Raw genomic sequence first — 144,179 nt, 5'->3', positions numbered from 1 at the left:
TTAATCGAAATTATCGTTAGTCGAGTTAATTTTCCCCATAAGAAATAATGGAAATCAAATTAATCTGTTCGTGACACCCCAAAGTATTGAAAAAAAAATTTTTACCACATGAAATATTAATTTTAATACACACAAACTGAAGAAGACATGCACAGTTACATGACACTTACCTTTATTGAAGATCTGGTGATGATTGATGGGATGGGAGGAGGGGAGAGTGTTGATCTTCTTAGTGTTTAGAAGGGGAATCCCCTTCCATTAGGACTTGAGGGAGCAAGTCTTTTTCCAGGGTTACTTCCCTTGTTCTTTTAATGCCACTAGGACCAGCTTCAGAGTCACTGGACTTCTGTCGCACAACATATCTGTCCATAAGGGCCTGTACCCAGGGCCGGATTAAGAAGTCTCCGGGCCCTAGGCTATTCAGATTGGCAGGGCCCCTTTGAGTTACGGGTAAGCAAAGCAACCCCTTCCAGCTTGGGGGTGGGGGGAGGGTCAGTGTGAGCCTGTTTAAGGTCTAATTAAATACATTCTGGCTATTTAGATTAAATTTAATAGGGAAAATACATCAAGACAACCAAAACCATTTACCAACAGCCATTATAACTATCTTGTTAAATCATGCATTTTAAAGAGAATAAACTCAAGACAGCATAGTATTACTAGATTAGGCTATTAAAGTAGTGACATCATGTACCTATTATATTCAGCATAACCACTACAGCACTATTATTCCCTTTATAAATCACTGACCATTATTGTTATCATTGCATCATGCATAAGACTATCAATTCATATAAACTCAAGAAAGTAAAGAATTGTTCATATTCACAGGCACTTCTTAAATAAACTTTTTTCTGGATTTCATATTGGCAAAATTATCAATTATATTCTGAAAATCAATATTTCTTGTTAGATCAGACTCAATGGTCAACAAGGCTAGGTTACACAATTTGTCTTGGCTCATTGTTGAACGGAGCTGGTTTTTCACTTTTTTCAAAACAGAAAATGAACATTCTCCTTCACAGTTAGTAGCTGGAAGTGTTAGGTAAAGGCGATACACTATGTCAACATTAGGGAAGGTTTCTGAGATACCTGCATTTCTTAAATGTTTCACAGCAGCTGAGGGCGCACATTTTTCAGGTGGAGCTTTAATCTGATTCATATACCCAGAAAAATGAACTATTTCTTCAACAAATGTGTCCTGAACATCTGCTGAAAGGTGTTGCAACTTTAATGCAGCTTCTCTCAATTCTGCATCTGGCATAGTAGTAATTTTGAACAGAAATCCAAACTTGTCATTGAGATTCTGGTAGATTTCTTTTCTTTTCACCAATTCTGTAATCAGTGAATCCAGAATGACGAAGTATGTGGCTGTCTTACATTTCTGCCTTGGTAGCAACACAATTTCATTGTCTGGCTCTTCAAAATTGCGTTTCCTCTTCCTTGACCGCTGATGATCAGCCCGGTAACTGTAGTCTTTCACCAGCAGTTTAGCTTTCTCTTCAAACATTTCAAAAGCTTCATCATTGCGAAGTGAGCTTACAAATTCCACTAAGCCTGCATAGAGGTTAGCACAAGTAGCCATTTCAATTTCAATTTTCTGAAGTGTCTTGTTCGTGGCATTTAACCGTTCCAGTATACAGTCCCAAAGCACACAGAGTAAGGCCAAATCAAAATCTTCCAATTTTGATGCTAAGATGCCTGCTTCGCTTCTTGTAGTTGCTGTCTGGTCTTCATCCTCTGCTATTTGGATCAAAGCAGAACGTATTTCAGCAAAGCTGTCTTTCAAAGCATGTGTTGCATCATGCTGCACTGACCACCTTGTTGTTGATAATGATTTGATGACATCTCCATGAATGGTTGACTTGAGTATACTCCACCGATGCGTTGAAGCAGAGAAAAAATTAAAGAGTGCTTGTAAAAGTCCAAAAAATGAAACTGCAGCGACACAACACTCCGCAGCATATGACCCAACAAGATTAAGAGAATGTGCTGAGCAGGGCACATATTCAGCAAGTGGGTTGATTTGCCTGATACGGGCTTGCAATCCATTATATTTACCCGACATGTTACTTGCATTGATGTAGCTCTGACCACGGCAATCCATAATACAGAGATCATGTTCAAGCAGAGTATCCAGTACTACATTCATCATTGTTTCTCCATCATGGCCTGAAAGAGGAATGAATTTTATAAAGCGCACTACAGGCTTACCACTGGAGTCAACAAAGCGAACAATGAATGTCAATTGATCTGTATGTGAAATAAATGGTGTTGAATCTACACTTATTGCAAAGTATTTTGCAGTTTTCACAGCTGCTATGATGTTATTGAGGACCTTCTTAGTCATCAGTTCAATAAATTCATTGCATATAGTAGATGACATGTAAGATACAGTGCCTCTTCCTGCATTCCCAAGGCGTGACACATGATTTGCTAAGAATGGATCGAATTGTGCTAACAGTTCTATGATCCCTAGGAAATTGACATTGTTTTCCGAACCAAAAACCTCATTTTCTCCACGGAAAGCAAGTCCTCTTAGAGCTAAGAATTTTACAACAGCAACAACTCTTTCTTGAACTTTTCTCCAATAAGTGCGCTCTTTTTCAGTTTGATTTTCCAAATGAGAATCCAATAAGCCTTTTTTCTGTGCACGAAATACACTGGCTAAAATGCAGCTCCTGTGAGTGGTGCTGTTTTCATGTTCCTCGAAACGCTTGGAATTTTTCCAGTCATTGAACCCCTGTGTGAAGGTATTTTCTTTGGTAGAAAATAGCTTGCATGCTGAACAGTACACTTTTCCTGAGCTTTCAGAGTATACCATCCATGATCTTTTCACAGTTTCTGAATTTGCAAGCTTCCTATAAAACATAGATGACTTTAAACAACGACGACTTCCATCATCATAAATCCTTGCTGATTTCCTAAAGTCAATGTTCAGAGTTTGACTGAAGTTTTCTGCAATGAAAGCATTACGTAGAGAATCTGGGATTACATTTGGCCATGAGGCAGGATCTTTTAAGACAAATCCTGTGGATGAAATGTCCGTTGAGACATTGAGAGGAGACACAAAAGAAGTAGATGCTGGCTGAGAAATAATGGAGGGAGGGCTTCCTGTATGATCTGACGTATCTGCAGATTCAACTGGACTGGTAACATCAGAAACTGTTTTCGTGAGCATGTCTGTGATCTTTCTGCAGCTTCCAACATCTTTCTTTTTCTATTCTTCTTGAATTTTCTTTTCTTTTCTGTGACCCACTCGCATAAGAACGTCCAACATCACGTTCACGAGATGCCATAATGAGGATGTATCACTGTCTGTAATCATGCAAATACAAATTTTTCATTATCAATTATTATTATTTTTTTAATTATTATTAAATTTTTTTTTCTGTCAATTGGGGGGATATGGCCCTTGTAGCCCCCTTTCCTCTGGCTGCGCATCTAAAAATTCAAAACGTTACCAGAAAGAAGTCATATACCATAGATTAGGTTAGTGATTTGGGCTACGAATATTTTACTAATTCATCCTCCTTGATCTCCAATTAAACAGAAATCATACCGAGTCCAAGAACAATACACAATGGTATTTATATTTCCATTTTCATAACTAAACTAAGCATTATGTTTTGCATGATATATGGCCTACCACCATAGATAAGGACATGAGAATTAAAGAATGCGGGGACAATTTTCAGTTTCACCCAACCAACGATTTTCTGATGTGGCTTATGTGTTTCTGGGGAAATATGTAGTAAATTAATTGATGTTCTACATCACTTCCGTCGCAACTTGAAAACTAAGCATTTGCGACGGAAGTGATGTAGAACATCAATCAATTGAGATCTGTTATTGAAATGATAAAGACTTAAAGACAGGACAAAGTGCTTTTAAAACCTACAAACGGAAGTCAGTTTGCGTTTTTCGGTTTTTCTTTATAGTATTTTTACCAAAAATACGTCTTTACTGGTCAAGTAACCCTATCAGGTACCTCCCTTAACATTTAGAGGCGAAAACAAACATTTATCCATACACATCAATGTCTATCAACAACACTTCAGTTAATTTGTCACAGTACAAGTCTAGATAACGTGTAATTACTACAGAAAATTGGAGAGGAATCTCCCATACTCACCCATTAGCGAGAAAACACAGCTGTTCTGATGTAAACAAAGGCGTGTTGAGTGTTGCCATCTATGGTTAGGTTTATTTTTATTTTATTTTATTATTTATTTTTGTTTTGATTAATTTTTAAAAATCAATTTTACTCTCCAAACACTTGAACTTTTTAGGTAGGGACCCCTTTGCACTTGCACCATGTGTGCAGTCTTGGATGAGCCCCTGAACCCCTTTGACCGCGGGGCCTCCAAATGCGCGGGGCGCTAGGCAAATGCCTAGTTTGCCTATGCAGTAATCCGGTCCTGCCTGTACCTCCCGTTCCTTTATGACGTTTCTAAAGTGTTTCACAACATTGTCAGTGTACAGGTTGCCAACACGGCTTGCAGTATCTGTGTCAGGGTGATTTTCATCCATAATGGTTTGCACTTTAAGCCACATTGCACAGATTTCCTTAATCTTAGAAGTAGGCAACTTCTTCAATTTCTCTATCCCCTCCTCCGAAGCAGTTTCCTCAGGTGTGGCCTCATGCTGATGAAGATGATCTAGAAGCTCATCAGTGGTTAATTCTTCATTGTCCTCCTCCACCAACTCTTCCACATCCTCCCCACTAACCTCTAACCCCAAGGACTTCCCCAATGCCACAATGGATTCCTCAACTGGCATAGGATTCTCAGGGTTAGCCTCAAACCCTTCAAAATCCCTTTTGTCTACACATTCTGGCCACAGTTTTTTCCAAGCAGAGTTCAAGGTCCTCTTAGTCACTTCCTCCCAAGCCTTACCTATAATGTTTACACAATTGAGGATGGTAAAGTGATCTTTGCAAAACTCTTAGAGTCAGTTGAGTTTCTGAGGTCACTACAAAGCACCTTTCAAACATAGCTTTTGTGTACAGTTCTTTGAAGTTGGTCCATGGGCTGCAGGAGAGGAGTGGTATTAGGAGGCAAAAACTTCACCTTAATGAAGCTCATGTCCCTAGAAAGTCGCTCTGCCAAGTCTGAAGGATGACCAGGAGCATTGTCTAATACCAGGAGGCACTTAAGGTCTAATTTCTTTTCAGTTAGGTAATTTTTCCCAGTGGGGGCAAATGCATGGTGTAACCAGTCATATTATTATTATTATAATCAAGGGGAAGTAACCAGTCATAGAAAAAGCCCCTAGTGACCCATGCCTTACTGTTTGCCCTCCACAGCACACACAAATTAGCCTTGACGACATTGTTTTTCATGAACACTCTGGGAGTTTCAGAGTGATACACCAATAAATGCTTCACTTTGCAATCACCACTAGCATTGGCACACATCAACATAGTAAGCCTGTCTTTCATAGGCTTATGTCCTGGGAGTGCCTTTTCCTCTTGAGTAATGTAGGTCCTGCTTGGCATTTTCTTCCAAAACAGGCATGTTTCGTCAGTTAACCCTTTCAGGGTCCAAGGCCCAAATCTGGAGTCACGCACCAGTGTCCAAGAATTTTCAAAAAAAAAATTTGTTATTTTTTCTTATGAAATCGTAGAGAATCTTTTTGTGAAGGTAATAAAACAAAAAGTACGAAATTTGGTGGAAAATTGACGAAATTATGCTCTCGCGAATTTTGATGTGTCAGCGATATTTACGAATCGGCGATTTTGCCGACTTTGACTCCCATTTTAGGCCAATTACATTATTACAGTCAACCAAATTCTTAGCTATTTCACTAGTATAACTTCTATTCTATCGATTGAGCACAAGAAATCGCCAAGTCAACTGTTTCAACTACAAAATAAAGTGATCGGAAATTGTTAATTTGGCCAATTTAACACAAAGTTCAAAATATTCCAATTTCAAAACAGGGTCCAGAATGAACAATGTAGGCATTCCTGGCACTAAACTAACATTTCCTCTGTTCATTAGTTATGTTTTGAGGCTTTACAAATAAATTCCATTTTGATTTTTTATTCACATAATGAATTTTTATTCACACCAAAAAATAGAAGATTTACTGTTATGCAATACTGTAATAATTGTATAAATATCATCACCATATTTGTGAATGTATATTAGACCCACCAGCTGACGTGTATTAGACGTGTGAGGTCGTTTGTTTACTCTTGAATATCGGCAAAAATTTAACACTTCCGCTACTTTGAGCTCAGTTTCAAGCCATTTCCAATGCTAAAACCAATCAAAATCATCTCTATTTCTGTAATATGTCTTCCATTCTATCAAATGAGACCAAGAAATCGCAAATACAACTATAAAAAACATACGAAAAAACACTGCAAAGTTGCTGTTTTAATCGAAAAATCATGATTTCATTTTTTTTCTCTCATTATACACAGTGTGCTGCAGGATCTGTTTCATGTGGTGCACACATACCACATAGATGTATTCTCTCATATCTAGGCCCAAATGTACAACTCACAGTTTATCAGAGTGAGCTGAGCTCATGACGTAGATCTACGGTTTGGACCCTGAACGTAAAGCCATAGATCTACGGGACGGACCCTGAAAGGGTTAAACACTTGTTCAGGTTTCAGTCTTTCACTGTCTATGTACTCCTTGAATTCATGCACATATTTTTCAGCTGCTTTGTGGTCCGAACTGGCAGCCTCACCATGCCTTATCACACTATGAATGCCACTACGCTTCTTAAATCTCTCAAACCAACCTTTGCTGGCCTTAAATTCACTCACACCACTATTATTATTATTATTATAATCAAGGGGGTAGCGCTAAACCCGGAGGATTATACAGCGCCTGGGGGGGGATGTGGAAGGCATTCAGGCTTAATTCGGGGAACTGGAGCACAGATCCAATTCCCTAAATCAAGAGCCCCTCACCAACATCAAGGAACCTTCCTTGAGGGGCACATCACCACTAGTTGCTGGCATTTTTTTTAATTAAATCGTCATGCAACTTCCTAGCCTTTTCACATATGATCACTTGAGAGATGCTATCTCCTGCTATCTGTTTTTCGTTTATCCACACCAATAAGAGTCTCTCAACATCTTCTATCACTTGCGATCTCAGTTTCAAAAACATAGTTGCACCTTAACCCTTTGAGGGTCGACAGGCCCTCTCCGAAACTCGTTCTCAGGGTCGGCCAAATTTAAAAAAAAAAAAAAATTATTTTCTCTTATGAAAAGATAGAGAATCTTTTCCCGATCATAAAGACACCAAAAGTTTGAAATTTGATAGAAAACTTACGAAATTATGCTCTCGCAAAGTTAGCGGTCTCGGCGATGTTTACGCATCGGCGATTTTGCCCACTTTGAGCCCCATTTTCGGCCAATTTCGCTGTACTAGTCGACAAAAAACATGAATATTTCGCTAGAACTCCATTTTTTCTATCGAATGGGTGCAAGAAACCACCCATTTATGAAATTCAACTATCCAGTACAGTGGTCAGAATTTTGCAATTTTGCCAATTTCACACAAATTTCAAAAGATGCCAATTTCCGAATAGGGTCCAGAATAAACAAGAAAGACATTCCTGGCACTAAAATGACATTTCCTCTAGTCATTAGTCACGTCTCAAGGCCCCTCTTATATTCTTTTGCTTTCCATTTTGAATTTTTATTCTCACAAAAAATATAAGATTTACTGTTATGCAGACTACTGCATTAGTGTAAAAAATGGTATAAATATTATTGGTGCACTTGTGAAAGAATATTAGACTCACCAGTTGACGTGTATTGCACGCTTGGCACGATTTGTTTACTTTTGAAGTTTGGTAAAAATCGAACATTTCTGCTACTTTGAGCTCAATTTCAAGGCACCTTTCTTTGTAAAACCAGCCAAAATCATCTCAATTTCTGTAATATGTCTTCCATTCTATAAAATGAGACCAAGAAAACTAGAATACAACAATAAATACCATACGAAAATACACTGCAAAGTCGCTGATTTATTCCAAAAAAATGGTCAGTTTTTTTTTTCTCATTATGCACTGTATGCTGCAGGATTTTTTTTAGACTGTGCACACTGACCACATAGACCCATTCTTTCATATGAAGGCCTACCAGCTTTCTCCCACTAGATTTGAGGCCGCTAGAATTTATGCGTACTAGTACGTCAAAAACCCCTACACGTAAAACGTACTAGTACGACGAAAACCCTCAAAGGGTTAAGCAAGAACAGCTTCCTTGATTGCCGTTTTCTTGCCCACAATAGTAGCAATGGTTGATTGGGGTTTACTATACAACCTGACCAGCTCGGAGACATGCACTCCACTTTCATACTTAGCAATGATCTCTTTCTTCATCTCCATAGTAATTCTCACCCTTTTTGCTGTAGGGTTGGCACTAGAAGCTTTCTTGGGGCCCATGGTGACTTATTTTGACAGATGCAATCACTACAAAGGCTGTGATAATATGAAATGTTCCAATTGTATGTTTGGAAGCGACCGCGGTGGCTGGCTGGCTTGTAAACACTGGCACCCATGGGACAAGTGAGGCGCGCTCAGGCCAAAGTGGACGCATCTCGAACGGAACGAATAGCGTTGGTCGGGTTTTTTAGCGCTAGTCGAGGCAAAATTTTTGCGATAAAATGTATCGCTAGTCGGATTTATTGTTAATCGATGCCATCATTGGTCGAGGGTCCACTGTACCTCTAAATGAAATTGGTAGGTCATGTACTGCTGACCGTGCAGTAGTGTCTGCCTGTTCATTGCCCTGTACGTCAACATGACCAGGGACCCAACAAAAAACAACATGGAAACATAAACACATATGCAGTTTAATGTGATCCTTTATTGACAACATTTCGCCCAAAGTGGGCTTTTTCAAGTCACAAACAGATGAGATCTGTTTGTGACTTGAAAAAGCCCACTGTGTGGGCGAAACATTGTCAATAAAGGATCACATTAAACTGCATGTGTTTATGTTTCCATTGTGTCGGTATTTAATACCATTTATTTAAAAAAAAACAATATCTTTATGCTTGGTAGAGATACGGCAGAGCCAAAGTTGGATACGGAGAACTAGGGGGTGAGGTGTATCAAATTTCCATATAGTCTGTAGAGCACTAAGGGAGTCTGAGACAACCACAAATGATGACACAGGCATAGATATGATATGAATAAGTGCTGCAAGAATGGCATACAATTTAGCAGTAAAAATGCTAGCCGAAGATAGTAAATGCCCTCGCACGACGCTGTCCAGAAACAATGCTGCGAATCCGACGCCGTCAAAAGATTTAGAGCCATCCCATACCACGGGCGGGATTGAACCCGCGGTCAGAGAGTCTCAAAACTCCAGACCGTCGCGCTAGCCACTGGACCAGCTAGCCACAATAAGATTCGTCCAACTAGGTATATTTCTACACCATAGGAAGGTTAGCATAGGCACCACTGTGACCACAAATGCAAGTTTTTACAGACGAATCTCCAGCTAGCGTGGCCGTGACGAACTCTAGCTCAAGTCCCCTCAATGCCGTCAACATGACTCACGAAATCGTAATGACACGATTGCAAAGAAACCATACCACGGACGGGATTGAACCCGTGGTCAGAGTCTCAAAACTCCACACCGTCGCGTTAGCCACTGGACCAGCTAGCCACAATAAGATTCGTCCAACTAGGTATATTTCTACACCATATTGAGGGGACTTGAACTAGAGTTACCCATGAAAGATAAGCAAGGGTTTTAAGAATTTTCAGCCAGCTGTGACAAGTTGCCTTTAGAGACGTAATGTGGGATTTCCAAGATAACCTACGGTCAAAGAGAAGGCCTAGAAACCTGACTGTATCACGTTCAGGGATACGGGAGCCATAGAGGTACAAAGGATGATCGGAGATGACAGAGCATCTAGTGAAAGTAATTTGGTGAGTTTTGGTACTGGAAAATTTAAACCCATGCATGGTGGCTCAATTGGAAACACGGTCGACCGCATGCTGGAGAGAAACTGTAATGAGGTGACAGTCAGCGCCTGCACAAGCAATAGCGAAGTCATCTACATAGAGTGATGACCAAATATTGGATGGAAGAACAGAGGCCAAATCATTTATAGCAAGGAGAAAGTGTTGTGCTCAGAACACATCCCTGAGGGACACCTTCAGCTTGGACAAAGTCCGGGGAGAGCACATTATTGACTCGAACATGGAAATGTCTGTCAGTTAAAAAGTTCTTAAGGAAAGATGGTAGATTGCCTCGGAAGCCTAAGGAGTGGGCTTGGGCCAAAATATTATACCTCCAAGTTGTGTCATATGCCTTCTCAAGGTCAAAAAATATGGCAATAACTGAGTGGTTATTCGCAAAGGCATTACGAACATACATGTCCAAACGTAGTAAGGGGTCTATGGTAGAACGGCCCTTACGAAAGCCATATTGATGAGTGGAGAGATTGTTGTGTCTCTAAATACCACATTAAATGTCTATTTACCAGACGCTCCATCACTTTGCAAACTGCACTGGTAAGAGCGATGGGATGATAGTCGGAGGCTTCATGTCCCGTAGTACCCTGTTTGCGGAAAGGGAGAACAATGGCAGATTTCCACAGCTGTGGAAGAACTCCTTGTGACCAAATAAGATTGAAAAGGCATAAGAGGACTGCAAGGGCTGACTGATGTAAATGTTGTAACATACAAATATGAATGTTGTCAGGCCCAGCTGTCGATGATCGGCAAGCTGAGAGTGTTGCCTCCAGGCACATTATACTGTTCTTCTCTGAGAGAAGAAAAGTCCAAGGGTGCTAACTCTCTGCCAGACTTTGAGGAAAGAAACGAGGGGCAGAGATGGAGCCCCAGAGAAATACGGACCAGATGATTGCCAATTTCAATGGCAACATCTAGAGGGTTTGCTATATCAACACCAGCAACCTGCAGAACAGGAGCCGGGTCAGAATATTTACCACTCAAGTTTCCGTACTTTTTTCCAGACTGCACTCATAGAGGAAGCAGAGGTGATGGTGGAGACATAAGCTCGCCAGCAAGTGCGTTTAACGTCACGGATGACACGGTGAGCGATCGCACGCTTCTGCTTAAAATCAAGAAGTCTCTCAGTGGTTCTGTTATACCGGTACCTGCTCCACACAGCACTTTTCAAGCATATTGCACGAGCACAAGCAGGCGACCACCAAGGCACACATTTCTGAGAATGCCTGCCCGAGGTTTGGGGTATAGAATGAGAAGATGCGGTTAAAACTGAGGACGAGAAGAGGTGTAAAAGCTCATCAATGGAGGACGAAGAAGGAACCTCATTAAAACCAGTTAGCTGTGAGTAAAGGTCCCAATTTGCCTGATCAAACTGCCAGCGTGGGTTACAAAGAGGTGGTGAATATGAAGGGGAAGTAAGAATGATTGGAAAATGATCGCTGTCATGTAAATCCGGGAGAACAGACCAGGTGAAGTCTAGTGCAGCGGAGGAAGAGCAGACTGAGAGATCGATGCAAGAGAGAGTATGAGTATGAGGATCAAAATGGGTGTGAGTACCTGTATTTAAATCATGAAGGGGGTGGGAAGCAAGAAAAGCCTCTAGCTGAATGCCACGGGAATCACAGTGAGACCCCCCAGAGAAAATGATGGGCATTAAAATCGCCAAGTAACAGAAGTGGTGGCGTTAATGACGAAACAAGAAAGGCAATATCCGGAATAGATAATGCTCTAGAAGGAGAGGTGTACAAAGAACAGAGTGTATACCACCTATGCAGGTGGATACGGGCTGCTGTGTAATGCAGCGAAGTACGAACAAATAGCTGATGGTACGGAATATCAGTGCATAGAAGAAGGGCACTTTCGTTAAAGGTCCCATCATGAAAAGTATCCGAAGAATACAATAAATTATAGCCTGAGATGGGATAGATAACAGCAGAGTGTAATTTTGGTTCTTGTAAGCAAACACCAACAGGGGAAAATTGGGAGAGCAACGTCTGAAGCTCACCCAGATTACCCCTGAGGCCGTGTATATTCCACTGTAAATAGTCCATGATTGGCAAAGATAAAGATACTAGAAATCCACAGGGAAGGGTACTTACAGACTAGAGGGGTTAGAAAAGTCCACATGCAGTGGCAGCGGAAAATGTTAAAGCAGCGAAAGAACGGTGCGCTGTGAAGAAAGGAGTTACGCAGATGGAGAAGAGGAAAGAGAAGGAACAGAGGGTGGATCAGTGTCCATTGATGGTTTGGTCTCTGCAATATATTCAGAGAGTGCTTCAAGTGCTTCGGAGTTCAGAGACATCGTATTGGAGATGGAAGGATGAGGATTTTGAGTAAAGATCGGAACTGTAATGGACTGTATCAAGGTGAGGGGGGGGGGGCAAAAAGGTGGAGGGAACTGAAGAAGTGTGGGAGGGGACAGAAGAGGCAGAAACCTGGGAGGTGGCAGAAGAGAAGAAACTTGGGAGGGGACAGGGGAGGAAGGCACAGTATGAGGAGGAGGATGAACCTCCACACTTGTAACAGAGCCAGTGAAAGGGGAAGACCCAGGTACAGAGACCAGGAAGGTAAAGTGTGGAGGTGGATGAAGGGAAGGAGGGATTAAAGGAGATTTTTTGGACTTCTGAGAAGTAGAGGGATGACTGGGAGGAGGTGTCATACGAGGTTTTGTCGATACAGGGGTTTGTGAGGGAGAACACGAAGAAGTGAGAAAAGACTGAGGTGTTGAAGTAGGGACATCTGAGCCCAGGACAGCAAAAGAATTAGATATAGGAGTGACTATGGGACTGGTAACCGCAGAGGAGGCTGCAGAAGATGGGACCCCAGAAGTGGGAGGACATTTTGAAACACGAGAATAAGAAACACGAGGTAGTCTCCCTTGGAGGCGGAGATGAGAAACCGCCATAGCATAACGGAGACCTTCTGCCTCTTTGAGGCAACGAATTTCCCGCTCATTCAAGTAGACCTGGCAACGGCGAGAGTACAAAGGGTGAGCCTTATGACAATTAAGGCAAGAGGGAGGTTGACTGCAAGACCTATTAGAATGGTCATCGGCGCCACAGACTGGGCATTCAGCTATAGATCTGCAATATTTTGCTGGGTGGCCAAATCGCCAGCAATTTCTATACTGTTGCGGTGTAGGGATCACCTTTCAAACTTGTAACTGATGTCCTGCTACATAAACAGAGGATGGGAGTTCACGGCTGTCAAAAGTTAAACGAGCCACATTGCAAGGGTATCGTCTCCGCCCGCAGGCAGGAAGAACATAAGTGTCTACCTTGAGAATTGGGAGATCTTGGAGTTCCAGCTGTTCGAGAATGTCATTGCCACATATCTGGAAATTCTGTTGGACTATGGTATGGGGCAGAATGACAGTACCACTACAAGAATTGAGGGAATGATGTTTTTCAATAGTGACAGGAATAGTATCAATATGTGAAAGAAAAGAAAGATCATGAGCTTCGGTAGCATTCTGGACTGTGATGATACGCGTACCACTCTTAAGAGCATGGAAGGAAATATCTCTTCCAACATGGTGTAGGAGCACTTTGCCAATACTATGGTCAGAAAGATAGGCAGTAGAAGAAGTCGGTCTTAAAGTAAAGAATTTAGTCCATTGTGTGGTCCGAAACCGAGTGTGGAGAAGGAGTGCATGATGTGTCGGTCTTTTCCGAGTAGAACGGGAAGGTAACGAAGTAACGTCATCAGAAGATTGTTGTTGGCGTTTAGAAGTGGATCAGAGTTGGTCCGACATGGGATGGGCTGGCGATTCGAAAATTGCCGCACCGTAGAGGGAGAGGCCGGAAGCATAGTCAAAGGAGAGCAGAGGTCAGACAAATCAAAGGAGTCAGTCGAAACCCCAGCACCTGAAGCAGGCGATGAAACAGCACCAGCAAGAGGTACAGGGGTCTTAGAAGTGTCCGGAGAGTGGCCAAGAGACGAGGCGAGGTCAGAACGGGGTGTGGTAACAATAAGGGGCCCGGGGGTAGTGGAGCCATGGATTGGGGACTCCATGGTTAGGTTACTTGTTTCTTTTTGTTTTTAAGAAAAAAAAAAAAGAATAAAAAAAAAATAAAAAAAAAAGAATAAAAAAAAGGGGGGACCAGAGAGGGATAGTTCCCAGGAGGAATGAAAGGGTCAGAAATCTCCCTCCGCGCCCAAGAGGACCTCAGCACCGCAAGTAGCGCAGATGCAGCATGGAACCCGTGCCATACCCTACCCTTCATGCCAGTAAACCAGCAATCCAGGATAGCAACCTCACATCTGCTAAGCTACATCGGTGGACGAAAGAGAGGGTGACCGGATATCTGCCACAAAGCATACCTCCCTCGGCCACCACCCCCGGAATCTGATAGGTGGCTTCCAGAGATACACCCATCGCCCGAAAGACACCCAAAGCCACCCTCCGGGATACTGGAGGGGGATTGGGACATCCCAAGGCAATCCAGATTCCACGGCAAACTACGCCACCGCCAAGAACCTCAACGGAATGGGATGGACCCCGGTACCCTTTCCCCTACCTAGGAACTAGCGTGCTTGTGGGAAAAATCCCAAAGGCCAAAAAAGGAAGGGCAAAAGGGAGGGGTGGGGAGGAGGAGGAGGAAAGGAAAAAGGGGAGGATGTGATAGGGAAGGGGGGATTGGGGGGTAATTAGGTTCGGTCTGAGGAAGGAGACCAACAGGTCTAATTCCTCAGACCAAGAGCCTCTTCACCACGCCAAGGAGCCCCCCTTGAAGAGGGGGACTTTGCATTAAATTGGCCAAATTACCAATTTCCAATCACCTTATTTTGTAGTTGAAACAGTTGACTTGGTGAATTCTTGTGCTCAATCAATAGAATGGAAGTAATACTAGTGAAATAGCTAAAAATTTGGTTGACTGGAATAATGTAATTGGCCTAAAATGGGAGACAAAGTCGGCAAAATCGCCAATGCGTAAATATCGCTGACACATCAAAGTTTGCAAGAGCATAATTTCGTCGATTTTTAATCAAATTTCGTACTTTTTGTTTTATTACCTTCAGAAAAAGATTCTCTACCATTTCATAAGAAAAAAATAACAAAATTATTTTTTGAAAATTCTTGGACACTGGTGCACCTTTTGAAATTTGGCCTCTGGACCCTGAAAGGGTTAACCATACTCCTCTAAATAATTCTTAACACTGTAATATTTAACGAATATATTTTTTCTAAAGAAAAATTGCAAAGGTTAGTGGATGAGTTTGGGAATGTGTGTAAAGGTAGAAAGTTGAAAGTGAACATAGAAAAGAGTAAGGTGATGAGGGTGTCAAATGATTTAGATAAAGAAAAATTGGATATCAAATTGGGGAGGAGGAGTATGGAAGAAGTGAATGTTTTCAGATACTTGGGAGTTGACGTGTCGGCGGATGGATTTATGAAGGATGAGGTTAATCATAGAATTGATGAGGGAAAAAAGGTGAGTGGTGCATTGAGGTATACGTGGAGTCAAAAAACGTTATCTATGGAGGCAAAGAAGGGAATGTATGAAAGTATAGTAGTACCAACACTCTTATATGGGTGTGAAGCTTGGGTGGTAAATGCAGCAGCGAGGAGACGGTTGGAGGCAGTGGAGATGTCCTGTTTAAGGGCAATGTGTGGTGTAAATATTATGCAGAAAATTCGGAGTGTGGAAATTAGGAGAAGGTGTGGAGTTAATAAAAGTATTAGTCAGAGGGCAGAAGAGGGGTTGTTGAGGTGGTTTGGTCATTTAGAGAGAATGGATCAAAGTAGAATGACATGGAAAGCATATAAATCTATAGGGGAAGGAAGGCGGGGTAGGGGTCGTCCTCGAAAGGGTTGGAGAGAGGGGGTAAAGGAGGTTTTGTGGGCAAGGGGCTTGGACTTCCAGCAAGCGTGCGTGAGCGTGTTAGATAGGAGTGAATGGAGACGAATGGTACTTGGGACCTGACGATCTGTTGGAGTGTGAGCAGGGTAATATTTAGTGAAGGGATTCAGGGAAACCGGTTATTTTCATATAGTCGGACTTGAGTCCTGGAAATGGGAAGTACAATGCCTGCACTTTAAAGGAGGGGTTTGGGATATTGGCAGTTTGGAGGGATATGTTGTGTATCTTTATATGTGTATGCTTCTAGACTGTTGTATTCTGAGCACCTCTGCAAAAACAGTGATAATGTGCGAGTGTGGTGAAAGTGTTGAATGATGATGAAAGTATTTTCTTTTTGGGGATTTTCTTTCTTTTTTTTGGGTCACCCTGCCTCGGTGGGAGACGGCCGACTTGTTGAAAAAAAAAAAAAAAAAAAAAAAAAAATTTACTACTTTAGTTTTTTTTTTTTTTTTTTTGTTGCCCTTCTCTCAGAAATTCTCACTTTTAATGTGAGCTATGACTTCCAACTTTTACTCTTGTGCTGCCCATTAGCACCCATTTGAGAAGCACTGCTAAATGACCTACACAAATTGTGATGTCATATTACAGCTGTACTGTAATATGAATAAAAACTATTAAAAAAAAATTAAACCTATATAAGTCAGGCAATGCCATGCAACCATAATACTTGACCTAAACCTGGCAGTCATTGAAATTATCATTTAATACAAATACACAATAAACATGGCCAACAGTAGCACAGTATATTAATGTATAGTTGAAATTTACAGTGGTACCTCGGTATACGTCCTTAATCCGTTCCAGGACCTTGGACTTATACCAAACAGGATGTATACCAAACGAATTTTCCCATAAGACATATAAGGAAAACGATTAATCCGTTCCCATGAAAAAAATCCTATTGTTATTGGCATATTATACATTGATGGGGTTGTATAAAATAATTTAAACACTGCTTAATACTAAAATACATACATACATAAATGCAGAATTAGACGAAATAAATGCAAATTTAACCTCACTTTACTTTGCTGAAAAATCTAGTGGCTACTAGGATAGTGCTGAGAAGGGAGGAGTAGGAAATATTATTATTGGAAGGAGAGTCCCCTTTTCTTTTCTGTCTCTTTTTTCCTATTTGGACCTCGTTGAAGCTCACCAGGTTTGACTTTTACCAAAAATCTGTCCAAAGAATTTTGCTTCTGCCTTCTCCTCAGGATGTTATGGAAATGTAACATTGTCTGGTCATTCCAGACAATACTATTAAGGCTTGTTTGGGCTTTGTTGGGGTGGTATTTCTCTGCAGAGTTTTTGACGTCCATCCATTCGGCAAAGATTTCCTTGTTTGGTAATTGATTTCACCCCATTTGCAACATTAGCCAATTTAATAACACCTTTGGTTTTCACAGTCATAGATACTGATGTTCTTGGCATACAGTAAGCAGCAGCCAAGTCCTGGATATGCATGCCACCTTCATACTTTTCAACACTCTCTTGGGTAGCGCGTGGTGTCATAACTCATTTTGACCCGTACAAGTTCTAGCACGCGAGTTGTATTCCAAACAAAGGTCGTATACCAAGCAAAAGTTTTCACGTCCAAACACGATGTATACCAAGTTAGACTTATTCCAGAGCGGACATATACTGAGGTACCACTGTAATCTGAAAAGTGATATTTTTTTTTTAGCACAACGCGACTAGTCATGACAAGGATAAAACACAGAATGTATAAATAATAATAATCATCATCATCTGTAAATGTTTTACATGATGGTAGGATTGCTAGTGTCTTTTTTTTTTGTATCAAAAACATGCAAGATCTCAGGTACGTCTTGCTATCTCTACTTACTTAGGTCACATTACACATGCATGTACAAGCATATAAATACACATGCCCTGCTGGGTTTTTTTCTATTTTCTTACTAGTCCTTGTTCTTGTTTATTCCCTCTCATCTCCATGGGAAAGTGGAACAGAATTCTTCCTCTGTAAACTGTGCGTGTTGTAAGAGGCAACTAAAATGCTGGGAGAAAGGGGCTAGTAACCCCTTCTCCTGAATAATTTACTAATTTTAAAAAGAGAAACTTTCATTTTTCTTTTTAGGCCACCTTGCCTCGGTGGAATATGGCTGGTTTGTTAAAAAAAAAATATTAAAGTCCTGAACATACAACAATAGTATGTAAGTCGAAGGTATCTACATGCCAAATTTAAAGTTATTATTTTAAGCATTTGTGAGATGGCATACTATAAATAATGAGAATAGTGGCACAAATCTGAATTTTGTGATACTGGAGTTTTAACAGTTTTTAGCAGATCAGCTGATGCCCCTTTTAGACTGACAGATCCTTGTGTTGTCAAGAGAAATCATTTACAACAACAAAATAAACAGAGCCTTTTCTTACGTGGCTGCTAGATTGTTTAACCCCTTGACTGTCACAACCCCAAATCCTGAGGCGTCGCAAAATTACCAAAAAAATAAATGATTTTTTCTTATGAAATGATAGAGAATCTTTTCCCGATTGTAATGACACGAAAAGAATGAAATTTAATGGAAAACTGATGGAATTACGCTCTTGCGAATTTAGCGACCTCGGCGATATTTACGAATCAGCGATTTCCCCCACTTTCAGCCCTATTTTCGGCTAATTCCATTAATCCAGTCGACCAGACTCATAGCTATTTCTTTAGAACTCCATTTTTTTTATCGATTGAGTTCAAGAAACTGCCCATCTACTGATTTCAACTACCCAGTAATGTGGTCAGAAATTTGCAATTTGGCCAATTTCACGAAAATTAAAAAATATGACAGTTTCAAAATAGGGTCCAGAATGAACAATGCAGACATTCCTGGCTCTAAAATAACATTTTCTTTGTTCATCAGTCATGTCTCCAGGCCCCTCTGATATTATTCTTGCTTTTTATTTTGAATTTTTATTCAAACAATAAATAGAAGATTTACTGTTATGCAGACTACTGCAATATTGTAATAATTGTATAAATAATGTCAACCCATTCAGGACTGCATATTAGAATGGCTACTTGAACATTTATTGGACAATGACATCATTTGCTTACTTTTGAACATCGGCAAAAATCAAACATTTCCCCTACTTTGAGCTCCATTTCAAGGTTCTTTTCATAGTAAAACCTATCAAAATCACCTCTATTTCTATAATATGTTTTCCATTCTATCAATGAGACCAAGAAAACGAAAATACAACCACAAATACTATACAAAAAATAGACCACAAAGTCGGCATTTTAGTTAAAAAAAATGGTCGTAGTTTTTTTTTTGTGCACTGCGTGCTGCAGGATTTTTTTTTTATATGGTGCACACTAACCACACAGACCCATTCTCTCACATGTGGGCCTACCAGCTTTCTCTTGCTTGATTTGAAGCTGCTAGAATTTATGAGTATATATACGTCAAACACAGTGGCTCGTAAGACGTATATACGTCCGAAACAGTTAAAAGGTTGCCAGTATTGAAGTTAGAAATCAATTCATGCTTGTAATCTCAGATGAAAGAACATCTCTCCAGAGCTTATGATCCTCTTGATCATACTGTCACTCTTCAATACAAACTTTAGTATTTATTCATTGTTGTTGTTGTTGCATTTATAGCTTGGTATGCAAGTGGTTGTGAATTTGTTGAAAGAACAGACATTCAATGAAATCTCAAATTATTATTATTACTATTATAATTATTACTGTATTAAAGTAGGTATGCCACTTCTTGTCACAATATCAAGCACAACTGAATTATTATTATTATAATCAAGGGGGAAGCGCTAAACCCGGAGGATTATATAGCAAGCACAACTGAAGATCTATTCCCTCCCACTTACAAACAAAATAAATGACGATCACGTCACTTTAAATGCCCATATTTCATAAATTATTATTAGTATACATAAATTTTACTTCGTCATCTGTAACTGTTTTACATGATGACCTACACAAGTTGTGATGTCATATTACAGCTGTACTGTAATAATAATAAAAATTATAATAAAAAAAAAAATTAAACCTATACAGGTCAGGCAATGCCATGCAACCATAATACTGGACCTAGACCTGGCAATCATTGAAATTATCATTTAATACAAATACGTACAGTGGAACCTTGACTTACGAGTGTCCCAACGTACGAGTTTTTTTATATACAAGCTGTTGCTGGGTCAATTTTTTTGCTCTGAGTTACGAGCCAGCTCCCCCCCCCTTCTCCCTCAACCCAAAACCTGGACACCTTGCTTGTTTATCTGATTTCATGCTTTAGTTCCATGGAAATGATCCTCTTTTTCTTCTCAGCACTGTCCTTTACACTTACTTTCTTAGGACCCATGCTTAGATAAACGAAATTTGGCCAAATGATTGTCAAAAATGTAAGCATGAGAGAACTGCTCCCACAGCGAGGTAAACAGTGCATTGAGTTGGTGGCGTTCGTTGTTATTATTATAATAATAATAATATTATGATTATTATTATTATTAATTTAGGTAACTAGAGCACAGATTCAGTTCCCTAGATCAAGAGCCCCTCACCAGCATCAAGGTTCCTTGATGCTGGTGAGGGGCTTTTGATCTAGGGAATTGGATCTGTGCTCCAGTTCCCTAAATTAATAATAATAATACATAATACGTATGTAATAATAATACATAATACGTATGTAATAATAATACATAATACGTATGTAATAATAATTCAGAATGCTGCTGCTAGTTGGCAAAGCTGATGCCAAAACATACAGTAAACAGTACACATGTTTACATCGCTGTGGGAGCAGTTCTTTTGTGCTTGCATTTTTTTACAGTCATTTGGCCAAATTTCTTTTTTCTAACCATGGGTCCTAAGAATATAAGTGCAAAGGACAATGCTGAGAAGAAAAAGATGATGATTTCCACGGACTTAGCCAGGCAATACCAGCTTAGTACATCTACGATATGTAGATACTAAAGCTGTATCAGTTATGTTCAGTGATTAAACAAAACAAATTGTATCAGGTAAGTTCAGTGATTAAACAAAACAAATTGTATCAGTTAAGTTCAGTGATTAAACAAAACAAATTGTATCAGGTAAGTTCAGTGATTAAACAAAACAATGTTGTTGTTGGAGGCTTACAAGGCCACTGACATCATACGCCACACCCTCAACATCCCCCACCCTTAATCTCCCGCACCATCTCTGCTCCAAGTTCACATACACTTTATATAAACAGTTTAATATTTCTTTACATTCTGTAGTGCATTATAATTTATTATGTTTGTATAAACGATATTTCTTATTTATAAATACAGTGGACCCCCAACTTACGATGACCTCAACCTATGATACAACCAACCTACGATGCTTGTCAGTATAAAAATTCGACTCTGACCTACGTTGAAAAACTCAACTTACATCATTAGTCCCATATGCGTCTGGGTGGCCCGAGCGCGCCTCAGCTGGCCTGCCTTCAGTTAGTGTGCCAATGTTTACAAGCCAGTGTCGTCGCTCCCACGCATACATTCGGAACATTTTGTATTATTCTGACCTATGTTGAAAAACTCAACTTACATCATTAGTCCCATATGCGTCTGGCTGGCCCGAGCGCGCCTCAGCTGGCCTGCATACATTCGGAACATTTTGTATTATTCTGACCTATGTTGAAAAACTCAACTTACATCATTAGTCCCATATGCGTCTGGCTGGCCCGAGCGCGCCTCAGCTGGCCTGCCTTCATTTAGTGTGCCAATGTTTACAAGCCAGTGTGGTCGCTCCCACGCATACATTCGGAACATTTTGTATTATTCCAGTGTTGTTAGTGCTTGTAACTGCTAAATAAAACCATGGGCCCCAAGAAAGCTTCTAGTGCCAACCCTGTGGTAAAAAGGGTGAAAATTACTACTGAAATGAAGAAAGAGATAATTAATAAGTTAGAAAGTGGAGTGCATGCCTCTGAGCTGGCCAGGTTGTACAACAAACCCCAGTCAACCATTGCTACTATCCTGGCCAAGAAAAAGGCAATCAAGGAAGCTATTGTTGCGAAAGGTGCAAGTATCTTTACAAAACACAGATCGCAAGTACTCGAAGATGTTGAAAGACTTGTTATTGGTGTGGATAAACAAACAACAGATATCAGGAGATAGCATCTCTCAAGCGATCATATGTGAAAAGGCAAGGCAGTTGCATGATGATTTAATTAAAAAAATGCCTGCAACTAGTAGGGATGTGAGTGAATTTAAGGCCAGCAAAGGTTGGTTTGAGAGATTGAAGAATCGTAGAGGCATACATAGTGTACTAAGGCATGGCGAGGCTGCCAGTTAAGACCAAAAAGCGGCTGAAAAATATGTGCAGGAATTCAAGGGGTACATAGAGGCTGAAGGATTGAAACCCCAACAAGTGTTTAACTGTGACGAAACAGGCCTGTTTTGGAAGAAAATGCCAAACAGAACCTACATTACACAGGAGGAAAAAGCACTGCCAGGACACAAGCCTAGGAAAGACAGGCTAACCTTAATATTGTGAAGTAATGCTAGTGGTGATTGCAGAGTGAAGCCTCTACTCGTGTATCACTCTGAAACACCCAGAGTGTTCAGGGAAAACAATGTCATCAAGGTTAATTTGTGTGTGATGTGGAGGGCAAACAGTATGGCATGGGTCACTAGGGACTTTTTCTATGACTGGTTTTACCATGTGTTTGGCCTCACTGTGAAAAATTACCTCCTGGAATAACAAAAAAAAAGGCACAATACCGTGACTGGAACGATACACAAATAACCCGCACATAAAAGAGAGAAGCTTACGACGACGTTTCGGTCCGACTTGGACCATTGACCACTGACTTTGTCAATGGTCCAAGTCGGACCGAAACGTCGTCGTAAGCTTCTCTCTTTTATGTGCGGGTTATTTGTGTACCTCCTGGAAAATAAATTGGAGCTTAAGTGCCTCCTGGTATTAGACAATACTCCTGGTCATCCTTCAGACTTGGCAGAGGAAATTTCGGGGGACTTGAGTTTTATCAAAGTCAAGTTCTTGCCTCCTAATACCACTCCTCTCCTCCAGCCCATGGACCAGCAGGTCATTTCAAATTTAAAAAAACTGTACACCAAAGCAATGTTTCAAAAGTACTTTGAAGTGACCTCAGACACTTGATTGATCCTAAGAGAGTTCTGGAAAGATCACTTTAGTATCCTCAATTGTGTAAAACTAAGAGGACCTTGAACTCTCCTTGGAGGAAATTGTGGCCAGAATGTGTAGAAGAGAGGGATTTTGAAGGGTTTGGGACTAACCCTCAGGAGCCTATGCCAGTTGCGGAATCTATTGTGGCATTGGGGAAGTCCAAGGGGTTGAAGGTTAGTGGGGAGGATGTGGAAGAGTTGGTGGAGGACAACGATGAACTAACCACTGATGAGCTGCAAGAGCATCTGCAACAGCAAGAGGCCACAACTGAGGAAATTGCTTCAGAGGAGGGGAGAGAGAAATTGAGGAAGTTGCCTTCTTCAAAGTTTAAGGAAATGTGTGCAAAGTGGGTTGAACTGCAAATCTTTATGGAAGAAAATCACCCTGACACAGCTATTGCTCTCAGGACCGGATTAATATCTTAAGTCGGGGGTCCACTGTACATTGTTTCAGTGTTTTCCCTAGAAAACTAGTGATCTACTGCAGTTAGCCTCAAAAATACTCCATTTTCTCTTACAATAAGAGCATGGGAAGATATTTTATTTATTATTATCACACTGGCCGATTCCCACCAAGGCAGGGTGGCCCGAAAAAGAAAAACTTTCACCATCATTCACTCCATCACTGTCTTGCCAGAAGGGTGCTTTACACTACAGTTTTTAAACTGCAACATTAACACCCCTCCTTCAGAGTGCAGGCACTGTACTTCCCATCTCCAGGACTCAAGTCCGGCCTGCCGGTTTCCCTGAATCCCTTCATAAATGTTACTTTGCTCACACTCCAACAGCACGTCAAGTATTAAAAACCATTTGTCTCCATTCACTCCTATCAAACACGCTCACGCATGCCTGCTGGAAGTCCAAGCCCCTTGCACACAAAACCTCCTTTACCCCCTCCCTCCAACCCTTCCTAGGCTGACCCCTACCCCGCCTTCCTTCCACTACAGACTGATACACTCTTGAAGTCATTCTGTTTCGCTCCATTCTCTCTACATGTCCGAACCACCTCAACAACCCTTCCTCAGCCCTCTGGACAACAGTTTTGGTAATCCCGCACCTCCTCCTAACTTCCAAACTACGAATTCTCTGCATTATATTCACACCACACATTGCCCTCAGACATGACATCTCCACTGCCTCCAGCCTTCTCCTCACTGCAACATTCATCACCCACGCTTCACACCCATATAAGAGCGTTGGTAAAACTATACGGGAAGATACTATAGTCAAAGTGGGACAGGAAATGGCGGATGCTCCCGCCGCTGCCTCTGCCACCATATTATGGCCAATTTTATTCACTCTAGAGTATATATCATGTTTCTGTGTTATATTGTTTAATATGTGATATTAGATGAATTATGATAGATAAATAAGCCATACAGTTGATAATAGCGTGACTCACAAAATCATAATGACATGATTGCAAACAAATCGTACCACGGGCGGGGATAGAACCCGTGATCAAGTCTCAAAAACTCCAGACCGTCGCATTAGCCACTGGACCAGCTAGCCACAATAAGATTCGTCCAACTAGGTATATTTCTACACCATAGGAAGGTTAGCATAGGCACCACTGTGACCACAAATGCAAGTTTTTACAGATGAATTTCCAGCTAGCGTAGCCGTGACGAACTCTAGCTCAAGTCCCTTCAAAGCCGTTAACACGACTCACGAAATCGTAATGACACGATTGCAAACAACCCATACCAAGGGCAGGGATAGAACCCGCGATCAGAGTCTCAAAACTCCAGACCGTCGCGTTAGCCACTGGACAATCATGTCACATCCTCATTTTTCTGTCATAGGCAAAGTAAATCTATGCATCAAGAAGGTAAAAAATTGCTTTATAGCCTTTCATTGTAGCATTTAGTGATCTAGAATGATTGTTCTTTCTCAGGAAATTCAAGAATATAAGACTTGAATGTTTTATCCCTTTGCAATGTGTCCATGTTGCTTTTTGGTTCATTTATATATATTTTTTTTATACTTACAAAATGTTTGGAAACAAGCTCCATTTATGCTTTTGATATTGTCTATTTGTATAATAAATTAGAAAAATAGTTATTTGGTGTTTTATTAACAATTGCAACCTTGCAACATTCAAAACTATACTTACTTTATCAGGAAGGCCTTAGTATAGTCTCTCTTCGTATAATAGCAATTGCTCGAAAACTATCACAATTCCATTTATATGGGCTCATTTCCCTTACATTGAGATACTCTATCCACTCCTGGGAATTTATTTCAAAATTTGAATTTTTCCAATGAGTGTCCAATTAACCCTTTCAGGGTCAAGAGACCCTCTCCTAAACTTGTTCTCAGGGTCGAAAATTTTTCGGATTTTTTTTTTTTTTCTTATGAAATGATAGAGAATCTTTTCCCGATCATAATGACACCAAAAGTATGAAATTTGATGGAAAAGTTATGGAATTATGCCCTCACGAAATTAGCGGTCTCGAGGATGTTTACGCATCGGCAATTCTGCCCACTTTCAGCCCTATTTTTGGCCAATTCCTGTGTACTTATTGAAAGAATTAAAAGTAAGACGGAGAATAGGATAGCAGATGAACAAGGAGGCTTTAGGAAAGGTAGGGGGTGTGTGGACCAGGTGTTTACAGTGAAACATATAAGTGAACAGAATTTAGATAAGGCTAAAGAGGTTTTTGTGGCATTTATGGATTTGGAAAAGGCGTATGACAGGGTGGATAGGGGGGCAATGTGGCAGATGTATGGTATAGGAGGTAGGTTACTGAAAGCAGTGAAGAGTGTTTACGAGGATAGTGAGGCTCAAGTTAGAGTATGTAAGAAAGAAGGAGATTATTTCCCAGTAAAAGAAGGCCTAAGACAAGGATGTGTGATGTCACCGTGGTTGTTCAATATATTTATAGATGGGGTTGTAAGAGAAGTAAATGCGAGGGTCTTGGCAAGAGGTGTGGAGTTAAAAGATAAAGTATCACACATAAAGTGGGAGTTGTCACAGTTGCTCTTTGCTGATGACACTGTGCTCTTGGGTGATTCTGAAGAGAAGTTGCAGAGGTTGGTGGATGAATTTGGTAGGGTATGTAAAAGAAGAAAATTGAAAGTGAATACAGGAAAGAGTAAGGTTATGAGGATAACAAAAAGATTAGGTGATGAAAGATTGGATATCAGATTGGAGGGAGAGAGTATGGAGGAGGTGAATGTATTCAGATATTTGGGAGTGGACGTGTCAGCGGATGGGTCTATGAAAGATGAGGTGAATCATAGAATTGATGAGGAGGAAAAGGGTGAGCGGTGCACGTAGGAGTCTGTGGAGACAAAGAACTTTGTCCTTGGAAGCAAAGACGGGAATGTATGAGAGTATAGATTTACCAACGCTCCTGTATGGGTGAGAAGCATGGGTGATGAATGTTGCAGCGAGAAGAAGGCTGGAGGCAGTGGAGATGTCATGTCTGAGGGCAATGTGTGGTGTGAATATAATGCAGAGAATTCATAGTTTGGAAGTTAGGAGGAGGTGCGGGATTGCCAAAACTGTTGTCCAGAGGGCTGAGGAAGGGTTGTTGAGGTGGTTCGGACATGTAGAGAGAATGGAGCGAAACAGAATGACTTCAAGAGTGTATCAGTCTATAGTCAGTGGAAGGAAGGTGGGGTAGGGGTCAGCCTAGGAAAGGTAGGAGGGAGGGGGGTAAAGGAGGTTTTGTGTGCGAGGGGCTTGGACTTCCAGCGGGCATGCGTGAGCGTGTTTGATAGGAGTGAATGGAGACAAATGGTTTTTAATACTTGACGTGCTGTTGGAGTGTGAGCAAAGTAACATTTATGAAGGGATTCAGGGAAACTGGCATGCCGGACTTGAGTCCTGGAGATGGGAAGTACAGTGCCTGCACTCTGAAGGAGGGGTGTTAATGTTGCAGTTTATCCCTTTGACTGTCGAGGTCGTATATATAGGTCTTACGAGGTACCGTGTTTGACGTATATATACTCAAATTCTAGCGGCTTCAAATCAAGCAGGAGAAAGCTGGTAGGCCCACATGTGAGAGAATGGGTCTGTGTGATCAGTGTGCACCATATAAAAAATCCTGGAGCATGCAGTGCATAATGAGAAAAAAAAAACTCCGGCCGTTTTTTTTAATTAAAATGCCGACTTTGTGGTCTATTTTTGTATAGCGTTTATGGTTGTATTCTCGTTTTCTTGGTCTCATTTGATAGAATGGAAAACATATTATAGAAATAGAGGTGATTTTGATTGATTTTACTATAAAAAGAACCTGGAAATGGAACTCAAAGTAGGGGAAATGTTTGATTTTTGCCGATGTTCAAAAGTAAACAAATGATGTCATTGTCCAATAAATGTCCATCTAGCCATTCTAATATGCAGTCATGAATGGATTGATGTTACTTATACAATTATTACAGTATTGCAGTAGTCTGCATAACAGTAAATCTTCTATTTTTTGTTTGAATAAAAATTCAAAATAGAAAGCAAGAGTAATATCAGAGGGGCTTGGAGACGTGACTGATGAACAAAGAAAATGTTATTTTAGAGCCAGGAATGTTTGCATTGTTCATTCTAGACCTTATTTTGAAATTGTCATTTTTTAATTTTCGTGAAATTGGCCAAATGGCAAATTTCTGACCACATTATTGGGTAGTTGAAATCGGTAAATGGGCAGTTTCTTGTACTCAATCGACAGAAATAATGGAGTTCTAAAGAAAAAGCTATGAGTTTGGTCGACTAGAACAATGAAATTAGCCGAAAATAGGACTCAAAGTGGGCGAAATCGCCGATTTGTAAATATCGCAGAGATCGCTAACTTCACGAGAGAGTAATTCCGTCAGTTTTCCATCAAATTTCGTGTTTTTGGTGTCATTACAATCGGGAAAAGATTATCTATCATTTCATAAGAAAAAATAATTGTTTTTTGTTTTTGAAATTTTGCGACACCAGGAGACACTTCAGGATTGGGGGCTGCGACAGTCAAGGGGTTAAAAACTGTAGTGTAAAGCACCCTTCTGGCAAGACAGTGATGGAGTGAATGATGGTGAAAGTTTTTCTTTTTCGGGCCACCCTGCCTTGGTGGGAATCGGCCAGTGTGTTAATAAAAATAAAAATCCTGTGTACTAGTCGACAAAAATCATATTTATTTAGCTAGAACTCCATTTTTTTGTATCGAATGAGTACAAGAAACCACCCATTTACCAATTTCAACTATCCAATAAGGTGGTTAGAAATTGTCAATTTTGCCAATTTCGGAAGATGCCAATTTCCAAATAGGGTCCAGAATAAACAAGAAAGATATTCCTGGCACTAAAATAACAAGTTCTCTGTTCGTTAGTCACATCCCCAGGCCCCTCTTATATTTCTTTGACTTTCCACTTTGAATTTTTATTCTTGCAAAAAAATAGAAGATTTACTGTTATGCAGACTACTGCATTAGTGTAGAAATGTTATAAATAATATCAGCGCACTTGTGAAAGAATATCAGACTCACCATTTGATGTGTATTGGACGCTTGGCATGATTTGTTTACTTTTGAACTTTGGTAAAAATCGAACATTTCTGCTACTTTGACCTTAATTTCAAGGTACTTTTCATTGTAAAACCAGTCAAAATCATCTCAATTTCTGTAATATGTCTTCCATTCTATAAAATGAGACCAGGAAAACTAGGATACAACAATAAATACCATACGAAAATACAGTGCAAAGTCGCTGTTTTAATCCAAAAACACGGTCAATTTTTTTTCTCATTACTCACTGTGTGCTGCAGGATTTTTTTATACTGTGCACACTGACCACATAGACTCATTCTTTCATATGTAGGCCTACCAGCTTTCTCTTGCTAGATTTGAAGGTGCTAGAATTTAGGCATACTAGTACGTCAATAACCCTGGTGCATAAGCTGTACAAGTACGTCGAAAACCCTGAAAGGGTTAAAGGTTAATGTATAGCTCAAATTTACAATGGTACTTCAGTATACATCCTTAATCCATTCCAGGACCTTGGACTTACACCAAACAGGAAGTATACGTTTTCCTTATATTTCTTATGGGAAAATTCGTTTGGTATACTTCCTGTTTGGTACAAGTCCAAGGTCCTGGAATTTTGTTTTACATGATGGTAGGATTGCTGGTGTCTTTTTTTTGTCTCAAACATTCAAGATTTCAGGTATATCTTTGCTACTTCTACTTACAATTAGGTCACATTACACATGCATGTACATGTTTATGTATACACACTCACCTGAGTTTTCTTAGATTTTATCTTAATAGTTCTTATTCTTACTGCTTTTCCTTTCACATCCATGGGGAAGCGGAATAAGAATCTTTCCTCTGTAAGCCATGCGTGTTGTAAAAGTCAACTAAAATGCCGGAAACAATGAGCTAATAACCCTTTCCCGTAGAGCTTACTAAAAAGAAAAAGAAGAAAACTGTCAAAGTGGGATATTTGAATGTGCGTGGATGTTGTGTGAAGGATAAAAAAAGAGATGATTGTGGATGTTATGAATGAAAAGAAACTGGATGTCCTGGCTTTAAGTGAAACGAAGCTGAAGGGGACAGGAGAGTTTCAGTGGGGAGAAATGAATGAGATTAGGTCAGGGGATTTCAAACAGAATTAGAGCTAAAGAAGGAGTAGCAATAATGTTGAAGGATAAGTTATGGCAGGAAAAGAGGGAATATAAATGTATAAATTCAAGGATTATGTGGAGTAAAATAAGGGTTAGATGTGAAAAGTGGGTTACAGTAAGTGTTTATGTACCTGGAGGAGAAGTGTAGAGGAGAGAGAAAGATTTTGGGAAATGTTGAGCGAGTGCATGGTGAGTTTTCAACCAAGTGAGAGAGTACTTGTGGTTGGGGATCTCAATGCTAAAGCGGGTAAAAATGTTGTGGAGGGAGTAGTAGGTAAATTTGGGGTGCCAATGGTAAATGAAAATGGGGAGCCTTTAATTGAGCTATGTATAGAAAGAGGTTTGGTAGTAAGCAATACATATTTTATGAAAAAGAGGATAAGTATACAAGGTACGACATAGCATGTAATGAAAGTAGTTTGTTAGATTATGTATTGGTGGATAAAAGGCTGATGGGTAGGCTTCAGGATGTACATGTTTATAGACGGGCAACCGATATATTGGATGATTATTTAGTTGTAGCTACAGTTAGAGTAAGAGGCAGATGGAACAAAAGGAAAATGGCAACAGCAAGTAAGAGAGAGGTGAAAGTATATAAACTAAGGGAGAATGAAGATAGGGTGAGACATAAGCAACTATTGGCAGAAAAGTGGGCTAATAAGAACATAAGAACATAAGAATGTAGGAACACTGCAGAAGGCCTACTGGCCCATGTGAGGCAGGTCCTTATCAAAACGACCTCTACCTAAAGCTACCCAAGAAATAACTCCCGTACCCAATGACACCATTCAAACCCACCCCCTCCCACTCATATATTTGTCCAGTCTCTTCTCAAAGCTACCCAAGGTCCTAGCCTCTATCACCCCACTGGGAAGACTGTTCCACGCATCTACAACTCTGTTAGATAACCAGTACTTACCTATGTCCTTTCTGAAACTAAATTTATCCAGCTTAAATCCATTATTTCTGGTTCTTACCTGGTTCGACACCCTCAGTACTTTATTAATATCTCCCTTTATTAATATCTCCTAATGCAAGTATGAGTATCGGTGTGTGTGTGTGTGGGGGGGGGGGGAAGGGTTGGGATAGTTTTAAAAAAGCAGTATTAGACTGTGGGGCAGAAGGTCGTGGCTATAGGAGGGTGGGTGCAGAAGGAAAGAGGAGTGATTGGTGGAATGATGAAGTAAAGGGTGTGATAAAAGAGAAGTTAGCTTGTGAGAGGTTTTTACAAAACAGAAGTGTTATAAGAAGAGTAGAGTATATGGAGAGTAAAAGAAAGGTGAAGAAAGTGGTAAGAGAGTGCAGAAGGACAGTAGATGACAGTGTGGGAGAGGCACCGTCAAGAAATTTTGCAGAAAAAAAAAAACTGGAGTGAGATAAACAAGTTAAGAAAGCCTAGGGAACAAACGAATTTGTCAGTTAAAAACAGAGTAGGGGAGTTAGTAGATAGGGAGATGGAGGTTTTGGGTAGATGGTGAGAATATTTTGAGGAACTTTTAAATGTCGACGAAGAAAGGGAAGCGGTAATTTCATGCGCTTGTCAGGGAGGTATACCATCTTTTAGGAGTGAAGAAGAACAGAGTGTGAGTGTGGGGGAGGTGCGTGAGGCATTACGTAGAATGAAAGGGGTAAAGCAGCTGGAACTGACGGAATCACGACAAATGTTAAAAGCAGGGGTGGATATAGTGTTGGAGTGGTTGGTATTTTTGTTTAATAAATGTATGAATGAGGGGAAGGTACCTAGGGATTGGCAGAGAGCCTGTATAGTCCCTTTATACAAAGAGAAGGGGGACAAAAGAGACTATAAATTATAGAGGAATAAGTTTACTGAGTATACCAGGAAAAGTGTACGGTAGAGTTATAATTGAAAGAATTACAGTGGACCCTCGACCAACGATGGCACCGTCTAACATTAAATCCGACTAGCAATACATTTTAACGCAAAAATTTTGCCTCGACTAGCGCTAAAAAACTCAACCAACGTGATTCGTTCCGTTCAAGACACGTCCACTTGTGGCCAGTGTTCACAAGCCAGCCAGCCACCGTGGTCCCATCCAAACATACAATCGGAACATTTCATATTATCAAAGCATTTTTAGTGATTGCACCTGCATTCAGCAAAATGGGTGAGAATTACTATGGATATGAAGAAAGAGATCATTGCTAAGGGGTTGGAGGTTAGTGGGGAGGATGTGGAAGAGTTGGTGGAGGACGACAATGATGAACTAACCACAGATGAGCTGCAAGATCATCTTCAACAGCAAGAGGCCAGACCTGAGGAAACTGCTCAGGAGGAGGGGATAGAGAAATTGAGGAAGTTGCCTGGCTTAAAGTGCAAACCTTTTTTGATGAAAATCATCCTGACACAGCTACTGCAAGCCGTGTTGGCAACCTGTACACTGACAATGTTATGGCCCATTTTAGGAAAGTCTTAAAGGAACAGGAGGTACAGAGCTCTATAGACAGATATGTTGTGCGACAGAGGTCCAGTGACTCTCAAGCTGGTCCTAGTGGCATTAAAAGAAGGGAAGTAACCCCAGAAAAGGACTTGACACCTCAAGTCCTATTGGAAGGGGATTCCCCTTCTAAACACTAACACCATTAATAACAAAAAGGCACAATACCGTGACTGGAACGATACACAAATAACCCGCGGGTTATTTGTGTAACTAACACCATTCACACTCTCCCCTCCTCCCATCCCATCAATCATCACCAAATCTTCAATAAAGGTAAGTGTCATGCAATTGTAAGGTCTCCTTCAGTTTGTGTGTATTAAAATTAATATTTCATGTGGTAAAAAATTTTTTTTCCAATACTTTGGGGTGTCAGGAACGGATTAATTTGATTTCCATTATTTCTTATGGGGGAAAATTAACTCGACTAACGATAATTTCGACTAACGATGAGCTCTCACGAACGGATTAATATCGTTGGTCGAGGGTCCACTGTAGAGGTAAGACAGAATGTAGGGTTGTGGATGAGCAAGGAGGTCTCAGAGTGGGTAGGGGATGTGTAGATCAGGTGTTTACATTGAAGCATATATGTGAACAGTATTTAGATAAAGGTAGGGAAGTTTTTATTTCATTCATGGATTTAGAAAAGGCATATGATAGAGTGGATAGGGGAGCAATGTGGCAGATGTTGCAAGTACAGTGGACCCCGCATAACGATCACCTCCGAATGCGACCAATTATGTAAGTGTATTTATGTAAGTGCGTTTGTACGTGTATGTTTGGGGGTCTGAAATGGACTAATCTACTTCACAATATTCCTTATGGGAACAAATTCGGTCAGTACTGGCACCTGAACATACTTCTGGAGTGAAAAAATATCGTTAACCGGGGGTCCACTGTATATGGAATAGGTGGTAAGTTAATAAATGCTGTAAAAAGTTTTTATGAGGATAGTGAGTCTCAGGTTAGGGTGTGTAGAAGAGAGGGAGACTACTTCCCAGTAAAAGTAGGTCTTAGACAGGGATGTGTAATGTCACCAAGGTTGTTTAATATATTTATAGATGGGGATGTAAAAGAAGTAAATGCTAGGGTGTTCAGAAGAGGGGCGGGATTAAGTTATGGGGAATCAAATACAAAATGGGAAGTGACACACTTACTTTCTGCTGATTATACTGTGCTTATGGGTGATTCTAAAGAAAAATTGTAGAGGTTAGTGGACGAATTTGGGAGTGTGTGTAAAGGTAGAAAGTTGAAAGTGAACACAGAAAAGAGTAAGGTGATGAGGGTATCAAATGATTTAGATAAAGAAAAATTGGATATCAAATTGGGGAGGAGGAGTATGGAAGAAGTGAATGTTTTCAGATAATTGGGAGCTGACGTATCAGCGGATGGATTTATGAAGGATGAGGTTAATCATAGAATTGATGAGGGAAAAATGGTGTGTGGTGCGTTGAGGTATATGAGGAGAAAAAGAACGTTATCTATGGAAGCACAGAAGGGAATGTACGAAAGTATAGTGGTACCAACACTCTTATATGGGTGTGAAGCTTGGGTTGTAAATGCTGCAGTGAGGAGGCGGCTGGAGGCAGTGGAGATGTCCTGTCTAAGGGCAATGTGTGGTGTAAATATTATGCAGAAAATTCGGAGAGTTGAAATTAGGAGGTGTGGAGTTAATAAAAGTATTAGTCAGAGGGCCGAAGAGGGGTTGTTGAGGTACTTTGGTCATTTAGAGAGAATGGCTCAAAGTAAAATATCTTGTAGATCATATTAATCTGTAGGGAAAGGAAGGTGGGGTAGGGTTCGTCCTTGAAATGGTTGGAAAGAGGGGGTAAAGGAGGTTTTGTGGGCAAGAGGCTTGGACTTCCAGCAAGCTTGTGTCTGTGTGTCAGATAGAAGTGACCTAACGAGTTGTTGGAGTGTGAACAGGGTAATATTTAGTGAAGGGATTCAGGGAAACCGGTTATTTTCATATAGCTGGACTTGAGGCCTGGAAATGGGAAGTACAATGCCTGCACTTTAAAGGAGGGGTTTGGGATATTGGTAGACTGGAGGCATATGTTATATATCTTTATACAGTGGACCCCCGCATAACGATATTAATCCGTTCCTGAGAGCTCATTGTTATGCGAAATTATCGTTATGCGAATGAATTTTCCCCATAAGAAATAATGGAAATCAAATTAATCCGTGCAAGACACCCAAAAGTATGAAAAAAAAATTTTACCACATGAAATATACATTTTCCTACACACAAAGAGAAGGATACATGCACAATAGTAGAGTAGTACATGCACAATATATATTGTGCATGTACTACTCTACTAAATGAAGAATAAATGACGCTTACCTTTATTGAAGATACAGCAATGACTGATGAGACACTGTGTCCTGGGAGTGCCTTTTCCTCCTGAGTACTGTAGGTCCTGTTTGGCATTTTCTTCCAGAACAGGCCTTATCACACTGTGTATGCCACTACGATTCTTAAATCTCTCAAACCAACCTTTGCTGGGTTTAAAATTCACCAATATGAGCACTAGTTCCAGGCATTTTTCCATGTTCACCTGGGTGTTAGTCGACTGGTGTGGGTTGCATCCTGGGAGACAAGATTAAGGACCCCAATGAAAATAAGTTAGACAGTCTTCGATGACACTGACTTTTTTGGGTTATCCTGGGTGGCTAACCCTCTGGAGTTAATTGTTTCTTAGTATTCTCAATAAGCCACACCAACAACAGTGCTACAGCAGCAGCAGCAGCAGCAGCAGCAGCTGACAGTGCTACAGCAGCAGCTGACAGTGCTACAGCAGCAGCAGACGGTACTACAGCAGCAGCAGCAGCTGACGGTGGTACAGCAGCAGCAGCAGCTGACGGTGCTACAGCAGCAGCTGACAGTGCTACAGCAGCTGACAGTGCTACAGCAGCAGCAGCAGCAGCTGACAGTGCAGCAGCAGCAGCAGCTGACAGTGCTACAGCAGCAGCTGACAGTGCTACAGCAGCAGCAGACGGTACTACAGCAGCAGCAGCAGCTGACGGTGGTACAGCAGCAGCTGATGGTGCTACAGCAGCAGCAGACAGTGCTACAGCAGCAGCAGCTGACAGTGCAGCAGCAGAAGCAGCTGACAGTGCAGCAGCAGCAGCAGCTGACAGTGCTACAGCAGCAGCAGCAGCAGCTGACAGTGCTACAGCAGCAGCAGCAGCAGCTGACAGTGCTACAGCAGCAGCAGCAACTGACAGTGCTACAGCAGCAGCAGCAGCTGACAGTGCTACAGCAGCAGCAGCAGCTGACAGTGCTACAGCAGCAGCAGCAGCTGACAGTGCTACAGCAGCAGCAGCTGACAGTGCTACAGCAGCAGCAGACGGTGCTACAGCAGCAGCAGACGGTACTACAGCAGCAGCAGCAGCTGACAGTGCTGCAGCAGCAGCTGACAGTGCTACAGCAGCAGCAGCAGCTGACAGTGCTACAGCAGCAGCAGCTGACAGTGCTACAGCAGCAGCAGACGGTGCTACAGCAGCAGCAGACGGTACTACAGCAGCAGCAGCAGCTGACGGTGGTACAGCAGCAGCAGCAGCTGACGGTGCTACAGCAGCAGCAGCAGCTGACAGTGCTACAGCAGCAGCAGCATCAGCAGTTGACCATGGTACCACAGTATTTCGATAATATTTCTCACACTTTTTACCACAGGGTTGGCACTAGAGGCTTTCTTGGGGCCCATGGTCACTTATTTTGAGATAAAATCACCAAAAACGCTGTAATAATATGAAATGTTCCGATTGTATGCTTTGATGTTACCGCGGAGGCTGGCTTGTAAACAATGTCACCGGCGGAACATGTGAGGCTGGCTCAGGCCGCACATTAGACATGTCTCGGACGAATAGCGCTGAGCGGGTTTTTTAGCGGTATGCGAGGCAAAATCTTAGCGATAAAATGTATCGGTATGCGGATTTAACGTTATGTGATGCCAACGGTATGCGGGGGTCCACTGTATATGCTTCTAAACTGTTGTATCTGGGTGATTATGTATGAGTTAGGTGAAAGTGTTGAATGATGATGAAAATATTTTATTTTTGGGGATTTTCTTTCTTTTTAGATCACCCTGCCTCGGTGGGAGATGGCCGACTTGTTGAAAAAAAAAAAAAAATTTACTCCATGGGGAAGCGGAACAGAATTCTTCCTCTGTAAGCCATGCATGTCGTAAGAGGTGACTAACATGCAGGAGTAAGGGGCTACTAACCCCTTCTCCTGTATACATTATTAAATTTAAAAAGAGAAACTTTAGTTTTTCTTTTTAGGTCACCCTGCCTCAGTGGGATACGGCTGGGTTGTTGAAAAAAAAAAGGTACATACAGTAGTGCTCCACTTTACGGTATTTCGCCTTACAGCGGTTCGCTAATACGGGCATTTCAAATTACAGCCAAAATTCACTATATGGCTCCCCCACCTGACTTTCTAATACGGTCACTGTGCCTCACCGGGTTTGTTTACACTCTCCATGAGCAATGCATCTCTCCATTGTGTCCAGAAACTTTCCAAAATTTCAAATATTTTATTTCATGTTTTATATAAACTCTGATAATTATACTTATGTGTACCTGTACCTAAATAAACTTACACACTATGCTGGCATGCAGGTACACATTAAAATCACTAAGAGTGCCTTATTAGTCTTGAGGATGCCATATTAATAATGATAAATGGGAAGCCTTTAATTGAGCTATGTGTATAAAGAGATTTGGTAATAAGTAATACATATTTTATGAAAAAGAGGATAAATAAATATACAAGGTATGATGTAGCACGTAATGAAAGTAGTTTGTTAGATTATGTATTGGTGGATAAAAGGTTGATGGGTAGGCTCCAGGATGTACATGTTTATAGAGGGGCAACTGATATATCGGATCATTATTTAGTTGTAGCTACAGTTAGAGTAAGAGGTAGAAGGGAAAAGATGAAGGTGGCAACAACAAGTAAGAGGGAGGTGAAAGTGTATAAACTAACGGAGGAGGAAGTTCGGGGGAGATATAAGCGACTGTTGGCAGAAAGGTGGGCTAGTGCAAAGATGAGTAGTGGGGGGGTTGAAGAGGGTTGGAATAGTTTTAAAAATGCAGTATTAGAATGTGGGGCAGAAGTTTGTGGTTATAGGAGGGTGGGGGCAGGTGGCAAGAGGAGTGATTGGTGGAATGAAGTAAAGGGTGTGATAAAAGAGAAAAAGTTAGCTTATGAGAGGTTTTTACAAAGCAGAAGTGTTATAAGAAGAGCAGAGTATATGGAGAGTAAAAGAAAGGTGAAGAGAGTGGTGAGAGAGTGCAAAAGGAGAGCAGATGATAGAGTGGGAGAGGCACTGTCAAGAAATTTTAATGAAAATAAGAAAAAATTTTGGATTGAGTTAAACAAGTTAAGAAAGCCTAGGGAAAGTATGGATTTGTCAGTTAAAAACAGAGTAGGGGAGCTAGTAGATGGGGAGATGGAGGTATTAGGTAGATGGCGAGAATATTTTGAGGAACTTTTAAATGTTGAGGAAGAAAGTGAGGCAGTAAATTTCATGCACTGGTCAGGGAGGTATACCATCTTTAAGGAGTGAAGAAGAGCAGAATGTAAGTGTGGGGGAGGTACGTGAGGCATTACGTAGAATGAAAGGGGGTAAAGGATCTGGAAATGATGGGATCATGACAGAAATGTTAAAAGCAGGGGGGGATATAGTGTTGGAGTGGTTGGTACTTTTGTTTAATAAATGTATGAAAGAGGGGAAGGTACCTAGGGATTGGCAGAGAGCATGTATAGTCCCTTTATATAAAGGGAAAGGGGACAAAAGAGATTGTAAAAATTATAGAGGAATAAGTTTATTGAGTATACAAGGAAAAGTGTACGGTAGGGTTATAATTGACAGAATTAGAGGTAAGACAGAATGTAGGATTGCGGATGAGCAAGGAGGTTTCAGAGTGGGTAGGGGATGTGTAGATCAAGTGTTTACATTGAAGCATATATGTGAACAGTATTTAGATAAAGGTAGGGAAGTTTATATTGCCTTTATGGATTCAGAAAAGGCATATGATAGAGTGGATAGGGGAGCAATGTGGCAGATGTTGCAAGTATATGGAATAGGTGGTAAGTTACTAAATGCTGTAAAGAGTTTTTATGAGGATAGTGAGGCTCAGGTTAGGGTGTGTAGAAGAGAGGGAGACTACTTCCCAGTAAAAGTAGGTCTTAGACAGGGATGTGTAATGTCACCATGGTTGTTTAATATATTTATAGATGGGGTTGTAAAATTAGTAAATGCTAGGGTGTTCAGGAGAGGGGTGGGATTAAATTATGGGGAATCAAATTCAAAATGGGAATTAACACAGTTACTTTTTGCTGATGATACTGTGCTTATGGGAGATTCTAAAGAAAAATTGAAAAGGTTAGTGGATGAGTTTGGGAATGTGTGTAAAGGTAGAAAGTTGAAAGTGAACATAGAAAAGAGCAAGGTGATGAGGGTATCAAATGATTTAGATAAAGAAAAATTGGATATCAAATTGGGGAGGAGGAGTATGGAAGAAGTGAATGCTTTCAGATACTTGGGAGTTGACGTGTCGGCGGATGGATTTATGAAGGATGAGGTTAATCATAGAATTGATGAGGGAAAAAAGGTGAGTGGTGCATTGAGGTATATGTGGAGTCAAAAAACGTTATCTATGGAGACAAAGAACGGAATGTATGAAAGTATAGTTGTACCAACACTCTTATATGGGTGTGAAGCTTGGGTAGTAAATGCAGCAGCGAGGAGACGGTTGGAGGCAGTGGAGATGTCCTGTCTAAGGGCAATGTGTGGTGTAAATATTATGCAGAAAATTCGGAGTGTGGAAATTAGGAAAAGGTGTGGAGTTAATAAAAGTATTAGTCAGAGGGCAGAAGAGGGGTTGTTGAGGTGGTTTGGTCATTTAGAGAGAATGGATCAAAGTAGAATGACATGGAAAGCACATAAATCTATAGGGGAAGGAAGGCGAGGTAGGGGTCGTCCTCGAAAGGGTTGGAGAGAGGGGGTAAAGGAGGTTTTGTGGGCAAGGGGCTTGGACTTCCAGCAAGCGTGCGTGAGCGTGTTAGATAGGAGTGAATGGAGACGAATGGTACTTGGGACCTGACAATCTGTTGGAGTGTGAGCAGGGTAATATTTAGTGAAGGGATTCAGGGAAACCGGTTATTTTCATATAGTCGGACTTGAGTCCTGGAAATGGGAAGTACAATGCCTGCACTTTAAAGGAGGGGTTTGGGATATTGGCAGTTTGGAGGGATATGTTGTGTATCTTTATATGTATATGCTTCTAAACTGTTGTATCCTGAGCACCTCTGCAAAAACAGTGATTATGTGTGAGTGTGGTGAAAGTGTTGAATGATGATGAAAGCATTTTCTTTTTGGGGATTTTCTTTCTTTCTTGGGTCACCCTGCCTCGGTGGGAGACGGCCGACTTGTTGAAAAAAAAAAAAAAATAATAATAATACGCAATAACAATCACTGAGACACATTAAACGTCGTATATTACGTTAAACATTTTCATTAATCCATCTATGATATTGTTTTCAAAATTATATAATAAACATGCTACGTAACATATAAACACAATAAATACACCCCACAATAGAATAAATTATCATAAATATGAGATGTTACGTGTATGAACCAAAACCAGACACGTTCATTTGCTTGTTTACGTAACTCCATGTGTCTTTCCTCTCATTTACTCATTCTCTCTCTCATTTATTCATTTTACCTTGTTTACTCACCTCTTACCCTACATTAAGACTACAAATATTTTAAGTTAAGCAATGAGTGTACTGTATATGCATTTTATCACTTTGGAGCGCTTTAAATGTCGTAGCATAATACGTGTGAGTGGGGTGGCCTGGCCTGGCCAGTTACCATACCTCTCACACCTGATTTCCTACAAATACTATTCACCTCTTGCCCTACATTAAGACTACAAATATTTTATGGTAAGTAATGAATGTACTGTGTGTTTATTTTACTTTTTATTGTTTTTAATGCCTAGTTGCTAACTTAATATATGTTAGTGTAAACTTTTTATCTGGCATTTACATGCATTTATAAATGGAAAACAATGGCTTTCTGCTTTCCGGCAATGTCTGCTTTCTGGCGGTAGCCTGGAACCTAAACTGCTGTATAAGTGGGACCCTAATGTACATTAATAATAATAAATAGTGTAGTTTAGTTTCTTATAGCCTTTATTGTCTTTATAAAAATGAGATGAAAAAGTGTGACACTCTAAATAAAAAATTACAAAGAAATGCTGACAATGTGCAGTACATGTTTTAGTATGGCACAAATTTAAATAATGTAAAATAGGTTCATTTTAACTGTACTGACTTATGAGTGAACAATAAGGTTAAGAACAAAGTACCAAAAAAAAAAAAAAAAAAAAAAAAAAAAAAAAAAAAAAAAAAAAAAAAAAAAAAAAAAAAAAAAAAAAAAAAAAAAAAAAAAGTTTTCAGTCATGGAGTGTATGAATGGTGTTGAGACCACTTGTGTCATATGGCAGTGGTAAAAAAAACTTATTCATATAATCAAGGATTCTGACTAATATAAAAAGCTAGATTAAGCTGAAACATAAAGAGAGCTACTTGTGTACATGCTAAATAATTAAATAACTCACTCTGTCAATAAGGTGACAAATATTAAGACCTGCAAATTATGAGTCACTGATGTATTGTTTAGGCAAATTATTGAGAAAAACCCTACGAACAGATGGAATAAGATTACAAAAATTGTTGAACATGGACAAAGTAAAAAATAACATGAATACTCTTATACAAAACAGGGATAATAACAAGCTAAGTGTAATTTCAAGGAAATTAACATACAGAATATACCAGTAAATAGTAATAACACAACTGCAAACAAATCACAGAACAGGTGGGGTCTGAACCCTTGGCAAGTGAATCCTAACACTCACAGGCCAGTCAGTTGGCTGAGTGGTTAACACAGTTTTAGGATTCATTTGCCGTGGGTTCAGGTCCTACCCATTCCGTGATTTATACCAGGAAAGGTGAATTAAACTTATAACTGATGATACAGAACTAACACATTGCAAACTGAGGAGCAAGATATTACAAAAGTCTTGATAAAATATTGTTGGAAAGATACTAGTGATAAAATACATAGCAGAAAAAAAAGAGCAACATTTATGGATAAAAAATATCAGAGACTTGACTGGAATGCCTTTGGGGAAGCTTTAAAAGTTTTTTGTATATAAAAAAAAATTAGTTAACTGATATGTATGTAAGCATGAACCTGTATGTAAGCATGAACCTAAGTGAATGTAAGATCAAACAAATACTCTGAATATGAACAGAGCTAGTAGAGGTGTAGCAAATGTCAAGGTAGAGAAATGGTCAAGGTTTTGAAAAGTATGCTCCTTACTGACCCGCTTTTTTGCTACTGATTTAGCATTGACAATCGAAAACAAACAAAAACGAAGTTGCAAATGAGTACTAGTATGTAATATAATAAAGTCAGAGGTAAATGATGGGAGAATAGTGTAATGGTTTTCGAAATACAAACTTGTACACTGGTGGATTTTGCTCCACCTTGCAGAATGGAGTAAGATGAACACGAACTGAAACTCATGACTCACAGACTATAAGGCATACAGGTTATGATTTCACCTTGAACATAAAAAAGATGTTGAAACCAGGATAAGTTTCATCAATGACAAATTATTTTACTTACTATGCAAGCCAATTCTGGTAGCAAAGAACTGCATTATTGTCTTTGTTACTACATTCCTATAAAAATAAAATGAAATTTCACAACACCAAGAATCTGAAAAGGAAATAAAGAGAATTTGAGCCAATAGAGTAAGGCAAGACCGTTACCACTTCACTACCAACATTGAATAATAATATAATCAAATTAAGCACCGAACTTAATAGGGTCAATGGATAATGAAGGATTCAAGGAAACATTAATACTCATTCGTATTACTGTATTACATTTACGTCAGGTGTGTAATTTCTATTTGTGATAGTGTATTATGGAAACTGGTGGTGAAATATTGGAATATGTCAAGAAATTTAAATATTCGGAACCATGAACAAGAAGAAATACAGTAGCCAATGTGAGAGTTGTGTAATGGAGAAAGTAACTGATGAGGGCTGATTAACACAATAATGCTTCCCACAGTGAGCTATGAGTAAAATACAAATATTTTCTAAAACATTACTAAAAATAATCCTGCTTGTGATCTGAACTATTTTCAAAATACATGTGGTCTAAGGTGAGGAGTATTAATAAAAAATATACAGAATATGTGAAAAAGCTAGCAATGTTCAAGAGAAATACAATATGACTGATCAAATAAGTGAAGAGGATGACTAATGTACAGTATTTATAAGATAAGCAAGAATTTAAATAAAAGGGGTCAGTGATGGATGACAATGAATGTGGAGAATTTCATACAGGATAGGTGATCACAGGAACCATAACAGCATAAAAGATATAAAAAAAAAAGAAAAATATCTAAGTTTTTAAAATAGAGATTTGCCAAGTTCTGACATCAGAAACATGAATGAGAGTTATTTTTATAATGAAGTCATGATATAAATTTGCACTGAACAATAACAACAATGAGAAGAGTATCTTACAAAGTTTCCTTCAAGTGATTTTACATAATGGCATTATCTATATTGGATCCTAATGGGTGAAGGCTTTACAGAAGAACGAGGAGGAAGCTTTGGTGGACTAACTGAGTCTTCAGTTGGGACCAAATGTGAAACACCAAAAGTACTTTTTTTATGAACAGGAGACATAAGACTGTCTGGAGTTTTAAATCTCATATCCTCCTCCTTCCTTATTAGTGTCTTAGGGACCGTGGCTTCTCCTTTGTATGCCTTTGGAGTGTCACGAGAATGTTCTTGTTGAATATTGATCCGATTACTTTCCTTAAGTGGTGACACTATAGCAATTTTGGTTACACTGTGAGGTGCTCTATCAAACTGTAATGATTTCTGTCTAGCTTTCAGCAGTTCCCGTGGCGTCATAGTAGAACGGTGAGACATGCTTCTTGAGTAACTCAACCTAGTCACACGCTGATCAGAGGCAGATGAATGTTCAGGAGGCTGATTAGGAGTGCAGCGAAGTCTTGACTGTCGTCGCTGATAAGGACTAGGAGCATTTAAGTTGTTAAAGAGTTGTACATTGGCAGTTACTTTTTTCTGTTTTATTAGAGCTGCAAGTGATGGCCTTCCAATATTTCCTTCTCCTCTTAAGTTCTCGTGATCCTCTGCACAACTGATGAATTCAGTTGCAGGCATCCACTGCTCTTCTCCAGCCTCAGATTCAGCATACACAGCACACTGATTTTTTTTATTTACCAACTTGTCTTTCTGAGCTATCTGTTCATCAACCTCCATATTTATATCTGAGATATTATGCTGCAAATTTAATAAACAATTACTATAATCCCTTTGATAGCCTTCATTTATAGAGGTTTCTGTTGAGGAAAATTTTAACACTGGAACAGAAGAGACTAGTGATAAACGATGGGACCTCCTACGTGTCAAGGGCACAGAAAGGTGCTCAAGAAAACTGCCAGTTAAACTGTCATCAACACTCATACTAGACATATTCATATTTATTGAGAGTTGCTCCCCAGAACTCTCATTATTGTATATTTTACATATTGCTTTTCCTTCTTCATTACAAGTTGACCTAAGAGCACTGTCATCATTTCTCTTGTTTATAATCACCTTGCGGTTTATACCAGTTGTAGGGGTTTCTGCAAAACCTACTGGGGAATCAGAAATTCCCTTTGAAGTTGAACGCACTACAAACGGAAGTCCTGATTTTACAGAATTTGGTCTTCCCCGTTTTAAGGTAGTGTTTATTGGAGTTTGCATTAGAGTTCCTTTCATTTTTGGTGTTTGAACTGGCTTACTTTCAAGAGTATCATCCACATTAGTTTGACTTTTAGCAGCATTTTGTACTAAATCCCTTGAGCGACGTCTGATGGTGCCAATTTTTCGTTCACTTGGTGATCGTATCACTCTATGTTCTCCACTTCTTCGATTACGAATTTTAAGCTCCTTTCCCAATCTCTTTGATAAATTATCAGAGGGACTGATGCCAAGCTCTTTAGTCTCTACTTTCATGCGCTCATAAGCGCTCTGTATCATTTCAGAGTAACTCATGTTTTGTGCAGATATAGAAGAACTGTCTGGAAAAAATACTTCCTTCATTTGTTGAACATTACTCTTATCAAATTCCTCTTCCATGGTTTTTAAGACAGATTTTATATCATCATACTGCTGCTCGAGAGTATCTATGGAATTATTGAGCCTAGGACGAGGAACTAACTGGTCACGAAGTGTACATTCTGCTCCATCAGGTACCCCTCGTGACTCCAAGGTGGAAGAAACATCCGCACCATCTGGTTCATTAAAATTTATTCTCCATCCGCTGCTGCTCCTTCGTTTAACTCTAACAGGCTCTTCGGAACAGCTCATTCTCTTGACACTGCTCCTGAGTGGAATATCACAGCTTCTTCGTCTCACTACTGGCTTAGTGACTGGCGACATTATTGGAGCATCTCTGGAGAATATCTTCGAAAGTGGCTGCGATTCCATCCTGTGTTGAACTGTTTCAACTTTGAGAGATTCAACTCGACCTAAACTCTTCCTACCTACTCCAGGGTTGACTGTGTAAATGTTAGTACTTGGGGATTTGGAGAAAGCTCTGATTTTAGCAGAAGTGGACCTCTTAAGGCATGGAGTGGAGCTGTCCGTGATGGAGTATCGAGCAGATGATTGAGTGAGTAAGTTCCGCGAGTCCACGATCTCTCGAACGATACAGGGCTGACCCATTTTAAAGATCTGCTTCTTCTGCAACAAACAAATAAAAAATAAATTAATAAATAAACACAGTGAGATGTAACTTTATTGCCACTTGGCTAGTTTACAAATATTTCCATGAGTTTGCAACACCAGCTGATAAGTTCACCAAATGTAGGTTTTTAACCAAATTATTCTCATACTTAGTATCCTTATACTTTACACTGAACCATTAAGCTCTCACGAAGTTAGCGACCTCGGCGATATTTACGAATCGGCAATTTCGCCCACTTTGAGCCCTATTTCCAGCTAATTCTGTTGTTCCAGTCGACCAAACTCATAGCTATTTCTTTAGAACTCCATTTTTTCTATCGACTGAGTACAAGAAACTGCCCATTTACCAATTTCAACTACCAAATAACATGGTCAGAAATTTGCAATTTGGCCAATTTCATGAAAATTAAAAAATATGACAATTTCAAAATAGGGTCCAGAATGAACAAAGCAGACATTCCTGGCTCTAAAATAACATATTCTTTGTTCATCAGTCACGTCTCCAGGATCCTCTGATATTACTCTTGCTTTCTATTTTGAATTTTTATTCAACAAAAAATAAAAGATTTACTGTTATGTAGACTACTGCAATATTGTAATAATTGCATAAATAATGTCAACCCATTCATGACTGCATATTAGAATGTTTACTTGGACATTTATTGAAAAATGACATCATTTGTTTACTTTTGAACATTGGCAAAAATCAAACATTCCCCCTAATTTGAGCTCCATTTCAAGGTTCTTTGCATAGTACAACCAATCAAAATCACCTCTATTTCTATAATATGTTTTCCATTCTATCAAATGAGACCAAGAAAACGAGAATACGACCATAAATACTACACTAAAACAGACCACAAAGTCAGCATTTTAATTAAAAAAAAAAAAAGATCAGTTTTTTTTCTCATTATGCACTGCGTGCTGCAGGATTTTTTTTATATGGTGCACACTGACCACACAGACCCATTCTCTCACATGTGGGCTTACCAGCTTTCTCCTGCTTGATTTGAAGCCGCTAGTATTTATGAGTATACATGTATATACGTCAAACACGACTCGTAATATGTGTATATATGATCGAAACATTCAAAGGGTCAAAAAGGGAGTGTTAATACGACATGATATCAGTGAATCCCTGGCGTTTGCCACGCTATTTGCTCTAGCTGGTGCTCAATGAACTGGTGCTCCCACAAGGTATTATGGTCCCAGACTTTTTTAATACTGTGAACACTGAGTGTTAAGACCCATTCTATACTGACCAGGCATCTCAGGCGAATCGTGCCAAATTTGAAGGCAGCAAAAATAAAATGCTGATCTACGTTTGAAGTGCTAGCAGTACTAACAAAAATCTACGTTTGGACAGTTAAGGGGTTAAAAATGAGAAATTTCATGTTTTGTAAGAAATTTCAACCTACTGGAGGCAACAGAATATAGTCTAAGATACATCTTTTGGATACTATGCCTTGCTATTACAACCCATTCTAAAGCAATATTTATTTAAAAAAAAAATAAAATAAAATGAAATGCCAGCAGAAGAAGATATTATTGCAGATCTCTAAGATTTTATACAAATATTTTTGAAATTTGTGTGCCAGTTTTCTACACTATTAAAAAACAGAAATAACAAAGAGTGTTAAAACACCTTGCCCTACCGAATGTGTCTTGAACAGGAATAATCTCTCCTGGGCTCCCACACCTACCCACCACCTGCCTTACCAACAAAACCCATCCACTATGAAGGCACACTAGGTCTCCCTCTTTGACTCTCAGCCAACCCACCCCCCTTTCCTAGGACTGAGGTCTTTCTCTGGTTCGAAGGCTATCCATCCACTCATCCACCTTACTACCTAACAACCACTCGTGAGCTAACAAAACGTAAATAATAAATCTATAGTTCTTCACCAATCTTTACCAAATAAATGTAAACACCATACATACATAGGCACATACAAAAGGTATGAATGTACATTTTTTTTTTTTTCAACAAGTCGGCTGTCTCTCACCGAGGCAGGGTGACCCAAAAAAGAAAGAAAATCCCCAAAAAGAAAAATACTTTTATCATCATTCAACACTTTCACCTCTCTCACACATAATCACTGTTTTTGCAGAGGTGCTCAGAATACAATAGCTTAGAAGCATATACGTATAAAGATACACAACATATCTCTCCAAACTGCCAATATCCCAAACCACCCCTTTAAAGTGCAGGCATTGTACTTCCCATTTCCAGGACTCAAGTCTGGCTATATAAAAATAACCGGTTTCCCTGAATCCCTTCACTAAATATTACCCAGCACACACTCCAACAGCTCGTCAGGTTCCAAATACCATTCGTCTCCATTCACTCCTAACACGCTCATGCATGCTCGCTGGAAGTCCAAGCCCCTTGCCCACAAAACCTCCTTTACCCCCTCCCTCCAACCTTTTCGAGGATGACCCCTACCCCGCCTTCCTTCCCCTACAGATTTATACGCTCTCCATGTCATTCTACTTTGATCCATTCTCTCTAAATGACCAAACCACCTCAACAACCCCTCTTCAGCCCACTGACTAATACTTTTATTAACTCCACACCTTCTCCTAATTTCCAAACTCCGAATTTTATGCATAATATTCACACCACACATTGCCCTTAGACAGGACATCTCCACTGCCTCCAACCGTCTCCTTGCTGCAGCATTTACAACCCAAGCTTCACACGCATATAAGAGTGTTGGTACTACTATACTTTCATACATTCCCTTCTTTGCCTCCATAGATAACGTTTTTTGTCTCCACATATACCTCAACACACCACTTGCCTTTTTTCCTTCATCAATTCTACGATTAACCTCATCCTTCATAAATCCATCTGCTGACACGTCAACTCCCAAATATCTGAAAACATTCACTTCCTCCATACCCACGTAGAACCCAAAATGATCCAAGAATACTAGCACTGCTACCTATAACCTGACAAAATTGATGATCTAAGGAAAACAGTCCTGCAAACCCAAGCACCGTCCCCACTGCCAGACGAACACTCAACCCAAGCTCTGGGAACAAAGCTCTCTCCTCCATCACTTCACCAGTAAGTACTTCAGTGGTACTATTAGAAGAAATCGCAGAAGAAACAACAACAGCACCAAAAAGATAAAATCAAGGATTCTGCAACTCAACATGTCAACCCAGAAGGATGCCGGCGTATCATTAATCCCTTTCACCACTGCCTGGGGCCACACAATAACAATATCAAACATGGCTGACTCTCACACCAACTCCCCTTCCTTCACTGGATTCACCACTCCTGTCGATCTCTCAGCATGACTGACGATCCTGACACTGTTAGGTCAAACATTGTCTCTCTAGCTGCTAAAAATAGAAATCTTAGAGCAACAAGAAGTCAAGATAACCAACTCGAGAAGAGAAGATTATGACGTCGGGAAGTACTGACTCAGAAAATTCTCTGCAAACAGCAATTGCCAGTCACACTGAGCAAATAACATCTCTGAATACGAAGGTAGAAAAAGCAATCAAGGTCCGGAAAACTAACATGCATGCCCGATTGAATGATTACCTTGATTACCATGATGACAAAACAGAACAAGAAAAGCTGTCTGATGCAGTTATAATAAACAGCTTCCACTTTACCAGTGAAATAAATAACCCCAGCTAATTGCAAAGATACCACTATCAGGATCATAAAAGACCACCTAAATGTTAATGTGCACAACAACGAAGTTAAAGAAACACGCTTACTAGGAAAACAAGGTTGTAAACACTTTGTTATGATCAGATTTCATTCCTGTGACAAAAAAAAAAAAATCTAATTCAATCAGCAAGTAGAGTAAAAAATAGTGTACATGAATGAGTGCCTGACGAGAAAAACATCAAAACTTAAAACGGGAAAACAGTGACAAAATCCATCAGTGCTTCACTCAAAATGGGAAAAATTCTAGTGAGGAAAACAGAAGTAGGTGGCCACTTATTTACAATCACAAATGAAAATGATCTCTCCAATTTCCTTAGAGAAGTTAATCTTACTGAGACAGATGAGCTAATTGGTTCTTAACATTATTATCTGCATGTAGTGTATGTTCCTACTGCATTATCGTGCAAATCCTAGTACTAGTACTATCTTTTACTAGTTAGTACCATCTACCTCTATCCTATGTATTACTTGCTTAAATTTTGTGCTACAAATCAAATCTTACTGTCTAAATTTGTTTAATACCATATTTACTATCTCCATTTTTTTATTTTTTTATTATTACTTACTTTAGTCTCCATAGAATTAGTCTCTTAGAATAGTTCTTCACATACCAATATTTTGTACTGCCTTTTATAAGTTTTCGTATTACTTCCAGTGCAATAGTGAATTCTAAAAGTTGTGCAATATTGATTTAATACTTGTCACACTTATTATACTAATCCTTATTAATAGTTAATAGTTTCTTTTCTGTTAGTTATACATCCTTAATCCTGCTTTAGTCATATGATTGCAAACAATGATCCAGATATTAACCTCTTACTAAAGGACTTACACGATCCTAACAACTACCTTTATTACACTGCTAGTCAGGCTAAGACACTACTCAGGGCCAACAACAACATAACAGTATTTAACCCCTTGACTGTTTCGGTCGTATATACACGTCTTAGGAGCCACTGTGTTTGGCGTATATATACTCAAAAATTCTAGCAGCTTCAAATCAAGCAGGAGAAAGCTGGTAGGCCCACATGTGAGAGAATGGGTCTGTGTGGTCAGTGTGCACCATATAAAAAATCCTGCAGCATGCAGTGCATAATGAGAAAAAAAAACTCTTACTGTTTTTGGATTAAAACACCGATTTTGTGGTGTATTTTCGTAAAGTATTTATGGTTGTATTCTCGTTTTCTTGGTTTCATTTGATAGAATGGAAAACATATTATAGAAACAGAGGTGATTTTCATTGGTTTTCCTATGAAAAGTAACTTGAAATGGAGCACAAAGTAGGGGAAATGTTTGATTTTTGCTTATGTTCAAAAGTAAACAAATGATGTCATTGTCCAATAAATGTCCAACTAGCAATTCTAATATGAACTCATGAATAGATTAACATTATTTATACAATTATTACAATATTGCAGTAGTCGGCATAACAGTAAATCTTCTATTTTTTGTTTGAATAAAAGTTCAAAATAGAAAGCAAGTGTAATATCAGAGGGGCCTGGAGACGTGACTGATGAACAAAGAAAATGTTATTTTAGAGCCAGGAATGTCTGCACTGTTCATTCTGGACCCTATTTTGAAATTGGCATATTTTTTAATTTGCGTGAAATTGGCCAAATTGCAAATTTCTGACCACGTTATTGGGTAGTTGAAATCGGTAAATGAGCAGTTTCTTGTACTCAATCGATAGAACAAATGGATTTCTAAAGAAATAGCTATGAGTCTGGTCGACTGGATTAATGGAATTAGCTGAAAACAGGGCTCAAATTGGGCGAAATCGCTGATTCATAAATATCGCTGAGGTCGCTAACTTCGCGAGAGCGTAATTCTGTAAGTTTTCCATCAAATTTCGTTCTTTTGGTGTCATTACCACCGTAAAAAGATTCTCTATCATTTCATAAGAATTTTTTTTTTTCCCAAAAAATTTTCGACATCAGGAGACACCTCAGGATTTGGGGTTGTGACAGCCAAAGGGTTAATTATAATGTCAGATCATTAAGCAAACACTATGATGACCTCCAAGCACTACTCAATTCTCTGAATGTCAGTATGTCTATTCCATACCTGGCTACAAGGCCATACACAATTGTAGACCAGACCAATTAGGAGGTGGAATGGTTATATACTACTCTGATGAACTTAAATGTATAAATTCTACTTGCACAAGGGATGAATATGGTGAACATACATTTGCTAAATTTAAATCCAAAGACCTTAAAAAAACTAACAGTTGGAGCAATCTACAGAGTACCTGACTCCAATATTTACCCATTTAGTGAAAAACTAAGAAACATGATAACTAACACAGAGATGAACAAACACCACCTGATACTTACAGGTGATTTCAACATAAACCTCATCCATGGCCATGACCCACAAGTAACTGAATCCACAAACATTGCAAGCAGCTGCTTACTTCTGCCAACAATGACAAAACCTACAAGAATCTCCGAGACAAATGCTTCCTTACTAGATCATATCTGGACAAACACTATATCCTCATTAAGCCGTAAACAGTCCAAACGTATATATACATTCACTACCCCAAATACTGTATTTTGAGAAATAAAAAAATATTTTTTTTTATTAAAAAAAAAAAAAAAAAAAAGAGCACATCTCTCTAAGTGTTATAGCATAAAAAAAAATTAGAGTCAGTATTTACCAAGATATGAGGCCGCAAAGTTGGCACTTGGGGATCACTTGACGGCAACATGGAGCGCTGCCGCTTGCAAAAGTGTTGCCGATATACCTTTGTTTTTTCTATTTCATTTTTTTTTCAACAAGTCGGCCGTCTCCCACCGAGGCAGGGTGACTATTTTTCATATTATATAATTTTTATGTTCTGATAATTACAGTTTATAGTAGTTGTTGTGATTTCATAACAAATCTTTGTTGTGACACTAGTACATTAGGTACTGAAATTGTACTCACAAACACATTGACAGGTGGATATTTATACCTGCCTTGGCCATTTACTATTGTCTTGGAATATATAAAGTATTTATATGTCCCAGCAATGCTTCAGCAGCACCACCACCACCAGGACGACGACGACGCGCCGCCTCCACCACCACCGACTTTGTAAATGGTCCAAGTCGGACCGAAACGTCGTCGTAAGCTCCTCTCTTCTGTGTGCAGGTTATTTGTGCACTTTCCTCTTAAAATGGGGGTGTTAATACTACATGACATCATTGAATCCCAGGTGTTTGCTGCACTGTTTGCTCTAGCTGGCACTCATTTGAACTGGTGCTCCCACACGATACTAAGTGGTCCTAGATTTTTTAATATTACGCACAATGAGTGTTAGGACCCATTCTATGTTGACAAGGCATCTCAGGCCAATCGTGCCAAATTTGAAGGCAGGAAAAATAAAACGTATATATACGTTTGGGGCACTAGCGTTAAAAACGTATATATACGTTTGGAATGTTTACGGGTTAAAAGCAGGCATAATCACAGATAACACCACTTACCATTATCCCACCTTTTCATACCCAACTTATGTAAAATGCCCCAGGACACAACTAAGATCACCTTCCGATAACATGATGAGTCATCTGTTAACTTTATTTCAGCATTAGGTAACACGGGCAAAATGAGCTAGCAGACAACTTCAATATTGATGAATGTGTTCAAAAAATTTTTTTCAAAAAAACCCAGAACCTCTATAACATGCATTGCCAAATAAAAACTAAGCAGATCACAGCAAAGAGACTAAACAGCTGCTGGCTTACAAACAGCATCCTCAAATCTATTGACAAAAAACATCTATATGAAAAACAGTACAGAATAGGTCTAATAACAAATGATCTTTCAAAACATTACTAGTCAATACTAACCAATCTAATAAGGAGGCCAAAAAAAACTGTATAATGAAAACAGATTTCAAGTTATAAAAGGTGATATGAAAACGACCTGGAAAACCTCATCTGAAATTCTAGGATTTAAAAAGCTGTCACAAAACTGAATGATTAGCTTAATGAAACCAGAAGAACCTCTCCTCCAGCCAACCAACACTGCCAACAAACTTAGTCTTTTTCTTGACCGTAGGAACAAAGCTAGCAAGCAAAATCCCAAACTCAAACATTCAACCAAAAGACTATCTCAATGGCAACTACCCAAATACTCTGGAAATATAAACACCTAAGCAGTATAATGTGATCCTTTATTGACAACGTTTCGTCCGTGCAATGGGCTTTATCAAGTCACACACAAACCCAAATACTCTATTTTAAGCCCCAATAAACCCTACTCAAATCTCGATCATCAAAACATTAAAGAACAAGGCAGGAGACCTAAATAATTTACCACCACTCATGTATAAAAAAGCTTCTCATGTGTTGTTACCAATTATTGCTACACTTTTTAACAAATCCACTGAATCTTCCACCTTCTCATCCATACTCAAGACAGTAAGGGTCACCCCGATCCTCAAAGGAGGTGATCCAACTGAATTTAACCCTTTGAGGGTCGAGAGGCCCTCTCCGAAACTCGTTCTCAGGGTCGGCCAAATTTAAAAAAAAAAAAAATTATTTTCTCTTATGAAAAGATAGAGAATCTTTTCCCGATCATAAAGACACCAAAAGTTTGAAATTTGATAGAAAACTTACGGAATTATGCTCTCGCAAAGTTAGCGGTCTCGGCGATGTTTACGCATCGGCGATTTTGCCCACTTTGAGCCCCATTTTCGGCCAATTTCACTGTACTAGTCGACAAAAAACATGAATATTTTGCTAGAACTCCATTTTTTCTATCGAATGGGTGCAAGAAACCACTCATTTATGAAATCCAACTATCCAGTACAGTGGTCAGAATTTAGCAATTTTGCCAATTTCACACAAATTTCAAAAGATGCCAATTTCCGAATAGGGTCCAGAATAAACAAGAAAGACATTCCTAGCACTAAAATGACATTTCCTTTAGTCATTAGTCATGTCTCAAGGCCCCTCTTATATTCTTTTGCTTTCCACTTTGAATTTTTATTTTCACAAAAAATATAAGATTTACTGTTATGCAGACTACTGCATTAGTGTAAAAAATGGTATAAATATTATTGGTGCACTTGTGAAAGAATATTAGACTCACCAGTTGACGTGTATTGCACGCTTGGCACGATTTGTTTACTTTTGAAGTTTGGTAAAAATCGAACATTTCTGCTACTTTGAGCTCAATTTCAAGGCACCTTTCTTTGTAAAACCAGTCAAAATCATCTCAATTTCTGTAATATGTCTTCCATTCTATAAAATGAGACCAAGAAAACTAGAATACAACAATAAATACCATACGAAAATACATTGCAAAGTCGCTGATTTATTTAAAAAAAATGGTCAAAGTTTTTTTTTTCTCATTATGCACTGTGTGCTGCAGGATTTTTTTTAGACTGTGCACACTGACCACATAGACCCATTCTTTCATATGAAGGCCTACCAGCTTTCTCCCACTAGATTTGAGGCCGCTAGAATTTATGAGTACTAGTACGTCAAAAACCCCTACGAGTAAGACGTACTAGTACGACGAAAACCCTCAAAGGGTTAACAACTACAGGCTTATATCAAACTTGCCCCTACTATCTAAAATCTTCGAAAAATAAATCCACAAACAAGTCTACTCCTACTTAGTATCCCACAACATACTCAACCCCTGTCAGCTTGGATTCAGACTGAAAAAAAAGCACTAATGATGCTATTAAACATATGCTTGAACTAATATATTCTGAACTCGAAAAAGTTAATTTCCCCGGGACTTTTCATACACAAAAAGCTTTTGATACAGCTGACCATGACCTATTGCACCTAAAACTCGAACATTATGGGATCAGAGGACACTCTCTCGATTACCTAAAATCTTATTTTAGCAATAGAACCCAGTATGTATACACAAATGGAGCTAGCTCCACAACACACAACCTGTTCTTGTTGGAGTCCCACAGGGGAAGTGTCCATGGCCCACTTCTCTTTCTCATTTACATCAATGACCTCCCAAATGCATCTAATCTCCTTAAACCCACTTTATTTGCAGATGACACTACTTATGTCTTCTCTCACCCAAACCCAACCATACTAACAGACACTGTAAATGCCAAACTGCTAAAAATATCTATTTAGATGACTACCAACAAACTTACTCTTAATATAGACAAGACCTACTGCATGCTATCTGGAAACAGAGCTTCAAATGTTCAAATGTACAGCTAAACATACTGATAAATGGTTCACCCATTTCTAGACAGACAGAGGGCAAATTTCTAGGTCTCCACCTTGACTGCAGTCTCAAATTTCAGACACACATACAACAAATTTCCACTAAAGTCTCCAAAACAGTAGGCATCCTTTCAAAGATACAGTACTATGTACCCCAATCAGCTCTTCTTGCTTTGTACCACTCTCTCATTTACCCTTACCTCACCTATGGTATTTGTGCATGGGGCTCAATCACAGCAAATCACCTTCAACCTTTAATAACCCAACAAAAAGCTGCAGTGCAATTGATTACTAACTCCTGCACTAGACAACATACTCCACTCCTTGTCAAGTCTTAACTTGCTTAATATACAAAACATCCACACTTATTATTGTGCCTACTATATACACACAACACTACACTCAAATATAAACCCTCCTCTCAAACTCCTCCTTGATAACTATAACAGAACACACAGCCATAATACGAGACACAAATCACTCTCAATATCCCTCGTGTCCATCTCTCCCTATGCAAAAAATGCTATGCATGTAAAGGGCCCAAAGATTTGGAATTCATTGCCAAAACACACTAAATGACCCCTGCCTGCAAATCAGTTTAAGGCCCTACTTAGAAATCACCTCATCACCCAAAATTAACAAATCGTACTTAATCCCTACCAGTTTCTCCAAAGCTACTCAAAAAAATAAACCTCTAAATAATTTAACGCTGCTCAACTTGAATTGTTTCAAATTCATTACTGCATGTTGTGCTAAAGATCGCTCGACCATTTACTCATTACTTTAAAACTAGGATGTTTAAATTTCATTATTTTAAATAGTACTAAATTGTAATACTCCACCGTTACCCTTGGGTAACGGTGGCATTGGCTAATGCCAAAATCAGATAGCGGCATGTTTTTGTGTCAAAATATTGGCTGGGCTAATGCCCAAGAACTCGGTTAAGGGCATTTGTCCAGAATGTGTCTGCGTGGCCTGAGCCCATGTAAAGACAGTGTACCATTATTTACAAGCCAGGGAGGACAATTCCTTACGTACATAAGAACAAAAGAAAGAAGGAACACTGCAACAGGCCTACTGACCCATGTGGAGCAGGTCCATGTCCCCTGGATAGGCCCAATGACCCACCCCTCCCGGATTAGCCCAATGACCCACCCAGCCTGGTCACCTCCACTCAAGGATGGAGCATGGCACCAGACCCAGCAGCACAAGCTAGTCAGGTCCAACTCACACCCACCCACAACCACTCGTGTATTTATCTAACCTATTTTTAAAACTACACAATGTTTTAGCCTGAATAACTGTACTCGGGAGTTTGTTCCACATGCGATATATTTTGTATTATTCCATTGTTTTTAGTGCTTGTAACTGCTAAATAAGCCACCATCGGCCCAAAGAAAGCTTCTAGTGCCAGCCCTGTGGTAAAGAAGGAAAGAAGCACAATAGAATTCAAGAAAAAACTCGTAGCAAAGTACCAAAGTGAAGGAGGAAGAGAGAGGGGTGAATGTGCCTTCTGCAGTGATTCAGTGATTCTACGATATGCATGATACTAAAGTAGCAGGTATCGATAAAGGCTATAGTGCCAGCCAGTGATAAAGTGTAGAATTAACAGTGTAGCAAGTAAGTTAAGCGAGTAAGTGATAGATAAAGACACGAAAGTAACTCTCCAATGTTGCTGAATGTGCATTGGGCCAATGAACATACGACCCCTGCTACGTATCTTCCACTACCCTAAACCTCTGCCAGTATCTCCTCCACCAAACTAATTAAGCTAACATTTCCTCCAAGGTAAGTGTAAATATAAAAGGACCCCAATGGAAATACGTAAGTCACTGACTTTTTTGAGTTGTCCTATGTAATTTACACCTATGCTGCTATGTATGATAATTTATGTACGTAACTATCTGTGTATACCTGAATAAACTTACTTATTTATAAATTAAAATGTAAATATTTCTTATTTATAAATTACATACATTGTTTAAGTGTGATAGTGTTGGTGGGTTCTGCTGGTGCCTCCACCATCACCACCACTATGTACGGCTTCTCTCAGTGGCCCTTATAAACCCAACAACAACACTTCCACCACTTTACTCCTCTCATACATTATGACATATTTTATTCATTCTAGAGTATATATCATGTTTCTATGTTATTAATATTGTTTATTATGTCATATTAGATGAATTGTGATAGATAAATAAGCTGTAAAGATGATATTAGCGTCATATTGAAACATAAACTCATCTCCCTCTTGCCTCCTACCTGTCTCCCATACACCAACAAGAGTCAATAAAGGTAAGTGTGATGCTAAATGTTCATTTATCTATTTTATTAGTGCTTTATATTTATTTGTTATTGTTTTCTGTATGTATATCTATATTTAATCTTTAAAAAAAAATTTTGTTGTTAATACTTTTGGCTGTCTGAAACAGATTAATTGCATTTCCATTATTTCTTATGGGGAAAATTAATTCGGCTAATGGCAAAATCGGTTAAAGGCAAGTTCTCTGGAATGGATTAATCCCGTTACCCAAGGGTCCACTGTAAATCATACTGTAAATTTGTTTTAAATTGTTCTACTGCAATTCAGTGGAACCTTGGTTTTCGTCTCTAATTTATTCCAGAGTGTCTGACGAAAACTGAAGCAATATTTCCCATAAGAAATAATGTAAATCCAATTAATCCATTCCAGACACCCAAAAATATTAACAAAAAATATATTTTATAGAGAATAACTATAGTTTTACATACAGAAAACCAGAGAAATAAATATAAAGCACTAATGAAATGGATAAATGAACATTTAAATCACTTTTACCTTCATTGAAGACTCTTGTTGGCTTATGGAAAACGGCAAGGACGGGAGAGGGAGGAGAGGGTATCTCTACCACCATCACTACCACCTTCAACCACCATCACTACCACCCTCAACCACCATCACTACCACTCTTTACCACAATCATTACCACCCTCTACCACCATCACAACCAATATCACCCTCTACCACAATCACAACCAATACCACACTCTACCACCATCACAACCACTACCACCCTCTACCACCATCACTACCACCTTCAACCACCATCACTACCACTCTCAACCACCACTACCACTCTTTACCATAATCATTACCACTCTCTACCACCATCACAACCAATATCACCCTCTACCACCATCACAACCAATACCACACTCTACCACCATCACAACCAATACCACACTCTACCACCATCACAACCAATACCACACTCTACCACCATCACAACCAATACCACACTCTACCACCATCACAACCAATACCACACTCTACCACCATCACAACCAATACCACACTCTACCACCATCACAACCACTACCACCCTCTACTGCCATCACTACCACCCTCTACCACCATCACTACCACCCTCTACCACCATCACTTCCACCAACACAATCACTGCCACCCTCTACCATCATCACAATCACTACCACCCTCTACCATCATCACAACCACTACCACCCTCTACCACCATCACTACCACCCTCTACCACAATTACTACCACTACCACCCTCTACCACCATCGAATTCTATTGTTTCTTGCCTTCTTTATCAAAGGGCTGGCACTCAGAACTTTCTTTGGCCCCATAGTAGCTTATTTAGCAGTTGCACTCAATAAACAAGCACAAAAAACAATGGATTATTATGAAATGTTTCGTATGAATGCACAGGGTAGTGTTCACTCGACGAGAAACAAAGCCAGACTGACTCAGAATGCATGCATGGGATTCTTTGCGTGAACGCAGGCAGACATGCACGTTCAGTACAGCGGACAAAAACCAAGGTGATGAACGAAAACTGGGACAATATTTTGATGAAAAAAATCGACAAAAACTGAATTCGATGAAAACCAGGGCAAACGAGAACTGAGGTGCCACTGTACTGTAATTTTTATAAACTAATTCAATAGTGTAATTATTCTATACCGAACTTCTCTACTAGACTTATTAAAGCCATATAGCATTACCTAATAATACTCATTTCTCTTATACTCACTGTAACTCATCTAATGACCATATGAACTGTTATTGCCTTATTAATCTTAAGTTAATTTTAAGTTTGCCCGAAATGCTCTGCACACAAAGGGGCTTTTAGCATGTACACCCAACTATTATTTTCCTTTGTACAACCATGTATCATGTCAAAATAAATTTTTTATTATTATTATTATGATGATTATTAAGATATATTTACAGATAATTATGTCCTAGAATCTGCATTGATAAAGCCACTGGATGGCGAAACGTCTACAATAAAGATACCCAGATGTTGCACGTGTCTCAGTTTTCATCTTGTCGGTATTGTATACCATTCTTGTACAACTTGTCAGACACTGCAACATCATGGAATCTTGGTTCAAAGGACATCTACATGATCTTCTTCATGGCTACTACAACTACTACTACTACAACTTACCTTGGGTATGACCTACTTCCACTGGCAAATCCCGCCTACCAGTGACTATGCCCTTGTCTGCTACCTGTCCCAATCCACCTGGCGTTAGTATATAAGCGCCAGTCTCCTTGCCTCTGCTCCAGAATCTTCACAACTACAGTGCTCTTCACACCAATTCTGAGGCTGAGGGACTGATTACCTCATCTTCTGTATATAGTTCTACTGTCTTCAAATTATGCCCTAGAATCTGTATTGATAAAGCCACTGGATGGCAAAACGTCTACAATAAAGATACCCAGATGTTGCACACGTGTCTCAGTTTTCATCTTGTTGGTATTGTATACCATTCTTGTACAATATTAAGGATGGATGACACAAACCCACTACCATTATAGTATGCTCCTCACTTAGCAATGAATTTGTTTACTGACATGGTCTTAGAAAAGGAACTCAGTCGTTAAGTGAGGAGAGGCTGTAGTTGTAAATGACGTTAATTTAACCATGCTTTGACAAATACAATACTCAGGTAATTTATTTAGTGTTAATCAAATTACAGATATGTGAGCATGCAGTTCAGTTTTTTCATTTTGTTTTCAATACTAAATATTGTTAGTAGCCAAAAGAAGAGAAAAGCAAATATGCACAGACAGTATAGTATAAAAACTCAAAGTTATACCAGTATGCATCATGACTAAAAATATAAGATTAAAAACCTAAGAAATGTGTGACGTTAAATGCTGTCACATGGTGACAAAAGCATTATTTGCAAACAAAAGAAAAGAAAAGCCAAAGGATGCTGGCTACACACTAGAACAGCACAGCTACTTGGTATACAGTACATACATAATCATTTTACCATAAGTTAAAGATGTTATATGAAAAAAAAGCATCTCATGGCAATCTAACAAATGTTACTTGTCGCAAACTTTAGTGGAACAAACATTTGTATAGGGTGTGAGGCATGGTCTATTCTGCAATGAGGAGGGGGCTGGAGTCAGTGTAGATATTATTTCTGAGATTAATGTGTGATGTAAATACTGTGCAAAGAATAAAGAGCAGAGATATTAGAAGATAGGGTGGTGGAATGAAGGGTATAATTCAGAGAGCAAGGAAGAAGTTGAGATGATTTGGTCATTAAGAAAAAATGAAGTAGAATAGGTTGATCAAGAGCATGTATAAATCTTAGAGGTGGATGGGAGGAGGGGTGAGGGATGGACCCAGAAGGGTTAGTAGGAGGTGAAGGAGGCTTCAAGCGGCAGGAGGCTTGAGCATGCATGCATGCATGTGCATGTGTGGGCATGCACATACTTTTTTTTTTAAATTGGAGATGGTCACAAGTATTTCTGGAGTGTTGGCTAGATAGAGTTCCATAAGTGGGAAGAACAGTACCTCCACTCAGAAAGATGAGTGGGGATAATTCAGTTGAAAAGTGATGTCTGTGCACTTCTGGTAAGACAGCTATTGAATAAACAATGGTGAGTGAAAAAGGGAGATCTGGTATTTTTTTATTCATTTATGACTGAGCCAATGATATTAAAGCAACTACAATGATCAATATCACATACTCACATTAAGTGAAGGCGTGCTAACAGGAAGGAGGAGGTTAGCAGAAACAGAAGAGCCAGTATCCACAGCGGTAGTAGTAGTAGTAGTAGCAGAAGTAGCAACAGTGCCCACTTGAATGTCAATTTTGGCCCTCTTGCTAGATGGAGGTGTAAACAGAGGGTTGATATCACCAGCTTGAGCCCTGTAATACAACATGCTACTCACGAAAATGCTACATTTGCTCCTCATGCACAGCTTAAAACATGCCACCATTCATATGACTATTTAATCTGTACGAAAGTCTAAACTTTTATTTAATCGTTAAACTGTCCAAACACAGATCTATGTTTATGCGCATAGCGCTCCGACCTTGATTTCCCCCATTTGAAAACATTCAAAAAAGACGTAGATCTACGTTTGGAGCGCTATGCAAGCGAACGTAGATCTATGTTTGGACAATTTAGGGGTTAAAGAAAGTAACATCAGGAAATAATGATAAAACTTACAAATGAAGAATGGCGTATCAAACTCTGCTTATGAAATAACCTTATTCTCCATTTTTGTGCGCCACCACCACAATTTCAAAGCACATTTTCAGTGAACATGCCTATTACTCGGTTTATACAGTGGAGTATGTCAAAGGGAAAATGTGGCACGCGCCAAGTTCTGTGCTGCTTCTTCGCGCGGTAAGTGTAGAGGAAGAGTCCAGTGTCCTAAGCGGGAAGCCACAGACAACCCATGCCACTCATCCCTTAGAGCCTCCATTCACACCACTCCCCCAGAGCTTTCATTCACACCACTCCCCCAGAGCCTCCATTCACACCACTCCCTCCCAGCCTTCATTTACACCACTCCCCCACAGCCTTCATTCACACCACTCCCCCACAGCCACCATTCACACCACTCCTCCACAGCTTCAAGCCCCCACAGCCCTACTCCCAAAGCCTCACGTCAACACCTTACCCATACTGTCACAGCCCACATGCTCTAATACGCCATTCACAAACCTAGTCATGTAGCCATCCAATACTCCCACACCACCAACAATACGCTCACCCACCCAGTCATCCAAGCTGGACCACCCACACCGTCACTATCACACTGCCTTATTGCTTCCAGCCACCACATCCCACCACCAGCCTCCAGCTCCTGCTTCCACTGCTTGGTCTTTACCTCCCACACCAGCAGCCCCCAATCCCTACCCCAACATTGAACCATCTCACCTCAGCCACTTTAACCCCTTTTGTGTACACCTCATACACTACACCCCAATGAGTGGGATATCCAAACCATAAAATACCTTTGTCTGCTAGCAGAGATGTTGATGTGGGATTTTTGACTGACACTCATCACAACATTAACTTACAATTAAGCTATCATGTTTTTTTTAAATTTCAAGACTTTTTTTTTTTTTTTTTTTTTTTTTTTTTTGGGTTTTTGGGGTCAAAGAAATGTAACACTTTTTCTCATGCGTTCTTCAGTTCATTTAATGTGATTTTTTTATTAATGTCATTAACATGGTAGTTACTTTAACTACCATGTTAACTGACGATCAACTGTATCAAAATCAGCCAAACAAATCATACATTTACTTTATCACAAAAATCAACAAATACTAACATTCTTTTTTTTAACACCAAAGTCATCTCCCACCAAGCAGGGTGACCCGAAAAAGAAGAAACTAAAGTTTTTCTTCCTTTCACATTTAGTACAGAAGGGGTTACTAACCCCTTGCTCCCAACATTTTAATCGCTTCTTACAACACACATGGCTTATGGAGGAAGAATCCTTTTCAACTTCCTCATGGAGAAATACTAACATAACATGCATTATACCAAGTAATCATCAAGTTAATAAGAAAAAAAATCAACACACCTTGTAGATTCGAGGCAAAGTTCAAATGCATCGGCTGATTTGCGTTTTCGTGGCGATGGTTCATTTACAGGCATTGGGGAAAGGGCTATACCAGGATGTAAGTGTAGGGAGTCCAGCTCCTCAGCACTTCCCATGGCTCGATGAGGAGAAGTTGAGCCAGCCCTCGTGTGCCCAACAACACGCCGTAATCCTGTCATCAGCCCTGGGTTGGGCAAATGTTTTGTTAGTGGGATGGATTGTTAAGGACCTGCCTAGTATGAGCCAACAGGCCTGTTGCAGTGTTCCTCCTTTGTTATATTCTTATGTTCTTATAAGAATAAACATGCAACTCCTGCTTGTTTGCAAAGAGTCACAGCTCATGGGACCTGCCTCTTAACTTCAGTCTTAATCTCAGTCATTCCCTGTGCTTCTACTTTCTGCCTTCTAACTGAACCCATTATTTTCCAGAGTGTGGAGCACATAAATTACCACTTTAAGAAAGGCATAATCAAGATGCTTAACTGAGGGACTACAGAAATGAGCATCAAATCAATGTGACTGAGGACAAATGTGCTACTTTGCAGTAATAACAGGAATATCGAGACATGAACTACTGCATGTTACACAAATAACCCGCACATAAAAGAGAGAAGCTTACGATGACGTTTCGGTCCGACTTGGACCATTTACAAAGTCACACTTTGTAAATGGTCCAAGTCAGACCGAAACGTCGTCGTAAGCTTCTCTCTTTTATGTGCGGGTTATTTGTGTATCGTTCCAGTCACGGTATTGTGCCTTTTTTTGTTATTTACTGCATGTTACTTGGCTATGCAAGTCAGCAATGGAAGTTGCAAAATATAGATGTCCATTTGGACTTTCATTATTCACTCTTAGAATATAAATGAAACTAAAGCATTATGTAATATAAATTTTAATTACGTATCTTCAGGTAATCATTCAAAAGAGAGAATCTGTAACATCACTGTGCACTGCTTTAATTACTGACTATGTAAAGATTCACTCCGACGTTTTTTTCTGGTTGTAGGATGTGACTGGGCAGACAAAAGGTTTTCTGTTGACTGACTTTTGTCTTGATTCTGGAGAGCCAGTAACACACTGCTAGGCAGACGGCACACCAGTGAACCATTCTCAATCAGCAACTGTGTGCAGGAAAAATTGTACTGTATTATTAACATATCCCATTAGAGGGCAGTATAGTACTTTTAAATTTTATCTATTACATTTACTGACTTTTAGTTCACTTACAGCAGGTAATACAGTAGACAGACTATTTATATGACCATTCACTTAAAATAGGTTTCTATGATAATAATTCTACATTCAAGAAAATTACAACAACAGTACACACAATACAGTACATGTATTAAGAATTTAGCATTTATAAGTTAAACACCTCTGATGCACAACACAAAAATACATTTGTCTACTGAAGTACAGAATCATGGTACAGTTCAGAGTATAACTGTAATCAGAGTGTTCAGACTTGTAAGAAAAGTGTAAGGAATAAGAAAAATTTTTGGAAGATAAAGGGAATGAAATTTTTTTGAACTAAAAATTGTCATTTAATATATAGTAGTAATATAGTGCTAAATAATTTAATGAAATAAATAATGTAACATTTTGTTTGTTTGAATGTAAGGAAGCACGTGCAAGATAAACAAAGTAATCATGCCTACATAAAATATGGCATTACAAAATCAAAAACAATATGTAGTCTATTACATTAAATATGCTTCCCTTGCATGAAGAGAACTGAGAGGTAGTAATTGTTTCCTATGCCAGCATATCTTGCAGCATTTTTTTTTTTTAATAATGTTGAATTTTGTACATACAAAGTAAATGTTCACTACTCAATCTACTTTCTTCCATCTGGATTACTATTAATTGCCCACTTGCCGTTCCAGATATATCAAACAATTATATAACTACTAGGAATGCAAGATAATGTTTGAAAGATTATGAGGAGAAAAAATCTAACTAAAATAAGACTATTTAATATAACCTAAAATAAGACTAAAGAAATAGTAAATAATTTTTACTTGTTACACTTACACTCACAAACAAGCCATACTTTTCTATGCACTAACACACAAACAATGCTTTTGTCTGCTAAGCATCAGCCATCCCAAAACCACTAAGTAATGAGATAGCTATTCATTCATATACAGCCTCTCCTCACTTAGTGACAGAGTTCCGTTCCTGAGACCACGTCATTAAACGAATTCATCACTAAGTGAGGAGCATACTATAATGGTAATGAGTTTGTGTCAACCATCTCTGATATTGTTTTAATGTCACCTTTGCACCATTTATAAAATTTCTGGTATATTTTTAAATGTCTATACAGTAGTGTACTGTATATTGAAATAAACAGAAAAGAGGAAATCGGCTCTAATATACATTATTTATGTATGAATACTGGTCAGAGAGCCCGTTGTAAGTCCAAGGCATCAGTAAACAAGTACAAGTCGCTAAGTGAGGAGAGGCTGTATTCCAAGTGGCGCAATGTTGGGCTAAGTATTTCCTCATGTTTGAAGTGTTAAAATATCTTTAAACACATCAGATATCATATGAAACTAGTGTACATAGTGTTAAACATTAAAAGCAATTAGAAAACAAAATCATATATTGACATCAATTGCAAAGCACAAATTTCGCTGTCACATTTATGTTGCTGTTGCCAATGAGTGATCGCTTTTTTTGCCAACTTGAACACACAGTAATATCACAAATTTTTAGCAGATTCTCCTCGTCTTAGTCTTGTTCAATTCAGAAAAAATGCACTCTTTCATTCTATAAGAAAATAGATTACTTTTTTCCAAAATCTCTTCCCTCACACAGAGGAATTTTTAATTGTGAGTATGCCACAGTTTAGGGTTGAAACATTGTTTAGCAAAAGAGTTGCTCAAGTCTTCTTGTGTACCAACTCTTTTGCTAAACAACTGGTTGGTATGCCCTTCTTCCACTAGTGGGCCATTCTTACCTGTGACATTACCTTCAGCTACTTCACATCGCTTTATCTTCAGTATGTAAGGTCTAACTGCAAACCTATGCTTTAGGCTTGAGGGACTGATACCACCTTCTAAGGATGAGGAACTGATCATCTCAAAACTACTACTACTACTACTGGTTTCTAGCATTATATTCGTAATCGAGTGAAGAAGCCTGTTGTGCTTTTTTCAAAGGAAGTGTCACAATGATTTAGGGTTGAATAAATGTTAATTTGCCAATTTTATCCAACCAAATGGGTTTCTGTGAAACTGTAAAATGGGGTTTCTCACTTTAACCCCTAAATGGTCCAAACGTATATATACGTTCTTACCGCCAGCGCCCCAAACGTTAATGTTTTATTTTTCCTGCCTCCAAATTTGGCACGATCAGCCTGAGATGCCTGGTCAGCATAGAATGGGTCTTAACACTCGGTGTGCGCAGTATTATAAAAATCTGGGACAACTTAGTACCTTGTGGGAGCGCCAGTTAAACTGAGCGCCAGCTAGAGAAAACAGCACGGCAAAAGTTAAGGACTCACTGATGTCATGTCATATTAACACCCCTTTTAAGAGGAAAGTGATGCTGACCCCAAGTTTAGTGGCTTTGAGGTGAATGTGGCCACAAGTGGTCATGGAAATATAAAAAATCTTGATAATAACTCATGTGCAACATTTGTGCAACACCCTTTCACAATGTCCTATAATCTATGCTCTAAGTAAAGAAAAACAATTCTGGAACATATAATAACTGTTAGGCTGGCTGTCTGCTGGCTGACCGGCTCTATCTCCATCTGTCTGTCTGTCTGTATCTATGTCTATCTCTGTCTGTCTGCCTCTATCTCTGTCTCTGTCAATCTCTGTCTCACAGGTACACACAAATACAATTATACATAATGTAAATTACCTAGGATAACCCAAAAAATCCAAAGTGGTATACTGTGCTTGAAGATATAATGCGTAAGAATACCTGTTGGTTCACAGTGGCTCTCTGAGACGGAGACAAGCAGAGTGATGGAAAGAGAGACAAGCAGACACAGATAAGCAAAGACAGAGATGCCGACGCTCATCAAATGTCACCCCTTATCTCATCTTATCACTGCACCCTCGCCAGTGCTCATCAAATGTCACCCCTTATCTCATCTTATCACTGCACCCTGCATGGGCTCATAAAATGTCACCACTTATCTTATCACTGCACCCTTGCAATGCTCATCAAATGTTGCCACTTATCACTGCACTATCAGCAGAGGACTGACACTCGTCTTACATCATGCTTCAAGAGAACTTATTATTATTATTATATACTCCCATATGTCCAAAACATTGCTGGGACCTATAAATACTTTGTATATATTCCTAGACAATAGTAAATGACCAAGGCAGGTATAAATGTCCACCAGTCATTGTGTTTGTGACAATTTGAGTACAATTTCAGTACCTAATATTAATGTCTGAACAAAGATTAGTTATGAAATCACAACAACTACTATAAATTGTAATTATCAGAATATAAAAATTATATAAAATATAAAAATGAGAAAAAAAAAGGTACATCGCTAACACTTCTGCAAGCAGCAGGACTCTATTTTGCCGCCAGGTGAGCATTAAGTGCCAACTTCTCAGTCTCATCTTTTTTAGTACGAGGTTTGAAGTGGTGTTGGGGTGTGTAGTTGGCAAACTGTTATTCTTATTGAAGAAATTGTGATATTAGTTTCCAGGCAATAACTTGTGAAGACTTCATCTGACTGGCTTCAAATCTTCAATGCTGACAGTTAAGTGCATTAGAAAATATGGAGGACTACTCTTATTCATTTTGTGTGCATAAAAGTAGACGAAAAGTAGATGAATGGTTTTTTGAACTTGACGAGCTGTTGGAGTGTGAGCAGGGTAATATTTTATGGGGGAATTCGAGGAAACTGGTTAGCTGTACTTGAGCTCTGGAGGTGTGAAGTACAATGTCTGCACTTTAAAGGTGGGGTTCGGGATATTTGCTGTTTGGAGTGACATCTGAACTGTCATTTGAATGCCTCTGCAAACACAATGATTATGCATCAATGATGGTGAAAGTGTTTCTTCCTTTCTTTTTTTATGTCACCCTGCCTCGGTGGGAGACGGCCAGCACGTTCGGAAAAAAAAAAAGTTGATAGGGATAGGGCTTTTCGGGTACAGTGGATACCTTTCTCCAACTGCACAATAGCATCTAGTTACTATACTTATGGTACAATGCTAACTCTGTAGGCATCATAGAGCACCAGGTAAATTGATGGTAATCAAGTTTGATCCAAGGAAATAAAGGGTAGCTCCAATTACCTTAATCATGAGCCTTCACTAACATCAATGCACCTTCTTTAAATGGTCAGTAGCTGATGTAGAGGTTGAAAATGAAGTCAGCATTTACTTTGACAAATGGGACCATCCACCAAGGAGAGCCAGAACTCATGATTTTGTTTTTTTTCAACACATCAGCCATCTCCCACCGAGGCAGGGTGACCCAAAAAAGAAAGATACACTTTCACCATTATTCACACACAATCACGGTCTTTGCAGAGGTGCCCAGATATGACAGTTCAGATGTCACTCCAAAGGGCCAATATCCCAAATCCCTCCTTTAACCCTTTGACTGTTACGGTCGTATATATGCAGGTACCATCCGACTTACGACCAAGCTTTGTTCCGACCAACTGGTCGTAAGTCAAAACAGACGTAAGTCGAACCTTTGAAAATTGCCGACATACTGGGTAGGGCATAATGTCAAACCTTTCCTATATAAACTACCTACATAGTACTGTAATGTAATGTACAATCATTATTTCATTCTTTTTACCATAATTTACTTCTATTGTTATATTTTAATTATTTATGTACTGTATATAATGTATACATGGTAGTGAACTGTACTGTAAATTTTACATCGCATATAGTGTCATATGTTAATGTTATCTTTATGTACTGTCGACACAGTGGAATGGGAGAATACCACTGGTAGTGTCATCCTGCCAGAATGCAGTATAACCTATACCCTAAGTAAAGAGAAACAACTCTGGAACATGTGTAATACATATCCGGCTGGCTGACTGGCTGACTGAATGTGGCTCTCTCTCTCTCTCTCTCTCTCTCTCTCTCTCTCACACACACAGGTACATGTAAGTGAAGTTATCATGATTAGTATAAAATACCTAGGATAACCCAAAAAATCCAGACAAAGTGCTATACAGTGGATCTGTACTCCAGTGCCCTAATAATGATAATAATAATTATTATTACAATAATACATATGTACTAATATTAATAATAATATTATAATATTATATAAGCTATGGCAGGAAAAGAGGGACTATAAATGTATTAATTCAAGGATTATGTGGAGTAAAATAAAGATTGGATGTGAAAAGTGGGTTATAGTAAGCGTGTATGCACCTGGAGAAGAAAGAAGTGTAGAGGAGAGAGAGAGATTTTGGGAAATGTTGAGTGAATGCGTGAGGAGTTTTGAATCAAGTGTGAGAGTAATGGTGGTTGGGGATTTCAATGCTAAAGTGGGTAAAAATGTTATGGAGGGAGTAGTAGGTAAATTTGGGGTGCCAGGGGTAAATGTAAATGGGGAGCCTTTAATTGAGCTATGTGTAGAAAGAGATTTGGTAATAAGTAATACATATTTTATGAAAAAGAGGATAAATAAATATACAAGGTATGATGTAGCACGTAATGAAAGTAGTTTGTTAGATTATGTATTGGTGGATAAAAGGTTGATGGGTAGGCTCCAGGATGTACATGTTTATAGATCGGATCATTATCTAGTTGTAGCTACAGTTAGAGTAAGAGGTAGATGGGACAATAGGAAAATGGCAACAACAAGTAAAAGGGAGGTGAAAGTGTATAAACTAAGGGAGGAGGAAGTTCGGGGAAGATATAAGCGACTATTGGCAGAAAGGTGGGCTAGTGCAAAGATGAGTAGTGGGGGGGTTGAAGAGGGTTGGAATAGTTTTAAAAATGCAGTATTAGAATATGGGGCAGAAGTTTGTGGTTATAGGAGGGTGGGGGCAGTGGAAAGAGGAGTGATTGGTGGAATGATGAAGTAAAGGATGTGATAAAAGAGAAAAAGTTAGCTTATGAGAGGTTTTTACAAAGCAGAAGTGTTATAAGAAGAGCAGAGTATATGGAGAGTAAAAGAAAGGTGAAGAGAGTGGTGAGAGAGTGCAAAAGGAGAGCAGATGATAGAGTGGGAGAGGTACTGTCAAGAAATTTTAATGAAAATAAGAAAAAATTTTGGAGTGAGTTAAACAAGTTAAGAAAGCCTAGGGAAAGTATGGATTTGTCAGTTAAAAACAGAGTAGGGGAGTTAGTAGATGGGGAGAGGGAGGTATTAGGTAGATGGCGAGAATATTTTGAGGAATTTTTAAATGTTGAGGAAGAAAGGGAGGCGGTAATTTCATGCACTGGTCAGGGAGATAAACCATCTTTTAGGAGTGAAGAAGAGCAGAATGTAAGTGTGGAGGAGGTACGCGAGGCATTACGTAAAATGAAAGGGGGTAAACCAGCTGGAACTGATGGGATCATGACAGAAATGTTAAAAGTAGGGGGGGATATAGTGTTGGAGTGGTTGGTACTTTTGTTTAATAAATGTATGAAAGAGGGGAAGGTACCTAGGGATTGGCGGAGAGCATGTATAGTCCCTTTATATAAAGGGAAAGGGGACAAAAGAGATTGTAAAAATTATAGAGGAATAAGTTTATTGAGTATACCAGGAAAAGTGTACGGTAGGGTTATAATTGAAAGAATTAGAGGTAAGACAGAATGTAGGACTGCAGATGAGCAAGGAGGTTTCAGAGTGGGTAGGGGATGTGTAGATCAAGTGTTTACATTGAAGCATATATGTGAACAGTATTTAGATAAAGGTAGGGAAGTTTTTATTGCATTTATGGATTTAGAAAAGGCATATGATAGAGTGGATAGGGGAGCAATGTGGCAGATGTTGCAAGTATATGGAATAGGTGGTAAGTTACTAAATGCTGTAAAGAGTTTTTATGAGGATAGTGAGTCTCAGGTTAGGGTGTGTAGAAGAGAGGGAGACTACTTCTCGGTAAAAGTAGGTCTTAGACAGGGATGTGTAATGTCACCATGGTTGTTTAATATATTTATAGATGGGGTTGTAAAAGAAGTAAATGCTAGGGTGTTCGGGAGAGGGGTGGGATTAAATTATGGGGAATCAAATTCAAAATGGGAATTAACACAGTTACTGTTTGCTGATGATACTGTGCTTATGGGAGATTCTAAAGAAAAATTGCAAAGGTTAGTGGATGAATTTGGGAATGTGTGTAAAGGTAGAAAGTTGAAAGTGAACACAGGAAAGACTAAGGTGATGAGGGTATCAAATGATTTAGATAAAGAAAAATTGGATATCAAATTGGGGAGGAGGAGTATGGAAGAAGTGAATGTTTTCAGGTACTTGGGAGTTGACGTGTCGGCGGATGGATTTATGAAGGATGAGGTTAATCATAGAATTGATGAGGGAAAAAAGGTGAGTGGTGCATTGAGGTATATGTGGAGTCAAAAAACGTTATCTATGGAGGCAAAGAAGGGAATGTATGAAAGTATAGTAGTACCAACACTCTTATATGGGTGTGAAGCTTGAGTGGTAAATGCAGCAGCGAGGAGACGGTTGGAGGCAGTGGAGATGTCCTGTCTAAGGGCAATATGTGGTGTAAATATTATGCAGAAAATTCGGAGTGTGGAAATTAGGAAAAGGTGTGGAGTTAATATAAGTATTAGTCAGAGGGCAGAAGAGGGGTTGTTGAGGTGGTTTGGTCATTTAGAGGACACAGACACGAGAAGCAGCCCAGCCGCCCTGGAGAGAAGACGTCGTCGTTCCTGCTCTTCAGCTGAGCAACTCTGAACACTGTTGCTCGAGATTTTTCTTGGGTTATCCTGAGTAGTTCTTCACCAGAGCTGAGAGGAAACTTGCTTGCAGTCACTTTGAGCCCTATCCCATCAAGAGGGTAAGGCGGTGACTTGCTTGCTTGTTTACCCCTCTCTTCCCCATCCCCCCATCCTCCCCTCACCCAAACATCAACACTGGCCCACACACTAACACACTACATACATTGCTATCCTTCTGACTTTCCTATCTTCTTTTTTGGCAACTTCGCTTTGGCGAGTTAACACACAGCATTTTGACCATCCGGTAGCCCCTGTGGTTTTTTAAAATCAGGCCGATCTTTGCCTTGGGCCCTTTCCCCCTCACCACTCGAGGGTAGGCTATCTTAGGGGCTGACCTTCATAAGTCAGCTGAAATAGGATGCTTGAATAACACTAAGGAAAGATCCCTTTTTGTTAAGAAACTCCTCTGCCAGATGTTCATTCCTAGACATCATGGCGAGGATACGAGTAAGATTATGTGTTAATGGAAACCAAAAGTCGATGAAAGAAATTCTAGCATGTATTTGCTCGAACTCAACTGTTGTTCCAGTGGATGTTTTTCAAACCCACGCTGGAGCAGTACTTCTCTCTTCGGAAGAAGAGTTACTTCAACTGCTGAAGCATGATGTTCTTGAAAAACTGAAGACTTTTGGTGTTACCCCAGTTGCACCTGATAGCTCCAAGCTCAGAGGACTGTGGTTGTTGCCAGAATTAACAGTTTCATGAGACATAGCACAGCGAATGAAATTGTTGAGGACTTTAATACAGAGAATTCTGAATTTAGGGCTGTCGAAGCACATAAATTCTCTAAACCTAACAACAACAAGGTAACCTTAAAGTTAATACTTGAGACACCTGAGGAGGCCAAACTTGTGTGTCAAAATGGCTCCAAATGTTTTGGCACCAGATGTACACCTGACCAAATCTCTCTTGAACGATTTGTCAGTGTGACACAATGTTTTACATGTTATGTCTTTGGCATAACACCAACAAATGCAGTACTCAAGGGCAGATTTGTAGCATTTGCTCTGGCCAACATTCTTATCGAGATTGTAATAATAAAAATACACCCAAGTGTGTCCTCTGCAACGGAAAACATCATGCTGTTTCTGCTATTTGTCCTGAAAGGAAAAAGGAAATGCAGAAAATTATTGAAGCCAAGAAACTGTCCACTTCTAAGAAGACTACTCCCCAGGCACCGCCAACGATGTCCCAAACTTCCTTTCCAGCTCTGCCTGGATCAAGTGGGACTCCTCAGGTCTCTACCAATGGTTCCAATGTTTGGAATTCTGCCCCTCTTGGAGTGCCCCAATCTAACCCTCACCTATAATATACACAAACACAACAACAAGGTTCAGTCTCATCTCCTATGTCTCATGTATCCACAGCCGGGGATATGACGAGAGCACAACTAATGTATATGATGGCCAAAGACATAGCAGGTGGTGACATTCAACTCTGCTCTCAGGTTTTAAATGATCTGTTAATGGCTAATGGGATCACTCCCATCACTATCCCAGAAAATGTGAAGGTTATTATGACCCAGCCTTCTCATAACAAGACGTATGTACCCTACTCTACATCTAAAAATAAGCCTAAGTCATCCCTGGCCCAGGAATCGCCCACCTCACATACCCAGGTTGTCAACTCCCCTCAACCCGATAAGTCAACACCTGAATATAACAATGCCCCAGAAATTGGTGCCTACTCTCCCGCTATTGAAGCTGATCCTGTTGAACAGGAACTTTCCCAGGGTAACTCACCTTACCTACCTAATTTTCCCTTGGAGCCTCCACAGTCTCCCATTACCTCTTACGAGCCTCTGCTTCCTGTAACTGGGAATATCACACCACAGTTTTCTGATGATGACTCTAACGATTCTAATGAGTCTGTTAATGTTACCACCTCTAGTGAAGATGATGGCATTTTTAATACACAAGCAACTACGCAGAAGTTCCCTCCTCCCCTTGACGAGTCCAGCAGGGATAGTGTGGATACCAAACTTGACATTACTTGCAGGCGTTCAGACCGCAGTACACGAGCGAAGTGCAAGAAATAATGGGGATTACAATTTTCCAACTTAATGTTAAACATTTCTTTAATAACCGTTACCTCCTTGAGGTTGAACTACATAATTACAATCCCGATGTTATACTCTTGAATGAGACAGCTGCAAGAGTTGATCAACATATTAAATTACGTGGTTACTCTACTGTGGAGAAATCGAGAGGACCCTTTAGTGGTGTAGCCATCTTAGTTAAATTAGGCTATACATTTAAAAATATTCATGTTGATGAAGATAACATTCTAGCAATAGAAATGACAACGTCTCATGGACAACTAGTGATAGGAACTGGATATTTTCCCCCGAGACAACAATATATAGAGTCAATTCCTCTACATAGGATATTAAGAAGAAATATTCCAACAATTCTAGCGGGAGATTTTAATGCTCATCACCCTGCCCTCTTCAACTGTGGAGCTGGTATTCCACTGGGTGACTTAAAAGGAAAACAACTATTTAATATCATGACAGCTAGAAACTTGTCATTTCAAGGCCCATTCTTTAAATCGTACATTGGACCTCATCCAGGGACACCAGATATAGTACTGACAAACAGGGACTGCGACATCTTTCACTGTCGTATATCTCCTGGTGGACATGTTGGATCTGACCATATCCCTGTTATAATACAACTACAAACTTCTCCATTTAGAATACCTGTACCTCCTAAACCCAATCTTAACACCCTAGGATTTGACCCCTTCAGGGCATTTCTGGGTGAGGATGAAATTGTGTCATTGGAAAATCTACCTTCCACTGCAATTGATGATGCAATCAGGTCCCTGCATAATCGAATAATTGAAGCTACTAATGCAACTTGTCAATTAGCTTCCACAAAGATATACCAACAATATAAACCTACTAGGGAAATTTGAGACAATTTAAGAAATTATCAAGCAGAATGTCGAAGGCATCTTCAAACGCGACAACCACCAGTAGCTACACTGCACCGATTAAGGCAAGAATTAATTAACATGATTAGTCATCACAAACGGGACTTATGGAAATTGCTAGTTCTTCAAGCTAATCAGTATAAACGTGAACCAGCAAAATTTTGGAGTAAGATCCGACAACTTTTAGGGGCAAAGCACAAGGCTCCTAACTGCCTAGTTTATACCTTCACTGATGAGGATGATGAAGATGTTGAAATTAAACTTGACGATCCACAGGACCAGGCTAATTTGATGGGTGATGTATGGGAGAAAATTCTCTCCCACAATAACAGTCGTCAATTTAACAATAATCATTATCAGTTGGTAAATGAATGGAGAGATGAGAACTTGGATGATCTACAACCACTACCTTCCATCGATACTTCAACTCTTGAAGATACCCACCCGCTTACTAGACCGATTACATTACTAGAGATGAGTCAGGTTATTGGAAGAATGCGAAATAGAGCCCCTGGCCTCTCTGGAATAACAATGAAACAAATAAAGTTCCTACCCAGAAATTGTAAAGTCTTTGGTAAATATCTTTAATGCCATCTTGGCCTCAGGACATTTTCCAGTGGTTTTTAAGACTGCTAGGATGATCTTTCTTAGTAAGCCCAATAAAGACATCCACCAACCTGGGAACTATAGACCTATATCTTTACTTGAAGTCACTGGAAAAGTTCTTGAGAATATCATTTCCAACAGATTGAACTACTATATGGAGTTTAATCACTTTTTTACTGAAAAACAATTTGGCTTTAGAACACATAGAGGTACCAATCATGCAATAAATGTTATTTTCGATACTGTAGCAAGTCTAAAACATCAGGGCAATCTTGCCTTAATTGCCACCAGAGATGTTCATAAAGCTTTTGATAGCTTATGGCATGATGGCCTTATATACAAACTCATTGACCTACCAGACCATAACTGGACTTTTCTCAGATTAATATATAATTTCTTAACTCAAAGAAAAATCATTCCCACCTTTCATGGCAGGTCGACAGAGCCTTTTATACCGACAGCTGGTGTCCCACAAGGTTCTTGTCTCAGTCCAATTCTGTTCAACATTTATGTGAATGACCTTCCTCAACCAGAGTTTAATGATACAATTGTGACACAGTTTGCAGATGACGTTATTCATGTCGTCTCATCAACTCCAGTAACAGGAAAATACAAGTATGAGAGAGTCATAGAAAAAATGAATATTGAACTTCGTAGAACATCTAATTGGGAAAAGAAATGGAGAATTACGACTAATCCTGACAAGGTCCTTGTTAGCACGATAGGATGTTTTGCATCAACAATTGAAGATAAAGGGGGTATCTCCATCAGAGGTACACCTGTAGCCATTAGAAACCCTAACAAGATTTTGGGATATGAAATAGACAGGCTGCTCCACTGAACATCTCATGTAACTAAAAAGATCAACATAGCCAAAGCCGGTCTTAGCAGTCTCTTTCGATTCAATCAAGCCCCTCATCATGTCAAAAAACATCTGTATAAAATGATAATAAGACCTATACTCGAATACCCTTGTGTCCCAATGTCATTAACAACTAAGACCAACATGCTACGGTTGCAAAGGGTCCAGAATAGAGCTCTTCGCTTCATTACTGATACCAGGAGGAGAGACAGAGTTAAAATGGCAGATTTACACATACAACAAGATATTACTCCCATAAATGTACGCCTTGACACCCTAAAACAGAAACAACTCTATACAATGCAAGAACTATACATGCCAGATAGAGAACATCCTATACAAGTGGTAAATACCACGGATTATATCATCAATACTCCTCCTCACAGGACTCAAAGAATGACTCTCCCACAGAGGGTCCGTCGTTTTATCCATAAAGATGATTACCATCGACCCATGATATTGAGCAACCTCCCTGATGAAGAAGATTGGGTAACACCAGAACCCTTCTATGTATACTTAGAAAATCATCGCCCCCAATTAGGGAGACATCTTATATAACAATCTAATGTAAAAATTATGCTATTTACTATGGCTGGACACCACCTGTAAGAAGCCACTGTCACGTAATTCAATAAACTGGCCAGAAAATTATCGCCTTCATTGTCGCATAAATATCCGTTGTGCAATCCCCCCCCCCCAAAAAAAAATGCAATTGCAACTTGTATAATTACTACCAATTCAGAGTCATGTACTTATATATCTGTTATATCTATGTGACTCTGATGGGTTAGTATTATACCCCTTAAAGAATATCTTATCATTTCACATACACTTTTTAAATTACACCAAAGTGGTTGGGCCACTTACCTTTTATATCCTACCTCTCTCCTCCCTCCCACCCTTTTCCAATATTTCTATCCTTACCCATCCTTCTTCCTTACCCATCTTACCAAAGCTCTGGTCATAAGAAGAAGGTCATTTAGAGAGAATGGATCAAAGTAGAATGACATGGAAAGCATATAAATCTATAGGGGAAGGAAGGCGAGGTAGGGGTCGTCCTCGAAAGGGTTGGAGAGAGGGGGTAAAGGAGGTTTTGTGGGCAAGGGGCTTGGACTTCCAGCAAGCGTGCGTGAGCGTGTTAGATAGGAGTGAATGGAGACGAATGGTATTTGGGACCTGACGATCTTTTGGAGTGTGAGCAGGGTAATATTTAGTGAAGGGATTCAGGGAAACCGGTTTTCATATAGTCGGACTTGAGTCCTGGAAATGGGAAGTACAATGCCTGCACTTTAAAGGAGGGGTTTGGGATATTGGCAGTTTGGAGGGATATGTTGTGTATCTTTATACGTATATGCTTCTAAACTGTTGTATTCTGAGCACCTCTGCAAAAACAGTGATTATGTGTGAGTGTGGTGAAAGTGTTGAATGATGATGAAAGCATTTTCTTTTTGGGGATTTTCTTTCTTTTTTGGGTCACCCTGCCTCGGTGGGAGACGGACGACTTGTTGAAAAAAAAAAATTATTATTAAACTATAATATAAATAAGGGGCTCTGGTGGCCTGGTGGTTAACGCTCTCGCTTCACACGGTGAGGGCCTGGGTTCGATTCCCAGCCAGAGTAGAAACATTGGACGTGTTTCTTTCAACCTGTTGTCTATGTTCCCCATCAGTAAAATGGGTACCTGGGTGTTAGTCGACTGGTGTGGGTCGCATCCTGGGACACTGACCTAAGGAGGCCTGGTCACAGACCGGGCCGCGGGGGCGTTGACCCCCGGAACTCTCTCCAGGTAAACTCCAGGTAATCATGTCCACTCATTACTTACCTTAAAATATCTGTAGTCTTAATGTAGAGTGAGAGGTGAGTAAACAAGTTTAAATGAATAAACGAGAGAGAGAATGAGAGTGTAGAAGGTTCACGAGTTATGTAAATAAACGTTGTTGTTGTTGTTGTTGTTGTTACCAGTCCGGACACAAATGGTTTTTGTTCACTCTGTCAAGCCGACCAGAAAAACATCTCATCTTTGTTAATTTATATGTTTATATGTTATGTAGCATGTTTATTATATAATTTTGAAAAAAAATCATAGATGGATTAAGCAAAATGTCTATATTAACATTTTATACACATTTAATGTGCCTCAGTGATTATTATTGTGTTACCATTATTAATATGGCATCTTCAAGACCAATTACACTCTTAATGAGTGGCTCTGAGACAGACAAGCAGACAGAAAGACACAGGTAGACAGAAAGACAGACACACAGGTAGAAAGAGACACACACAGGTAGACACACACAAGTAGACAAAGACAGACACACAGGTAGACACAGACACACAGGTAGACAGAAAGACACACAGGTAGACAGAAAGACAGACACACAGGTAGACAGAAAGACACAGACACAGGTAGACAGAAAGACAGACACAGGTAAACAGACACACAGGTAGACAGAAACACACACAGGTAGACAAAGACAGACATACAGGTAGACATAAAGACAGACACACAGGTAGACAAAGACAGACACACAGGTAGACATAAAGACAGACACACAGGTAGACAAAGACAGACACACAGGTAGACAGAAAGACAGACACACACAGGTAGACAAATAAACAGACACACAGAGATACAGACAGACACAGACATACAGGCAGACAGATACAGACAGGTTTATGTGCAACAGTGAAAACAAATAGAGAGTTCGAGAGTAAGAGCCTTTCTTGCCACAATCTCCAGTGCAAGATTCAGACTTCATCTTAGGAGCCATGGTGAAATTTACTGTCCAGTTAGTGCAGTTAATACAGTATGATGATGCTCATAGGGCAGGGTTACTCAAACTGATGCTGCCTGCATGACGCATTGCTGCTGCGAGTATCGTCAAATACTGTACAGCAGTGTGCATCAGCCAGCCCAGCCCAGCTGCCAGATGCACGGTTGTAAGTCGAGTGGACATATGTTGGGCAGGTCGTAAGTCGGATGGTAGGTGTACGTCTTACGAGCCACCGTGTTCAACGCATACATACTCAAATTCTAACGGCTTCAAATCAAGCAGAAGAAAGCTGGTAGGCCCACATGTGAGAGAGTGGGTCTGTGTGGTCAGTGTGCACCACATTAGAAAAATCCTTCAGCACACTGTGCATAATGAGAAAAAAAAAGACAGTTTTTTTTTTTTAATTAAAATGCCAACTTTGCGGTCTATTTCCGTATGGTATTTATGGTTGCATTCTCATTTTCTTGGTCTCATTTGATAGAATGGAAAACATATTATAGAAATAGAGGTGATTTTGATTGGTTTTACTATGAAAAGAACCTTGAAATGGAGCTCAAATTAGGGGAAATGTTTAGTTTTTGCCAATTTTCAAAAGTAAACACATGATGTCATTTTCCAATAAATGTCCAAGTAGCCATTCTAATATGAAGTCACGAATGGGTTGACATTATTTATACAATTATTACAATATTACTGTATAACAGTAAATCTTCTATTTTTTGTTTGAATAAAAATTCAAAATAGAAAGCAAGAGTAATATCAGAGGGGCCTGGAGACATGACTGATGAACAAAGACAATGTTACTTTAGAGCCAGGAATGTCTGCATTGTTCATTGTGGACCTTATTTTGAAATTGCCATTTTTTAATTTTCGTGAAATTGGCCAAATTGCAAATTTCTGACCACGTTATTGGGTAGATGAAAATGGTAAATGGGCAGTTTCTTGTACTCAATCGATAGAAGAAATGGAGTTCTAAAGAAATAACTGAGTTTCGACAACTGGAACAATGGAATTAGCCGAAAATATGGCTCAAAGTGGGCGAAATCGCCGATTCATAAATATGGCCGAGTTCGCTAACTTCGCGAGAGCGTAATTTTGTCAGTTTTCCATCAAATTTCGTTCTTTTGGTGTCATTACAATTGGGAAAAGACTCTCTATCATTTCGTAAGTATTTTTTTTTTCCGGAAATTTTGCAACACCAGGAGACACCTCAGGATTTGGGGTTGTGACAGTCAAGGGGTTAAGGCGCATGCATTGTACTTCCACCTCCAGGACACAAGTCCCGCTAACCGGTTTCCCTGAAACCCTTCACAAAATATTACCCTCCTCACACTCCAACAGCTCATCAGGTCCCAAAAACCATTCGTCTCCACTCACTCCTATCTAACATTTTTTTATTATTTATTTTATTATCACACTGGCCGATTCCCACCAAGGCAGGGTGGCCCGAAAAAGAAAAACTTTCACCATCATTCACTCCATCACTGCCTTGCCAGAAGGGTGCTTTACACTACAGTTTTTAAACTGCAACATTAACACCCCTCCTTCAGAGTGCAAGCACTGTACTTCCCATCTCCAGGACTCAAGTCCGGCCTGCCGGTTTCCCTGAACCTCTTCATAAATGTTACTTTGCTCACACTCCAACAGCACGTCAAGTATTAAAAACCATTCGTCTCCATTCACTCCTATCAAACACGCTCACGCACGCCTGCTGGAAGTCCAAGCCCCTCGCACACAAAACCTCCTTTACCCCCTCCCTCCAACCTTTCCTAGGCCGACCCCTACCCCGCCTTCCTTCCACTACAGACTGATACACTCTTGAAGTCATTCTGTTTCGCTCCATTCTCTCTACATGTCCGAACCACCTCAACAACCCTTCCTCAGCCCTCTGGACAACAGTTTTGGTAATCCCGCACCTCCTCCTAACTTCCAAACTACGAATTCTCTGCATTATATTCACACCACACATTGCCCTCAGACATGACATCTCCACTGCCTCCAGCCTTCTCCTCGCTGCAACATTCATCACCCATGCTTCACACCCATATAAGAGTGTTGGTAAAACTATACTCTCATACATTCCCCTCTTTGCCTCCAAGGACAAAGTTCTTTGTCTCCACAGACTCCTAAGTGCACCACTCACCCTTTTCCCCTCATCAATTCTATGATTCACCTCATCTTTCATAGACCCATCCGCTGAAACGTCCACTCCCAAATATCTGAATACATTCACCTCCTCCATACTCTCTCCCTCCAATCTGATATCCAATCTTTCATCACCTAATATTTTTGTTATCCTCATAACCTTACTCTTTCCTGTATTCACTTTTAATTTTCTTCTTTTGCACACCCTACCAAATTCATCCACCAATCTCTGCAACTTCTCTTCAGAATCTCCCAAGAGCACAGTGTCATCAGCAAAGAGCAACTGTGACAACTCCCACTTTATGTGTGATTCCTTATCTTTTAACTCCACGCCTCTTGTCAAGACCCTCGCATTTACTTCTCTTACAACCCCATCTATAAATATATTAAACAACCACGGTGACATCACACATCCCTGTCTAAGGCCTACTTTTACTGGGAAATAATCTCCCTCTTTCCTATGTACTCTAACTTGAGCCTCACTATCCTCGTAAAAACTCTTCACTGCTTTCAGTAACCTACCTCCTACACCATACACCTGCAACATCTGCCACATTGCCCCCCTATCCACCCTGTCACATGCCTTTTCCAAATCCATAAATGCCACAAAGACCTCTTTAGCCTTATCTAAATACTGTTCACTTATATGTTTCACTGTAAACACCTGGTCCACACACCCCCTACCTTTCCTAAAGCCTCCTTGTTCATCTGCTATCCTATTCTCAGTCTTACTTTTAATTCTTTCAATAATAACTCTACCATACACTTTACCAGGTATACTCAACAGACTTATCCCCCTATAATTTTTGCACTCTCTTTTGTCCCCTTTGCCTTTATACAAAGGAACTATGCATGCTCTCTGCCAATCCCTAGGTACCTTACCCTCTTCCATACATTTATTAAATAATTGCACCAACCACTCCAAAACTATATCCCCACCTGCTTTTAACATTTCTATCTTTATCCCATCAATCCCAGCTGCCTTACCCCCTTTCATTTTACCTACTGCCTCACGAACTTCCCCCACACTCACAACTGGCTCTTCCTCACTCCACTCCTACAAGATGTTATTCCTCCTTGCCCTATACACGAAATCACAGCTTCCCTATCTTCATCAACATTTAACAATTCCTCAAAATATTCCCTCCATCTTCCCAATACCTCTAACTCTCCATTTAATAACTCTCCTCTCCTATTTTTAACTGACAAATCCATTTGTTCTCTAGGCTTCCTTAACTTGTTAATCTCACTCCAAAACTTTTTCTTATTTTCAACAAAATTTGTTGATAACATCTCACCCACTCTCTCATTTGCTCTCTTTTTACATTGCTTCACCACTCTCTTAACCTCTCTCTATTTCTCCATATACTCTTCCCTCCTTGCATCACTTCTACTTTGTAAAAACTTCTCATATGCTAACTTTTTCTCCCTTACTACTCTCTTTACATCATCATTCCACCAATCGCTCCTCTTCCCTCCCGCACCCACTTTCCTGTAACCACAAACTTCTGCTGAACACTCTAACACTACATTTTTAAACCTACCCCATACCTCTTCGACCCCATTGCCTATGCTCACACTAATCAGGCTGCCCATCAACAGTCCTGGTCAGGGACCATGCCATGAAAGTAGTGAAGGTTTTCCAGGTAATTTATATCCAATATACATCATTTATATTTTTCAAACTCAACAAGGCAGGGAAACAAAAATAAAAAAACACATTCTCTATCATTTATTCAATAGCCATCTTTCTAGACATGTGTTAACATCACAATCAGATTACCCAGCTAACTGGTTTTCCATGAATCTCTTCTTAAAAGATGCCTTGCTTACACTCTTAAAAGCACGTCCATTAAAAACCGCTTGTATCCATTCACTCCTATCTAATTCGCTCACACAATACTGCTGGATGCTCAAGCCCCTAAAACTCAAAAGCCTCCATTACCCCATACCTCCAATCATTTCTGGGATGACCATTATCCCTCCTACCTTCCATCCTTTTCATCAACCTACCCATCTCCATCCTCTCTACATGCCCAAACCACCTCAATAACTTTTCCTCAACCCTTTGAATTATACCTTGGTAGTCATTTTAATAATAAATGTACGCAAATCATCTATGTTTCTCAAACCTGCAAAATCTCAATATTGGTTGCCAGCATCACATCTTCAGATGGAAAGGACTGACCAGATGACCTCCAGCTGGTGGATGGTGGTGTAAAAGTTGTTGGCAAGAGATTCGGAGCCAACACTATTGCTAGGTTATGTGCATCCATAAGGTTGCTCCCACTTGCTGCTACAACATCTGAAAAAAACTATGACGACAATATGTATTAACATTATGTCTACATCTGTGAAATCATTAATTCTTTTTTTTTTTTAACCCATCGGCCACCTCCTACCGAGACAGGGTGACCCAAAAAAGAAACTTTCACCATCACTTACTCAATCAATGTCTTTGCAGAGGTGCCCAGATATGACAATTTAGATGTCACTCCAAACAGCCAATATCCCAAACTCCTTTAAAGTGCAGGCATTGTACTTCCCACCCCCAGGACTCAAGTCTGGCTAACCTGGTTCCCTGAATCCCTTCACAAAATATTACCCTGCTCACATTCCAACAGCTCGTCAGGTCGCAAAAACCATTGATCTCCATTCACTCCAACATGTTCACACATGCCTGCTGCATGTCCAAGCCCCTTGCACACAAAACCTCTTTTACCCTTACCTGCACCCTTTCCTAGGACGACCCCTACTCCTCCACTACAGATTTATACACCCTCCAAGTCATTCTAGTTTGCTCCATCCTTTCTAAATAACCAAACCACCTCTGAATATTACTATTTGTAACTCCACACCTCCTCCTAATTTCCACACTATGAATTCTCTGCATAATATTCACACCACACATTGTCCTTAGACATGACATCTCCACTGCCTCCAGCCTCCTCCTCACTGCAGCATTCACACCCCCCCCCCCCCATGCTTCACACCCATACAAGTGTGTTGGTACCACAATACTCTCGTATATCCCCTTCTTTGCCTCCATGGGTAACATTTTTTGTCTCCACAGATACCTCAATGCACCAATAATTTTTTTTAACACACTGGCCATCTTCCACTGAGGCAGGGTGACCTGGAAAAGATGAAACATTTTTCACCATTATTCACTATCACCATCTTACCAGGAGGCATACCAACATTATTGCTCAGATGCCCCTCCAAACTGAAATATCCTCACCCTTCCTTCAGAGTGCAGGCACTGTACTTTCCATCTTCAGGATTCAAGTCTGGTAAGCTACTTTCCACTGAATCCCTTCATAAATGTTACCTTGCTCACACTCCTACAGCACAAAAAGTCATGAAAACAATTTTCCTATGCTCCAGTTGGATGTCCAAGCCCCTCATGCACAAAACCTTTATCACTCCCTCCAACCTTTCCTAGGATGACCCCTACCCCTCCAAAACAGATTTATACATCCTTCTAGTTATCCTATCTTGCACCATCCTTTCTGAATGTCCCAACACTCCAAACCTACCTACTATACCATTTACAACTGTCTCACCCACTTGAGCACTTAGGCCCCCTTCAACAATTCTCTCAAAACTCCCTAAGTGTTCACTTAGCACTGAAAATCTTTCTTTTCCCTACATGCCTCTTACCTCCAGGTACTTTGACCCTTATGCTAACCCACTTCTCGCATCCCACCTATATTCTCACTCACATAAAATTCTTGAGTTTGTACACTTATAAGCCCTCTTCTTTTCCGTAAGTGCTCATTTAATATTACCATCACTCCTTCCTTAGCTCTGATTTTCTCAGATATACCAGACTTAATTCACTTATCCCTTCCAAATGAAATTCTCCTACCTCTTTTAGTTTTGTTTCATTTAGTGCTAGGATATCCAACTTCTTTTCATTCATAACATTAAAAATCAATTATTTTTTATTTATACTACATCAGTGCACATTCAAACACTAATTTAAAAATTCTCTTCTTTGACTTTTGGTAAGTGAATACAGGAGTTACTAGCCCTTGCTCCTGGCATTTTAAATGCTTTTTACAACACCCACAATTTACTGGAAAAAAATTCTAGCCCACTGCCTACTGTAATGGTATGTCGGCCCACTTGTTTGCAAGTAATATATGAAAAAAAAAAAAAAAAGAGACTGCTATTTTGTACACCTTATGCTACAATTATGAAGTAATGACACAGAATTTTTTTTATTCTATATCTCTTCTAAGCAGATGTATACAACAATTACAAACATGTATTGGACAGTTTTTAAAAAGTTTTCATCTTTATGAACAGAAAACTGGAACTAAGGGAGAGCTGTAGATGCCCACGACTCTAGACATTTGGTGTGTGACTAAAACTCACTAGTCAAACACCATCCATTCCAACAACTCATAATAAAAACTTTAAAAATAAAGCTTTCTGTAATAGACAAAATTCTGTGCTAAGAAATTTTTTTTAACTTACATCCATCAGGTATAACAGTGTATCTCTATGAGTTTGAGGCAACAGCAATGTGCAGAGAATAATAGCATCAAGTCTGGTTTCCTGTGCCAAATCCATACTTCTGTAATGAAAAAGGAAAAAAAATATACATTAGATTTATCAGCACGAAATGGTTCTGATAGCAATGTTGAAGAATGTATAAATCCACCTTATTTTTCTATGCTCTATTTAATTTTCTATACTTCTATTAATGAATACTGTATTCCCTAAATGAAATCCTGAGAGTTCTGCACTCTTAAAGCAACCAGGGCTGTGCAAAGTATCGGAGGTAATCAGGTAATTTTGACGATATTAACCAAAGAGTGAGGAGTGGTCAATTCTGATGGTACTGGTAGGTGTTAGCCAATTACAATGGTATCAGTATCAGCCTAAAATTGAGTATCAGTATTGGCAGAACTTTTGGTATCATCCAATCACTACTTAAAGCCTGACCCAAAATCATTTTAAAGAGCTGGAAGTACATACTCAGCATCAAAACATTAAAATTAAAATTAAAATTTAATACACCTGGCAGTACTGAAGCCGAATTCCTGTTACCCATTTCCTTCTACCTTGAAAAACTTTGTCTATAATCCAGTAACTGAGTGGGATGTGGAAGGTTGTGTAGCAGTAGGGAAGCTGGAGGAATCTGGGGAGGGCCAGGCAAAGCAAGGTGATGCTTGCAAGGTGAGGTGCGAGCTAACGTTCAGGGCCTTGGGCGATTTACTTATTTCACTAATTAGAAAGCATTAAACCCATAGGGGGGTCATACAATGCCTGGCAATGGGTTCAATTTAAGGAAAGAGAGAATGACTCCAGTTCCTTGGATCAAAAGCCCTTCACTGGCATCAAAGCACCCCTGCCCCTTGAAGAATGGAGGAAGGGGGTTCATAGGTGAGTTTTGTAACCTATGAGTAAATACCAAGTTCTCAGCCAGCCAAGGATGCAAGAGCTAGAGGAAGTACACTGGCTGTGGTATCAGCTGAAATATGATGAAGGATGGAGCTGCCTTACGTATAGTTGGATGACCTGTGAAAAAGCTAAAGAATTAAACAGAAAAAATGAACATAAATACAATTTACATTTTTTAATGATTCGCTTAACTCAAAAACCTTCATGGTATTAAAGATTAGTGAAAAATAAATCAACAAATATTCATGATTATGGAAGTAAATTTGATAATTTGGCAACCAAGCACTGATTAACAGCAGACCAAATATTTAATGCAGATGAGACTGGATTACATTGACATGTGTTACTTAGCAGAACTCTCACATCATGGTAGATTTCTAAATTAACTTCTAAATTGTGTAAATGCTACTAGTACGCAATCTTTCAAATTATTAGTACACTAACAGATAAAAGCATGAGGTGTAAAAGTTTTAAAAGCATGAAACAGTTTTAAGTCATACATAATGCTCAGAAAAATGCTTGTATGAAAAAAGTGCTATTTAAATTATCGTTATTATATTCACGAAGCGATAAACCCGCAGGGGTTATACAGCACCTGGGAAATGAGATATAATGAGGTTTGATCCAAGGAAAGGGAGAATAGCTCCAATTCCTCTAATCCAGAGTCCTTTACCAGCATCAAAGCACACCCCCATCCCCTCCTCTTCAGAGGATCAGTTCTACAAGATTACTGTACTTTGAAAACCAAAATGAAGCTCTACTTTTCAACATGTTCATGATAGCTAATAGAAGGAAAATAAGACAATAACCACATGAGATCATAATATAAACATACTGTATAAGATGATAAAAAGATTTCAGAGGACTATCTACAGGAAGAACAAGGGGCCACAATTATATACATAAAAAATGTTGATGTAATGATTCTAGAATCTTTTCTTCAAACTGTGGTAGACTATTGGAATGGGATCCAGCAGGACGTACATGCTACCACCACTGTTAACTTAGTTAAATTAAATGACAATTAGTGAATATGGGAAACCATAATAGCTCTGCTCCTCAAATTACAAATATGAAGAGGGTCTCAACACACAATCTCAAATTACACACCCATGCTAACAAATGGGATACTTATGCACCCATTAAAATTTTACAACTCCCAAGCAGCAGCATTAACTATCCTTTGTGCTACTGTATGGTTTTTCTATACACAAAACTTCTTTTCAAGTTGAACCAGGAACAACTCATTTGTGAGTTTAACCAGAAACACAATTTGTTTGTGAGCTGAACTTCCCCAACTACAAGTAATGACAAACAGGTAATGAGTCATAAGGCATATAATTATTTAATCTTCAACATTCTGTTCTCAAGCAAAACTAACTTGACAATCCTGGAGTGAACATCAGATGATAAAATTGGGTCAGGCAGAGACCGCAAAAACTGCTTGAGGAGGCATGCACCATCTATCACATGAACACTGCTCGGAAGACTGCTCCCAGTGTCTATTAACTTCTGTAAAAGCAGTAAGTGATTTTTATATCAAATATTTTATAATGCCTCAAAAGTTGGAGAGTAATATACATAAATACAATTTATACAAAAAAATACTTTTTGTATATGTATGAATGGTATTAATATGCTGTTTTTAACACTCCAGCTGTCTCCCACTGAGATAGGGTGGCCCACCAAAAGTTAACTAATTCATCACCAGTGAATGAATGATGGTGAATGTGTTTCCCCTTTTAATTGTTACCCCACCTTAGTGGAGACAACCAGTGTACTAAAAGTTAAAAATATTCACACACACAAATACCATTCATACATACACAAATATATATGCACACACACACCATTCATACAATACAATTACAAGTTCTCAAATACTTATTACTATAACTATAAAAATTATCATTACCCTACTTCCTATTTTAACTCTCTTGCTGCCTCTCACATCAATCTACGTTACTGATGCCAGTGTTGCTCATGTAGATCTACGTTTGAAGCATAGTGCCCTCCAATATGCAGTGAGCAGTAACTTTTGGACTAAACATACACACACACACACAAAAAAAAAAAAAAAATAGGCCTGTACAGTAGGTGCGCATGGTACAAAAAAAATCCTGCCCCATGTAGTGCAAGATGGGAAAAGCAAACCTCTGTGCTTGTATTTGGTTTAATGAAGAAAGTTTGAAGTGTTTATTGGATGTTTCTTGGAATCAATTGATAGAATGGAAGGCATACTATTGAAACAGATTATTTTTGTTGGTTTCAGACTCAAAGTAGCTTGAAATACACCTTAAAGTGGCAGAAATATTAAACTTTTGGCAAATTTTCCAACTCTCTTGGTCTGTTTTACGGGTTTTTACTAAATCTGGTTCAATTATTGGCACAGCTTAAATCATGACCAATAATTCTTGATTATATATATTTTTTTTAACACACTGGCCATCTTCCACCAAGGCAGGGTGACCCAAAACAAGACACGCTTTCCCCATCACACAAAATCGCTGTCTTCGCAGAGGCGCCCAGATATGACAGCTTAGACGTCATTCCAAACAGCCAATATCCCAAACCCCTCCTTTAAAGTGCAGGCAGTGTACTTCCCACCTCTAAGACTCTGGCTAACCGGTTTCCCTAAATCCCTTCACATAATATTATCCTGCTCACACTCTAACAGCTCATCAGGTCCCAAAAACCATTCATCTCCATTCACACCTATCTAACAGGATCACACATGCCCACTGCATGTCCAGGCCCCTTGCACACAAAATCTCTTTTACCCCCTCCCTCCATCCTTTCCTAGGATGACCCCTACCCTTCATCCCCTCCACTACAGATTTTTTTTTAACACATTGGCCATCTCCCACCAAGGTAGGGTGCACCCCCCCCCCAAAAAAAAATTCACTATCAGTCAACACTTTCACCATCACTCATACATAATCACTGTCTTTGCAGAGGCGCCCAGATACGACAGTTTAGATATTCACTCCAAACTGCAAATATCCCAAACCCCTCATTTAAAGTGCAGGCATTGTACTTCCCATTTCCAAGACTCAACACCGGCTAACCGGTTTCCCTGAATCATTGAAAAAGTCACACTAACCAGGGGAGGAGCAGGACGGCTATATATAGGCAGGAAGAGGTGGTGGTGGTGGTAGTAGTAGTAGTAGTAGTAGTAGTAGTAGTAGTAGTAGTAGTAGTAGTAGTAGTAGTAGTAGTAGTAGTAGTAGTAGTAGTAGTAATAGTAGTAGTAGTAGTAGTAGTAGTAGTAGTAGTAGTAGTAGTAGTAGTAGTAGTAGTAGTAGTAGTAGTAGTAGTAGTAGTAGTAGTAGTAGTAGTAGTAGTAGTAGTAGTAGTAGTAGTAGTAGTAGTAGTAGTAGTAGTAGTAGTAGTAGTAGTAGTAGTAGTAGTAGTAGTAGTAGTAGTATTAGTAGTAGTAGTAGTAGTAGTAGTAGTAGTAGTAGTAGTAGTAGTAGTAGTAGTAGTAGTAGTAGTAGTAGTAGTAGTAGTAGTAGTAGTAGTAGTAGTACAAGAGTTGTATATAATACCGACAAGATGAAATTAGGACACATGCACAACACCCGGGCATCCCCATCATAGACGTTTCGCCATCCAGCCAGCCACTGGATGGCGAAACGTCCACAACAAAGACAACCAGATGCCGCACATGTATCTTAATTTCATCAGTAGTTGTAGTAGTAGTAGTAGAAGAAGAGGTAGTAGTAGTGGTAGTGGTAGAAGTGGGAAATAAAAAGGACGAGCCAGTCAAAAACAAAGGAAGGGGAGCACTGCAAGAGAGCTAGATGCCCACAGAGGGAGAGCAAGCGCACAGAGGTGCGTGAAAGGGAAGTGGTGAAATAAATGAAGAAGGAACAGAAACACGAGACAGGAGAGAGAAAGACAACCCAGAGGAGAAAAGGAAAGAGGAAAGGGGAAGAGGAAGAAGAAGAAAAAGAAAAAGAAAAAATGAGGATTCAGGTTAAGTCACGGGTGTTCTGAAGATAGGAGCATTTTACAATGTAGTGGGAGAGGAAGGCATCTACAGAGATAAAGCCAGGGCTAAGGTTCATACAAGGAAAGTTGTGTATTAGAGAGGATTCAACTAGACGGCGACTGTTCGAGTTGGAAGTAGGGAAGACAGTTTTAGCAGAAGACCAGTCAATAGGATGGCTACGATCTCTGACGTGACAGAAAAGAGCATTGTTAGTGTCGGCAAGCCTAACACTATTTTTGTGCTCCCTAAGTCTGTCAGAAAGAGATCGACCAGTTTCTCCGAAGTACTGAAGAGGACAGGAGGAGCAAGAAATAGAGTAGACACCAGGAACATCTGTAGAGGGAGGAAAGGTATGAACGAGATTAGTGCGAAGAGTGTTAGTCTGGCGGAAGGTAAGCTTGATGTCTAAGGGACGGAGAGAATTGTTGAGATTAGAAAGACCGGAAATGTAGGGAAGGCAGAGGATAGATGAGTTCTCATGAGTAGAGAGTTTGGGAGAGAAGAAATTGCGTTTAGCACGTGAGAGGGCAGAGTCTATGAAATGGGAAGGGTAGCCAAGACGGGAGAACGAATTATGAAGAGTGGAAATTTCTGCTGGAAGGAACTGAGGATCACAGATGCGGAGGGCACAGAGAAAGAGGGAGATAAGAACACTTTTCTTGACAGGGGAAGCATGATAGGAAAAGTAGTGAATATACATGCCACTGTGCATAGGTTTACGGTAAACGGAAAAGGAAAAACCTGTATCTGAGCGGTGGACATGGACATCAAGGAAAGGAAGCAAGGAATTAGATTCCCATTCAGCTTTAAACTTAATGGAAGGGGCAAGATTATTAAGAGCTTCAAGAAAAGGTTGGAAGAGACTGGAGTCATGAGGCCACAGAGCAAAGATGTCATCCACATAGCGGAGCCAGAGTGAAGGTTGCACATCGAGGGTAGGAAGAAGAACAGTCTCGAAGTATTCCATGTAAAGATTAGCAAGGACAGGAGAGAGAGGAGAGCCCATAGCGACACCGAAGGTTTGAGAATATTTCCCTTGGAAGGAAAAGGAGTTAGAGTCCACACAGAGGCGGATCAGATCAAGAAAGACATCAGTGGGGATAGGGAGATGAAGAAACCCTTCATGGGCTTCGTCTCTGTAGATGCCTTCCTCTCCCACTACATTGTAAAATGCTCCAATCTTCAGAACACCCGTGACTTAACCTGAATCCTCATTTTTTCTTTTTCTTTTTCTTCTTCTTCCTCTTCCCCTTTCCTCTTTCCTTTTCTCCTCTGGGTTGTCTTTCTCTCTCCTGTCTCGTGTTTCTGTTCCTTCTTCATTTATTTCACCACTTCCCTTTCACGCACCTCTGTGCGCTTGCTCTCCCTCTGTGGGCATCTAGCTCTCTTGCAGTGCTCCCCTTTATTTGTTTTTGACTGGCTCATCCTTTTTATTTCCCACTTCTACCACTACCACTACTACTACCTCTTCTTCTACTACTACTACAACTACTGATGAAATTAAGACACATGTGCGGCGTCTGGTTGTCTTTGTTGTGGACGTTTCGCCATCCAGTGGCTGGCTGGATGGCGAAACGTCAATGATGGGGATGCCCGGGTGTTGTGCATGTGTCTTAATTTCATCTTGTCGGTATTATATACAACTCTTGTACTACTACTACTACTACCACCACCTCTTCCTGCCTATATATAGCCGTCCTGCTCCTCCTCTGGTTAGTGTGACTTTGTCAATGGTCCAAGTCGGACCGAAACGTCGTCATAAGCTTCTCTCTTTTATGTGCGGGTTATTTGTGTATCGTTCCAGTCACGGTATTGTGCCCTTTTTGTTATTCCCTGAATCCCTTCACAAAATATTACCCTGCTCACAAACCAACAGCTCATCAGTCAGATCCCAAAAACCATTCATCTCCATTCACTCCTATCTAACACGTTCACGCACGCTTGCTGGAAATCCAAGCCCCTTGCCCACAAAACCTCCTTTACCCCCTTCCTCCCCCCTTTTCGAGGACGACCCCTACTCCGTCTTCCTTCCCTTCTCCAAGTCATTATACTGTGTTCCATTCTCTCTAAATGACCAAAGCACCTCAACAACCCCTCATCAGCCCTCTGACTAATACTTTTAGTAACTCCACATCTCCTCCTTATTTCCACACTACAAATTCTCTGCATAATATTTACACCAAACATTGCCCTTAGACAGGATATCTCCACTGCCTTCAGCTGCCTCCTCACTGCAGCATTTACAACCCAAGCTTCACACCCATATAAGAGTGTTGTACCACTATACTTTCGTACATTCCCTTCTTTGCCTCCATGGATAATGTTTTTTGTCTCCACAGATACCTAAACACAGCACTCACCTTTTTTCTTTCATAAACTCTATGGTTAACCTCATCCTTCATAAATTCATCCGCTGACAAGTTAACTCCAAATATTTGAAAACATTCACTTCTTCCATACTCCCTCTCTCCAATGTGATATCCAATTTTTCTTTATCTAAATCGTTTGATACTCTCATCACCTTACTCTTTTCGATATTCACTTTCAACTTTCTACCTTTACACACCCTCCCAAACTCATCCGCTAACCTTAGTAAATTTTCTTTAGAATCTCCCAAAAGGACAGTATCGTCAGCAAAAAGTTACCATGTCAACTCCTATTTTGTATTTGATTCCCCATAATTTAATCCCACCCCTCTCCCCAACATCCAAGCATTTACATCTTGTACAACCCTATATATTAAACAACCCCAATATATTAAACAACCATGGTGACATTACACATCCCTGTCTAACACCTACTTTTACTGGGAAGTAGTCTCCCTCTCTCCTACACACCCTAACCTGAGCCTCACTATCCTCATAAAAACTCTTTACAGTATTTAGCAACTTACTACCTATTTCATACACTTGCAATATCTGCCACATTGCTCCCTTATCCACTCTATCATATGCCTTTTCTAAATCCTTAAATGCAATGAAAATTTCCTACCTTTATCTAAATACTGTTCACATATATGCTTCACTGTAAACACTTGTTCTACACATCCCCTACCCATTCTAAAGCCTCCTTGCTCATCTGCAATCCTGCTCTCTGTCTTACCTCTAATTCTTTCAATAATAACCTTAATGTACACTTTTCCTGGTATACTCAGTAAACTTATTCCCCTATTACTTTTACAGTCTCTTTTGTCCCCCTTCCCTTTATATACAGGAACTATACATGCTCTATGCCAATCCCTAGGTACCTTCCCCTCTTTCATATATTTATTAAACAAAAATACCAACTACTTCAACACTATATCCCCCCCCCCCCTGCTTTTAACATTTCTATCTTGATCCTGTCAATTCCAGCTGCTTTACCCCCTTTCATTCTATGAAATGCCACATGCACCTCCCCCACACTTGCATCCTGCTCTTCTTCACTCCTTAACCCGTAAACGGTCCAAGCAGATCTACGTTCACATGCGTAGTACTCCAAAAGTAGATCTACGTTTTTTTTTACATATTTTCAAATATACATATAAAAAAAAGGTAGATCAAAGTTTTTTACACGCTTTCAAATGTAAAAAAAAAAAAATCTACTATTTTTACATACTATCAAATGTTGAAAAAACGTATATATACGTTTGGACCGTTTACGGGTTAAAGATGTTATACCCCTCCCCTCCCCCCTGCCCAGTGCATGAAATTACCACCTCCCTTTCTTCATCAACATTTAAAAGTTCCTCAAAATATTCCCACCATCTATGCAATACCTCCAGTTCCCCATCTACTAACTTCCCTACTCTGTTTTTAACTGACAAATCCATTCGTTCCCTAGGCTTTCTTAACTTGTTTGTCTCCAAAATTTTTCCTATTCTCAGCAAAATTTCTTGACAGTGCCTCTCCCACTCTATCATATGATCTCCTTTTGCACTCTCACCTCTCTCTTCACCTTTCTTTTACTCTCCATATACTCTGGCCTTCTTATATCAATTCTGCTTTGTAAAAACCTCTCATAAGCTACCTTTTCTTTTATCACACCCTTTACTTCATCATTCCACCAATCACTCCTTTTTTTCCCCTGCACCCACCCTCCTATAGCCACAAACTTCTGCCCCATATTCTAATACCCCCACTACCCATACTTACACTAGCCCACCTTTCTGCCAATAGTTGTTTATATCTCACCCTAACTTCCTCCTACCTTAGTTTATAAACTTTCACCTCTCTCTTACTTTCTGTTGCCCTTTTCTACTTGTCCCATCTACCTCTTACTCTAACTGTAGCTACAACTAAATAATGATCCAATATATCTGTTGCCCCTCTATAAACATGTACATCCTGAAGCCTACCCATCACCCTTTTATCCACCAATATATAATCTAACAAACTACTTTCAATACATGCTACATCATACCTTGTATACTTGTCATCTTTTTCATAAAATATGTATTACTTATTACGAAACCAGTGGTTAGAAACTGGTAATTTCGCTAATTTCAAGCAAATTAAAAAGATGCCACTTTCAAAATTGGGTCCAGAATAAACAATGTAGACATTCTTGGCACTAACATAACATTTTCTCTGTTTATCAGTCACGTCTCTTGCTTTCTATTTTGAATTTTTATTCACACTAAAAATAGAAGATTTACTGTTACGCAGACTACTGCATTATTGTAATAATTGTATAAATAATGTCAACCCATTCGTGACTGCGTATTAGAATAGCTAGTTTGACACTTGTTGGACACTGACGACATTTGTTTACTCTTGAACATTGGTAAAAATCAAACATTTCTGCTACTTTGAGCTCAATTTCAAGGTTCTTTTCATCATGAAACTAATCAAAATCATCTCTATTTCAGTAATATGTCTTCCATTTTATCCAAAGAGACCAAGAAAAAGGAAATACAACCATAAATACTTTCCAAAAATACACCTCAAAGTCGGCGTTTTAATCCAAAAACATGGTTGGAGTTTTTTTTTATTATGCACTGTATGCTGCAGGATTTTTTTTTATACTGCACACACTGACCACACAGGACCATTCTCTCACATGTGGGCCAACCAGCTTTCTCCCACTTGATTTGAAGCCGCTAGAATTTTGAATTTGAAGTATAAATAGGTCAAAAACACTGACATATATACAGTAGGGCCCCACTTATACGGCGGGTTAGGTTCCAGGCTGTCGCCGGAAAGCAGACATCGCCGGAAGGCAGAACGGCATTTTTTTCCATTTATAAATGCAAATAAATGCCAGACAAGTAGTTTACACTAAATTATATTAAGTTAGTAATAGAACTAGGCATTAAAAGCACACAAAGCAAAATACATTCACAGTAAATTCATTACTTATCTTAAAGTATTTGTAATCTTAACCCTTTTGAGGGTCCAAGGCCCAAATCTGGAGTCACGCACCAGTGTCCAAGAATTTTCAAAAAAAAAAATTTGTTATTTTTTCTTATGAAATCGTAGAATCTTTTTGTGAAGGTAATAAAACAAAAAGTACGAAATTTGGTGGAAAATTGATGAAATTATGCTCTCGCGAATTTTGATGTGTCAGCGACATTTACGAATCGGCGATTTTGCCGACTTTGACTCCCATTTTAGGCCAATTACATTATTCCAATCAACCAAATTCTTAGCTATTTCACTAGTATTACTTCTATTCTATCGATTGAGCACAAGAAATCGCCAAGTCAACTGTTTCAACTACAAAATAAAGTGATCGGAAATTGTTAATTTGGCCAATTTAACACAAAGTTCAAAATATTCCAATTTCAAAATAGGGTCCAGAATAAACAATGTAGGCATTCCTGGCACTAAACTAACGTTTCCTCTGTTCATTAGTTATGTTTTGAGGCTTTACAAATAAATTCCATTTTGATTTTTTATTCACATAATGAATTTTTATTCACACCAAAAAATAGAAGATTTACTGTTATGCAATACTGTAATAATTGTATAAATATCATCACCATATTTGTGAATGTATATTAGACCCACCAGCTGACGTGTATTACACGTGTGAGGTCGTTTATTTAATCTTGAATATCGGCAAAAATTTAACATTTCCGCTACTTTGAGCTCAGTTTCATGCCATTTCCAGTGCTAAAACCAATCAAAATCATCTCTATTTCTGTAATATGTCTTCCATTCTATCAAATGAGACCAAGAAATCACAAATACAACTATAAAAAACATACGAAAAAACACTGCAAAGTTGCTGTTTTAATCGAAAAATCATGATTTAAGTTTTTTCTCTCATTATACACAGTGTGCTGCAGGATCTGTTTTATGTGGTGCACACATACCACATAGATGTATTCTCTCATATCTAGGCCCAAATGTACCACTCACAGTTTATCAGAGTGAGCTGAGCTCATGGCGTAGATCTACGGTTTGGACCCTGAACGTAAAGCCGTAGATCTACGGGACGGACCCTGAAAGGGTTAATGTAGGGAGAGAGGTGAGTAGTAGTACTTATTTGTAGGAAGTCAGGTGCAGGTACTCCAGGTGTAGGTAGCACTGGCTCCCCGTCTCATACTTAATATACGATATTTAAAACATCTCAGAGAGGCAAAATACACATACAGTACACTCATTATTTACCTTAAAATATGTGTAGTCTTAACCCTTTGACTGTCGCAACCCCCAATCCTGAGGTGTCTCCTGTTAGTTAGTTAGTTTGATATGTTTATTATGCACCCCATACCCATCCTGTGGGAGGTAGTCAAAAGATTACAGAGGTACATAATTGGTCCAGGGACTGGACTCCAAAGTTTTGATAGCTGAGCAAGTTACAAAGGTAATGAACTAGATCTGGTCATAATCATGACCAAGTTACAAAAGTAATGAGCTCCAGGTTGAGCTGGTCACACTCATGAATAATTGCAAAGGTAATGAATCATAAACACATTAATTATGAGAATTTACAAAGGTAATGAGCTCCAGGTAGAGCAGGTCACAATCATGACAAGCTTCAAAGGTAATGAATGATAAACACGTTATGACATGATTACAATCATACACAAATTACAGTCTCCTGGTGTCGCAAAATTTAAACAAAAAAAAATTATTTTTTCTTATGAAATGATAGAGAATCTTTTCCCGATTGTAATGACACCAAAAAAAAAAAAAACGAAATTTGATGGAAAACTGACGGAATTATGATCTCGCGAAGTAAGCGACCTCAGCAATATTTACAAATCGGCAATTTCGCCCACTTTGAGCCCTATTTTTGGCTAATTCCGTTGTTCCATTCGACCAAACTCATAGCTATTTCTTTAGAACTCCATTTTTTCTATCGATTGAGTACAAGAAACTGCCCATTTACCGATTTCAACTACCCAATAATGTGGTCAGAAATTTGCAATTTGGCCAATTTCACGAAAATTAAAAAATATGACAATTTCAAAATAAGGTCCAGAATGAACAATGCAGACATTCCTGGCTCTAAAATAACATTTTCTTTGTTTATCAGTCACGTCTCCAGGCCCCTCTGATATTACTCTTGCTTTCTATTTTGAATTTTTATTCAAACAAAAAATAGAAGACTTACTATTATGCAGACTACTGCAATACTGTAATAATTGTATAAATAACATCAACCCATTCATGACTGCATATTAGAATGGCTAGTTGGACATTTATTGGACAATGACATCATTTGTTTACTTTTGAACATTGGCAAAAATCAAACATTTCCCCTACTTTGAGCTCCATTTCCAGGTTCTTTTTATAGTAAAATCAATCAAAATCACCTCTACTTCTATAATATGTTTTCCATTCTATCAAATGAGACCAAGAAAATGAGAATACAACCATAAATACTATACGAAAATAGACCACAAAGTCGGCATTTTAATTAAAAAAAAAAATGGTCGGAGTTTTTTTTTCTCATTATGCACTGCGTGCTCCAGGATTTTTTTTATATGGTGCACACTGACCACAGAGACCCATTCTCTCACATGTGGGCCTACCAGCTTTCTCCTGCTTGATTTGAAGCCGCTAGAATTTACGAGTATATATACGTCAAACATGGTACCTCGTAAGACGTGTATATACAGCCGCGACAGTCAAAGGGTTAATATAGGAAGAGAGGCGAGTAGTATTTATTTGTAGGAAGTCAGTGTAGGTAGCCGGTAGGTGTAGCCCGCCTGGGCTACACCTACCGGCTACCTACACTGTGGGCCAGAGCCATATTATTAACATCGACATACCCTGTTCTCTGAATTTAATCATGTCTAACAACTACCTTTAGATGCCATCATAAACGAAGGTAGAAGTAATGAATAATTCATGCCAAAAATTGTAAACAAAAGCGGAGTGAGGGAGTGGCTGGGCCAAACGTAGATTCATACACGTTTTCTCTGATGGCTGAACAGAGAAAACGTAATGTTGCCCCTCCACCCGGCTACCACACAGGTCCACAAGTATTATTATCAGAGCACATATAAAATATGCAATAAATGCCAGACAACAAGTTTACACTAATTTATATTAAGTTAAAAATAGAAATAGGCATTAAAAACAATAAAAGGTAAGATACACACAGAGTACACTTATTACCTACCTTAAAATATTAATATTAATGTGTGAGAGGTGAGTGGCAGGGTGTTTATTGAATAAAATCAGAATGGAACACCATCATTCTCTAACTTGGCACTTAAAGCAAGAGGCTTACGACTTCTCTTTTTATCACAGCTAACCTTAGACGCCATCGTCAATGAGAGCCAATTATTTAACGAAATAGTAAACGAGAGAGAACGAGACACAGAGTTGAGACAATGTAAGAAAACAAACTGTACAGGTAGTGGGCGATCACTTGATCAGGCGAAATAAATGTGTATTAATGTGTGTTTACTTTTAGTTCATTTACGTCCGTTTGTAAGTTTGTAAAACATTTACCTCAATATTTTTTTATTATAATAATTACCTCACAATACAAATATTCTTACATTGTGTACAAGTTGTACAAGTTAGTTCAGAATAAACAAACAGCAACACACCATTTGTAGAGTGAATGAAGATAATAATATTGATATAATAATAATAATAATAATAATATTATATTAATATTAATTATAATAATATTAATATTATTATTATTATAAAAAGCACTAAACCCACAAGGGTCGTGAATTGCTATATATAGAGTAAAGGCATACGAAAAGAATACTTTTCTACAGTTACCCCCCAGTTTGATTACAGAAAACGTAATTCTTCTGACACTACCTACACAGCTGCTTTGTAAACAAATCTTATATTTACATCAATTTTTATTCTTTGAGTGTATGTATCATATTTATATGCTATGTAATGGGTTTCATGTATAATTTTGAGGAAAATATCATAGATGGATTAATGAAAATGCCTACATTGATGTAAAATAAGACATTTAGTGTGCCCAAGAGTGATTATTATTACGTAGTATTGGCGTCATGAGTAGAGAGAGACTTAGCGATTTTAATGTGCACCTGCACACCAGCACAGTGTGTAAGTATATTTAGGTACAGGTACACATAATAGATGTGGTCACGGAAACTGTAAACAAACCGGGTGGGAGGCGCCGTATTTGAAAGACCGCTTGCCGTATAGCAAATTTTGGTCATAATTTGACATCACCGTATTAGCGGAATGCCGTAAAGTGGGGCCTTACTGTATATGCAGAAACAGTCAAAGGGCTAAAGGCTCCCCATTTTCATTTACCCCTAGCACCCCAAATTTACCTACTACTCCCTCCACATTTTTACCCACTTTGGCATTGAGATCCTCAACCACAAGTACTTTCTCACTTGGTTCAAAACTCCCTATGCACTCACTCAACATATCTGAAAATCTCTCTCTCTCCTCTACACTTCTCTCAGATTTATCCACAAAATATTTTTTGTTTAATGACTGCTTCAAAATGCAAAGCAAAAGTTATATAGGAGAAGCCTAGGTATGTGATTAATGGACAGCAGAAAGGATGCTATATGGTTGGAATGCGTAGTGTTTTTTGGAACTACAGTGGAACCTCAGCTTACAAATGCCCCATCATGCGAATTTTTCAGGATACGAACAGTCACTCGATCGATTTTTTGCTTCTGGATACGAACGAAATTTCAGGATGCGAACTTCCCCCTCAAGGGAGGTTCCTTGGTGAGAGGCTCTTGATCAAGGGAACTGGGTCTGTGCTTCACTTCCCTAAATTAAGAATAATAATAATACTATTCTTATTATAATACATACGTAGTAATAATTATACACTGCATCAGGCCTGTTGGCCCATACTCGACAGGTCCTTCACAATCCATCCCACTAAGAAAATATTTGCCCAACTCAATTTTCAATGCTACCCAAGCAATAAGCTTTGATAATTCTACTTACTCATGTGCAGGACCCACTCACATCCAATCCCTCTCACCCATGTATTTATCCAACACAAATTTGAAACTACCCAAGGTTTTAGCCTCAATAATCATACTAGGCAGATTGTTCCACTCATCAACATAACATAAGAAAGGAGGAACAGTGCAGCAGGCCTGTTGGCCCATACTTGGCAGGTCCTTCACAAATCAAACCCACTAACAGAATAAACGCTACCCAAGCAATAAGCTTTAATAATCCCGTGTGATGAATGGTTTTGAAAACCGACAAGTTGAAGAATTGAGACACTTATGCAACATATGGGAATCTGTATTGAAGAAACGTTTTGCCATACAGTGGCTTCATCAGTCCAATACAAAGTAGAAATGGGTAAGGAGAGGAGGAGTTTGAGGTAATCAGTCCCTTAGCCTGGAATCGATGTGTTCAGTCCATCACTCTTAAGATAAGATAAGATTTCGTTCGGATTTTTAACCCCGGAGGGTTAGCCACCCAGGATAACCCAAGAAAGTCAGTGCGTCATCGAGGACTGTCTAACTTATTTCCATTGGGGTCCTTAATCTTGTCCCCCAGGATGCGACCCACACCAGTCGACTAACACCCAGGTACCTATTTGCTGCTAGGTGAACAGGACAACAGGTGTAAGGAAACGTGTCGAAATGTTTCCACCCGCCGGGAATCGAACCCGGGCCCTCCGTGTGTGAAGCGGGAGCTTTAGCCACCAGGCCACCGGGCCTGTAGGAAGTACAGCATAGGGCCAGAGAAGTGGCTTATATACTGCAGTTAGGCGAGTCGAAGCAGGAGGCAGGGAGATCACAGTGGGACCTGCCACTAGTGTAAGTAGGTTGTCGTCCAAAAGGTTGGACAAGCGTTGAAGTCTCTGTACCAAGATCCCATGATGTTGCAGTGTCTGACAGATGTGATATGTTGCATAAGTGTCTCAATCTTCAACTTGTCGGTTTTCAAAACCATTCATCACAACTGTCAGACACTGCATCATCATGGGATCTTGATACAAAGAATTCTTCAAAACTTGTCCAACCTTTCGACGAAGACCTACTTACACTAGTGGCAGGTCCCACTGTGATCTCCCCGCCTCCTGCTTCGACTCACCTCACTGCAGTATATAAGCCACATCTCTGGCCCTATGCTGTACTTTCTACAAGAGTGATGGACTGAACACATCGATTCCAGGCTGAGGGACTGAGTACCTCAAACTCCTCTCCTTACCCATTTCTACTTTGTATTGGACTGATGAAGCCACTGTGTGGCAAAATGTTTCTTCAATACAGATTCCCATATGCTGCGTAAGTGTCTCAGTTCTTCAACTTGTCAGTTTTCAAAACCATTCATCACAATTCCCATATGTTGCACGAGTGTTTTAACCCTTTGGGGGTTTCGGACGTACTAGTACATCTTACGACCCTGGGTTTTTGACATACTAGTACATCTTACGACCCTGGGTTTTTGACGTACTAGTACGTCTTATGACCCTGGGTTTCTGATGTACTAGTACGTCTTACGACCCTGGGTTTTTGACGTACTAGTACGCATAAATTCTAGCGCCTTCAAATCTAGTGAGAGAAAGCTGGTAGGCTACATATGTAAGAATGGGTCTATGTGGTCAGTGTGCACAGTATAAAAAAAATCATGCAGCACACAGTGCGTAATGAGAAAAAAAACTTTGACCTTTTTTTTGGATTAAAACAGCGACTTTGCACTGTATTTTTGTATGGTATTTATTGTTGTATTCTAGTTTTCTTGGTCTCATTTTATAGAATGGAAGACATATTACAGAAATTGAGATGATTTTCACTGGTTTTACAATGAAAAGTACCTTGAAATTGAGCTCAAAGTAGCAGAAATGTTCGATTTTTACCCAAGTCCAAAAGTAAACAAATCATGCCAAGCGTCCAATACACATCACCTGGTGAGTCTAATATTCTTTCACAAGTGCGCTGATATTATTTATACCATTTCTACACTAATGCAGCAGTCTCCATAACAGTAAATCTTATTTTTTTTGTAAGAATAAAAATTCAAAGTGGAAAGCCAAAGAAATATCAGAGGGGACTGGGGATGTGACTAACGAACAGAGAACTTGTTATTTTAGTTCCAGGAATGTCTTTCTTGTTTATTCTGGACCCTATTCAGAAATTGGCATCTTTTGAAATTTGTGTGAAATTGGCAAAATTGCTAAATTCTGACCACTTTATTGGATAGTTGAAATTGGTAAATGGGTGGTTTCTTGTACTCATTCGATAGAAAAATTGAGTTTTAGCGAAATAGTCATGATTTTTGTCGACGAGTACACAGGAATTGGCCGATAATAGGGCTCAAAGTGGGCAAAATCGCAGATGCGTAAACATCGTCGAGACCGCTAAATTTGCGAGAGCATAATTCCGTAAGTTTTCCATCAAATTTCATACTTTTGGTGTCATTATGATCGGGAAAAGATTTTCTATCTTTTCATAAGAATTTTTTTTTTTTTTTTTTTTTAAATTTGGCCGACCCTGAGAACAAGTCTCAGAGGACCTGTTGACCCCCAAAGGGTTAATACAGTGGACCCTCGACCAACGATGGCATCGATTAACGATAAATCCGACCAGCGATACATTTTATCGCAAAAATTTTGCCTCGACTAGTGCTAAAAAACCCGACCAACGCTATTCGTTCCGTTCGAGACGCGTCCACTTTGCCCTGAGCGCGCCTCACTTGTCCCATGGGTGCCAGTGTTTACAAGCCAGCCAGCCACCACGGTCGCTTCCAAACATACAATTGGAACATTTCATATTATCACAGCCTTTGTTGTGATTGCACCTGCAAAATAAGTCACCATGGACCCCAAGAAAGCTTCTAGTGCCAACCCTACAGCAAAAAGGGTGAGAATTACTATGGAGATGAAGAAAGAGATCATTGTTAAGTATGAAAGTGGAGTGTGTGTCTCCGAGCTGGTCAGGTTGTATAGTAAACCCCAATCAACTATCGCTACTATTGTGGGCAAGAAAACGGCAATCAAGGAAGCTGTTCTTGCCAAAGGTGCAACTATGTTTTCGAAACTGAGATCGCAAGTGATAGAAGATGTTGAGAGACTCTTATTGGTGTGGATAAACGAAAAACAGATAGCAGGAGATAGCATCTCTCAAGTGATCATATGTGAAAAGGCTAGGAAGTTGCATGACGATTTAATTAAAAAAATGCCAGCAACTAGTGGTGATGTGAGCGAATTTAAGGCCAGCAAAGGTTGGGTTGAGAGATTTAAGAAGCGTAGTGGCATTCATATGTGATAAGGCATGGTGAGGCTGCCAGTTCGGACCACAAAGCAGCTGAAAAAATATGTGCATGAATTCAAGGAGTACATAGACAGTAAAGGACTGAAACCTGAACAAGTGTTTAATTGTGACGAAACAGGCCTGTTTTGGAAGAAAATGCCAAGCAGGACCTACATTACTCAGGAGGAAAAGGCACTCCCAGGACATATTATTTTTTTTTTTTATTATCACACTGGCCGATTCCCACCAAGGCAGGGTGGCCCGAAAAAGAAAAACTTTCACCATCATTCACTCCATCACTGTCTTGCCAGAAGGGTGCTTACACTACAGTTTTTAAACTGCAACATTAACACCCCTCCTTCAGAGTGCAGGCACTGTACTTCCCATCTCCAGGACTCAAGTCCGGCCTGCCGGTTTCCCTGAACCCCTTCATAAATGTTACTTTGCTCACACTCCAACAGCACGGCAAGTATTAAAAACCATTTGTCTCCATTCACTCCTATCAAACACGCTCATGCATACCTGCTGGAAGTCCAAGCCCCTCGCACACAAAACCTCCTTTACCCCCTCTCTCCAAACTTTCCTAGGCCGACCCCTACCCCGCCTTCCTTCCACTACAGACTGATACTCTTGAAGTCATTCTGTTTCGCTCCATTCTCTCTACATGTCCGAACCACCTCAACAACCCTTCCTCAGCCCTCTGGACAACAGTTTTGGTAATCCCGCACCTCCTCCTAACTTCCAAACTACGAATTCTCTGCATTATATTCACACCACACATTGCCCTCAGACATGACATCTCCACTGCCTCCAGCCTTCTCCTCGCTGCAACATTCATCACCCATGCTTCACACCCATATAAGAGCGTTGGTAAAACTATACTCTCATACATTCCCCTCTTTGCCTCCAAGGACAAAGTTCTTTGTCTCCACAGACTCCTAAGTGCACCACTCACTCTTTTTCCCTCATCAATTCTATGATTCACCTCATCTTTCATAGACCCATCCGCTGACACGTCCACTCCCAAATATCTGAATACATTCACCTCCTCCATACTCTCTCCCTCCAATCTGATATTCAATCTTTCATCACCTAATCTTTTTGTTATCCTCATAACCTTACTCTTTCCTGTATTCACCTTTAATTTTCTTCTTTTGCACACCCTACCAAATTCATCCACCAATCTCTGCAACTTCTCTTCAGAATCTCCCAAGAGCACAGTGTCATCAGCAAAGAGCAGCTGTGACAACTCCCACTTTGTGTGTGATTCTTTATCTTTTAACTCCACGCCTCTTGTCAAGACCCTCACATTTACTTCTCTTACAACCCCATCTATAAATATATTAAACAACCACGGTGACATCACACATCCTTGTCTAAGGCCTACTTTTACTGGGAAATAATTTCCCTCTTTCCTACATACTCTAACTTGAGCCTCACTATCCTCGTAAAAACTCTTCACTGCTTTCAGTAACCTACCTCCTACACCATACACTTGCAACATCTGCCACATTGCCCCCCTATCCACCCTGTCATACGCCTTTTCCAAATCCATAAATGCCACAAAGACCTCTTTAGCCTTATCTAAATACTGTTCACTTATATGTTTCACTGTAAACACCTGGTCCACACATCCCCTACCTTTCCTAAAGCCTCCTTGTTCATCTGCTATCCTATTCTCCGTCTTACTCTTAATTCTTTCAATAATAACTCTACCATACACTTTACCAGGTATACTCAGCAGACTTATCCCCCTATAATTTTTGCACTCTCTTTTATCCCCTTTGCCTTTATACAAAGGAACTATGCATGCTCTCTGCCAATCCCTAGGTACCTTACCCTCTTCCATACATTCATTAAATAATTGCACCAACCACTCCAAAACTATATCCCCACCTGCTTTTAACATTTCTATCTTTATCCCATCAATCCCGGCTGCCTTACCCCCTTTCATTTTACCTACTGCCTCACGAACTTCCCCCACACTCACAACTGGCTCTTCCTCACTCCTACAAGATGTTATTCCTCCTTGCCCTATACACGAAATCACAGCTTCCCTATCTTCATCAACATTTAACAATTCCTCAAAATATTCCCTCCATCTTCCCAATACCTCTAACTCTCCATTTAATAACTCTCCTCTCCTATTTTTAACTGACAAATCCATTTGTTCTCTAGGCTTTCTTAACTTGTTAATCTCACTGCAAAACTTTTTCTTATTTTCAACAAAATTTGTTGATAACATCTCACCCACTCTCTCATTTGCTCTCTTTTTACATTGCTTCACCACTCTCTTAACCTCTCTCTTTTTCTCCATATACTCTTCCCTCCTTGCATCACTTCTACTTTGTAAAAACTTCTCATATGCTAACTTTTTCTCCCTTACTACTCTCTTTACATCATCATTCCACCAATCGCTCCTCTTCCCTCCCGCACCCACTTTCCTGTAACCACAAACTTCTGCTGAACACTCTAACACTACATTTTTAAACCTACCCCATACCTCTTCGACCCCATTGCCTATGCTCTCATTAGCCCATCTATCCTCCAATAGCTGTTTATATCTTACCCTAACTGCCTCCTCTTTTAGTTTATAAACCTTCACCTCTCTCTTCCCTGATGCTTCTATTCTCCTTGTATCCCATCTACCTTTTACTCTCAGTGTAGCTACAACTAGAAAGTGATCTGATATATCTGTGGCCCCTCTATAAACATGTACATCATGAAGTCTACTCAACAGTCTTTTATCTACCAATACATAACCCAACAAACTACTGTCATTTCGCCCTACATCATATCTTGTATACTTATTTATCCTCTTTTTCTTAAAATATGTATTACCTATAACTAAACCCCTTTCTATACAAAGTTCAATCAAAGGGCTCCCATTATCATTTACACCTGGCACCCCAAACTTACCTACCACACCCTCTCTAAAAGTTTCTCCTACTTTAGCATTCAGGTCCCCTACCACAATTACTCTCTCACTTGGTTCAAAGGCTCCTATACATTCACTTAACATCTCCCAAAATCTCTCTCTCTCCTCTGCATTCCTCTCTTCTCCAGGTGCATACGTGCTTATTATCACCCACTTCTCGCATCCAACCTTTACTTTAATCCACATAATTCTTGAATTTACACATTCATATTCTCTTTTCTCCTTCCATAACTGATCATTTAACATTACTGCTACCCCTTCCTTTGCTCTAACTCTCTCAGATACTCCAGATTTAATCCCATTTATTTCCCCCCACTGAAACTCTCCTATCCCCTTCAGCTTTGTTTCGCTTAGGGCCAGGACATCCAACTTCTTTTCATTCATAACATCAGCAATCATCTGTTTCTTGTCATCCGCACTACATCCACGCACATTTAAGCATCCCAGTTTTATAAAGTTTTTCTTCTTCTCTTTTTTAGTAAGTGTCTACAGGAGAAGGGGTTACTAGCCCATTGCTCCCGGCATTTTAGTCGCCTCATACGACACGCATGGCTTACGGAGGAAAGATTCTTTTCCACTTCCCCATGGACAATAGAAGAAATAAAGAAGAACAAGAACTATTTAGAAAAAGGAGAAAAACCCAGATGTATGTATATATATATGCATGTGCGTGTCTGTGAAGTGTGACCAAGGTGTTAGTAGGAGTAGCAAGATATCCCTGTTATCTAGCGTGTTTATGAGACAGAGAAAGAAACCAGCAATCCTACCATCATGCAAAACAATTACAGGTTTCTGTTTCACAGTCATCTGGCAGGACGGTAGTACTTCCCTGGGTGGTTGCTGTCTACCAACCTACTACTATCAGGACATAAGCCTATGAAAGACAGGCTTACTCTGTTGATGTGTGCCAATGCTAGTGATGATTGCAAAGTGAAGCCTTTATTGGTGTATCACTCTGAAACTCCCAGAGTGTTCAGGAAAAACAATGTCCTCAAGGCTAATTTGTGTGTGCTGTGGAGGGCAAACAGTAAGGCATGGGTCACTAGGGACTTTTTCTATGACTGGTTACACCATGCATTTGCCCCCTGTGAAAAATTACCTAATTGAAAAGAAATTAGACCTTAAGTGCCTCCTGGTATTAGACAATGCTCCAGGTCATTCTTCAGACTTGGCAGAGCAACTTTCTAGGGACATGAGCTTCATTAAGGTGAAGTTTTTGCCTCCTAATACCACTCCTCTCCTGCAGCCCATGGACCAGCAGGTCATTTCCAACTTCAAGAAACTGTACACAAAAGCTATGTTTGAAAGGTGCTTTGCAGTGACCTCAGAAACTCAACTGACTCTAAGAGAGTTTTGGAAAGATCACTTTACCATCCTCAATTGTGTAAACATTATAGGTAAGGCTTGGGAGAAAGTGACTAAGAGGACCTTGAACTCTGCTTGGAAAAAACTGTGGCCAGAATGTGCAGACAAAAGGGATTTTGAAGGGTTTGAGGCTAACCCTGAGAATCCTATGCCAGTTGAGGAATCCATTGTGGCATTGGGGAAGTCTTTGGGGTTGGAGGTTAGTGGGGAGGATGTGGAAAAGTTGGTGGAGGAGGACAATGAAGAACTAACCACTGATGAGCTACTAGATCATCTTCCATCAGCACGAGACCACACCTGAGGAAACTGCTTCGGAGGAGGGGATAGAGAAATTGAAGAAGTTGCCTACTTCTAAGATTAAGGAAATCTGTGCAATGTGGCTTAAAGTGCAAACCTTTATGGGTGAAAATCACCCTGACACAGCTACTGCAAGCCGTGTTGGCAACCTGTACACTGACAATGTTGTGAAACACTTTAGAAATTTCATAAAGGAACGGGAGGTACAGAGCTCTATGGACAGATATGTTGTGTGACAGAAGTCCAGTGACTCTGAAGCTGGTCCTAGTGGCATTAAAAGAACAAGGGAAGTAACCCCGGAAAAAGACTTGCTACCTCAAGTCCTAATGGAAGAGGATTCCCCTTCTAAACACTAAGAAGATCAACACTCTCCCCTCCCATCCCATCAATCATCACCAGATCTTCAATAAAGGTAAGTGTCATGTAACTGTGCATGTCTTCTTCAGTTTGTGTGTATTAAAATTAATATTTCATGTGGTAAATTTTTTTTTTTCAATACTTTGGGGTGTCAGGAACGGATTAATTTGATTTCCATTATTTCTTATGGGGAAAATTAACTCGACTAACGATAATTTCGATTAACGATGAGCTCTCAGGAACGGATTAATATCGCTGGTCAAGGGTCCACTGTAATCCTATTTACTCACATGCAAGTCCCACTCAAATCCAACCCCTCTCACTCATGTATTTATCCAACCTAAATTTGAAACTACCCAAGGTTTTAGCTTCGATAGAACCTTGGGTAGCTTTCAAAAAGATTGGACAAATATGAGTGGGAGGGGATGGGTATGATTGGTGCCATGGGCACATAATAACATTAGAAAGGAGGTACACTGCAGTAGGCCTGTTGTCCCATGCTAGGCAGGTCCTTCACAGATCCAACCCACTAACAGAATAAACGTACCCAAGCAATAAATGTTGACAGTTCTATTTACTCATCTTGACTGTGTGTTAATGGAGTTACAGGAAGCTGACATCAAAGAAATGTTGAACATTGACAATGATGCACCTGTTGTGCATTCCTTCAGTGATGGTGAAATTAGATAAACTGTGATATATAAATAAGCCGTAGAGTTGATATTAGCATCATACTGAAGTATTTTGTCGTGCCTCCTAAGAGAAGGAATTCCGCTGGCACGGATTAATGCCATTTCAATTAATTTAAATGAGGAAAATTGACTCAACATATGAACAAATCGGGATATGAACGAGGTCACGGAACAGATTAAATTCATAAGCTGAGGTTCCACTGTATTTTTAAATTGGAATGTGTTGAATTTTGTGTAAAAGTGGCTAAATTACTGACTTCTGTGCGCTTTATTGGGATGAATAATTAAATTGTTTCTTTCGCTGAATTAGAACTGAAGCATACTAACGGAATAGCTAGAAACTGGTCAAACTGAGCATTGCAAATGGATTAAAATAGATCTCAGAGTGGGTAAAGTTGCCAATGCATGATTTGCATTGGCGACTTGGAAAAAGACTCATTTCAGATTTTTTTTTTTCTTAAAAAATCACTACACAGTCAACACTTAATTTCTGGGCTGCTGCAGTGAAAAGACTAATAAAATTTAAAGACAAACCAGAGAAGGTTCATTATTACACAATGTAGAAAAAAAATGTTAACAATATTTCCAGTGATCTTTAACCTTCCACAATACTGTATTGTACCTCAGGCCCTCAACATTATTACAATACCAACGTCATTAAATACTAGCAAACATCTACATGAAACTAATGTCTCAGTGGTTTCATAGACTGCAAAGTGACACGTGTGACTTCTTACAAAACATAAGTAAATTCTTTCCCTCTCACCGCATGATAGATCTTGCAGTTATTTTTATTTAGTTTCATTGTGTGCATTGTTCTTGTGCATACTACATTCTCTCAACACACATGTCTCAGTTTCTTTCCTCCTAACCTATGCTTCATGCATATATACTTCTCCAACTGGACAATTGTTCATGTGCTAAACATGAACAAATCATCAGAACATACTTCTACATCTTGTGTTTTATAGATTTTCTCATATTTTTCCATTAAATTATGAAGCAAAATTATTACATGTATTTTTAATTTGTAGTCATATATCACCAAAGCAGGATAAAAGGAAAATTATTCACCATCACTTGTTGTGTCAGTCTGCCGAGTTGACAGTCTGCCATCCCCAACTTCCGCTACAGGTGGCAAACTAGAGGAAAAGATATCCCTGGGTTGCCAGTCTGTTGCCTCCAGTTTCCACCACAGAGGGCAAACTGGAGGGTAAGATCCCCTAGTTGCTAGTCTGTCACCTTCTGCTTCCACTATGGATGGCAAGATCCCCAAGTTCCAAGTCTGTCATCTCTGGGTTCCACCACAGAAGGCAAGATCTCCCCCAACTCCAGCAAGGAAGGGAAATAATCAATGCCATACAAATTCGAGTGTACAGTCCATCTGAGTATATGTAAACAGAATTAAAACACACAGAGATCTATGCTCAAGAAAACAGCAATATGAGCATTATGATGAACTCTGGAACACTCCCGTCCAGCACAGAGCAACTCGTATGAAACATAAGGTGGTGGGTGTCAACCAAAAGGAAAGTGCAAAGAGCACATAGTCGGATCCCACTATAAGCTCACTTAGATGGCTACAGTCTGCAAGGAGGAGCACAGACGAACTTGACTGTGACAGCAGCATGGACAAAGTAACTCTCCCCCTTTGGCAACTGTGCAAGAAGTGTGCAGAGGCATAAAAAGTATACATGGAACTCAGAGACAACTCCACTGCCTAGAATGTGGTCTCCTGCCAACACAGTAATGACACCAATGTCTATATTACAAAACACTAGTTTAACATAAAACACTATTACCACTACACAGGTAGAGTGCATATTTTTCATTAGCCTGTTACTAGTGTGTAATATGGGAGTGTTCAGGATTACAAATAAAGAATACAATTTATAATCTTTACTATAAATACACTTTGTATAAAAACATAAGGAGTCTTTATCTTTGATGTAACTACATATATTATATACAAGTCATACAAAATATCAAGTAAGTAAAGTAACATCATAATAACCCTAGTGCCTCAGTGTCATATGTCACTGCCATATTCGGGGGTCTTACGGCACTACCAATCCCAGTGTCATAACACTCCATCATTGTGTCGACTGACACTTCCTTGTCACCGTGTTCTCAGACACACAGTCTCCGTGGTATCATTAACACTTAACACACAGTCTCCATGGTATCCATGACATTCCCTTTTCACCATTGTCATGACACTCAATCTCTAAGGAAGCCTTTTTCACCGCGTCATTTGATACTTCAACAGAGTTACACGACCCTTTCTAACTTGTGTCGTGTCACCTGACACTCACTGGGTTACCAAACCCTGAACTTTACTGAATAGTACTTGTGTGTCACTGAGTCACCTGACACACTCACCAGGTTACCACACCCTGACTTTCCTCAATACTTCAGTATCCGTGTCACCTAACACACAATGCTCACAGGGTACAACACACCCTGGGTTTCCACGTCCATCCTCTACAGAGACCTACAGGTCCCTAAGGTCTGCTACAGAAGCCTAAGTCAGCAGGTGTCCACTCTGTGAGGCAGTCTGGTGAACACTCACAAGGGCCAGTAGAAGTATGCCGTGAGGCAGTCTGGTGAATACTCGCAGTAAGGCCTAGATGTCACCAGCAGGTGTATTCCGTGAGAGTCTGGTGAACACTGTCAAAGGCCAGTCACCAGCAGGTGTATCCCTTGTGAATACTATCCAAAGCCAGTCACCAACAGGTGTAGTCTGGTGAATACTGTCAATCAGGCCAGCTCAGCAGTCCCCACATTGGGTTTGATGACATACCCCGTGGTACTGACGGCCAGTAGGTTAACTACTTAACCACCAGTTTGGTAGGAGGCCACAACAGTCTACAATATGGGAGTCTAATGCCCTAACAGATCCAGAGAATAAAAAAATAATACTGAACCAAAGGTCTAGATGGCTGCTTTCACAGCAGCATACATGAGGAAGAGACCACTTCAGAGATCTAGAAACCAGACTAATTTTAGAGGGCATTAGATGACTTTCCCAAGGGGGTCCATTGACTTTCCCTTGTGAGGCAGAGCAACTGATGTCTATCCTTACTGGAGGTAGAGGATCAGACTGGCACTCTCAGGAGTACAGTACAAGTACAATAGTACCACGGTACTCGAAGAGCTCCTGACTCAAACAATTCAGTATGTGAACACTTTGTTCGGTACTCGACCATTTGCTCGGCACTCAACCAAACAAACACAACCTGCTGCCAAGAAATACATCTGAGTTTAATGACTATGTAGAGGCCAAGACACAAGCCAATGGCTTGTGTCCTGGCAATGTTGAACAGACTGCAAGCAGTAATTTAAAAGTGAAGCCTTCGCTTGTCTATCACTCAGACAAGCACTGTATTTAGACAAGTACTGCATTTAGTTTTTTCTTTTTTAGATTTATGAATACTAAGCTTGTAAACTTTGTGTGAAAATGCTGAAATGGATTAATCTGATGGGTCTGAAATGCATTAATCTTTTTTTTTTATTTATTAACAAACTGGCCGATTCCCACCAAGGCAGGGTGGCCCAAAAAAGAAAAACTTTCACCATCATTCACTCCATCTCACTGTCTTGCCAGAAGGGTGCTTTACACTACAGTTAATCTAATTTACATTATTCCTTATGGGAAAAACTCATTCGGTACTTGAACAGATCAGCACTTGAACAGCCAGCTGGAACGAATTAAGTTCGAGTACCGAAGTACTACTGTATATCAAGGAATGTGTCCTTCATCTGTTTTTTTTCATGGGCTGATGACCCAAACCCTTAAAAGGTGGAGTATCTGGCATAAATTCTCCAAAATATTTGTTTGTGCCAGATACTTTCTCACCTGCAGTCTAGGCAGACATCCCTCCCTAAATATGCACATTTTTGCCTTCAACTTCAGTTCTTCATGGAAATGCTCAACCTTTCCCATTAAAATTTTACCAAAAATAAAGAACACCTTCCATGTGCCAGTAGCAACACTATTCATATAAGACCATTTGATTTAGGTTTAGCCAGTTAACTCTCATAGTTTATTTTTCCTGCTATTTGTTTCTGTCTCACTGTAGCAAGGCATTAGGTCATTTAAGAGAAGTTGCGAGTTTCTCAGATACTAAGTATGTGTACTTGACTAGCCCACAAAATTTTACACTTAGCACAGTCCTGTACTTGAATAATAACATAAAATTGGCTAATTCTGGCTCATTATATCACAACTGACTTTCCAATATCATACTGTACTTTAAACAGAAAAATTATACAGTAGACCGTCATTTAACAAGAATTTATTTGGCATGATTCAGGTATGGCACAATTGAAGAATTGCAGCACAATTTTATACAACACTTCATAAAATTAATTTAACATGGTTCAGTTTGCGGGAGGGGGAAAAAAAAATTCCCTTTACCTCAAGCTGCTGCCTTGTTGTGGATCAACAGGGAAGATCTCCCGCCATCCCCTGCCACCCACCCCCCAACACTCCCGACACACCATCCCAGCATTTGTACTTCATGTGTGTCCAGTTTTTCTTCTCTGCTACAAGCTAGCTGTGTTTGTGAATTGTGTTTTGATCTTTTAATTACCATATCTTGTACCTGCAAAGCAATCATGATACCCAGTAGGCATACCAGTGTTGCTGAAAGTGGCAAGAAAAGGTATAAGCATTTAAGTCTTAGAATTAACAAAGAAAATAGAGATATTAGACAAGAGATAACCTGTGGCCATAATGAAGCTCGCTTTGTGCACATAAAATGAGGTAAACATGAGTTTGTGTGATTGACTGACTGAATGACTGACTTACTGACTTGCCTGAATGACTTACTGACTTGACTGACTTAATGACTTACTGAATGACTTAGAGTTAGACTTTTCCACTGAAGAGGACTTTGAAACAGTGTCTAGAGCAGCTGATGCTTTACCATCAATTGTATAATGTACTGCAGGGTAAAACAGAACAGAAATCCATTACAGAATTTATGCACACTCCAGTACAACCATCAACTTCAGTACCAGAACTTCTACCATCCACCTCAGCCCAGCAGGGCCACAGCATAACTCTCCACTCTTCACAATCATCCACAAACACCAGCACCCACAATTTAAGAAATACTATTATTGCTGTTGCATGTGTAATCTTATGCAGTAAAAACAACATAATACATCACAACAATGAACTACAATTACATATTCACTTTTATTTTTGAAAGATGTGGAGGCCTAAAAAAAAGTTGTTTGGCTTTTTTGGGGGATCCCAGGAATGTAACCCTATTTTTCTCATAAGTTCTTCAGTTCATCTAACACAGTTTTACCTAACACGGCATTTTCAGGAACATAATTAACATGTTAACCCTTAAACTGTCCAAATGAAGATCTACATTTGCACGCGTAGCGCTCCAAACGTAGATCAACGTTTTATTTTTCATTCCTTCAAATTTGGCACAATAGGTTTGAGTCGCCCAGACATGAAAAAATGGGTCTGTGCACTTAGTGTGCACAGTATTAAAAAAATCTGGGAGCAATTAGTACCCTGTGGAAGCACCAGTTCAATTGAGTGCCAGATAGAGCAAATAGTGTAGCAAACACCAGGGATTCACTGATGCCATGTTGCATTAACACTAACATTTTAAGAGGAAAGTAAAAATAGGTTAGATAAATACACGAGTGAATATGGGTGGGCATGAGTCGGACCTGACTAGCTTGTGCTACTAGGTCTGATGTCATGCTCCTTCCTTCAATAGATGTGCCCTGACTAGGTGGGTCATTGGTCTAAGCTGGGGGGGGGGGGTGACATGGACCTGCCTTACATGGGCCAGTAGGCCTGCTGCAGTGTTCCTTCTTCCTTATGTTCTTGTGTATTCAGCAGGCTGGCCGGCTGGCTGTCTTGCTTTGGCTGTCTCTTTGTCTATATCTCATATGTACACATAAGTACAGTTATTATACATAGTGTAAATTACCTAGGATAACCCAAAAATTCCAGGCAAAGATAGATAGATATATAGATAGACAGACAGAGGGACAAACATGATTGTGTGTATCAGTGAAAACAAATAAAGCCAGGGTTCCCCTGAGTGCCCATTTTTCAAATGGCAGAGCTGATAGTTGTCATAACATCATTCTTTAAGGAGTGTGATATACATATACTCCAGGCAGACAGAAAGACAGATAAGCAGAGACAGACAGACAGGCAGATACAGACAGACAGACAGACAGACAGAGACAAGACATGTTTGTGTGTAACAGTGATAAATACAGCAAGGGTTAGCTGGAGCAGTGGGCATTTATCAAATGTCACTGGGCTGTCAACAGTATAGGGATGCCTTTCATAACAACATGCTTCAAGGTATCTAACATGCTAGGGTATCTACAACATTGCTGGGACCTATAAATACTTTGTATATATTTCTAGACAATAGTAAATAACCCAGGCAGGTGTAGATATTCACTTGTCACTGTAATTGTGACTATTTGAGCACTATTTCAATACCTAATACAGTATTAGTGTCAGAACCAAGATTGGCTATGAAATCACAAGAACTATTATAAATTGTAATTATCAGAACATAAAAAATATACAAATTAAAATAAAAACGAGAAAAAAGGTATACGTATTGGCAACACTTCTGCAAGCGGCAGGAGTTGATGTTGCCATCAGGTGAGCATCCAGAGCCAACTTCATGGTTTTATATCTCGGTAAGTACCAACCCAAAAAAAATTTTTTTTTAATCCAATAACATGTAGAAAAATGTGTTCTTCATTTAATAAAAATAAAAACGACTTTTTTATTTTTCAAAATATTCGGAGCGCCACATGAGTGAACGTAGACCTACGTTTGGACAGTTTAAGGGTTAAATAACAGTCTACTGTACTTATTTTGTTACCCAACTCCTAGAGTAATTCTTTCTAAAGTGCATGATACTGAATCTTACATTCCAACAAAGCTTGGGAATGTTCAACACAATTCTGGCACCTCTAATGTTGCTTGGTTTAATACATATTTTAATGCCTAACAAGGGTCATCATTCCTACCAGGGCTACTAGTAGAACCTACACGTGTTGATTTACCATCTAGAGAAGACATTAAAACCAAAACCAATGTAAAAGTGAAATAAAAAAAAATCCTAAGTTTGAGCAGCATGTGTAAACTAACTGGGTGAAGGAGTGGGCAACATGGAGCAACAGTAATTCTTCCCCAAACATCAACAGCAGAAAAAAATTAAAGAACTGTGCACGCTGCCTCTTCTCACTTCAGACATAAGCATACAGGGGCTTGACTGATGCCATGCAGTAGGCAAGGGCCAATGGCCACACAATGCACCGGGCACCTCCCCAAGTATCAGAACATCTGCAAACTAGAATACTACTACAGTAGGGCCCCATTTATATGGCGGGTTAGGTTCCAGGCTGTCGCCGGAAAGCAGACATCGCCAGAAGGCAGAACGCCATTTTTTCCATTTATAAATGCAAATAAATGCCAGACAAGAAGTTTACACTAAATTTTATTAAGTTAGTAATAGAACTAGGCATTAAAAACACACAAAGTAAAATACATTCACAGTAAATTCATTACTTATCTTAAAGTATTTGTAATCTTAATGTAGCGAGAGAGGTGAGTATTACTTATACAGTGGTCCCTCAATAATCGTCCGGCCTGAAAGTCGTCCATTTCGGAAATAGTCCTGTTTTTTCGTCAAAATATTGGCTCGGAAATGGTCCGGTAACTCGCTAATAGTCCTTCGTCCCAGACGCGTATGCACGGTCTGAGTGGCCTCGGGCCGCCTCAGCCTTTCTTTCCCAGCCAGTGTGCCATTGTTTACAAGTGAGCGACGGTCCCCTCATGTGCTCCAGTGAAATATTTCATAATATTTCATTTATTTTAGTGCTTGCAAGTTATTTAAGTGCTAAATAAGCTACCATGGCTCCAAAGAAAGCTCCTAGTGCCAAGCCTTTGGTAAAGAAGGTGAGAAATACGATTGAATTTAAGAAAAACATCACTGAACAATATGATAGTGGCGTACGTGTGGGCGAACTGGCCAGGATGTATAACAAATCCCGTATAACCATATCTTCCATCATAGCCAAGAAAAAGGAAATCAAGGACGCTGTTGTTGCGAAGGGGGTAAATATGCTGACAAAAATGAGATCACCAGTACTCGAAGATGTTGAGAAGTTATTATTGGTGTGGATAAATGAGAAACAATTAGCAGGAGACAGTCTTATGACGTCGCTTATTTGTGAAAAGGCTAGGCAGTTGCATGACGATTTGGTAAAGAAATTGCCTGCAACTAGTGATGATGTGAGTGAATTTAAGGCTAGCAAAGGCTGGTTTGAGAGATTTAAGAAGCGTACTGGCATACACAGTGTGGTAAGGCATGGTGAGGCTGCCAGTTCGGACCACAAGGCGGCTGAAAAATATGTGCATGAATTCCAGGAGTACATAAACAGTGAAGGACTGAAACCTGAACAAGTGTTCAATTGTGACGAAACAGGCCTCTTTTGGAAGAAAATGCCAAAGAGGACCTTCATTACACAAGAGGAAAAGGCAATGCCAGGACACAAGCCTATGAAAGACAGGCTGATGCTAATGTTCTGTGCTAATGCTAGTGGGGATTTCAAAGTGAAGCCATTACTAGTGTACCATTCTGAAAATCCCAGAGTGTTCAGGAAAAACAATGTTATGAAGAGTAAATTGTGTGTGTTTTGGAAATCTAATAGTAAGGCATGGGTCACGAGGGAAATTTTTGTAGAGTGGTTCAACGAAGTGTTTGGCCCTAGTGTGAAGAATTACCTCCTGGAAAAGAAATTGGATCTCAAGTACCTCCTAGTAATGGACAATGCACCTGCTCATCCTCCAAACTTGGATGACCTAATTCTGAAGGAGTTTGGGTTCATCACAGTAAAGTTCTTGCCCCCAAATACCACTCCTCTCCTCCAACCCATGGACCAGCAGGTCATTGCAAACTTTAAAAAACTCTACACCAAAGCAATGTTTGAAAGGTGCTTGAATGTGACCTCAGACACTCACTTGACCCTACGAGATTTTTGGAAAGAACATTTCAGTATTCTCCATTGTGTAAGCCTTATAGGTAAGGCTTGGGAGGGAGTGACTACCAGGACTTTGAACTCTGCTTGGAGAAAATTGTGGCCAGATTGTGTCCACAAGAGGGATTTTGAAGGGTTTGGGGCTGACCCTGATGAGCCTATGTCAGTTGTTAAATCCATTGTGTCACTGGGGGCTTCCATGGGGTTGGATGTGAGTTTGGAGGATGTGGAAGAGTTGGTGGAGGACCACAACAAAGAGCTAACCACTGAGGAGCTGCAAGAGCTTCAGCAGGAACAGCAACAGATGGCAGCTCTGAATCTTGCTGCAGAGGAGGAGGAAGAGAGATGGAGGAAGGTGCCTTCTTCAGAAATTAAGGAGATTTTTGAAAATGTGGGGTAGGATGGAAATATTTATAGAGAAACATCACCCAGAGAAGGATGTTGCAAGCCATATCGGCAACTTGTACAGTGACAGAGTCTTGGCCCATTTTAGGGAAGTTTTAAAGAGACGCCAGAAACAGAGCTCTCTGGACAGTTTTTTTGCGAGACAGGACTCCAGTGACTCTCAAGGTGGTCCTAGTGGCATTAAGAAACAGAGAAGAGAAGTAACCCCAGAAAAGCAATTGGTACCCAAGGTGTTGATGGAAGGGGATTCCCCTTCCAAACAGTAATTCATCTAATCAGTCTCCTTCTCCAGTCTTCCATACACAAAGAAGAATCGCCAATAAAGGTAAGTGTTATTCTGTTAATGTTTAATTCATCATGTGCCACTGTATTGTTTATGTACTACATCTATATTTCATGTAAAAAAATTTTTTGTTTTAATACTTCTGGGTGTCAGGAACGGATTAATTGAATTTACATTATTTCTTAAGCGGAAAATTGATTCGTAAATCGTCCATTTCGATAATAGTCCCACTTCCAGGAACGGATTACGGACAATTATTGAGGGACCACTGTATGTAGGAAGTCAGGTGCAGGTAGCCCAGGTGTAGGTAGCCCTGGCTCCCCGTCTCATACTTTATATACGATATTTAAAACATCCCAGAGAGGTAAATTACACATACAGAACACTCATTATTTACCTTAAAATATGTGTAGTCTTAATATAGGAAGAGAGGCGAGTAGTATTTATTTGTAGGAAGTCAGTGTAGGTAGCCGGTAGGTGTAGCCCGCCTGGGCTACACCTACCGACTATCTACACTGTGGCCCAGAGCCATATTATTAGCATCGACATGCCTTGTTCACTGAATTTAATCATTTCTAACAACTACCTGTAGATGCCATCATAAACGAAGGTAGAAGTAATGAATAATTCATGCCAAAAATTGTAAACAAAAGCGGAGTGAGGCAGTGACTGGGCCAAATGCAGATTCATACACGTTTTCTCTGATGGTTGAGCAGAGAAAATGTAATGTTGTCCCTCCACCCGGCTACCACACAGGTCCACAAGTATTATTATCAGAGCACATATAAAATATGCAATAAATGCCAGACAACAAGTTTACACTAACTTATATTAAGTTAGCAATAGACATAGGCATTAAAAACAATAAAAGGTAAGATACACACAGAGTACACTTATTACCTACCTTAAAATATTAATATTAATGTGTGAGAGGTGAGTGGCAGGGTGTTTATTGAATAAAATCAGAATGGAACACCATCATCCTCTAACTTGGCACTTAAAGCAAGAGGCTTACGACTTCTCTTTTTATCACAGCTAACCTTAGACGCCATTGTCAATGAGAGCCAACTAGTTAACGAAAGAGTAAACGAGAGAGAGAACAAGATACAGAGTTGAGATGTCATGTCTGAGGGCAATGTGTGGTGTGAATATAATGCAGAGAATTCGTAGTTTGGAAGTTAGGAGGAGGTGCGGGATTACCAAAACTGTTGTCCAGAGGGCTGAGGAAGGGTTGTTGAGGTGGTTCGGACATGTAGAGAGAATGGAGTGAAACAGAATGACTTCAAGAGAGTATCAGTCTTTAGTGGAAGGAAGGCGGGGTAGGGGTCGGCCTAGGAAAGGTTGGAGGGAGGGGGTAAAGGAGGTTTTGTGTGCGAGGGGTTTGGACTTCCAGCAGGCGTGCGTGAGCGTGTTTGATAGGAGTGAATGGAGACAAATGGTTTTTAATACTTGACGTGCTGTTGGAGTGTGAGCAAAGTAACATTTATGAAGGGGTTCAGGGAAACCTTCAGGCCGGACTTGAGTCCTGGAGATGGGAAGTACAGTGCCTGCACTCTGAAGGAGGGGTGTTAATGTTGCAGTTTAAAAACTGTAGTGTAAAGCACCCTTCTGGCAAGACAGTGATGGAGTGAATGATGGTGAAAGTTTTTCTTTTTCGGGCCACCCTGCCTTGGTGGGAATCGGCCAGTGTGCAATAAAAAAAAAATAATAATAATAATAAAATAATAATTACCTCACAATACAAATACAGTGAACCTACGGTTTACGATATTATTTCATTCCAGAAGTATGTTCAGGTGCCAGTACTGACCGAATTTGTTCCCATAAGGAATATTGTGAATTAGATTAGTCCATTTCAGACCCCCAAACATACACATACAAACGCACTTACATAAATACACTTACATAATTGGTCGCATTGGGAGCTGATCGTAAACCGGGGGTCCACTGTACTCTTACACCGTGTACAAGTTGGTTCAGAATAAACAAACAGCAACACACCATTTTTAGAGTGAATGAAGATAATAATAATAATATTATTATTATTAATAATAATACACCTACCATCCGACTTACGACCTGCTCGACTTACGACCACTCGACTTACGACCGTGTTTTTTATGCCAAATTTCTGGGAAAGAAACAACTATTTGTGTTGTACACAGTGTTTATCCTAAACCTTACAGTATAAAATACAGTACTAACAACATAAAAAGTAAAGTAAAACATGAAATACCAAAATAAAACAACAAAATAAAGTCATTACAAAAATGTTTTGCTGATATTCAGTAGTAAAGTTCGACTTACGGCCATTTCGACTTACGACTGGTTTCTCGGAACCGAACTCGGTCGTAAGTCGGATGGTAGGTGTAATAATAATAATAATAATACAGTGGACCCCCGCTTAACGATCACCTCCCAATGCGACCAGTTATGTAAGTGTATTTATGTAAGTGCGTGTATGTTTGGGGGTCTGAAATGGACTAATCTACTTCACAATATTCCTTATGGGAACAAATTCGGTCAGTACTGGCACCTGAACATACTTCTGGAATGAAAAAATATCGTTATCCGGGGGTCCACTGTATAATAAAAAGCACTAAACCCACAAGGGTCATGAATTGCTATATATAGAGTAAAGGCATACAAAAAGATTATTTTTCTACAGTTATCCCCCAGTTTGACTAGAGAAAATGTAATTCTTCCGACACTACCTACACAGCTGCTTTGTAAACAAATCTCATATTTACGTCAATTTTTATTCTGCGAGTGTATGTATCATGTTTATATGCTATGTAATGGGTTTCATATATAATTTTGAGGAAAATATCATAGATGGATTAATGAAAATGCCTATACTGATGTAAAATAATTCATTTAGTGTGCCCAAGAGTGATTATTATTACGTAGTATTGGCGTCACGAGTAGAGAGAGACTTGGCGATTTTAATGTGTACCTGCACACCAGCACAGTAAGTATATTTAGGTACAGGTACACACAAGTAAAATTATCAGAGTACATATAAAATATGCAGTAACTTTAGCAAATTTTGGTCATAATTTGACATCGCTGTATTAGTGGAATGCCGTAAGGCGAAACGCCGTAAAGCGGGGCCTTACTGTATATACAGGAGCACCCCGCTTATGCAACAGGTTAGGTTCCGGGCTACTGCTGTGAAGTGAAATACGTTGTGAGGGAAAAGTTCAACAGATAGGAGTAGCGAGCGAGTATATGGTAACGATAGTTTGATTGCCGGCTGCTTGTTAAGGTAGGGTCAGTCTAGCTCCCGCTATCCCCTCCCCCCCTTTCTCCCCACCCCGAAAGGTGACGTGTGGGGCTCTGGCCAAACAGTAATCACTTGACTCAGCTCCCAGCACAACTGTAAGTAAAAGCCTCTGCTCCTATTCTAGTGGATATTGGTTGAAAGCTTCACTTGTGACCAATAATAAACTTTATCCTTTCAGTTTTAACCCTTTCAGGGTCCGTCCCGTAGATCTACGGCTTTACGTTCAGGGTCCAAACCGTAGATCTACGCCATGAGCTCAGCTCACTCTGATAAACTGTGAGTGGTACATTTGGGCCTAGATATGAGAGAATACATCTATGTGGTATGTGTGCACCACATAAAACAGATCCTGCAGCACACTGTGTATAATGAGAAAAAAAAATGAAATCATGATTTTTCGATTAAAACAGCAACTTTGCAGTGTTTTTTCGTATGTTTTTTATAGTTGTATTTGCGATTTCTTGGTCTCATTTGATAGAATGGATGACATATTACAGAAATAGAGATGATTTTGATTGGTTTTAGCACTGGAAATGGCTTGAAACTGAGCTCAAAGTAGCAGAAATGTTAAATTTTTGCCGATATTCAAGAGTAAACAAACGACCTCACACGTCTAATACACATCAGCTGGTGGGTCTAATATACATTCACAAATATGGTGATGATATTTATACAATTATTACAGTATTGCATAACAGTAAATCTTCTATTTTTTGGTGTGAATAAAAATTCATTATGTGAATAAAAAATCAAAATGGAATTTATTTGTAAAGCCTCAAAACATAACTAATGAACAGAGGAAATGTTAGTTTAGTGCCAGGAATGCCTACATTGTTCATTCTGGACCCTATTTTGAAATTGGAATATTTTGAACTTTGTGTTAAATTGGCCAAATTAACAATTTCCGATCACTTTATTTTGTAGTTGAAACAGTTGACTTGGCGATTTCTTGTGCTCAATCGATAGAATAGAAGTAATACTAGTGAAATAGCTAAGAATTTGGTTGACTGGAATAATGTAATTGGCCTAAAATGGGAGTCAAAGTCGGCAAAATCGCCGATTCGTAAATATCGCTGACACATCAAAATTCGCGAGAGCATAATTTCGTCAATTTTCCACCAAATTTCGTACTTTTTGTTTTATTACCTTCACAAAAAGATTCTCTACGATTTCATAAGAAAAAATAACAAATTTTTTTTTTTGAAAATTCTTGGACACTGGTGCGTGACTCCAGATTTGGGCCTTGGACCCTGAAAGGGTTAAGCTCCACATGAGGCTTTTCAATAATCACCACCATTTTTAAGTATCTTACACTTATCATGGAGAGTGATTTCTTAAGCAGTGGGTAACCTGTCTCTCTTTCCAGTTTGGAATGACAGATCGGGTCACCTGCCAACCAACGAGAAGTGTTGAAGGAGACGGACTGAAAATGGTCTTGGGACGTCACCTTATAATCTACCTACCTGATTAATTGTACAGGACACTACCCCTCATCTTTGCAGTGGTAAAGAACCAGCATTCCTGTCATCTGGACTGACTATTCAAGGCTATAGACTCTGTGAAGAACTAGTCGTTGGGTTGTCACCAACACCTGTGACCCCCCCCCCCCCACATCATCAGTAACGGCTACAATTTCTACAAGACGGTGTCAGCCTCCACCAGATACCCCAGCATAACTGTATATATTAGCATTGAATTCAAATGTCATATTTTTATTTAATTTTTCTGTCAAATAGGATACACATTCATTTTTTCAATGTTTTATCTTTGCATTACTAAATAATAAAGTGTTTATCTTTGTGAATTATTATTTCTTTTTTCTATTCATTAATTTTCCTGAGGAGGAGCCAGCCTTGGTAATACTGTCTGAAGTTGTTACAGGGCTGAGTAAGCCTTCACAACGTATAGTCTTTTTTTTTTTTATGTTCAAATGTATATAAAAGCCAAATAAGAGGTTTGCACTGTCATATATTAAGTGAGCAATAGAGCTAGGCCTAAAAAATGAATATACAGTATACACATCACTTACCTTAAAATATTTTTGTCCTTAGCTTATAGCGAGTAGTGAATATATTTATTGTAGGAAATCTGAATAAATAAAGAATGGGTATAACTGAAAACTGCTGCATTAACAGAATGCCATAAAATGAATCACTGTAAAGCAGAGCCTGCCTGTATAATTTTCAGATTCAAAATAATTTTTAAATCTCTGAAGTGAATACTACAAAATACATAATAATATTAAAGACCAGTTTGGAGATGTCCTATAGTAATTCCCCCACTTAAGTAATTAATGCATTCCTGAAAATCCTTCATTACTTGCTTGTTCAGAACTTGTAACCTATTTTCCCAACAGACACTTTTGTTATAATCCAACATGCATTCTCTAGCCATAATATTCTACATCTAATTTCATTTACATAGTTACACAGACTAGATTCCTGGAAACGGAAATGGGAGTGTCTGCATTCTGAAGGAGGGCTTCGAGATGTTGCAATCAGAGGGTAATATGAACAGTGATGTCAGTACACTTCAGAAAAGATACCTGCTGAATGAATAATGGTGGATGTGTTTTCTTTTTTGGATCACCCTACCTTGGCAGAAAACAGCCATTGAGGAAAGAAAAAACAATGAAATTAAAAGAATGTTCAGTTACTCTTTTTACATTTTCCTCTCCAATTTCCTAATTTCCCTTCCTCTTTCATCCCCTCCCTCCTACTTTTGAATCTTGTAGCAATACAGCGGACACCAGGTATTTGATATTAATCTGTTCCTGAGAGCTCATCGAATACCGAAAATATCGAAAAGCGAATCAATTTTCCCCATAAGAAATAATGGAAATCAAATTAATCCGTGCAAGACACCCAAAAGTATGAAAAAAAAAATTTTTTACCACATGAAACATTAATTTCAATACACACAAACTGAAGAAGACATGCACAGTTACATGACACTTACCTTTATTGAAGATCTGGTGATGATTGATGGGATGGGAGGAGGGGAGAGTGTGGACGGTGTTAGTGTTTAGAAGGGGAATCCCCTTCCATTAGGACTTGAGGTAGCAAGTCCTTTTCCGGGGTTACTTCTCTTCTTCTTTTAATGCCACTAGGACCAGCTTGAGAGTCACTGGACCTCTGTCGCACAACAAATCTGTCCATAGAGCTCTGTACCTCCCGTTCCTTTATGATTTGTCTAAAATGGGCCACAACATTGTCATTGTAATAGTCACCAGCACGGCTTGCAATAGCTGTATTAGGGTGATTTTCATCCATAAAGGTTTGCAGTTCAACCCACTGTGCACACATTTCCTTAATTTTTGAAGTAGGCACAATGGATTCCACAACTGGCATAGGCTTCTCAGGGTTAGCCCCAAACCCTTCAAAATCTTTCTTAATTTCTTCACTAATTCTCACCCTTTTTACCACAGGGTTGGCACTAGAAGCTTTCTTGGGGCCCATGGTGACTTATTTTGCAGAATTATTATTATTTTTATTATCACACTGGCCGATTCCCACCAAGGCAGGGTGGCCCAAAAAAAGAAAAACTTTCACCATCATTCACTCCATCACTGTCTTGCCAGAAGGGTGCTTTACACTACAGTTTTTAAACTGCAACATTAACACCCCTCCTTCAGAGTGCAGGCACTGTACTTCCTATCTCCAGGACTCAAGTCCGGCCTGCCGGTTTCCCTGAACCCCTTCATAAATGTTACTTTGCTCACACTCCAACAGCACGTCAAGTATTAAAAACCATTTGTCTCCATTCACTCCTATCAAACACGCTCACGCATGCCTGCTGGAAGTCCAAGCCCCTCGCACACAAAACCTCCTTTACCCCCTCCCTCCAACCTTTCCTAGGCCGACCCCTACCCCGCCTTCCTTCCACTACAGACTGATACACTCTTGAAGTCATTCTGTTTCGCTCCATTCTCTCTACATGTCCGAACCACCTCAACAACCCTTCCTCAGCCCTCTGGACAACCGTTTTGGTAATCCCGCACCTCCTCCTAACTTCCAAACTATGAATTCTCTGCATTATATTCACACCACACATTGCCCTCAGACATGACATATCCACTGCCTCCAGCCTTCTCCTCACTGCAACATTCATCACCCATGCTTCACACCCATATAAGAGCATTGGTAAAACTATACTCTCATACATTCCCCACTTTGCCTCCAAGGACAAAGTTCTTTGTCTCCACAGACTCCTAAGTGCACCACTCACCCTTTTCCCCTCATCAATTCTATGATTCACCTCATCTTTCATAGACCCATCCGCTGACACGTCCACTCCCAAATATCTGAATACGTTCACCTCCTCTGATATCCAATCTTTCATCACCTAATCTTTTTATCCTCATAACCTTACTCTTTCCTGTATTCACTTTTAATATTCTTCTTTTGCATACCCTACCAAATTCATCCACCAATCTCTGCAATTTCTCTTCAGAATCTCCAAAGAGCACAGTGTCATCAGCAAAGAGCAACTGTGACAACTCCCACTTTATGTGTGATTCTTTATCTTTTAACTCCACGCCTCTTGCCAAGACCCTCGCATTTACTTCTCTTACAACCCCATCTATAAATATATTAAACAACCACGGTGACATCACACATCCTTGTCTAAGGCCTACTTTTACTGGGAAATAATTTCCCTCTTTCCTACATACTCTAACTTGAGCCTCACTATCCTTCTAAAAACTCTTCACTGCTTTCAGTAACCTACCTCCTACACCATACACCTGCAACATCTGCCACATTGCCCCCCTATCCACCCTGTCATACGCCTTTTCTAAATCCATAAATGCCACAAAGACCTCTTTAGCCTTATCTAAATACTGTTCACTTATGTGTTTCACTGTAAACACCTGGTCCACACAGGACCATGTGTTTACAGTGCACCACATACAAGCACCAAATACAGTGATAATATGGAATGTACCGAATGTATTCTTAGATGCGCGCACACTGGTTGGCTTGTAAACACTGGCGCACACGGGGCAGTTCAGGCCACACATGGACATGTCTCGTATGAATCATATCGAATACCGGGTTTTCAATCGGATACCGAGGCAAAATTTTTGCGTTAAAATGCATCGAATACCGGATTTATTGAATACCGATGCCATCGAATACCGGGGTCCACTGTACCCCATTGGCAGCATTTGGTAAAAATACACCCGAGAAGTTACTTTTTATAGCAAATTTTTTTTTTTTTAAACATTCAGAGTGATGTGCCTGCAGATCAGCATTCTTAGGTACAGTAATTAACTGTTTCCAAAATGAACTATCCTCAGTGTGGATGATCGTGAGTTGGGAACTTACTTTATATATTTTCTGTATTTTATGCATAATTATAAGTACTTCTACTTATAATTAAGAGATAATACGTACCTTTATATCGCTCTGTCTCTGTGATGACCCAGCTTTTCGGAAGATCCCCTCAACAGTAATATTTCTTCTAACAAGATTACATAAATCCACCAAGAATTCTGGCACAGTAACCTGGATATTGTCTGACAGGTAAACGCACACTGATGGAACGCTTCCGAGTTCACGGCCAAACACCTGTTGAAGAATGTAGATTATCAGTCTTTTAATCATTCATTAGCACATTAATAAAACACCAATTGAATAATATGTTCACCTGTTTTTGCAATAAAAAATAACTCCTTAGCCAGCACTGTGGTTTAGAAACTCAAAGCTTGCTCCAGCATTGGTTTTGTATCGCAGAGGTTCTCCTGGCAAATAATGTTAATGTTACAGTACTTATTCTTTCACCACATTATTTCCCACCAAGGTAGGGTATGTAGTTAATACATCCACATTCATACCCTCCTTAACAGCCGTGTGTGTTGGTTGAACCTACTTCAAATGTTAGTCTATTTTCCTGGGAAGTTGATATACCAACTCTTCTTCACCTATATTCAGCCTTAATCTAGCCAAGGCTAGACTAGAGACCAAATGCATTCTGCATTCCTCCCCCATTTTTATTTTTTTTTCAACATACCGGCAGTCTCCCACCAAGGGCGACCCAAAAAAGGAGATAACTAGTTTATATTCTTTTTACATTTAGTAATTTATACAGGGGAAGGGATTATCCTTCTCAGCTATTATTTCTAAACCTGATGCTGTTTATCTGGTATTACAGTACTTTTGTGTGGGGCTTTTTGAACTTCCCCAATTAAGAGCCTGTGTACAGTCTCAAATATATCTTTTTTTACAGGATCAGCACAATGATAATAGTCTCCATTTTTTTGTTTGCTTCCATGACCTTCCCAATCCTTCTGTGTACAGAATAATTACAATATTAACAAGAACAATTTATTTAACTGGCAACCCCTTTTATTAAATCCCTCTAATTTTTGTATTCAAACTCTAGTAACAATTTAATCCCAACTTTATACTGAATTTAAAAAAAGTTTAAGTGGTTGGTAATATGCCACAGTGGGTAAAATACTGATATTTCTACAACATATGCAAGCAAGTTCTCTCTCAATTCGTTAATTTTATCACATTCTAGCATAAAATGAAGCAGGGTGTGACAGCAGTTGAACTAGTAAAGTTTATGAACTAGTAAAGTTACGTTTACATCAGCTGGTGATGCTGATGTAACTTCCCAGACACACTTCTTGTAACCCAGGCAGTAGTAACATCCAAGAGTCTGCTCACACTTTGACCATTCAGGTTTGCTCCTCCTCCTTTCCATGCCTGAGGGATTATATCTATCACAAGCTCACATTCACTCTTCTCACGATGTGGCCATGTACACACACGGTTCCAAATCCATGGATGGAGAACGGAACATGGTTGTTTTACCAGAGTAATCTAAGGTCATTTACTACAGCAGGCCAGCACTTTCATACCAAAGTTATATGCAATACAGTGGTACCCCGAGTTTCAGCCATAATTCGTTCCAGAAGGCTGTTCGAGTGTCGTTACTGAACGAATTTGTTCCCATAAGGAATAACGTAAATTAGATTAGTCCGTTTCAGACCCCCCAAAAATACACTTACAAAAGCACTTACAATAATATGAAACTCTGGGTACCACTGTACTTGTCACTATCCTACACATTGCAATTATGTCCACATCATCTCTTGCCATTTTTGACTCTCAAGACATTTGACAGCAATGGTTATGCTGAATTTCTGGGAAGCACAAGGTTGTTGTTTTTTGCTGGATCTCTAGATGTAACAATACTCAGGGTAACAAACACACACTCAGCCATTTGGTTCGCTTTTCATAACCTACATATCCCCCAAAGGAATGTCCCTTTCTCAAACCATTTTGCAGTGCTCTCAAGAAATTTCCAACACTGGTCTAGGTCAAAGCACAACAAATTATCTTCCATCAAACCACAATGGGTTCCTGGCAATTCTGTTTCCATCATTGTCGAATATGGGAAACTAAGCTCTCATAATGTACCAGGATTGAGGGCAAGGGAAAGGTTAAGTCGCATTCTTTAAAGTGGTTTCATTAGGTTTGGTTACATTTTTAACCATTTGCACAACAAAGTACTATCTCAAATGCAAAACCAAATTAGTATTTTACAAGTCAAACTATAATTAACCGCTTCACTATCAAGAGCCCTGAAACTGAAAGTGCTCATCATATTGGCATTTAAAAAGTTGAAAAGAATCTTTTATTGAAGGAAATGACACCAAAAGTATTAAATTTTATTGAAAACTTATGGAATTACGCAAGTACAAAGTTAGAGGCCTGTGCGTAATTTATGCATCAGTGATTTCACTCATCTTGAGTCCAGTTTTAAGCCAATTCCAATGTTCAATTTGACTAATTTCTTAGCTATTTCACAAATGCATGATTTCTTGTGTTCTATTAACCAAACACAAGAAATCACCATTCAACTATCAGAGCTACCTTATAAACTGCAGTCAATTTGACCAATTTTACACAAAATTAAAAAAATATCAATTTAAAAACAATCCAAAATAAATGCTGTAGACATTCCAGGCACTAAAGATCATTATTCACATCCTCAGGCCTTTCCCTCCATTTTGAACTCATCACACAAAAAGTTGAAGATTTACCCTATTTCTCAGATAAAATATAACCAGGAATGATTGGTCATGGTTTACAACATCCCAATAATTGAATCAGACCTAGTGAAAACACATAAAACAGACTGGGGGAGGGGGTGCAGAGGAGGTTTTACCTATCCTCAGGAAAATCATCAAAAATTAAATATTTTCACTACTTTGAGCTAGATTTCAAGCTACTTCTAGTCCTGAAACAAAGCAAAATCATCTCTGTTGCAGTAGTATGTCTTCCATTCTATAAAATGATACCAAGAAACAGTCAATAAAACACATCATGCAATGAGTGAGGCTGGACTTTTTTTGTATATACTATGCACACTCACCACACAGATCTATTCTCTCATATCTAGGCCAAAATTTACCACTCACAGATTATCTGTGATTGTAGTTAACCGAACAATAAGTCCTACATAATAGTCTCTGTCTAGTTCTTAAGTAGCATGGAAGTTTTATAATTAGCTGCCCGAAATGCATTACATAATTAATGGATATCTTTTGTGCCTACTACTGTACCACTTCATTAAGTACATTTTTTATACATTCACAGAAATAATAATAATAATAATTATTATTATTATAATAATATCCGAGTGAGCTAAGTACATGATGCAGATCTACGTGATGGACCCTGGCGTTAATGACTTAGTTCTACATGACAAACGAAGGGTTAAAGGTCGAAATCAACCATGTAGAAGTCAAAAACTATTACTTTAGATTCGACAGTTTCTCACTGTCACTTTTAGAATATATATTTTGACAGCTCATCCTGACCTCCAGGAGTTATGATAAAAATTCTGAAAAGACTAACAATGCCCAAAAGGACACATAGGAGGAAAAGATGAGACATGATAACCACATATGAAGTCATATAAGGTTAGGAAAAAAATAAAGATTTTTAAATTTCTTCAATCAAGATACCATATTTCACGTCTTATAAGACTTGATTTAGTTTCAATGGCTCGGCATCAGACGTAACTGGGAAAGCTACAGCCCACCCCACACCCCAAACTTATAGCTCCTGTCACTGACCTTCAGCTTATAGGACCCAGGGTGGTTTTTGGAGACATTTTATGGAAAAATGTGTCTAACAAGCAGTGAAATACGGTATTATCAGCATTGCATTGCTGAATGAGAAACTACCAAAGGTTGCAAGTGATTTAATGTTTGTTTTGTACACGGAACTTCACCATACATACTGTATAAAAATATTCAAATTCAAATTCATATTCAAAGTTTATTCTCTATAAGGATTACAATGCTGAGTTTACAGAATTTGGTTATTGTGTGGTTTACATGTAGTAAAATAATGATTACAGAGGGGGCCACTAGAACACCTAGCATGGCTAGGCATTTCGGGCAGACTTAATTTAAATCTTAAGTTTAAAATATTACAAATTATGAGGTAAGTTGGTATTATGGCTAAGTGACTAAATACTAGTTTGTGAGTTTAGCAATGTGAATGCTTTTGTTTTGGCACAATACATAGTTTCAGTATTGGAGTATCACAGGCCAACTTATGACTAGTTAGGATTCATTATTTTAAGACTGAGATTGATATTTCTGTTTATGGTCAAATGGGTGAGTGAGTATAAGTGTGAACCACCAGGTGACATTCGTGTAATTAGTTGACGGGGTGTATCAGGGAGATAAGATGTTTTCTAATGGTAGTTTTGAAGGTGATGAATGTGTCTGCAGTTCTAGAGTTTTCAGGTAGGGTGTTCCAGATTTTAGGGCCTTTGACATACATTGAATTTTTGTAAAGGTTTAGTCGGACACGGGGAATGTCATAGAGATGTTTGTGTCTGGTGTTACGCCTGTGGGTTCTTTCACAACTATCAAGAAAGCATTTTAGGTTAAGGTTAATATTGGAATTTAAGGTCCTGTAGATACAGATTGCACAGTAGTAAGTGTGGATGTACTGAACAGGGAGTAAGTTTAGATCTATGAAGAGTAGGGGGGGGGGGGTGTTGCCAGGGATGGGATTTAGTGATTATTCTTACTGCAGCTTTTTGTTGGGTTATTATTGGCTTTAGGTGTGTTGCTGCAGTTGATCCCCAAGCACAAATAGCACAGGTGAGGTATGGATAAATAAGTGAGTGGTATAGTGTGAGAAGGGCATTTTGCAGCACGTAGTATCGTATCTTGGAGAGGATCCCAACCGTTTTGGATACTTTTTTTGTTATGTGTTGGATATGGGTGCTGAAATTTAGGTTGTTGTCGAGGTACAGGCCTAGGAATTTGCCCTCATTATGTCTGGCAATTAGAGTGTTGTCGATCTTAATGTTAATTTGCGCAACTCCTGCTCTGCTACCAAACATAATATAGTAGGTTTTGTCAGTGTTAAGCGCAAGTTTATTGGCCGTCATCCAAGTCGATATTTTGATCAGCTCCTCGTTAACAATGGTGTTGAGGGTGGCAAGACTAGGGTGAGAGATGACATAAGTCATGTTGTCAGCAAAGAGAATGGGGTTCAGGTGTTGGGATACGTTTGGAAGATCACTGATGTATATAAGGAAGAGCAGGGGACCAAGGACACTTCCCTGCAGAACTCCAGTATCAAGTGGCCGTGTTGCTGATGCTGTGTCTTTAATGGTGACATACTGATACCTATTAGTAAGGTAAGATTTGAAATATGCAAGCGCATGGCCTCTTATACCATAATGGTCAAGTTTGTGGAGTAGGATGCTGTGGTCTACTGTGTCAAAAGCTTTTCTTAGGTCAATAAAAATTCCTAGTGGATATTCCTTATTTTCCAATGCTGTGTAAAGCAGATCTAGCATTTTTATAATTGCATCACTAGTGCTTTTATTTTTTCTGAATCCAAATTGGCAGGGGTTGAGTATGTTTTGTGCCGTTATAAATGAATATAGTAGTCTCCTGTGCACGAGCTTCTCAAAGATTTTGGATAGCAATGGTAAGTTTGATATTGGCCTATAGTTGTTTAAATCTGTAGGGTCACCACCTTTATGTATTGGTGTAACCCTTGCTGTCTTGAGTAGTTTCGGGAAGGTGCTAGTTTCTAGTGACTTGTTAAAAAGTAATGAAATAGCATGCGAAAGGACATGGGCAGCTCGCTTGTACAATAATGGTGGGACATGAGACCGATTCCCCGAGTTATTTTTAAGTGACTTTATAATCTCGGTGACTTCCGTGGGTTCAGGTGGTACAAGATAGAAGGAATTTGGGAAATTCCCATCTAGGTAGTCCCTGGCATGGGCATTGGTACGTGGGATTTTATTGGCGAGATTAGATCCTATGGTTGAGAAGAAGTCGTTTATCTTGTTAGCTGTGTCAGTAGGATGCAGTGGTGTTTCATTAGGTTTAGTTAGGACAATATTCTTGTTTTTTTTTTGTTTGTGGGTCCTAGAATCTGAGAGAGTGTTTTCCAAGTCTTTTTTATATCTGCACTTGTGTCAGTGAATCTGCTGGAGTAGTATAGTTGTTTGGCATTCTTTATAACTTTGGTGGGAACTGATGAATAGTGTTTAAGAATATCTTTGTGTATTAAGACCTGTCTATACTGCTTATCATATTGGTGTTTCTTATCAATGGATTTCAGAATGGTGCTGTTTAGCCATGGGCAACCAAGCCGTTTGTTCGTGGTCTGTTTCGTTTTTATAGGACAGTGTTTGTTGTATAGTCTACCTGGAGTTTACCTGGAGAGAGTTCCGGGGGTCAACGCCCCCGCGGCCCGATCTGTGACCAGGCCTCCTGGTGGATCAGAGCCTGATCAACCAGGCTGTTGCTGCTGGCTGCACGCAAACCAACGTACGAGCCACAGCCCACAGTCACACAGCCACAGTCCAAGTAATTTGTTAAGAAAAATGTCTGTCCAGTCATCAATACCATTGGCCTTGGAGAATTCTGTAGGTCAGTCAACAGTCTCTAGGTCAGCTGTGAAATTCCTTATTGAGGCCTCGTCATGGAGTCTAAATGAAACTTTGTTGTATTCAAGTGGTGGTTTACTAATGTTTGTCAAGAGGAAGGTAGGGTAGTGGTCTGTAGTGCTATCTGTGATTATCCCTGATTTAAGGGGGGGCTAGTATATTGGTCCATATGTGGTCTATTATGGTTGCACTTGTCTCTGTGAGCCTGGTTGGTTTAGTTATTGTTGGTATGAGAAGTGTTGTTCATATTGTTGATGAAATCAGTTACAGGCTGATCATCTAGTAGGCCAAGGTTGATGTTGAAGTCTCCAGCTAAGAGAAGGTGGTGCTTATTCATTTGTCTGTTTGTTATTAGTGCCTTTAATTTCTCACTGAAATTTGGGATGTTTGTGTGGGGTATCCGGTAAATGGCACCGATTGTTATAGGCGTCTTAAGGGTTTTTACAGTAAAATTAGCAAAAATGTATTTCCCATATTCATCACTATAGAAAGTGGTGCTAATACAAGATAATTGGTTAGAGTAATAGATTGCAATACCACCCCAACTTGGTATGGTCTGCAGTTGTGGATTGCTGTGCATCATGGGCTCTGGTGGCCTGGTGGTTAACGCTCTCGCTTCACACGGTGAGGGCCTGGGTTCGATTCCCAGCCAGAGTAGAAACATTGGACGTGTTTCTTTCCACCTGTTGTCTATGTTCCCCATCAGTAAAATGGGTACCTGGGTGTTAGTCAACTGGTGTGGGTCGCATCCTGGGACACTGACCTAAGGAGGCCTGGTCACGGACCGGGCCGCGGGGGCGTTGACCCCCGGAACTCTCTCCAGATAAACTCCAGATGGTAGAGGGTAGATATCTATTGTGTCCTGCTTAAGCCAGGTCTCAGTAAGAATAATGCAGGAGAAGGGTGTTTTTAGTGACTCAAGGAGTGCCAGGAGGTCATCATCAATAGCTAAGCTATTTTAACAAATGAAAATAATCTTGATTTTTCAGAGCATCTTATTCTATTTAAACTACCCAAATCAAAATTCTGGCTAAATGTATCCTTTTCCTCCACCAAATGAAATTCTGGCTGTGATGTAAGTGGTTTAGAAAACTGACAAGTTGAAGAATGAGACACTTGTGAAACATTTGGGAAGCTTTATTGAGGAAATGTTTTGATAGTCAGTGGCTTCTTCAGTCCAATACTGAGAAGAATGGTGGAAGATGAGGAGTTTGAGGCAATCAGTCCCTCAGTCTGGAGTCTGTATTTTCAGTCTATCAGTCTTGAGAAAAGTACGGCACATGATCAGTGCGGTACTTTTCTCAAGATTGATGGGCTGAACACACTGAAATTCTGGCTGTACTAGTGGATTACCTTAACATGTGCAGCAGGTTGATGAGCTCATGTATCACTGAATGATACATGAGGTGGGTGCTTACAAAAACCCCTGACTTAAAGTTAAAAATATTAGTACGGTAACAGTGAATGGCTAAATCCGTAAAGGTGTCATAGACACTTGAAATGAAGGGATGGAAAGTAAGTTTATTCAGATACAAGTATACCTGGAGAGGGTTTCAGGGGTCAATGCCCCCACAGCCCGGTATGAGACCAGGTACACATATATAAATAATCATACATAGTAGCACATATGTAGATTACCTAGGATAACCCCATTAGGGTCCTCGTATTATCTTATTATTTAAACATTAAGTTTAAAAATGCCAAGTGGGAGGTACTCAGGTTTGAGGGAATGGCTAGCTAAAATTCTTTCAGTCAGAAGCCTTTCACCAACAACAAGGCAATGTCTGAAAACAAACTCAAAAGCTAATACATTTATTACCTTATTATTTTCTTTATTATATTGTCTGCGGTGCTGTGCCTTGCGCTTGGCGCTGGAGAATGGTGACTTAGGAGTGTGTTTCCTCTCCTCCCTGGCCTTGCTTGCCTTGTTCTTAGGACTTCTCGACCCTGTCACCCTGGGACTGGGCTTTCCCTTGCACTTAGTCTTATTGTTCTTATTATTTGTGATGCCGAGTAGTTTACTGCCCTGGCCGAGATGACTCTTCCTGCCAGCAGCGTCCTGCTGTACTCCTAGACGACTCAGGGCCTCCAGAATCACCTCTCTCAGGCGTTCTTTATCATCTCCCATGCTTCCACGACACCTTCACTTGCTCAATAAACTTGTAATTGAGCGGTCCGAGGTAAGTCAAAAAACATTCGCTGGTTAAATCTTCAGAGAAGAGCAACAACAAGTTCAAACGTTGAGTTGAGCCAATGAGTTTACTGCCCTGGCCGAGATGACTCTTCCTGCCAGCAGCGTCCTGCTGTACTCCTAGACGACTCAGGGCCTCCAGAATCACCTCTCTCAGGCGTTCTTTATCATCTCCCATGCTTCCACGACACCTTCACTTGCTCAATAAACTTGTAATTGAGCGGTCCGAGGTAAGTCAAAAAACATTCGCTGGTTAAATCTTCAGAGAAGAGCAACAACAAGTTCAAACGTTGAGTTGAGCCAATGAGATGGCTGGTGGTGCCCCCCCCCCCCCCCCCGTCACACTCACACCCGCCAACTTCAAAATACTACACTATCCTACAAATACAAGTACGAATACTAATAATATATTTCTTTTCTGCAGTATACACGTAATGTAGTTTACGTGTAGTAAAATATTGTTAGGCATAAAAGAAAGCCACTAGCATGCGGTGCATTTCTGGCAGACTACGATTAAAGTTAAAAAAAAAAAATTCTTTATTTATCTGTTAATATTACAATGTGGGGTTTACATATTATAAGATATTATTACATATTATAAAATACTTACTACAAAGAAGGCCACTAGTATACCTAGGTATGTCTAGGTATTTCGGGCAGACTAATACTAGTTCTTACTCTATATTGACACAGGATATGGATCATACTGGTATTAAGGTTAGGTAATTGTAGTGATTAACTAGATTTACAAATTTGAGGTAGTTCAAAATATTTAAGAACTTAATAATTAGTTTATCTATTAATGGAAATGGTCTCGATTTGGCATGATACAGTTTCTATATTGAAGTGTCTTAGGCAAACTTTTGACTAACTTAAGAATTATGAAGCAATAGCTGTACTCAGAATTTTATGTTTACAGTCATGTATAGATTAGGTGAAGTCACAGATATCAATAAGTGTATTTTGCTTTGGATATGTGCAAGATAACGTAGCCTTCATGTGGAAATTGGTGTCACGCCCCTTGTGCAAATATCCAAGAACTAGCTACAAGAAGTATTAAAACAGGGAAGTGTTTTTGGGTATGTCCAAATGAGATAAATCTGTGGACTAATATCACATTGGTATTAAAAGAGGATAACATCAAAGCTGCTTTCATAGACAACCTGGAAGCTTTCTACAACAGATGGGAAAATAAAAAGTCTGGGCTGGATGGTACTGCCCTTGATGCTGGTCATGTAGACAGAAACTGTAAGGCTGGAGGTGATGTCCTGGTTGTCAGTAAATGTGGGGCTGATAGTGCTGTCCTGGTAGAAAGTAATGGTGAAGCTGGAGATTTTGTCCAGGTAGTCGGGAATTGTACGCAGGATGGAATGCATATAAATGACCTCATGGGAGACAGGAGACGTAGTGGGGAATCAAGTGTAGTCAAAGATAAGATAAAACCAATATTGCAAACTAGAAATACCACAGGAAATAGCAAACAAGAGGACTCCACTAGCAATAGTGAGGATATATTACCAAAAACAACTGGTGGGAGCTCCTTTGTTGGTGTTAGGGAGGATAGGAATAAGACAGGTAAACATGCAGCAACAGGGAATACAGTCACAGAAACCCAAGGCAAACATGCACCAACAGGGAATACAGTCACAGAAACCCAAGGCAAATGGAAACCAAGCCTGTGCACATACTATGCACTTGGTATCTGCAGGTATGGGAAATCTGGAAAAACAGATGGGACGTGCAACTATGACCACCCTAGAAAATGCCGTGCCCATGTGACAACAGGAAAATGCAAACTCCCTTCCTGTAAGCTTTTTCACACTGAAATGTGTCCCTCTTCAGTACAGGAAAGACTGTGCTATAACTTAAATTGCCAGGCACACCATCTAAAGGGGACAAAAAGATACAAAACATCCAGGTCATGTGAAAACCTGGGTAGCCACAGCCACTCAAGAGGGAGAGGTTTTTTAGTGCCAGGAAGAAAAAAAAACTGGCAGGAAATGGCGGAAATCGTACACCAAATCCAGTCATTCCTGGAGTGGAACCACAGTCGATGGCCTCCACTCCAAACCAACAGATACAGATACTAATGCCGGAACCCCCCCCCCCCAATACCACCAGTCCGATGACATTCTTCTTTGCAAATACACAGGGTCTAAAGCCAGCAACAAACAACAAAATACCTTTCATCCGTGGACTGCTTGCAGAGGCAAAGGCAATGTTCGCGGCTTTCACTGAGACCCACATAAAGGATCACTTGGACAACGAAATATGGATCCCAGGTTACAACCTATACAGATGTGACAGAGTGAACAGGCAAAAGGGGGGGGGGTTGGCCTGTACATTGCAGAGTCACTTGTGTGCACAGAACTGCTGAATGCCTCAAATGATGTAGTGGAAGTTTTAGCAGTAAAGATCGAGAACCAAAACCTAGTCATTGTGGTAGTCTACAAGCCTCCAGATGCAACATCCCAGCAATTCCAGGAACAGCTGTTAAAAATTGACCACTGTCTGGAAAATCCGCCAGCTCCTGCACCCAACATCTTGCTCCTGGGGGATTTCAACTTAAGGCACCTAAAATGGAGGAATATAGCAAATAATATTGTTGCAGTAATAACACCAGGAGGCAGCTCTGATGAAAACTCACACTCACACGAGCTTTTAAATCTCTGCACAAAATTCAATTTAAACCAGCAAATAATAGGCCCGGTGGCCTGGTGGCTAAAACTCCCGCTTCACACACGGAGGGCCCGGGTTCGATTCCCGGCGGGTAGAAATTCCGACACGTTTCCTTACACCTATTGTCCTGTTCACCTAGCAGCAAATAGGTACCTGGGTGTTAGTCGACTGGTGTGGGTCGCATCCTGGGGGACAAGATTAAGGACCCCAATGGAAATAAGTTAGACAGTCCTCGATGACGCACTGACTTTCTTGGGTTATCCTGGGTGGCTAACCCTCCGGGGTTAAAAATCCGAACGAAATCTTATCTTATCTTACCTAGACTGGAGAATACACTAGACCTCATCTTCACTAACAATGATGATCTGATAAGAAATGTCACCATATCAAAAACAATATACTCGGATCACAACATAATTGAGGTTCAGACATGTAAATATAAAAGAAACACAACCTGTTTATAAATTCAAGTCTCTTCTCAAAGATTACTTACTCACCCAAAACCAAATAAATACTGAATAACTGAACATTATAAATTGTATATCTTAAATGTTTCTCACAATTATATCACATAAATGTTAAACCTAAAACCCAATCTAACTTATTATTTTTTAAATACACTACCTAACAGAATCACTACCTAACTGAATGCAACCATATGACCTGTCTTTGTAATACTCACTTGTGCTTTATAGTTATCTGTTTACATTAATGTTTTATCACTGATTTCATCATTGCTTAGTAGCAGCGCTGTATAGTCCTTGTGGCTTAGCGCTTCTTTTTGATTATAATAATAATAATAATCATTGCTTAGTTAATCTTAAGTTAATTTTAAGCCAGCCCGTAATGCTATGCATAGTATAAGTGGCTTTGGCATACTGCTCTTATCTGTATTTTTTTGTACCTCTGTATGTGTGCACAAATTGGAAATAAATAAATAAATAAAAAAAGTATGCGCGGAGCCCCAGACCGACATAATGAGATTAGTCACGAGGGAGCATTCACCAAATTCAACTTCAATAACAAAAACATAAAGTGGGACCAAGTAAACCAAGTCCTAGCCGATATAAGCTGGGAAGATATACTAAGCAACACAGACCCCAACTTATGCCTAGAACAGATTAACTTGGTGGCACTCGATGTATGCACAAGGCTTATTCCTCTAAGAAAAAGGAGAAGTAGATGTAAAATAGAAAGAGACAGGCGCTCCCTTTACAGGCGACGGAAAAGAATAACAGAGCGGCTAAAAGAGGTCAATATATCTGAAATGCGTAGGGAGACACTGGTCAGAGAAATAGCAAACATCGAACTTAAGCTAAAGGAATCTTATAGGAGTCAGGAATCGCGGGAAGAACTAAAAGCCATAAATGAAATCGAAAGAAACCCAAAGTATTTCTTCTCCTATGCCAAATCAAAATCGAGAACAACGTCCAGTATTGGGCCCCTACTTAAACAAGATGGGTCCTACACAGATGACAGCAAGGAAATGAGTGAGCTACTCAAGTCCCAATATGACTCAGTTTTTAGCAAGCCGCTAACCAGACTGAGAGTCGAAGATCAAAATTAATTTTTTATGAGAGAGCCACAGAATTTGGTTAACACAAGCCTATCCGATGTTATCCTGACGCCAAATGACTTCGAACAGGCGATAAATGACATGCCCATGCACTCTGCCCCAGGGCCAGACTCATGGAACTCCGTGTTCATCAAGAACTGCAAGAAGCCCCTATCACGAGCCTTTACCATCCTATGGAGAGGGAGCATGGACACGGGGGTCGTAGGCGAAACGTTTCATAATAAAGATACCTAACTGTTGCATATGTGTCTTACCTAACAACCTGTCGGTATTTTATACCATTTTAATGTTCAATCTGTCAGACACTGCAACACAAGGGTATCTTGGTACAGACCTGCAATCAACTTCGACAACTTCCACTAGTGAGAGCGGCTGGATTTGAGAGGGACCTGACCTCTCAACATCTGAGTTCTTACCTCTTCTAGTGACCTACGTCTCACCTCTTGGCGCTATATAAAGCTCCATCCTGTCACTTCATCTCCATATTGTTTCATACTATGGAACAATGCTCTTCTCCAGACTGAGGGACTGACCACCTCAAAACTTTAAGGGTGATGGACTGATTACATCGTCTTCAAGTATCTTCTGCTTCTATCAACTTTTCTGTACTCGACTGAAGAAGCCTACTGTGTAGGCGAAACGTTTCATAATAAAGATACCTAACTGTTGCATATGTGTCTTACCTAACAACCTGTCGGTATTTTATACCATTTTAATGTTCAATCTGTCAGACACTGCAACACAAGGGTATCTTGGTACAGACCTGCAATCAACTTCGACAACTTCCACTAGTGAGAGCGGCTGGATTTGAGAGGGACCTGACCTCTCAACATCTGAGTTCTTACCTCTTCTAGTGACCTACGTCTCACCTCTTGGCGCTATATAAAGCTCCATCCTGTCACTTCATCTCCATATTGTTTCATACTATGGAACAATGCTCTTCTCCAGACTGAGGGACTGACCACCTCAAACCTTTAAGGGTGATGGACTGATTACATCGTCTTCAAGTATCTTCTGCTTCTATCAACTTTTCTGTACTCGACTGAAGAAGCCTACTGTGTAGGCGAAACGTTTCATAATAAAGATACCTAACTGTTGCATGTGTGTGTTACCTAACAACATTAAACTAACTTAGATGTCACTACCGCCCGGCTCCTGCTGGGTTACAAGTATCTTTGACAGGTTAAATCGCCACCACCAGATGTAGACCAAACGAAATGTAAACTTTGCCAGATGGACTATTGTCACACCCTGCGTCATTATGTACTGGAGTCACAGTGGAGTGTGATAAAATTAATGAATTCAGAGACAACTCACTCAGAAATGTTCAAGAAATGGCAAAGTATTTTATCCACAGGGGTATATTACAGACCATTCTGGAAAAATACCCTGACTTTGCTCCCTGTAAATAAAGCATTACCACTTGTGTGTGTGTACTCACCTAATTGTGGTTGCAGTGGTCGATATTCAGTTCCTGGCCCCGCCTCTTCACTGAATGCTACTAGGTCCTCTCTCTCCCTGCTCCATGAGCTTTATCATACTTAATCTTAAAGTTATGTATGGTCCCTGCCTCTGCTACCTCACTTCCTAGGCTATTCCACTTCCTGACCACTCTATGGCTAAAGAAATACTTCATAACATCTCTTTGACTCATCTGGGTCTTCAGCTTCCAATTGTGACCCCTTGTTTCTGTGTCCCCCCTTTGGAACATACTGTCTCTGCCCACTTTTTCTATTCCACACAGTATTTTGTATGTCGTTATCATGTCTCCCCTAACCCTCCTGTCCTCCACTGTTATCAGGCCGATTTCCCTTAACCTTTCTTCATAGGACATTCCCCTTAGCTCTGAAACTAACCTTGTCATAAACCTTTGCACTTTCTCTAATTTCTTGACATGCTTGATCAAGTGTGGGTGTCAGCATAGTTGCTGATCCCCTGTATATGTTATCCGAGTATCATAGTACCATCCATATGTTTTACATAGATGACCCCTTTGCTAGGCCTAGGGGCTAGCATGTGACATCACATGATGCCACATGTGAGCGTCAGATGCTCTGCCTCTCAGTTCTCACATAGACCTACAGACATCAACAGGCTAGGCTGGGCTCCCCTCTCACACTCTGCTAATATAAGTGTTACCACCCAGCAAGTTTGTCTATCTCCAACCATCATATCTCCACGAACCCTCTCAACAAATGGTGCCAGCAGTTAGCGCGTAAATCTGATATTTACACAGATGTATGGAGATTAACTTCTGTCAGCCGACGGACATTGTGTGTGACTGCATGGTGGCCTGACGAGCCGAGTGAAGCTTCACACACCAAGACAGTCACCCACCACTGCTTCCTGGTCAGTCTTTGTGTCTTGGTGTTTTATTTGCTTATTTGCATTACTTCCGAGGGGTTGTCCCGGGTTTGCAAATTAAGCCAAGCCACCAAGCCAGTCTGTGGAGGGGAGACAAGCCCTACGCCTTCCAGCCTGTCTTAAGTACCAGCCTTGCCTGCTAGCCAGCTTTCCACCTCTGCTGTGCTCATCGTTACAAGTTCTCAAGCCAGCCTATGTGAAATGTTTAAGCTACCAACTAACCCAGGTGACTAAACCCGGTACTCAAGCAAGCCATGTGAGTTTCAGCCTTCACCATCACTTTGTGCTCCCAGTTCCAAGCCATCCTGAGTGCTTATACCATCCCTGTGGTGTTGTGGTATTTTGTGGGTTTTTAAGCCAGCCTGGCTTAGAATATTTTCGTGCTTAGTGTGGGTGTACCCAGAGCGCATGGGTTACACCACTTATCCAGTTGGCCTAGCCACCACACAGTGTCCCAGTGCACTGCCTTCACCCACACCTACCCACCACCATTGTTTTTCACCCAAAATCTTACCCTCACAGAATTGGGTTTAAATGTACATAGCCTGTATAATTAGATGTTCAAGTTGAATGACGTTGTCAACTGTGTGTTTATTATTAGCTGATCAATTTTCAAAATTTTTATTTTTTGTGCTCACGTTCCCTCCGAATTCTGAGATTTAGCAGTAATGATCTGTGCATGCCAGGTCTGCCTTTGCTGTTAATTACTTTCACCTTTGTAAATATATATTCTTCCTCAGAATCTGTAGAGTGCATGAATACAGATCGATCGATCAATTCCATCTTTTATTAT

General features: G+C 39.7%; 1 protein-coding gene across 2 annotated transcripts; it reads right to left on the bottom strand.

Moving 5' to 3' along the window:
* Positions 1-40,433: 40,433 nt before the first annotated feature.
* On the bottom strand, positions 40,434-137,081 carry LOC128688002 (uncharacterized). Of its 2 annotated transcripts, none has more exons than XM_053775655.2 (9): positions 136,396-137,081; positions 128,021-128,194; positions 87,714-87,844; positions 85,403-85,502; positions 83,050-83,232; positions 63,655-63,808; positions 62,670-62,871; positions 60,819-60,996; positions 40,434-44,913 (listed from the first exon to the last, which is right to left on the bottom strand). In XM_053775655.2, exons 1-9 carry the CDS (start codon positions 136,702-136,704, stop codon positions 42,712-42,714), a joined length of 3,633 nt encoding a protein of 1,210 aa, XP_053631630.1. In that variant the 5' UTR covers positions 136,705-137,081; the 3' UTR covers positions 40,434-42,711. The 2 variants fall into 2 exon arrangements, with proteins under 2 accessions (XP_053631630.1, XP_053631631.1); XM_053775656.2 differs by lacking the exon at positions 136,396-137,081 and adding an exon at positions 96,923-97,030 and having other exon boundaries at positions 128,021-128,145.
* Positions 137,082-144,179: the final 7,098 nt, after the last annotated feature.

The sequence above is a fragment of the Cherax quadricarinatus genome, chromosome 10, assembly GCF_038502225.1.
Source record: "Cherax quadricarinatus isolate ZL_2023a chromosome 10, ASM3850222v1, whole genome shotgun sequence".
Taxonomy (NCBI): Eukaryota; Metazoa; Arthropoda; class Malacostraca; order Decapoda; family Parastacidae; genus Cherax; species Cherax quadricarinatus.
The sequence above is the reverse complement of the archived record's forward strand: the minus strand, read 5'-3'. Positions and strand labels throughout refer to the sequence as shown.

What these genes read in the sequence shown, in the direction of transcription:
- LOC128688002 (XM_053775655.2), bottom strand. Translation starts at nt 136,704, where the DNA reads ATGGGAGATGATAAAGAACGCCTGAGAGAGGTGATTCTGGAGGCCCTG. An exon ending in AGAGACAGAGCGATATAAAG is followed by an intron (nt 87,845 to 128,020) that starts GTACGTATTATC and finishes CTGCTTTTACAG; the next exon opens with AAGTTAATAGACACTGGGAG. An exon ending in GTTCACTCCAGGATTGTCAA is followed by an intron (nt 85,503 to 87,713) that starts GTTAGTTTTGCT and finishes TTTTCATTACAG; the next exon opens with AAGTATGGATTTGGCACAGG.